General features: G+C 42.5%; 1 protein-coding gene across 1 annotated transcript; it reads left to right on the plus strand.

Annotated features, from left to right (window-relative positions):
* The first annotated feature begins 31,299 nt into the window (after positions 1–31,299).
* On the plus strand, positions 31,300–98,466 carry LOC139381348 (lysyl oxidase-like 4). Its single transcript, XM_071124805.1, has 15 exons — positions 31,300–31,370; positions 32,632–32,979; positions 34,452–34,759; positions 35,257–35,471; positions 62,153–62,191; positions 62,470–62,683; positions 63,032–63,209; positions 70,048–70,202; positions 70,776–70,943; positions 74,292–74,454; positions 74,816–75,059; positions 87,629–87,744; positions 87,967–88,103; positions 93,983–94,094; positions 94,242–98,466. Exons 2-15 carry the CDS (start codon positions 32,652–32,654, stop codon positions 94,310–94,312), a joined length of 2,448 nt encoding a protein of 815 aa, XP_070980906.1. The 5' UTR covers positions 31,300–31,370; positions 32,632–32,651; the 3' UTR covers positions 94,313–98,466.
* Positions 98,467–144,179: the final 45,713 nt, after the last annotated feature.

Raw genomic sequence — 144,179 nt, forward strand, 5'->3', positions numbered from 1 at the left:
AGGAGCATGAGGACAGATGCAGAGCCTTGGTCTGACGCCATTAAAAGGTAATTTACCACCTTCACCAGTGCAGTCTCAGTGCTATGATGGGGACTAAAACCAGACTGAAGCATTTAAGTATAAATTGTCTTCAGGAAGGCAGTGAGTTGCTGCGCAACAGCTTTTTCAAACATAATTTTTGAGAGGAATGGGAGATTCGATATAGTCTGCTATTTTTTTATATTTTCTGGGTCAACGTTTGGCTTTTCCAAGTGAGGCTTTATTATTGCCGCTTTTGGTGAGTTTGGTTCACATACGGTGGATAGGAAGCCGTTTATTACAGTGCCTTGCGAAAGTATTCGGCCCCCTTGAACTTTGCGACCTTTTGCCACATTTCAGGCTTCAAACAAAGATATAAAACTGTATTTTTTTGTGAAGAATCAACAACAAGTTGGACACAATCATGAAGTGGAACGACATTTATTGGATATTTCAAACTTTTTTTAACAAATCAAAAACTGAAAAATTGGGCGTGCAAAATTATTCAGCCCCCTTAAGTTAATACTTTGTAGCGCCACCTTTTGCTGCGATTACAGCTGTAAGTCGCTTGGGGTATGTCTCTATCAGTTTTGCACATTGAGAGACTGAAATTTTTTCCCATTCCTCCTTGCAAAACAGCTCGAGCTCAGTGAGGTTGGATGGAGAGCATTTGTGAACAGCAGTTTTCAGTTCTTTCCACAGATTCTCGATTGGATTCAGGTCTGGACTTTGACTTGGCCATTCTAACACCTGGATATGTTTATTTTTGAACCATTCCATTGTAGATTTTGCTTTATGTTTTGGATCATTGTCTTGTTGGAAGACAAATCTCCGTCCCAGTCTCAGGTCTTTTGCAGACTCCATCAGGTGTTCTTCCAGAATGGTCCTGTATTTGGCTCCATCCATCTTCCCATCAATTTTAACCATCTTCCCTGTCCCTGCTGAAGAAAAGCAGGCCCAAACCATGATGCTGCCACCACCATGTTTGACAGTGGGGATGGTGTGTTCAGCTGTGTTGCTTTTACGCCAAACATAAAGTTTTGCATTGTTGGCAAAAAGTTAAATTTTGTTTTCATCTGACCAGAGCACCTTCTTCCACATGTTTGGTGTGTCTCCCAGGTGTCTTGTGGCAAACTTTAAACGACACTTTTTATGGATATCTTTAAGAAATGGCTTTCTTCTTGCCACTCTTCCATAAAGGCCAGATTTGTGCAATATACGACTGATTGTTGTCCTATGGACAGAGTCTCCCACCTCAGCTGTAGATCTCTGCAGTTCATCCAGAGTGATCATGGTCCTCTTGGCTGCATCTCTGATCAGTCTTCTCCTTGTATGAGCTGAAAAGTTTAGAGGGACGGCCAGGTCTTGGTAGATTTGCAGTGGTCTGATACTCCTTCCATTTCAATATTATCGCTTGCACAGTGCTCCTTGGGATGTTTAAAGCTTGGGAAATCTTTTTGTATCCAAATCCGGCTTTAAACTTCTTCACAACAGTATCTCGGACCTGCCTGGTGTGTTCCTTGTTCTTCATAATGCTCTCTGCGATTTTAACGGACCTCTGAGACTATCACAGTGCAGGTGCATTCATACGGAGACTTGATTACACACAGGTGGATTGTATTTATCATCATTAGTCATTTAGGTCAACATTGGATCATTCAGAGATCCTCACTGAACTTCTGGAGAGAGTTTGCTGCACTGAAAGTAAAGGGGCTGAATAATTTTGCACGCCCAATTTTTCAGTTTTTGATTTGTTAAAAAAGTTTGAAATATCCAATAAATGTCGTTCCACTTCATGATTGTGTCCCACTTGTTGTTGATTCTTCACAAAAAAATACAGTTTTATCTTTATGTTTGAAGCCTGAAATGTGGCAAAAGGTCGCAAAGTTCAAGGGGGCCGAATACTTTCGCAAGGCACTGTATATTCAACATAGGAGGGCCAAGCTCAGGAAGCAGCTTTTTCTCTGATAAACCTCTCTAATAGGGGCCTGTTCTTCCTATGCTAGTTTAACAGCCAGGCAGGGAGTAACTGCCATGTGGGGTAATACTTTATATATTTTTTCAGTGTAATATATGCACACAACCGTTAATAAACATGTTTCATGAGCTGAAATAAAAGATCCAAGAAATGTTCCATCCGCACAAAAATATTATTGGTCTCATTTTGTGCACATTTGTTTACACCCCTGTTTCTCCTTATTTAGTGAGCATCCATTCACCTGACTGGTGTGGCATATCAATAAGCAGATTAAACGGCATGATCACTACACAGGTGCACCTTGTGCTGGGGACAAAAGGTCACTCTAAAATGTGCAGTTTTGTCACACAACACAATGTCACAGATGTCTTGAGGGAGCGTGCAATGTTCATGCTGACTTCAGGACTGTCCACCAGTGCTGTTGCCAGAGAATTGACCTGACAGCAGTCCGGCGTCGTAATCAACTAAAGTCGGCAAATGCTCACCTTCAATGGCCACTGGTACGCTGGAGAAGTGTACTCTTTACAGATTAATCCTGGTTTGAACTGTACTGGGCAGAAGGCAGACCGTTTCGTGTGGGCAGGCTGTTTGCTAATGCCAATGTTGTGAACAGAGTGCCCCATGGTGGGGTTATGGTGTGGGCAGAAATAAGCTACGGACAATGAACACAATTGCATTTTATCAATAGCCATTTGAATGCACAGTGATATGTGATGCGATCCTAAGGCCCATTGTTGTGCCATTCATCCGCCTCCATCCCCTCATGTTTCAGTATGATAATGCATGGCCCCATGTTGGAAGCATCTGTATACAATTCCTGGAAGCTGAAAATTTCCCAGTTCTGGCCTACATACTCACCAGACATGTCACCCATTGAGCAGGTTTGGGATGCTCTTGACTGATGTGTATGACCGTGTGTTCTAGTTTCCAATATCCAGCAACTTCGCACAGCCATTGAATAGGATTGGGACAACATTCCACAGGCCACAATCAACAGCCTGATCAACTCTATGCGAAGGAGATGTTGCGCTGCATGAGGCAAATGGTGGTCACACCAGATACTGACTGGTTTTCTGATCCACGCCCATTCTTTTTAAAGGTATCCGACCAACAGATGCATATCTACTCCAAGTCATGTGAAATACATAGACTGAGGCCTAATGCAGTTATTTCAATTAACTGATTTTCTTACTTGAACTGTAACTCAGTAAAATCTTTGAAATTGTTGCATGTTGGGTTTGTTTTTGTAAAGTGTACAGTATGTCTATACAGTGCCTCAGAAAGAATTCAGACCCCTTGAATTTTTCCACATTTTGTTACGTTACAACCTCACTCTAAAATTGATTAAATAAAAACAATTCTCAGCAATTTACGTACAATACCCCATAATGACAAATCAAAAACTGTTTTATAGAAAATGAATTACCTTAAGTATTTAGACCCTTTTCAATGCAACTCGAAATATAACTTGGGTGCATCCTGTTTCCATTGATCATCCTTGATGTTTCTAGAACTTGATTGAAGTCCACCTGTGGTAAATTCAATTCATTGGACATGCTTTTGGATATGATCTCTGCAGCACTCCATCAATCAGACAGAGTTCAGTGTGTCAAATCGGAGGGCATGCTGTCCGGTCCTCTGGGAGTCTCTATGGGGGTGCCACAGAATTCAATTCTCGGGCCGACTCTTTTCTGTATATATCAATGATGTTGATCTTGCTGGGGGCGATTCCCTGATCCTTCTCTACGCAGACGACACCATTCTGTATACTTCCGGCCCGTCCTTGGACACTGTGCTATCTAACCTCCAAACGAGCTTCAATGCCATACAACACTCCTTCCGTGGCCTCCAATTGCTCTTAAACGCTAGTAAAACCAAATGCATGCTTTTCAACCGTTCTCTGCCTGCACCCGCACGCCCGACTAGCATCACCACCCTGGATGGTTCCGACCTAGAATATGTGGACATCTATAAGTACCTAGGTGTCTGGCTAGACTGTAAACTCTCCTTCCAGACTCATATCAAACATCTCCAATCTAAAATCAAATCTAGAATCGGCTTTCTATTCCACAACAAAGCCTCCACTCACGCCGCCAAACTTATCCTAGTAAAACTGACTATCCTACCGATCCTCGACTTCGTCGACTTCATCTACAAAATAGCTTCCAATACTCTACTCAGCAAACTGGATGCAGTTTATCACAGTGCCATCCGTTTTGTTCACTGGTCACGATGGCAACACCCTCCCGTAGCACGCGCTCCAGCAGGTGTATCTCACTGATCATCCCTAAAGCCAACACCTCATTTGGCCGCCTTTCGTTCCAGTTCTCTGCTGCCAGTGACTGGAACGAATTGCAAAAATCGCTGAAGTTGGAGACTTTTATCTCCCTCACCAACTTCAAACATCTGCTATCTGAGCAGCTAACCGATCGATGCAGCTGTACATAGTCTATCGGTAAATAGCCCACCCAATTTTACCTATCTCATCCCCATACTGTTTTTATTTTATTTACTTTTCTGCTTTTTGCACACCAGTATCTCTACTTGCACATCATCATCTGCTCATTTATCACTCCAGTGTTAATCTGTTAAATTGTAATTATTCGCTCCTATGGCCTATTTATTGCCTACCTCCTTATGCCTTTTGCACACAGTGTATATAGACTTTCCTTTCTCTACTGTGTCATTGACTTGTTTGTGTTATTGGCTTGTTTGTTTACTCCATGTGTAACTCTGTGTTGTTGTCTGTGTCACACTGCTTTGCTTTATCCTGGCCAGGTCGCAGTTGCAAATGAGAACTTGTTCTCAACTAGCCTACCTGGTTCAATAAAGGTGAAGTAAAAATAAATAAATAAATGAAAAAAACAATAAAATAACAATAACGAGGATATATGTAAAATGGAGCCGTTTTACGTGCCCCCAACCGATTGTGTTTTTTTGTTTGTTTATCTGCATTGTAACTTATTTTTTTACTATTCATGTACATAATGTTGCCGCTACTGTCTCTTATGACTGAAAAATGACTTCTAGTCACCAGGAATGTGAACACTCACCACGGACTAGCAGGATCCTTTTTCTTCCTTCACGACTCTGACGAGCCCGAGGTTATACGTCTCCTTCAGGAACAGGCCCCGACCCCAGTGATCTGTGTGAAGAGGAGGCGGAGAAAGAGAGGCCCGAGAGTGGGCTGCCTTCTGAGGAGTAGGAGGCGATCGAATAAACCCGCACTCCCCTCAATTCTGATTGCAAACATGCAATCATTGGTCAATAAAATGGACGAGTTATTGGGAAGATTAAACTACCAACGGGACATTAAAAACTGTAATATCTTATGCTTCATGGAGTCGTGGCTGAATGACGACAATACCAACATACAGCTGGCTGGTTATACAATGTACCGGCAGGATATAACAGCGGCGTCTGGTAAGACAAGGGGCGGCGGTCTATGTATTTTTGTAAACAACAGCTGGTGCACGATGTCTAAGGAAGTCGCCTGAGGTAGAGTTTCTCATGATAAGCTGCAGACCACATTACCTACCGAGAGAGTTTATCTATATTCTTTGGAGCTGCTTACATTCCACCACGGTCAGAGGATGGCAATAAGATAGCATTGAATGAGCTGTATTCCGCCATAAGCAAACAAGAAAACACTCAACACTTGCACAATTGGTGGCTGACTAAATACTTTTTTGCCCCACTGTACATGTACATACTACCTCAACTACCCGGTGCCCACGCACATTGACTCTGTACCGGCACCCCCCTGTATATATTGTTATTTTTTACTGCTCCTCTTTAATTACTTGTTACTTTTATCTCTTATTCTTATCCAGATTTTTTAAAACTGCACTGTCGGTTAGGGGCTCGTAAGTAAACATTTCACTGTAAGATTGTATCCGGTTGTATTCGGCGCATGTGATAAATAAAATTGTATTTGATATACGTGATTTGAGTTTATGTGATTCCATAGTAAAACCATGTGCAATCAAGTATTATGTCTTTAGCTGACTAAGATCAAGGAATGGTCATGAGAAGCGAATATCAAAGCAAGTATTATTTAATAACTTTTGCAAAATGAGTGGACTCACATACAAGGCATGAATCTGATGTTACAAGGCAATACTGCCATTAACAAAGCATTGTTCAAGGCATTTAGATTCAAAGGTTAATGTACATTACAGAGCATGAAAAAAAGGATTTTTGCTAGACTTACTAGGAAATTACTAGGAAACAGTTCTCCAATGGACAGGATACAGGATCAGCGAGAGAGAACAACAGACCATTTAATTTATAATATACTACAGAGCAGGGATGCCCAACCCTCTTCCTGGAGATCTACCGTCCTGTGGTTTTTCAGTCCAACCCTAATTTAACACACCAGATTCTACTAATTAGCTGCTCAACAACACCTTAACTAGCTGTATCAGAACCGCTAAATTAGGGTTGGACTAAAAACCTACAGGACAGTAGATCTCCAGGAAGAGGGTTGGGCAGCCCTGCTGTAGAAAGAGAAAGATACATTTTGGCCCCTCAGAGGGAAGTGCGACTGCTCTTTGGGCATTGTCCTTGATCCATTTGCCATCCATTTTCATGTGGCTGGAGGTGACATAGAGCACATAAATTAGGGCTGAGCCTACACCGCCATTCTAGCACCCAGTCACACACACCCTGTCCCAGCCTGCCTGGCTAGCACACAAACAACTAGATTGCTGGTTCTGGATTCACACAGTCACAGACACACACACACACACACACACTCTACCGTAGTCGGCATGATCCAGTTCTTGCCCCTTAGTTTAAACGTTATTATAATTAGAGCATGTAGTTGATTTTTTACATGCATCCAATAGTACAGTAATCTACATCAATCCTTCTCCCCCTGGTTAGTAGTTACACATTCTCCCTACTGTATCTATCCTCAACCACACTTACTAACTAATATAAGCTTTCATCTGTGACACACACACCATCCATCCATCCTCCACGCATATACTAACCACTGCCAGCTTTCATCTTGGTCATATTCACAAACAAAGCGGCATAAAAATATATTTACTGTACATGAAAGCATAGCTGTTTTCATAATAAGTTAGAAATATGCAGAGCCATGGCATCTGAGTTTATCTGTGAATTTATGGTAATCATGGATGGTTCTGTCCCCCTGCACCACTCCTCTCGCGTAACATGGGAATATTAAGTCTATGAATATACCCTGTCCTTCTCAAAATAGAGACCTTGAGGTTTGCATTTATACTGAAATATCCTTTATCAACAAAGCACCCGGGGGCGGAATATTCCAGGTGGCTAATTCTGTCGCTACCTAACCCCACCCCCCCACCCCAAATTAGTTGGTCAAATAAATGTACAGCTTCCCAACAACAAGCAGAAAAATTAACATGGACACCTTGAGGAAATTTACTGAAACAGCCAGGGACTGTGGGGCTTCTTATTGGATTTGTTCAATAAGAAACACAACATTTTAGTTTCCATTGCAAAATGTTTTAAAACATTTTCCGTTGCATGCCCTAATGAACATGACCCTAATCTACTGAGCACTGAACTGAACCCAGAATGGACTTTAATGTATATTACATAAACCATACATAGATACTGTATGCAGTATAAGGAAGAAAGTGAATTTACAAATTAGTAGTAGAAAACATATCATTCATGGGGGAAGAATAGAAGAATCCCTAACGTATAAAAACGCATCACTACAATGATGATTGACTAAAAGACAATCCCATGGAGATGTCTCCTTTAGGAAAGACATGAATCGTTTTAGGTACAGTGATATAGGACTACTACATTCTATAAAATAAACAAGTACATCAAAACCCTGTATCTGAGGTCAAATGGTTCCTGATTTATCAGGAAGTTAATTAAGGACTCACTCAGGTAGTCCCAAAGTGAAGTGAGGGTAAGTTACCTCACAAATCCACCTCACTTGTATCACACGTACCTCACTGGGGCTATACCATCCCGTCAACACTCCCATCTCTGACTTCCGCCCTTACACTAAGGGAGAGAGAGACAAGGAGGCTGGGCCTATTTTAAAACGCTGATTTACGGTTGGGCTCAACAAGAAAATATCTACCCTGTGGTTTATGTAACTTCTTTAGAATACTTGGAACTTGACATTTAGGAGCTATTCCTGATATAGCAACTTCCTGTTGGTAGCATTTAACACACACACATACATACACACGCTACACAGCTATCTGTTTGGTAGGGTTTACACAACACTGGCCTCCTCAATTACTCATTCTGTAAAACATCTGACCGAGGTTGTGTAATGGCAACTAGCAGAGAAGAGAATCATGTGATGCTCTAAGGACAGAGACAGATTTGTCTTTCATGTGAAATATGTTACCCCAGTATTTCATATTTCTGTGTTGGAAAGTTTGAATTGACATGTTGTTTACATTAAAGGGATAGTTTGGGATTTTGGCAACGAAGTCCATTATCTACTTCCCCCAAATAAGCTTTAATATATACATGTATATATTATATATATATGTATATATATACGTATATATGTGTATGTATGTATGTATGTATGCATGTAAGTATTTATGTGTGTGTGTGTGTGTGTGTGTGTGTGTGTGTGTGTGTGTGTGTGTGTGTGTGTATATGTACATGTATAAATACAGTACCAGTCAAAAGTTTGGACACGCCTACTCATTCCAGGGTTTTTCTTTATTTTTACTATTTTCTACATTGTAGAATAATAGAGAAGACAAAAACTATTAAATAACAAATATGGAATTATGCAGTAACCAAAAAAGTGTTAAATAAATATGTATTTTATACTTGAGACTCTTTAAAGTAGCCACCCTTTGCTTTGATGACAACTTTGCACACTCTTGGCATTCTCTCAACCAACTTCATGAGGTAGTCACCTGGAATGCATTTCAATTAACAGGTGTGCCTTATTAAAAGTAATTTCTTTCCTTCTTAATGCATTTGAGCCAATCAGTGTTGTGACAAGGTAGGGTTGGTATACAGAAGATAGCCCCATTTGGTAAAAGACCATGTCCATATTATGGCAAGAACAGATCAAATAAGTAAAGAGGAATGACAGTCCATCATTATTTTAAGATATGAAGGTCTGTCAATCCGGAAAATGTCAAGAACTTTTAAAGTTTCTACAAGTGCAGTCACAAAAAACCATCAAGCGCTATGATGGAACTGGCTCTCATGAGGACTGCCACAGGAAAGGAAGTTCAAACGGGTGCAGTTAATACATGTAATGAGTGGAGAACAGGAGGTCTTCTTTAAAAAAAAACTAACAGGTCTGTGAGAGATGGAATTCTTACTGGTTGGTTGACATAAATACTTATGTCATGCAATAAAATGCTAATTAATTACTTAAAAATCATACAATGTGATTTTCTGGATTTTTGTTTTAGATTCTGTCTCTCACAGTTGAAGTGTACCTATGGTACAAATTACAGACCTCTACATGCTTTGTAAGTAGGAAAATCTGCAAAATCGGCAGTGTATCAAATACTTGTTCTCCCCACTGTATATACCGTGGCAAGAAAAAGTATGTGTGAATTACCTGGATTTCTGCATAAATTGTTCATAAAATTGTAACTGATCTTCTAAGTCACAGCAATAGACAAGCACAGTGTGCTTAAACTAATAACACACAAATTATTGTATTTTTATTGTTTATATTTAATTCCACATTTAAACATTCACAGTGTAGGTTGGAAAAAGTATGGAAACCCCTAGGCTAATCACTTCTCCAAATTGGAGTCAGGAGTCAGCTAATCTGGAGTCCAATCAATGAGACAAGATTGGAGATGTTGGTTAGAGCTGTCCTGCCCTATAAAAAAATAGTTTGCTATTCACAATAATCACTGCCTGATGTGATCCATGCCTCGGACAAAAAAAAGATCCCAGAAGACCTAAGATTAAGAATTGTTGACTTGCGTAAAGCTGGAAAGGGTTACAAAAGTATCTATAAAAGCGTTGATGTTCATCAGTCCACAGTAAGACAAATTGTCTATAAATGGAGAAAGTTCAGCACTGTTGCTACTCTCAATAGGAGTGGCCGATCTGCAAAGGTGATTATAGAGCTCAGTGCAGAATGCTCAATGAGGTTAAAGAAGAATCCTAGTGTCAGCTAAAGACTTACAGAAATCTCTGGAACATGCTAACATCTCTGTTGACGAGTCTACAAAATGTAGAACACTAAACAAGAATGGTGTTCATGGGAGGATACAACGGAAGAAGCCACTGCTGTCCAAAAAAACATTGCTGCACATCTGAAGTTTGCAAAAGAGCACCTGGATGTTCCACAGCGTTACTGACAAAATATTCTGTGGACAGATGAAACTAACACTATGTGGAGAAAAAAAGGCACAGCACAGCATACCAACATCAAAACCTCAACCCAACTGTAAAGTACGGTGGAGGAAGCATCATGGTTCCTCCAAGATGGCGTTGCAGTAGGACGTGTGTATTTTGTCTTTGTCTTATCCTGTGTAAATAGCCGGTCTTTTTCGTATATAGCTTAATCACACTTTCTATTTACGAACTAAATATACTTTCCTGCAACACGCCTCACCCAATGTGGTACGGATCTGCAATTTTTTTAACTTCCATCAGGAGCTAGCTATCTAGCCAGCTAACTAGCTACTAGTCTTTGTTAGCCACGGCTAGCGGCCTTCACCTTTTTCTCAGTCACCAGCCAGCCTTAGCTCGGACAACACCCGCCAGTCTGTGCAGCGTGATATCAACCCAGAGCATATCGGACTGCTTCTCTCTACCATATCACTGGATTCCTGCCACTCTGGATCATTACATCAGATCATCACAGCTAGCTAGTTACAAACGAGTGGCTGCTGTTAGCTAATGCCTCTGTCTCAATGCAAGCACCAGCTTTTCTTGAGCTAGCCTCGAGCTAGGCCCATATACCAGCTAATTCTAGGGCTACAATACCTCCTTTGCCAATTGGCCTGGACCCTTTGTTGTCGACACGGAGCCCCGCCGATCCATCACGACTGGACTGCCGAAGTGATCGCCCGATGTGGTCTCAACAGGCTATTCTGGTTCGATGTTGTCGAAGAACCATCTACAATCCCCGGCCTGCTAGCTTTTCTGAACGCTGTATCCCCTGCTTGCCTAGCATAGTAGTGACTACCGAACGGCACCCTGACTCACCCTGACTATTGCTGCTCTTTTGACCCTATGATCACTCTGATACACAGCTGATGTCCCCCTGGACTGTTTCAATAACACGGCACCTCATTTTGTTTACCTGTCGGCCCCAGCCTCGAACTCGGGTCCTGTATGTACCTAACTGACGCGCTCTGACCATTCATCGCCATTTACCCGTTGATGTCTTAGCTCTTCTGATCAACACCTGTGATTGCTTTATACCCCTCTCTAATGTCAATATCTCTGTCGGCGACAGAGATGGCCGCCTCGCTTCGCGTTTTTAGCAAACTATGCAGTATTTTTTTATATTATGTATTATTTCTTACACTGTTACCCCAGGAAATCTTAAGTCTCATTACATACAGGAGGAACTATTGGATATAAGAGCAACGTCAACTTACCAACATTACGACCAGGAATACGACTTTCCCGAAGCGAATCCTCTGTTTGGTCCACCACCCAGGACAATGGATCGGATCCTAGCAGGTGACCAAAAACAATGGCACCACAGAAGGGGCAGATGGAGCGGTCTTCTGGTCAGGCTCCATAGACGGGCACATCGACCACTACTCCCGAGTATACTACTAGCAAACATCCAGTCTCTTGACAACAAGGTAGACAAAATCCGAGCAAGGGTTGCCTTCCAGAGAGACATCAGAGATTGTAACATTCTCTGTTTCACAGAAACATGGCTCACTCGGAATACGTTATCAGAGTCGGTACAGCCACCTGGTTTCTTCACGCATCGCGCCGACAGAAAAAACAGGGTGGGAAAGAAGAAGGGTGGGAGTGTATGTAATCATACAGGAGTACAGGAACTCAAGTTCTTCTGTTCACCTGACCTAGAATTCCTTACAATCAAATGCCGACTGCATTATCTACCAAGAGAATTCTCTTCGATTATAATCACAGTCGTCTATGTAAACTGGAAACCACATATCCTGAGGCTGCATTTATTGTAGCTGGGGATTTTAACAAGGCTAATCTGAAAACAAGGCTCCCTAAATTTTATCAGCATATCGAATGCGCAACCCGGGTTGGGAATTTTCTGTCTCATTGTTACTCTAACTTCCGTGACGCATAGAAAGCCACCCCTCGCCCTCCTTTTAGTAAATCTGACCACCACTCTATTTTGTTGCTCCCAGCCTATAGAAAGAAACTAAAACACTAAACGCCCGTGCTCAGGTCTGTTCAACGCTGGTCCAACCAATCTGATTCCACGCTTCAAGATTGCTTCGATCACATGGACTGGGATATGTTCCGGATAGCGTCGAACAACAACATTGATGTATACGCTGATTCGGTGAGCGAGTTTATTAGCAAGTGCATCGGTGATGCTGTACCAACAGCGACTATTAAAACCTTCCCCAACCAGAAACCATGGATTGATGGCAGCATTCACGCAAAACTGAAAGGGCGAACCACTGCTTTTAATAAGGGCAAAGCAACCGGAAACATGACCAAATACAAACAGCGTAGCTATTCCAAGCTAAGCGTCAGTATAGAGACAAAGTAGATTCTCAATTCAACGGCTCAGACACGAGAGGAATGTGGCAGGGTCTACAGTCAATCACGGACTACAAAAAGAAAACCAGCCCCGTCGCGGATCCCGATGTCTTGCTCCCAGACAAACTAAATAACTTTTTCGCTTGCTTTGAGGACAACACAGTGCCACCGACACGGCCCGCTACCAAAACCTGTGGACTCTCCTTCACCACAACAAAACTGAGTAAAACATTTAAACGTGTTAACCCTCGCAAGGCTGCCGGCCCAGACGGCATCCCTAGCCGCGTCCTCAGAGCATGCGCAGACCAGCTGGCTGGTGTGTTTACGGACATTTTCAATCAATCCCTATCCCAGTCTGCTGTTTCCACACGCTTCAAGACGGCCACCATTGTTCCTATTTCCAAGAAAGCTAAGGTAACTGAGCTAAATGACTATTGCCCCGTAGCACTCACTTCCGTCATCATGAAGTGCTTTGAGAGACTAGTCAAGGATCATATCACTTCCACCCTACCTGACACCCTAGACCCACTCCAATTTGCTTACCGCCCCAATAGGTCCACAGACAACGCAATCACACTGCACACTAACCTAACTCAACTGGACAAGAGGAATACCTTTCTAAGAATGACTACAGCTCAGCATTTAACACCATAGTAGCCTCCAAACTCGTCATTAAGCTTGAGACTGGGCCTCGACCCCGCCCTGTGCATCTGGGTCCTGGACTTTCTGTGGTGAGGGTAGGAAACAACATCTCCACCCCGCTGATCCTCAACACTGGGGCCCCATAAGGGTGCATTCTCAGCCCTCTCCTGTACTTCCTGTTCACCCATGACTGCGTGGCCATGCACGCCTCTAACTCAATCATCAAGTTTGCTTGATTACCAACAACGACGAGGCGGCCTACAGGGAGGATGTGAGGGCCCTCTGAGTGTGGTGTCAGGAAAACAACCTCACACTCAACAACAAAACAAAGGAGAGGATCATGGACTTCAGGAAACAGCAGAAGGAGCACCCCACTATCCACATCGACGGGACAGTAGTGGAGAAGGTGGAAAGTTTAAGTTCCTCTGCGTACACATCACAGACGAACTGAAATGGTCCACCCACACAGACAGCGTGGCGAAGAAGGCCTCTTCAACTTCAGGAGGCTGAAGAAATGTGGCTTGTCACCACAAACACTCACAAACTTTTACAGATGCACAATCGAGAGCATCCTGTTGGGATGTATCACTGCCTGGTACGGCAACTGCTCTGCCCACAACCGCAAGGCCCTCCAGAGGACAGTAAGGTCTGCACAACGCATCACCGGGGGCAAACTACCTGCCCTCCAAGACACCTACACCACCCGATGTCACAGGAAGACCAAAAAGATCATCAAGGACAACAACCACCTGAGCCACTGCCTGTTCACCCCGCCATCACCCAGAAGGCGAGGTCAGTACAGGTGCATCATAGCTCTTTTGTCCCACCCCACACACATGCGGAGACCTCACCTGGCTTAAATGGTGCCTCCAGAGGCAAAACCTCTCTCATCGTCACTCAATGCCTAGGTTTACCTCCACTGTACTCACATCCTACGATACAATTGTCTGTACATTATGCCCTGAATCTATTCTACCACGCCCAGAAATCCGCTCCTTTGATTCTCTGTCCCCAACGCACTAGATTACCAGTTCTTATAGCCTTTAGCCGTACCCTTATCCAAATCCTCCTCTGTTCCTCTGGTGATGTAGATGTTAACCCAAGCCCTGTAGCACCCACTTCCACACCTATTCCCCAGGCGCTATCATTTGTTAACTTCTGTAACCGTAAAAGCCTTGGTTTCATGCATGTTAACATCAGAAGCCTCCTCCCTAAGTTTGTTTTATTCACTGCTTGAGCACACTCCACCATCCCTGATGTCCTATCCATGTCTGAATCCTGGCTTATGAAGGCACCAAAACTTCTGAAATTTCCATCCCCCAAATACAACATTTTCCACCAAGATAGAAATGCCAAAAGGGGTTGCAATCTACTGCAGATATAGCCTGCAGAGCTATGACATGCTATCCAGGTCTGTGCACAAACAGTTCAAGCTTCTACATTTAAAAATCCATCTTTCCTGAAATGTCTCTCAACATTGCTGCTTGTTATAGACCCCTCTCAGCCCCCAACTGTGCCCTGGACACCATATGTGAATTAATTGCCACCCATCTATCTTCAGAGTTTGTACTGTTAGGTGACCTAAACTGGGATATGCTTAATGCCCAGGCTGTCTTACAATCTAAGCTAGATGCCCGCAGTCTCACACAAAATATCAAGGAACCTACCAGGTACAACCCTAAATCCGTAAACCAGGGCAACCTCATAGATATCATCCTGACCAACCTGCCCTCTAAATACACCTCTGCTGTCTTCAACCAGGTTCTCAGCCATCACTGCATCATTTCCTGCATCCATAATGGGTCCACGGTCAAACGACCACCCCTCATCACTGTCAAATGCTCCCTAAAACACTTCAGCGAGCAGGCCTTTCTAATCGACCTGGCCCGGGTATTCTGTAAGGATATTGACCTCATTCCGTCAGTAGAGGATGCCTGGTAATTCTTTAAAAGTGCTTTCCTCACCATCTTAAATAAGCATGCCCCATTCAAAAAATGTAGAACTAAGAACAGATATAGCCCTTGGTTCACTCCAGACTTGACTGCCTTTGACCAGCACAAAAACATCCTGTGGCGTACTGCATTAGAAGCAAATAGCCCCCGCGATATGCAACTTTTCAGGGAAGTTAGGAACCATTAGGAACCAATATATACAGGCAGTTAGGAAAGCAAATGCTAGCTTTTTCAAACAGAAATTTGCACCCTGTAGCACAAACTCCAAAAAGTTCTGGGACACTGTAAAGTCAATGGAGAACAAGAACCTCCTACCAGCTGCCAGCTGAGGCTAGGAAACACTGTCACCACCAAGAAATCTACGATAATCAAGAATTTCAATAAGCATTTTTCTACGGCTGGCCATGCTTTCCACCTGGCTACCCTTACGCCGGTCAACAGCTCTGTACCCCTCACAGTAACTTGTCCAAGCCTCCCCATTTCTGCTTCACCCAAATCCAGATAGCTGATGTTCTGAAAGAGCAGCAAAATCTGGACCCCTGCAAATCAGCTGGGCTAGACAATCTGGACCCTCTCTTAATAAAATCATCCACTGCAATTGTTGCAACCCCTATTACTAGCCTGTTCAACGTTTCTTTCCATAACGTCTGAGATTCCTAAAGATTGGAAAGCTACCACAGTCATCCCCCTCTTCAAAGGGGGTGATAGTCTAGACCTAAACTGTTGCAGACCTATATCCATCCTGCCCTGCCCTGCCTTTCTAAAGTCTTCGAAAGCCAAGTTAACAAACAGATGACCAACCATTTCAAATCCCACCGTACCTTCTCCGCTGTGCAATCTGGTTTCCGAGCTGGTCATGGTTGCACCTCAGCCACGCTCAAGGTCCTAAATGATATCATAACCACCATCGATAAAAGATAATACTGAGCAGCCATCTTCATCAACCTGGCCAAGGCTTTCGACTCTGTCAATCACATCATTCTTATCGGCAGACTCAACAGCCTTGGTTTCTCAAATGACTGCCTCGCCTGGTTCAAAAACAACTTCTCCGATAGAGTTCAGTGTGACATATCGAAGGGCCTGATGTCCGGACCTCTGGCAGTCTCTATGGGGGTGCCACAGGGTTCAATTCTCGGGCCGACTCGTTTCTCTGTATACATCAAAGATGTCGCTCTGGCTGCTGGTGATTCTCTGATCCACCTCTACGCAGACGACACCATTCTGTTTACCTCTGGCACTTCTTTGGAACTGTGTTAACAAACCTTCAATGCCATACAACACTCCTTCCGTGGCCTCCAACTGCTCTTAAATGCAAGTAAAACTAAATGCATGCTCTTCAACCGATCGCTGCCCATTTTTTATTTTACCTTTATGTAACTAGGCAAGTCAGTTAAGAACAAATTCTTATTTTCAATGACGGCCCAGGAACAGTAGGTTAACTGATTGTTCAGGGGCAGAACGACAGATTTGTACCTTGTCAGCTCGGGGGTTTGAACTTGCAACCTTCTGGTTACTAGTCCAACACGCTAACCACTAGGCTACCCTGCCACCCCAGCTAGCATCACGACTCTGGACGGTTCTGACTTTGTATATGTGGACAACTACTACCTTGGTGCCTGGTTAGACTGTAAACTCTCCTTCCAGACTTACAATAAGCATCTCCAATCCAAAATTAAATCTAGAATCGGCTTCGTATTTCGCAACAAAGCATCCATCACTCATGCTGCCAAACATACCCTCGTAAAACTGACAATCCTAACGATCCTTGACTTCAGCGATGTCATTTACAAAATAGCCCCCAACACTCTACTCAGCCAATCGGATGTAGTCTATCACAGTGCCACCATTTTGTCACAAAAGCCCCATATACTACCCACGACCTGTATGCTCTCGTTGGCCGGCACTCGCTTCATATTCGTCGCCAAACCCACTGGATCCAGGTTAACTACAGTTGAATTCGGGAAGTTTACATACAGTTATGTTGGAGTCATTAAAAATGGTCTTTCAACCGCTCCACAAATTTCTTGTTAACAAACTATAGCTTTGGCAAGTTGGTTAGGACACCTACTATGTGCATGACACAAGTCATTTTTCCAATAATTGTTTACAGACAGATTATTTCACTTATAATTTACTGTATCACAATTCCAGTGGGTCAGAAGTTTACATAAACTATGATGACTGTGCCTTTAAACAGCTTGGAAAATTCCAGAAAATGATGTCATGGCTTTAGAAGCTTCTGATAAGCTAATTGACATCATTTTAGTCAATTGGAGGTGTACCTGTGGATGTTGACATACTCAGTGCCTCTTTGCTTGACATCATGGGGAAATCAAACGAAATCAGCCAAGACCTGAGAAAACAAATTGTAGACCTCCACAAGTCTGGTTCATCCTTGGGAGCAATTTCCAAATGCCTGAAGGTACCATGTGTATCTGTACAAACAATTGTACGCATGTATAAACACCATGGGACCACGCAGCCGTCATACCGCTCAGGAAGGAGACACGTTCTGTCTCCTGGAGATGAACGTACTTTGGTGCGAAAAGTGCAAATCAATCCCAGAACAACAGCAAAGGACCTTGTGAAGATGCTGGAGGACACAGGTTAAAAAATATATATCTATATCCACAGGAAAAGTCCTATATCAACATAACCTGAAAGGCTGCTCAGCTAGGAAGAAGCCACTGCTCCAAACCACCATAAAAAAGCCAGACTACGGTTTGCAACTGCACACGGGGACAAATATTTTTATTTTTTTTATTTTTTTATTTTTCCACTGGTTTGATGAAACAAAAATAGAACTGTTTGGCCATGATGACTATCATTATGTTTGGAGGAAAAAAGGGGATGCTTGCAAGCCGAAGAACACCATCCCAACCGTGAAGCACGGGGTGGCAGCATCATGTTGTGGGGGTGCTTGCTGCAGGAGAGACTAGTGCACTTCACAAATTAGATGGCATCATGAGGTAGGAAAATTATGTGGTTATATTGAAGCAACATCTCAAGACATCAGTCAGGAAGTTAAAGCTTGGTTGCAAATGGGTCTTCCAAATGGACAATGACACCAAGCATACTTCCAAAGTTGTGGCAAAATGGCTTAAAGACAACAATGTCAAGGTGTTGGAGTGGCCATCACAAAGCCTTGACCTCAATCCTATAGAAAATGTGTGGGCAGAACTGAAAAAGCATGTGCAAGCAAGGAGACCTACAAACCTCACTCTGTTACACCAGCTCTGTGTCACGACCTCCACCGAAGGTGGCTCCTCTCCCTGTTTGGGCGGCGCTCGGCGGTCGTTGTCGCCGGTCTACTAGCTGCCACCGATCCTTTTTCCTTTTCATTTGGTTATGTCTGTCTTGTGTTTCATCTGTGTTCTATTTGGGGAATGAGGGTGGGGGGGGGGTTAAATCTCGCCATTTCTTCTGGGTTTTGTGCGGGAATGTTTCTGTCATTTAGTTTTGGGTTGCGTTTTTTGGCTTCTGTTGAACAGGTGTTTTCTTCCCCGGACGGTGTCTGGGTGATTTGAGGCTACTGTTGTAGTCCTGCTTTTTCCTGTTCTTTGGACTTTTTAGACTTTTTTTCCTGTTCTTTGGACCTTTTTGAAACTTGCTTTCTCCTGCGCCTGACTCCACACCCACATCACCTTTGGGAGATATCTGACAGAATCCCACACCCGCAAATATGGAGTCAAAGGAGCGGACGCGCCCACCCTGTCCATGGAGGAGTGTGTTCCCCAGCATTCAGCTGTACTATACCGTTTGGGGACAGCCATGGATCAGTTGAAGGCGACAATGGAGAGATGGGAGAGGAGCGGTCTCCCTACTCCGTCTTCAGCCACTCTCCAGCCTGCACCACCACCTTTTCCGGCGGCGTACGGCCCCAGCGGGATTCGGCTCGCGCTCCCGAGGGAGTACGATGGGAAAGCTGCCGGGTGTAATGGGTTCCTGCTCCAGCTGGAGCTTTACCTGGCAACAGTTCGCCCGACTCCCTCATCTCCTGTCAGGCGACAGTTCTCCCGACTCCATAGTCCTCGTCTCCTGCATGTCGGGTAAAGCCCTGGAGTGGGCCAACGCGGTCTGGGAGGGCCCAGACTCGGCGAGGGACCATTACACAGAGTTCACCTGCCGCTTCCGGGCTGTGTTTGATCAACCACCGGAGGGCAGAGCGGCGGTTGAACGGCTGTTTCATCTAAAGCAGGTGACGAGGAGTGCACAGGATTTCGCGCTGGAGTTCCGGACCCTGGCCGCAGGCGCGGGGTGGAATGACAGAGCCCTGAGGGACCATTATAGGTGTAGCCTGCGGGAGGACATCCGCCTGGAGCTAGCCTGTCGAGACACCACCCTCACTCTGGACCAGCTAATCGACATGTCCGTCAGGCTGGACAACTTGCTGGGTGCTCGCGGGCGTCCAGCGCTCCTGCACCGACACCCACGGAGTTAGGGGGTGCTGTCGCTAGGGCCACTTGAGGGGGAGCCTCCTTCTGCACCAGTTGTGGTTGGAGAGGACACACTGCTGACCGGTGCTGGAGGAGCTCGTCTGAGAGTCTAGAGGGCATGCAGAGCACGGCTCGAACACCTCAGGTCAGTCAGCACGCGGCTCACCCAGAACCCCCTTTTGGTCATACGTACCAAATCTCCGGGACAGGGGTATTCGGCTCTCCACGTCACCTGCCTCCTCAAGTTTATTTTTTGTGAAGAAGGAGGTAGGTCTGCATCCGTGCATTGACTATAGAGGTCTAAATTCCATCACAGTGGGGTTCAGTTACCCGCTACCTCTCATCGCCATGGCGGTGGAGTCATTCCACAGAGCACGCTTCTTCACAAAACTGGATCTCAGGAGCGCGTATAACTTTGTGCGAATCCGGGAGAGAGATGAGTGGAAGACCGCGTTTAGTACCACATCTGGCCATTATGAGTACCTCGTCATGCCGTATGGGTTGAAAAATGCTCAAGCTGTTTTCCAATCCTTTGTTGACGAGATTCTCAGGGGCCTGTACGGGCAGGGTGTGGTGGTTTACATCGATGACATTCTGATCTATTCCGCCACATTTCGCATGTGTCTCTGGTGCACAAGGTACTTGGGCGACTGTTGGAGCATGACCTGTACGTCAAGTCCGAGAAATGTGTGTTCTCCAAACAAGCCGTCTCTTTCCTGGGGTATCGCATTTCCACATCTGGGGTGGTGATGGAGTGTGACCGCATTGCGGCCGTGCGTAATTGGCCGACTCCGACCACGGTAAAGGAGGTGCAGCGGTTTTTAGTGTTTGCCAATTACTACCGGAGGTTTTTCCGGGGTTTTGGGCAGGTGGCTGCTCCCATTACCTCACTGCTGAAGGGGGAGCCTGTGTGTTTGCGGTGGACGGCGGAGGCGGACAGAGCTATTGGTCGCCTGAAGGCGTTGTTTACCGATGCTCCCGTATTGGCGCATCCGGACCCCTCATTGGCATTCATAGTGGAGGTGGATGCGTCCGAGGCTGGTGTTGGAGCCGTGCTACTAGCACGCCCCCGAAGCTTCGCCCCTGCACTTTATTTTCGAGGAAGCTCAGTCCGGCGGAGTGAAACTATGATGTAGGGGACCGGGAGTTGCTGGCTGTGGTAAAATCTCTGAAGGTGTGGAGACATTGGCTTGAGGGGACGAAACCCTCTTTTCTCATCTGGACTGACCACCGTAATCTGGAGTACATCCGGGGGCAAGGAGGGCGATGTTTTTCATCAGATTTCGTTTCACCATCTCTTACAGACCAGGTTCCCGTAACGCTAAGGCCGACGCACTGTCCCGTCTCTATGATACCGAGGAGCAGTCCATCATCCCACCCCCATACTTCCGGCCTCTTGTCTGGTGGCTCCGGTGGCTTGGGAGGTGGATGCGGACCTCGAGTGGGCGTCCCGGTTAGAACCTCCTCCACCACAGTGTCCAGCTGGTCGGAGGTACGTCCCACTTGGTGTTCGTGATAGATTGATCAGGTGGGCCCACAAGCTACCCTCCTCTGGTCATCCGGGGATCGATAGGACGGTGTGGGCTCTTAGGGGGACGTACTGGTGCCCCACCTTGGCTAAGAATGTGAGGGTTTATGTTTCTTCCTGTTCGGTGTGCGCCTAGTGTAAGGCTCCTAGACACCTGCCTAGAGGGAAGTTAGAGCCCCTCCCCATTCCACAGCGGCCTTGGTCACACCTGTCTGTGGACTTCCTTACCGATCTTCCTCCGTCACATGGGAACACCACGATCTTGGTTGTTGTGGATCGGTTGTCTAAGTCCTGCCGTCTCCTCCCTTTGCCAGGTCTCACTATGGCCCTACAGACTGCGGAGGCCCTGTTTACACACGTCTTTCCCGGCACTACGGGGTGCCTGAGGACATAGTTTCTGATTGGGGTCCCCAGTTCACTTCCCGGGTTTGGAGGGCATTCATGGAGCGTCTGGGGGTCTCGATCAGCCTGACCTCTGGTTTTCACCCAGAGAGTAATTGGCAGGTGGAGAGAGTGAACAAGGATGTGGGCATGTTTCTGCGGTCGTATTGCCAGGACCGGCCTGGAGAGTGGGCGAGGTTCATCCCATGGGCAGAGGTGGCTTAGAATTCACTTCGCCACTCCTCCACGGACATGTCGCCGTTTCAGTGCGTGTTGGGCCATCGGCCGGTCCTGGTCCCATGGCATCAGAGTCAGACCGAGGCTCCTGCGGTGGAGGATTGGGTGCAGTGCTCAAAGGAGACCTGGAGAGCTGTCCAGGAAGCCCTGAAACGGGCCGGTGGGCGACAGAAGGTGAGTGCTGACTGCCACTGTAGTGAGGCACCCGTGTTTGCTCCGGGGGACAGGGTCTGGCTCTCGACCCGAAACCTGCCCCTCCACCTGCCCTGCCGGCAGCTGGGCCTGCGGTTTGTGGGGCCATTTAAAGTCCTGAGGAGAATAAACGAGGTGTGTTATAGGTTACAGCACTCCCCTTACTATCATATTAACCCCTCGTTTCATGTGTCTCTCCTCAGGCCGGTGGTAGCTGGTCCACTGCTGGACATTGAAGTGCAGGAGGTCCCTCTGCCCCCCCCCCCCGGACATTGAGGGGGGTCCGGCGTACACTGTACTTTCCATCCTGGACTCTAGATGTCGGGTGGGTGGTCTGCAGTACCTCGTGGATTGGGAGGGGTACGGTCCGGAGGAGAAGTGCTGGTGGGGGACATCTTGGACCCATCTCTGCTGGGTGAGTTCCACCGCCTCCATACTGATCGCCCTGCGCCTCACCCTCCGGGTCGTTCTCGAGGCCGGCATCGGCACGCTGCGGGAGCCGCCCATCAGGGGGGGGGGGGGGGGGGGGGCTACTGTCACGACTTCCACCGAAGGTGGCTCCTCTCCCTGTTCGGGCAGCGCTCGGCGGTCATCGTTGCCGGTCTACTAGCTGCCACCGATGCTTTTTCATTTTCATTTGGTTATGTCTGTCTTGTGTTTCACCTGTGTTCTATTTGGGTAATGAGGGGGCGTATTTAAATCTCGACATATCCTCTGGGTTTTGTGCGGGAGTGTTTCGTTTCCTGTCATTTAGTTTTGGGTTGCGTTTTTTGGGGTTCTGTTGAACAGGTGTTTTTTTCCTGGACGGTGTCTGGGTGGTTTGAGGCTACTGTTGTAGTCCTGTTTTTTCCTGTTCTTTGGACTTGTTTATTAAATGTCCTTTGTTAGGGAAGATTCAGAATTTGTTGGTAACATATGTAAGATGTTTTATATTCATCAAATATGTGTAAGTTAATTCTCATCAGAATGGTATTTTTCTGTAATTCTGTGGTGAGGTTGCGTCTGTTCTATGTCAAAACTAAGTTGCCTGGGCCGCTGAGAGGGGAGAGGTCAAAGTGTCATCATGTGTAAACATATCTTTCACTCTCTACCTTTCCCATAGTGGGGAAAGGAAGGGTGGCAGTGTCTGGAATCATTCTATGCTCCCTCTTATGTTGTTTCTATCTTAACCTATAGCCTCACCCTCCTCTCCGTGAGTTTGTCCAGGAGGTTGTATTTTGAGTGGGTTGTATCTAAATGACAATTTGATATATGCCTGTTGATTTGGAGGATTGGTTTATGGTTTGGGAAAGGAGACAAAGCTGAACGATGAGTTATGTCTATGCTGTCTGACTATGTGTGTCTTTGCTATTAAAGGAACTCAGTTGCATTGTAAGGGGGCTCTCAGAGGATTCACTGGGAGACACTGAATCAATCTGAGAGTCACAGGGTTGTGATAGAGCTTATATAATTAAAGATGGACTTTTATAACTAACTCTGACTTGTGTGTGTGGTTTGCTCCCATGATTTGGTAAATAGAGGAAATTTCCACGACATTTGGCGACGAGGAGGGGATGTGAATCTTCACTCGGTGACCGTTCCTACGATCTAGGTAAATAAATCGTGCACGAGGGATCCCCTAAACTTGGGATCTCAGGGAGAACCACACTTCGGGAAACGGAGCAGATGGACCAACCTTTGATCTAAGAGGAAGCGAGCCGAGTGGATACCACATCTCGAACTGAGTTTTTTTTAAGAAAAAGGTGAGCGAACCACACACAGATTTGAAGTTGAGTTTTTTTTATTATGCCTGTTACGTATACTCTGAGCGTGAATTCCTTTGTAAGGAAGGCACCTTGGCGGCGTAAGCAGGGCCGAGTCAGAGGAGAGTAATCTGGGGGTTTTGTGGACTCAAAAGATACTCTGCGCTGTCCGGTTGCCAGTGACCAAGAGCCCTCCTGACACTGAATTGATCACAGTGGGGATTTGGTGAGGTCTGTCGGGGTGAGGGGCCAGGGGGTCTGTGTGTTCTAGGTGAAACACAGCACTTGGTGAAGCCCTATTGGAAGAAGGACCTCATTCTGTGCGTCTGTGTGATTTGTCTAAGTGACCCTCAGATGTGGTGAATTCCAATTATTTTAAATGTGCTAGCCAGGTATGCCCTAGGGTTACTCTGTGTGAGTCGGACCGTTCTGTGTGAGCGGGGTAGGGTTACTCTGTGTGAGTCGGACCGTTCTGTGTGAGCGGGGTAGGGTTTACTCTGTGTGGGCAAACCTTTTGATGTTCTGTGTGGACGTCAGAAAAGTTCTATGTGAAAAATCTGAGCAATCCTGTGTGGATGATCCTGAAAGTTCTGTGTGAGTAACTAAGATTTCTTAAGTTTTATATGGATTCTGTGAATTATTTGAAATTATGATAAATGGTATGTGTGTATAAAGTAATGCTGAAAATGATTAGATACAATTTAAACCACCCATTCGTAGACGTACGTAGGTTTTGAGTTGATATCTTAAATGGATAATTTGATAAAGATTAAGTTTTTAAGCAATATTACAATAATCTACAAAATCTGGGAAATTGAGCTCTAGAAACTGATTAGAGTGTGTCCACTTTTGGTTATCTTACCCTACGATGTAACTAAAGAACGCATATTGGAGTATCTCCGTCTGGGGGAAACATTTGAAATTTAACTGCCTTTAAGGTCTGAACATGTTATCATTTTTCTTCCCAGTATGAGAGAAGTTGCGGGATTTATTGAATAAACTGTTTTCCATAAAGTTAAAGAGAATTCGAGGGATGCTCGATGTAATTTATAATGTTGTACAAAGCCTAAGGTTTTCCATCAAGCTAATTATCATTGCGTGATTAAAGTGATGTAGTAAAGTAATTGAAATACGTTGCATAAGTAAACATAATCTACTTTTACTGTTTCCTAGTCATTAGTGTCGATTTTATTCTTTGATTGCTAATATATTCATTTGGAATTTGAGAATCATAGCTGGAATTTCAGAATCATAGCTGGAGTAACGTTTGTACTATTAAAATTGGGGTATCATTCTTCTGGGAATTACCGATAGTGACGTGTTTTGATTTTACTTTGTAGATGGGGTTTATATCCGGAGAGTTTTGTTTATTGGCAATAGCATTAGTGGTTCAGTGGTAGAATTCTCGCCTGCAACGCGGGAGGCCCGAGTTCCATTCCCAGTCACCGCGCTGGCTGAATTCAGACTTTTTGACTGTAAATAATCTATTTGTATGTTTTGCCTGGAAAGTTATGGTCGCTGGTGTTTGTATAAGAGATACATTTAACGTTTTCAATAGATTGTTTAGGTTAAATTGATAGGATAATTCAATTTAAAATAATAACGAAGCGAATTCTGATGCAAGACGATGTCTGTTCACTAAATTATCTGCTGGAATAATGTATTGAGAATTGGGTCGTATTTAAATTACTGTATCAATAGAGAAGACAGTTACCTAAGTTAAAGACACTCTGAATGATAGCGGGGAGAGAATGGCGATAGGAAAGTGGTTACGGAAATGTTTTTCATTCTTATAGATTGACTGACGCATGTTATAATTTTTGCGCTGTGTGTGTTATTTTTAAAGAAATATGATACATTTCATAAGTGTGGAGAGCAAAGAGAAGAGGAAGTTATAAAGTTGGGGTTTTAATCTTACGATAGAGGTAAGGAAAAACGTTGAAATGAGAGGGGTTATATTTTTGCCCAACTGGGGGAAAAAGAAATAGGAAAGTTGAGTTGAAAGTATGTAAGAGAGTGAGTTGTTATGTTGGCTGCTCATTGTCAGGGAAAGTTGCTGGAGGCAGGTAGATTGTTGTAGAATAACGTACATTTGCGTTATTAGTTTGAATATACAATAACCTTACTCTAATTGTTTTAACCGTTGTTCAGGTACATTTTTGTCTGTATTTCTAGCAGCTGATTCGCTAGGTGGGCATCATAGATTTGTGGCGTTTATATTTACTGTATTAGGCTATGAGAATTGGGAGACTGGATGTCTGAATCATAAAACATCGTAAGGATAGCTTCTGATTGTTATTGATTCTTGGTTTGATTGTTTAAGTAACACCAGTAAATTTGAGCAGGAAAGTTCATGTACTCTAAGGTTATGGTATGTTTCCATTATGTGGAACAATGTAAGGTCATTAAAGGTGATTGCTGGATTGAATAGTACGCCAACCTGTTGACAGAAGACTGAATGGGTATGAATGTTGAAAAGCAAGATTGGGCCAAAAACTAGTAAACTAGTATGTTAAGTGGGGGAGTATCATAGATTTTAATTATAGTGTTGTTATAGTAGTTATATAGTGTAGTCAAAACAATTTCATATGTTTTGGTAAATTAGCTAGGTTGAATTTGGTATTTGAGTTCCTTTATTATTTGCTGTTTAAAAGAAAGGTTGGAATCAAGTATGATGCCTTGGCACTTAAAATCAGATACCACCAGGAGCTTTTTACATCAGTACTTGTTTTTTGAGGAACATGCAGACTGTGTTTTATTTTATTGAGATGTAAACATGAGTCTCTGAGCAATTTTGTCATCTGAATCATTATAGTAGTGAGTTTTTGTGTAGTTTGTTATTTGCATGAATTTATCACTGTATCATCTGCATACATTGGGAACTTCAGACCCTGTACAGACTAAAGGAAGATCATTAATGGATGTGCTGAACAGTATTGACCTTTGTGGATATCAGTGGGGGAAAAAAATACGTTTATTTTTATTTTACGATGATGAGACAGCACCGACTTTTGAAGGATTTTAGATTTGTTTAAAAAAAATCAGAATTGTTTTTTTTACTAAATTTATATCAACAGATTGAAATTATTAGGGTTGCTGATTAAAAGTTTTTTTTAGGAGTTGATTTAACGTATCATGCATATACATTGATTTGATTAAAACGTATGATTAATGATTTGAGGTACAGTGGAATTATCATTAGGTTTGGTTTATAGTTCACGTTTGAGTTTCTGAATCAATGTAGTGTAAATGAATACTAAGTGTTTTTGTGTTTTTCTTCGGGAAAATTGATATTTCACTGTCTCTCTGGAATGTGTCCAGGGAATGTACTCTTGGGGAGAGTGAGTGAAATTGGGGCCATAAACTACCACATTGAAGGGGCCACTCACCACATTGGGATTGTAATGAGTTTTTATTTTCTGACTTTTCATTACACACGCAAATTCTTTTGATAAAGGAATGTTCTGGGAACATGGAATTATGAAAATGTTTGGAACTAGTTGATTATTGTTTGCAAATTGTTTCATATAGTGCAAAACACTGCTTTGGACGGTTTTGTATGACCTATGACCTTCTGATGACTTTCCGTTGTGGCTTGATCACCCGCATTGGAAAGCCATTTGGAAAATAAATGTATGGTCATTTGTAATACTGCTTTCAAAATAATTTGTGTAATTGGTAAATATGTTTCTTAATCCATATTTGTAATTTGGACCAGTGTGAAGAGGGCATTGCTTTTAACTAAGGGTATGCTGCTTTAAGTCTATTTTCCTATGACCATAGGGGTTAAATAATTTTTCTTTGTGGAGTGTTTTTATTTTTATTTTTTCTTCAGTTTAGTGATTTTAATTTGATTAGGTTAGCTGACATTTTGTTTTACATTACTCTCATACGGAGAGATGTGTGTAAAACATGGGGGAGGATTCAGTTTTTTGAGGGTTTGAATTGAAGTTATGCAACTTAAGTGATATGTGAATGAGTGTATTGTATTGTTGAGTGTATTGTATTGTTGTGTTTGTTTTGTTCTATTCCCGAGGGGTATAGGTCTAATTTCTTGATCCTGGGCTCTACGATGGAGTTGACAGTGAGATGGGGAGTATAAACCAATTTGAAAGAATAGTTTCAATAGAATGTTTTGATATTCTCTGTGAAATATGTTTAGATATGTGTATTAAGAATAATTGGTAAAAGTAATTATTTATCATGTAGTTTAATGAACTGAACTGAACTAAAATGTTGTTCTGATCTGTTCTTTCGAGGTGATCATGAAGGGTGACATCAGACGGTATCTTAATGCATGGAAGAGATAATTTGGACCGAATGGTGTGTGTACCTCAAAACCCCCTCTAACTGGCTGAAGAAGAGAGACAAAGGCATTGAAGGAGGCTTTCCTAACCACTTCTACCGAGAGAAAAGAACCAAGCCAGAAATTGGTGTACAGTATCAGATCTAAGCTATCAACTGCTTTTCTTTCATGGTTCTCTCATACTGTGAGAATCCACTTGGAGTGATCATGGAGAAAGATCTGTTCTAACATTTTCTTATGATGCTGGTATGTTGGTTGACGAATGGACAAGACATGAGTGGTAAAGATGAGACATTGAAATTGGGACATTATCAAGGGCCGTCCACTTTGAACTGTAAAGCTATTTGAAGAAAAACGAAGATGCCAGAAGATGCCGTGCCTGAGAGGGGGGGGTTTAATCTAACTGTGCCATTAAAATTGTTTATACTTTTGTGGTATCAGATTGATTGAAGAGGTCTACACCATGTAAATTGTAGTAATTTAGATTAAGAATGCATTGAGATACTGATCTGTATTAAAATCATGATTAAAAAAGTTAATAGTAGAATTATGGGATAATTATACTGTATGTAAATCTGCTAATATTGATGTGTGTTAAATTGAGGTTTTTACTTTGAGTGATAAGACAAATTTGAATCACTGAGGAGTGATATTCTAAATATTGGTTTGCTAAATAGTTGGGTTGTTACTTATGATTTGTAATATGAATGATTTCAATGACCTATTCTCTATTCCTGAGTATATTGAGTACTTAGAGGGATGTCTGTCCTATATGTTGTGAGGAGGCCTGTGTTTAGACACTGGTTCTCATGTAATTTACAGAGCATAAATATGTTTTTATTTTCCTCAAATGGATTATTCTGTGTTATTAAACATGTGCAAGGTTGTCTTGTAGAATAAAGGTTGTAATCTTAGTTTCAGAAGGGAGAAAGTTTACATATAAGCTAAGGTATTTGACATTGAGGGGATTTGAATTTTAAAATATTGAGTATGTTACTATTCTGATTCTTCAAAAGGGACTGAGTCCCTTGAGAGGGGAATGTTAGGGAAGATTCAGAATTTGTTGGTAACATATGTAAGATGTTTTATATTCATCAAATATGTGTAAGTTAATTCTCATCAGAATGGTATTTTTCTGTAATTCTGTGGTGAGGTTGCGTCTGTTCTATGTCAAAACTAAGTTGCCTGGGCCGCTGAGAGGGGAGAGGTCAAAGTGTCATCATGTGTAAACATATCTTTCACTCTCTACCTTTCCCATAGTGGGGAAAGGAAGGGTGGCAGTGTCTGGAATCATTCTATGCTCCCTCTTATGTTGTTTCTATCTTAACCTATAGCCTCACCCTCCTCTCCGTGAGTTTGTCCAGGAGGTTGTATTTTGAGTGGGTTGTATCTAAATGACAATTTGATATATGCCTGTTGATTTGGAGGATTGGTTTATGGTTTGGGAAAGGAGACAAAGCTGAACGATGAGTTATGTCTATGCTGTCTGACTATGTGTGTCTTTGCTATTAAAGGAACTCAGTTGCATTGTAAGGGGGCTCTCAGAGGATTCACTGGGAGACACTGAATCAATCTGAGAGTCACAGGGTTGTGATAGAGCTTATATAATTAAAGATGGACTTTTATAACTAACTCTGACTTGTGTGTGTGGTTTGCTCCCATGATTTGGTAAATAGAGGAAATTTCCACGACACCTTTTCAAAACTTGCTCAAAACTCTCCTGCACCTGACTCAACACCCACATCTCCTTTGGGAGATATCTGACACTCTGTGAGGAGGAATGGGCCAAAATTCACCCAACTTGTTGTGGGAAGCTTGTGGAAGGCTACCCGAAACGTTTGACTGAATTAAATAATTTAAAAGCATTGCTACCAAATACTAATTGTGTATGTAAACTTCTGACCCACTGGTAATGTGATGAAAGGAATAAAATCTGAAATAAATAATTCTCTCTACAATTTTCTGACATTTCACATTCTTAAAATAAAGTGGTGATCCTAACTGACCTAAAACAGGGAATTGTTATTACGATTAAATATCAGGAATTGTGAAAAACTGAGTTTAAATGTATTTGACTAAGGTGTATGTAAACTTCCAACTTCAACTGTATATGTACATATTCTTATTCATCCCTTTACATGTGTGTATTTGTGTGTATAAGGTAGTTGTTGTGAATTCGTTAGACTACTTCTTAGATTTTACTGCATAGTCGGAACTAGAAGCACAAGCATTTCGCTACACTCGCATTAACATCTGCTAACCATGTGTATGTGATCAATAACATTTGATTTGATTTGAGTTGCTGTGGCATGACCTCAAGAGCAGTTCACCAGACATCCCAAGAATAGTGCTGAACTGAAACAGTTTTGTAAAGATGAATGGTCCAATATTCCTCCTGACCGTTGTGCAGGTCTGATCCGCAACTATAGAAAACGTTTGGTTGAGGTTATTGCTGCCAAAGAATGGTCAACCAGTTATTTAATCCAAGGTTTCACATACTTTTCCCACCCAGGACTGTGAATGTTTACACGGTGTGTTCAGTAAAGACATGAAAAATGTATACTTTTTTGTGTGTTATTAGTTTAAGCAGACTGTGTTTGTCTATTGTTGTGACCTAGATTTTTTTGACCAATGTATGTAGAAAACCAGGTAATTCCAAAGGGATCACATACTTTTTCTTGACACTGTATTTATATATACAGGAGCATAACTTTCACTGGGGATGGGGGGACATGTCCCCTTCACATTCTGAAATTGCATTTTTGTCCCCCCCAGTTTTATCATTAGAATGTGATATAAAATGAGGCAACGTTGTGCTTTAGGACCATACCGACTCCTCCGAGTGGTCGGTTAGGCTGTTTGGAGTGAGGGATACAAACTGAACTGTTCACTTCACCGTTTTAACTGTTGACATTTGGCTCCCTATGAGTGTATAGGATATATAGTGGGTTGTGAGAATAGACTTTCTTTGTTACATGTGACTACATTTAGGATCTAATAGTACAGATATTTGTGGGACTATGTGCAACAGTGAAATTATATACAAATGAGTGAGAGAGACACAGAAAGAGAGAGACACAGAGAAAGAGAGGTACATGGAGAGAGAGACAGAGAAATGTGGGAGGGAAGGAAGTGATGAATGGAGGAAGGGAATGAGAGGAAGGGAGGAGCAGAGGGATTGACCAGGGACCCCATCTAGTAGGCACACTCATTCACTCAGTTACTCTCTCCTCTCCCAGTCTGGGACGTCTAGGACTGCTGTGTCTGTAGCTTTCTAACAGGTTAGTCCACTTTACTCTTATTTTAGGTTGGTTTTATTTAATGACTTTTTATTAACCTTATTGCAGTGCTTTTGGTTTTGATTTATAATATGAATTGTAATTGAAGTATATTAGTCTAGGTCATTTTTGTAAAGTTTACATGTTGGCTCTTGGCTGATTATCTCAGATGGTTCAACATGAGTGGTTGCTTCATTCTAGATTAGTTAGGCAAGGATTAAAACATGTGATATGATGAACATCAACCATGTCTGTGACTCAACCTTTTTAAATGAAGATTTAACATAGTCCAGGTATCATTTAGGCTATGCCTATGAAGCCACATTGATTTATACATGCAAATACCCACCCAACAAAATGGAATCCAGGAGTAGGATTTATCTGGGTCTGTGAAACTGACATCATTGATGTTGGATGTTACAGGTGTTTAATTAAAATGTGGAATTGTTATGCCATACTCACCAATTCCTGATAATGGTTGCTTTCTGATTCAAATCACTTTCTGGGGTATTTACATGTAATTACAGTAAGAAAGTGAAATTATTGTAATGTCTTCTGTGCATCTCAATGTAAAATGTGATCTAAGTGTATACTCGTGTTTCAGTGCACACAGTGAATGTCTATTTAGTAAGGTTATAGTGTTGTGCAATGCTAGGTATGACATTTATATAACATGCATGTCTGTCTGATTGTCTGTGTCTGTCTGGGGTGAAATTGGTTTCAGTAGCCCCAAGGTGATATTTTGTACATATGGGAGGTTAGATTTTGAGTACTGAAATACTTATAGACTAATTATACCTCTACGTTTGTGTGAAATGAAATTATAGTTCTGTGGTTGAACAGAATGTTGGAAATGTAGTGTTGGAAATGTAATAGTTTATTCATATTCTGCCCATATTAGACTGGTTTCTATCAAGTCATCTTCCTCTTCATTCATCTATAAACTCTGTCCAGATGATGTCAGTATTGGCCTATTTGAGGATAGCCATGGCTTTCTCTCTCTTCTCGTTAACAATTCCATGCTGGCTGAGCCCAGATAGGGCCTCTTATTTTTCAAGTGACTATCAGTGCAGCATTATGGAGCTAAATATCTAATTGGAAATAATCACCTCTGAATACAATACTATTGAACACTATAAAATCCAATCGAGTAATACAATTGTTATTACTTACAGTCAATAACCCAACATTCAAAACTAAATTATGTTGATGACTCTGACCCTTTCTCTCTCTCTCTCTCTCTCTTTCTCCCCTCCTCCCCCAGGCGCCTCTCCATACTCAGACATGATGCCTCGCATCTTCCTCACCTGCTTGAGTTCTTTGCTCCTCCTCTTCCTCTCCCCCCCAACGCATTCCGAACCCCGCCGACCGTCGTCATCATCACCACGCAGCAGGACCGCACGCGCTCAGGCTCCCGTGGGCAAGGTGCGCCTTGCGGGAAACCATGCCCAGGGACATAACGAGGGTCGTGTAGAGGTGCTGCACAACAACACGTGGGGGACGGTGTGTGATGATGAAGTGGACATCAAACTGGCCAATGTCGTCTGCCGGGAGCTGGGCTTCCAGACCGGCATGACATGGGCGCACAGTGCCAAATATGGAGAGGGTGATGGTAAATGTTCCAGAACAGGTGTTGCATTTTGCAACGATCAAATGTAATCTTTATTTCTATAACATAATACAGATAATATACTCTTTACAATTGAAAGGTAAATTAAACAAACACAGTCACCTGTTGATTTCCAATCTTTTCCATCTGTCAAATGACAATGCATAGGCCTATCTTTCTGTAAATAGTGCATCTGCTTTCTAACTTAAATAACTTTCTTCAAACCCTCCATTTCCTAAACACCTGGCACTTGACTTTTACTGCCGGGCCTGATTTACCATATTGCATTGGCTGCACATTTAGTAATTTCAAAACAGCAGTAGCCTATCCCAGGCTGCAACCTGGTCTCATAGCATTTTGTATTATTCTGTACATAAATCAAATACACTCTATTTAGTATGATATGTTACACATTGCAAAACATACTATACATAACGGATTTGCGAAAACGTAGCTAACTATAGCTAGCTGGCTAATGTTAGCTGGGCTAGTGGTTAGGGATTAGTGTTAAGTTTAGTTTAGGAGTTAGGATAAAGGGTTAGGGGAAGGGTTATCTAAAAGGGTTAAGGTTGGGGAAAGGGTTTGCTAAAAGGGTTAAGGTTAAAGAGTTAGGGTTAGCTAACATGCAAGTAGATGAAAAGTAGCTAAAGAGTAATGTTGTAGAAAAGTTGCTAAAATGCTAAAGTTGTCCACAATGAGATTCGAACTCGCAGCCTTTGGGTTGCTAGACATTCGTGTTATACGCCAACCAATCTACTTCGACCAACCACCCTATTTTCAGTTTTGCCATAAGTAATCATCATTCTTATGTAACAATACCCAGGTAACATATCCTACTAATTTCAGTGTCCCGGGTTTACTATGTTACATCTAGTCTATGAGACCAGGCTGCATGATAGGGTGGTGGTGCTAGACAGCCTAGCCTAGCTGCTGCTCTGTCGGTTCACTCGCTCTTCCATTTTAATTGGAATTTAAAGGGGGCAATAAAGAATGTCCATAAACCAAGGCAAGTGTAGCACGTCGCTGGCAGGGCAAGGCTGTCATTACTGTAAAACAAATGCTCCTCTCAGGCCGTATATCGCCAGGCTGCCAGGCAGTGGCTGTAATAAGCAGTGCAGTGAAGTCCTATAAGTTATCGTTGTATCTTTATGACGCTGGCGAACTCGGCTCAGTCACTGCAGGGTTATTTTGATTATATTAATTGGTGGTATTTACTGTGTTTACTCAAAAAATATATATATACTGTATCAGTGAATGAGGGAAAGAGGGAATGGATAGATGATTCAGTTAGTCATTTAAATTCATCCATCCACGGATCCATCCATCCATCCATCTACCCACCCAACCACTCATAAATCCATCCATCCATCCACCCACCCACCCACCCAGCCATTTATCCCTCCCTGCCTCCTTACTTCTATCAATGACAAATTGATGTCCATATCCGATAATAACCTTGTTTCCGCCGTCCCCAGGTCCTATCTGGATGGACAATGTGCGTTGTGACGGCACAGAGAAGACTCTGAAAGACTGTAAACATAACGGCTGGGGCGTCAATGACTGTAAGCACTCTGAGGACCTTGGCGTGGTCTGCAGTCCGGAGAGACGACTGGACCAGGTCACAGGTTCGCGTAATGGTCAGTCGGTTGCCCTGCGTCCGGATGTCAGTCCCTCGCCCCAGTGGCAGAGCATTCTGGCCAGCCGCAGTAACCCCCGACAGGCCCATCAGGGAAACGGACACCTCCCGGAGAGCCCCAGGCTGAGACAGCACCTCTACAACCCGGTAGGTAGCATTAGACCTTATACTCTCTATCCCTGCTACCCCTAGCAGTAAAGTAGGTACTGTAGACTAAAACAGCATACAACTTGGTAAGCAGCTACAGTGGGCACCACCAACTCCATTATAAATGTTTTACCTTTATTTAACTAGGCAAGTCAGTTAAGAACAAATTCTTATTTTACAATGACAGCCTATAGGGGAACAGTGGGTTAACTGCCATGTTCAGGGGCAGAACTACAGAAAGATGACTTTGTCAGCTCGAGGATTTGATCCAGTAACCTTTCTGTTACTGGCCCAATGCTCTAACCACTAGGCTACTTGTTGCCACTCCATAACTTCGGCACTTGCTGATCAACCACCGATACTGCCAATGCCAATAGTCAATCAATCTCTTTACTGTCACAGTTGATAAATTCATTGTGTAGGTCAACTGAATTTGAAAGTGTCCTTGATCAAACTATTCTACAGGCTTGAGAAATCCCCTCCCCCTTCTCTCTCAGTATTCCAGCAAGGTGCGCATTCAGGAGGTGCGTCTGCGACCCATCCTGATGCACACTAAGAAGCGGGCCCTGATCACTGAGGGTGTGGTGCAAGTGAAGCATGCTGGGAGATGGAGGCAGGTGTGTGACCTGGGCTGGAACCTCAACAGCAGCAAAGTGGTGTGTGGAATGCTGGGGTTCCCTGAGGCAGAACTACACAACGAAAGAACATACAAGTAAGTCAACCCCTCCATTTTGCCCACAGACCTGCAAATAGTTGGAAAGGGTAGATTTCAGACAGGGCTACGATTTGTTTCCTGATGTACTCATGTCCTCATTTCTATGGTGTTCATATTAAGAAGTCCCTCAGTTATCAGGCATAACTTTCTCAGTTGTTAGTCAAAGTGTCCTAGATTGCCAGTTCTCAGATAAAGGATTTTTTTTTTTTAAATACGTGATGGACTTTTCTTGTCTAACATCTTCAGGAGTTCCTAATATGGATGCCTTACAGTTGTTAAGTACTGCGCTATTGGCGCTGACTCCTGGACTGTGACAGCATTGACATTAATCCTATTGTGAAATGATACAAAAACGTAAATTGAATAAACGTATAGAGAAGAGAATGTAAAAACAGAGACATCAATTTGAATACTCATTTAAGTCACTGGTGTTCAGACTGGAGTGTAAAGGCTATTGTCTGCCTTATCTCCCTCCTCCAGCCTCCCCTCTCTCTTTTCTCTTTTTCTCATTCTCTCTCCCTTCTTTCCCTCCTCCAAGGCACCCTGCCCAGAATAAGGACAGGGAAGATGATAAAGATAACTTGTCTCCCTCTTTCTCCCTCTCTATCTCTCTCCCCCTCTTTCTACCTCATCTCTCTCTCTCTCCCTTTCTCCCTCTCGCCGTCTCTCTGCTCTTTCTCTCTCTACCTCATCCCCCTCTTCCTTGCTCTCTTTCCCACCCCTCCCTCTCCCACCTCTCTCTCTTCCCATCCTCTCTCTCTGATGTCATCTCCCTTTCCCTGCCCTCTCAGCCCAGACAAACAGCTCCACTCAAACTTATAGATCCCAGTGATGAGCTCTAATATCTATACTGATTGTTATTTAACTGGCCCATCAATACAGAGGCATATAGGGAACTGGAGAGAGACAGGGCTTTTTGTGGAGGGACTGGTGGTATTGGCAGATCACTCACAGGGAGTTTAACTCAACCATTCATCTCCTCACCTTTACCTGCTGTTCCCTCTGAGGACACTGCTCATGTTCTGCCAGCCCAGGCATATTATAGAGAGCAGTGTGTGTGTGTGTGTGTGTGTGTGTGTGTGTGTGTGTGTGTGTGTGTGTGTGTGTGTGTGTGTGTGTGTGTGTGTGTGTGTGTGTGTGTGTGTGTGTGTGTGTGTGTGTGTGTGAGAGAGAGAGAGACTTAGTATGTGTAGGTGTGTATGTGTGTGTGGGTTAGGGTCCTTGGGATGTTCCTACCCCATTGAAGTTTACATTTAAAATGATTAAAGTAAGGGTTAAGGTTAGGGTTAGGTAAGGATTATGGTTATGGTTAAGGTTAGGGTTAAGGTTAGGGACATCCCAAGGATTCCGGATAGAACTAACATTTCTCAGTCACTCAACTGCATATCCTCTGACCCTGTGGAAAACAGTGGTTTCAGGATGGTTTGATTCATAAACGAGGGAGGACCACACATTAGCATGACTATTTCTGTCCCATTATGAAGGAAAGTCCTCTGTCCAGACCTACTTGGACATCCTACTGTAATTATTTCCTGAAAGTTTTGTCCTGTGCGACTCAAAGTTGAGACATTCATTCTCCGTATGGGCTCCAACTACTGTGGCGAGCTGTGTGTGTCAGTGTGTGTTCGTGTGTGTGCTTGTATGTACGTGCGTGTGATTGAGCTGACCATAACATCTGTTCTATACTCCAGGTGTTAGAATCCTGTAACTGTTTAAAGAGAGCTACTGTTTTAGCCAGTTCATTTCCTCACTAGACATTTTCCTGTCATGCTACGTGAAAGTGAGCGGACTGGTCAATTTTCATGTTGTAAAATATTTGATTGGTCTGTTTGCCTGTCAACCAGTTTTTTTGTGCCAGATGTTTCAATTACATCATTATATCTTTAGCTCGTGTTTGTATAAGGGGTGGGAATGGGCGGGCTGTAATAAAATGACTACACCAGCTTTTAGAATGAAGGGAGATCCTCATATAAATATAACACTGGCTGTTTAATGACTGCAAAGACTCACCATGTTACACCTGGTACGGCTCCTCTTACTGATGTGGCAACCTAACCCTATAGGTCCTAGTAGACTACGCCACCTTCTGTTAAATGAGGGGAAGGACATGAACCTTAAAGAATGGCCTATTGGTCAACTAAATTGATGTGAGGACAATATTAGCATTACATGTAAGTCAGTTTTTACCATCTCCTCTTTGGTCACTGTGAGAGTTCCACATGTTGTATCTGAATGTGCTAATCGGAGAAATGTAATTGTTATTCCTACTTTGTTTTATTGTCCTAATAAGTTTAATCAGATCTTTGTATTGAAACTTCGTGTGATTTTAAATGCAGAAAAGGTTTGAGATTTTTACATCTTAACATTCATAGTTTATTACCTAAAATGGATAATGTCAAGATCTGAGCCTCTCAGGCAAACCCTGATATTTGTATTTTTTCTGAAACTTGGTTAACTGTTAAAACCTGGACTCTGAGGATGCTATGGATGGTTACAATGTGTTTAGGGCAGATAAGAAAGGCAAAGGTGGTGGTGTTGCTATTCACCCAAATATTCTTCTTTCTGTGTCTCTTTTAAAGGTTACCTCTAGTCCTAAACACTTTTAATTGTTGGCTTTAAGTCTTCAGTTGGGTTCAAACAAAAAAAGAACAGTTGCAGGAATCTATCGTCCACCCTCTGCCAAGAAGTGTGCACTAAACGAACTCACTGATTTAATTGCCATTTTTACTACCCAAGAGGTGTTGATCGCTGGAGAGTTTAATCTTGCATGGGGAACGCAGGAGGCAGGATTGTAAAGGATTTCTGTACTAACCTAAATTTGTCCCAGCTGATTACTAAGCCTACTCGTCCAAACTTAAAGGACCCTACAAAATCGATTTTGATTTACCCCATATTTACAAATACTCCAGATAAATATGCTGGGACTGGGGTTTTTGCTTTGGATATTAGTGATCACTCTCTCATTGTATGTGTCAGGGATATACGGATGCCAAGATCCAACCCTTCTGAGTATAAACTAGTATAAAACTAGTTAAAAAAGCCAAATCTGATGATTATATTAATACACTATATAAATGTATAGGGAACCCAGGTACATTTTGGAAAGTTGTAACATCACTGAAGGGTTGTGTCTCCTTTTCTCTACCCCAATGCATTCATTTAGATTGTGGCCCTATTACTGACTAAATGTATCATTAATGCATTTAGTCACCATTTTATCTCTGCGGGCTATACATTAGAATGTATCTCAAGCCATCTCTTGAAAAGAGTAGTTTGGATGTTGATGGTGAAAATCTATTGAATGATACTGAAAATGCTGGTTAGGAGTTTTCTTTTCGCAAATTCACTGATAAAGATGCCCTGGATGCTTTGCTAACATTAGACAACAACAAAAAAACACAGGGGCTGATCATTTGGAACCTGTTCTGTTTAAGCATGCAGCTCCCTTTATTGCTGGATCAGTAGCCCACATTTTTTATTTAACATTGTTATCAGGAAGTATCCAAAAGCATGGAAATCCGCTTATGTGCTGCCACTTCATAAGGGATACAAATGATCTTGACAACTATCGCCCCATTTCAAGACTACCTTCTTTAGCTAAGATTCTTGAATCATTGGTTAATGTACAACTTTGTTTATTTTTTATCTGATAATTGTATTTTTAATATAAACCAATCAGGGTTTAGACCTGGGTATAGTACTACCACAGCATCCACGCTAGTTGTTAATGATCTTGTCAATGCCTTGGATGCTAAAAAGAGCTGTCAAAGTCATTCAACACTGTTGATCATTCTGTTTTGCTGAAGAAGTTACCAAAAACAGGCCTGGGATATACAGCCTGTTTATGGTTTCAGAATTATCTTAGCGACAGAACTCAGGCCATCTTCATAGATGGGGTTAAATCTGTATTTCTTGAGATTCAAAAAGGTGTTCCTCAGGGTTAAATTTTGGGTCCATTATTGTTCACCTTGTATATTAATGACATAGGAAACACTGTTAATACTTGTAACATTCATCTCTATGCAGATGACACAGTTTTGTATTCCTGTGCCACCTTGGTGTAGCAGGCCATTCGTGAACTTCAGCATGACATTGATTCAATTCAGAAATCACTTAGTTCTTAAATATGTGTTAAATACAAGTAAAACCAAGCTCATACTGTTCTCTAGGTCACAAAATGTCACAATCTGCATATTTACGCTACAAATGGAGCCCAAATTGAGCTTGTTTCTCAATATACTGTAGGTACCTGGGTGTCTGGATTGATGACAAGTTGTTCTTCGTATCGCAGATAGAAAATCTGACTAAGAAGCTAAGATTGTTTTTTATGTCGAAATAAATCATACCCCAGTATTGAAAATAGGAGAAAGATTGTTAAGACAACGCTTCTCCCTGTATTGGATTTTGATGATATTGTTTACATGCATGCAGCAACCTCTGTTTTGAAACCCTTGGACACAGTCTACCATTCCGCAATACATTTTATCACAGGGGACAATTTTAGGACCCATTGTAGTCTGTATACAAATGTGGGATGGACCTCTCTGTCTGTAAGAGAGCTGCATTTTCTCTTTTATTTCATTACAAAGCAGTCTTACAGAAACTGCCTCCGTATGTACAGTATATATACATATATATATATATATATATATATATATTAGAATGTGCACAAAATCATATAATTCCAAAAACACCTTGTGAGAAAATCTCCCCCACCAACACACCGAAATGAAAGCTTGCCCACCCAGGATACAGTGCACTCCAGATCAACTGCGGCCCACGAGATGGTGACCGACTAGAAAAACACCTCCACAAGATCGGAGCGAGAGCTCTGACAGAGGGAATTATTTTGTTTCCGCTCCCGACCCAATCTAGGAAGTGCCGTTAATACTCTTACACAGTATAGGCTACAATAGTATGGAAGCACACCAGGGGTGTCAAGCACCCCAATACTCTGAGGGGGCATAAAGTATGGATGGTTTGGGAATTTTTATGCATATCTAAGCACTCCCCTTGAGTGGTCTTTAACTTCATGACTGGCGGTAATTTTTTTAAAGGAAGTAAATATGCTTCTCTGTATCTCTGCTAAAATCTGGGTTAAAGATTGAAGGTAATGTGAGTCTTATTCAGTACATTTAGTAGTTGCTAGATTTTTTAAAGTCTACCAACCTTGCCAGCAGGCTTTCCAGCTAATATAGTTAGACAAGCAAGCTACTCTAACTTGATTGATAGTCTGAAAAAGGTTCTTGGTAGCTAGTTATTTATATATATAATAAATACAAATTACAGGATAAATATGAGGGGGCACAGTGATTGGTATGAGCTTTTTTTAAGTACTGGCTACATGCGCCTGGACTGGCTCCCTTTTCCCTCCCTCCCATCCGGCTTCTGAATTGCAGAGCTCCACTCATAACCCCAGAACAGCAGTGCGTGTTACTTCTCTCGAATACTCCATGCTGCTCAATGACTCACTCACTCCTTCCTTCACCCCCTTCACCCCTATAGGCAATTATTTGTCAGCCAGGTCAGCCAGGTCAACACTGCATCAGGCCTGGATACCACAGTAAAGTTTCCATTTTTTTGTCACCAGTGGTGGAAAAAGTACCCAATTGTCATACTTGAATAAAAATTAAAGACACCTTAATAGAAAGTGTGAAAGTCACCCTATTTCTAAATATACTTAAGTATCCAAAGTAAATGTAATTGCTAAAATATACTTAAGTATCAAAATAAAGACCATACCAGACCAGAGCATATGGCTCCTGTCCCTTCCTGGCTTCAAATTCCTTATATTAAGCAAACCAGGTGGCACCATGTTCTTGTTTTTTAAATTCACGGATAGCCAGGGGCACACTTCAGCATTCAGACATCATTTACAAACGAAGCATGTGTGTTTAGTGAGTCTGTCAGATCATAGGCAGAAGGGGTGACCAGGGATGTTCTCTTGAGAAGTGGGTGAATTAGACAATTTTCCTGTCCTGCTTAGCATTCAAAATATAAAGAATACGTGTCAGGGAAAATGTATGGATAAAAGTTTTTTTTTTTTTTTTGTACTGAATTAAAAGTTAAGTTAAAAATATAAATTGTGAAGTACAGATACAAAAAAAACTGCTTAAGTAGTACTTTAAAGTATACTTTACAAAAATATAAATGCAACATGCAACATGCAACATTGATTTTACTGAGTTAAAGATCATATGAGGAAATCAGTTAATTGAAATAAATTCAATAGTACTGTAAGGGCGTTCGTCTGTAGGAGGAAGAGAAGCGGACCAAAGCGCAGCGTGGTGGTTATTCATGTTTTAATAAATCACTACACATGAACAAACTAACAAAAACAAGAAATGTGAAAACGCAAAACAGTCCTATCCTGTGACAACAAACACAGTGACAGGAACAATCACCCACAAACAAACAGTGAAACCCAGGCTACCTAAGTATGATTCTCAATCAGAGACAACTAATGACACCTGCCTCTGATTGAGAACCATACTAGGCCGAAAACATAGAACTGCCCCAAAACATAGAAAAACAAACATAGACTGCCCACCCAACTCACGCCCTGACCATACTAAATAAATGCAAAACAAAGGAAATAGAGGTCAGAACGTGACAAGTACCTTATCTGTAGATTTCACATGACTGGGAATACATGTCACACCCTGACCATAGTTTGCTTTGTATGTTTCTATGTTTTGGTTGGTCAGGATGTGATCTGAGTGGGCATTCTATGTTGGATGTCTTGTTTGTCTATTTCTATGTCTGGCCTGATATGGTTCTCAATCAGAGGCAGGTGTTAGTCATTGTCTCTGATTGGGAACCATATTTAGGTAGCCTGGGTTTCACTGTGTGTTTGTGGGTGATTGTTCCTGTCTCTGTGTTTGCACCAGATAGGGCTGTTTTGGTTTTTTCACATTTCTTGTTTTGTTAGTCTATTCATGTATAGTTTCTTTATTAAAGAACCATGAATAATCACCACGCTGCGTTTTGGTCCGCCTCTCCTTCGACTCAAGAAAACCGTTACAATACAGATATGTATTTGTTGGTCACAGACACTGCTCGCCCACACAACGCCATATACGTGGTCTGCGGTTGTGAGGCCGGTTGGACGTACTGCCACATTTTCTAAAACGATGTTGGCAGCGGCTTATGCTAAAGAAATGAACATTCAATTATCTGGTAACTGCTTTGGTCGACATTCTTGTTGTCAGCATGCCAATTGCATGCTCCCTCGAAACTTGAGACATCTGTGGCATTGTGTTGTGTGACAAAACTGCACATTCTAGAGTGGCTTTTTATGATCCCCAGCAGAAGGTGCACCTGTGTAATGATCATGCTAATTAGTTAGCTTCTTGATATGCCACACCTGTCAGGTGAATGGATTATCTTGGAAAAGGAGAAATGCTCACTAACAGTAAACAAATTGGTGCACACAATTTGAAAGATATAAGGTTTTTGTGCTTATGGAACATTTCTGTGGTCTTTTATTTCAGCTCTTGAAACATGGGACCAACACTTTACATGTTGCGTTTATATTTGTGTTCTGTATATTTTTACTTAAGTACTTCACACCACTGATTGTCACGTGCACAAGTACAGTGAAATGCATTTCTTAATTTCTGCCTAAACAGAACAGCAGATGAAAGAGAAGAGGATAGATGGGGTAGTTATAGCTTTCGCAGTATTCCTTGAATGGAGCTGAGTCTGACTACGCATCAAGGAGAGGGAGGAAGGGGGAGAGGGAGTGGTGAGTGAAGATGGACAAGATTGGTGTAGCCTGAAGGACTTGGCCTGAAGCCTTCACAGGCAGCTGACTTCTGTTGGCATCTTGTTTTATAACCTCTGAGGTCAAAGGAACAGAAACACCAAGGCTTTCAAGAAAAGAAAGAGAAAGTAAGGAATAAAGAAGAAAAAAACTAAGGTCGATATATTCAGGAACATTTCTTTGTCCGGTTTTCACAAGTGCATGCTAGTCCAATGGCCTTGTCCAAAATCTGTCTTGCCTATTACTTAATAAAACTGCATTCTGGGTATCATAGACATACTATTTAGAACATATGCTTTAGTTAAAATGTATGCAGTTAGCAACAAGTATTAACATACTAGACTCACCCATAGTGAGAATGCGTCATCTAATGCGTAATTGTGTTGTTTCCCGCCATTCGTTCATTGAGGTACAGTGTGTCCCCTTATCTCATTATCAGCTGACAACAGTTGTTGTCAAACACAGGTGGATCTGAAAAGATGACTCTCTTCCTCAATAGTGTGCAGTGAATTCTACCAGAGAGGAAGAGATGAAGCATGAGGATTTACTCCGCCCAAAATCTATCAGCGTGAGATAGACCTCCATACAAAAAAAGGGTTTATGAGAGAGCGTCAAATTACGTGAGGCTTTATTTGATCAAATATACATTTCGTAATGTTTAAGCCGTTACAAATGATATAAGTACTGATATAAGTGGATGCACGTGCATTCCGGCAACTTTTAGAAAACTAGTTAGCTGTGCCTGTGTATCTGCCCTCTCATTGGCCTATAATAGTCCCACCTGATCTCGCCTGCCTTCAATCATTGAGGACATGTATTTCCATTGTTAGAGTGCTCACTCGGCTGTCTTATCAATATAATAGATCATCTTTGATTCTACTGCATGAAAAGTAAAAGTGAGTATGACAACCTGGTATTTAAAGCATGCACATTTTTCAAAATGTCACAGTCTACTATAAAACATTTTATTTCGCATACCCAAAATGCCTACTTGCACGGGTATTAGGATACGGCCATTGTCCGGTTTGTTTTTTCATCAGTAGGTCTCTGTTGCATTCTGAGTTTACTAAATTAAATGACATTTTTGATGGCATTTGGTGGCTATCTGTTTTGATTCAGTTCTGTCTTTGTGTCCTAGGGTTGACCTGATGTTGGGTTCACAAATGGGAGAAAACTTCTGGAAACTGACAACAAAAAGGGACATTCTTATTGGCAAAACTCCCATCTGTTTCAAAGCATTTTCTTTCATTTCCTTCCTACTGAACAGTACCCAAGTGTTTGTATGCCTTTTGGTCCAGCTGATGAAAGCTTTAGACCTGTCATCACATTACTCTGATATGACCTAGAACGGCCAGATCGTTTTTCACCTCATTACAGTTATACATGTTTAAAGTCTATATAGTTATTAAGGCCAGTTTTGCTCTATTACATTTTTTTTCTAATAGATTTTATTAGTATTTTAGCCCTGGTTGGTTGATAATTGTAAGACATAACAGTTTTTATGAATAGCCCTATATCCCACATCCTAAGATTGTGTGATTGAGTGTCTGATGGTTGGTTGACTGAAATGGCTTAAAAGTGCAGTCTGCAACTTTCATTACTTTCTTTCTTCAAACAATGTTGTCGAAGAAGCTAAATAAAAATAGCACTTACTTAACTTGAAATGAAAGTTATAGACTGCACCTTTAATTAACTGTATGGACTGTATGGACTGGCATGACATGGCATGGATTGACATATATACCAGACAGTCTCTGGTCCATTCTCAGAAAGCCCAGACCAGACCAGAGCATATGGCTCCTGTCTCCTCCTGGCTCCTGTCCCGTCCTGGCTTCTGTCCATCTCTCCTGGTCTGGATGAGACTCTGAAGATGTTGTAATTATAGGTTGGGCAGGAGTAAGGCTCTTCAGGATTTCTGCCCTGCCTGCCGCCAGAGAAAAAACGTCCCAATTATAGCTGTGTGTGTGTCCGTTGATGTGTGTGTGTGTGTGTGTGTGTGTGTGTGTGTGTGTGTGTGTGTGTGTGTGTGTGTGTGTGTGTGTGTGTGTGTGTGTGTGTGTGTGTGTGTGTGTGTGTGTGTGTGTGTGTGTGTGTGTGTGTACATGCATCCTTTGTGCGTGTCTGTGTCTGTGTATGTACAGTATGTATGTGTGCATAATTTGTGTGTCTGTGTAAGTATGTTTGCATGCGTGCATTGTAAATGTGTGAGTGAAGAAGAGTGTGTAGGGCAGGGACTGAGCCACTGATGCTATCCAATTATAGTTTGGGCCCTACTTTGGCCCGCTGTGTCAGCAACGTCTGTTTCTCTCTGTCACTCTGGAGATTTGAGGACCTACAACCACCATTTTGTTTAATTGCACTTCAGCTCAGCTCTCCCTAAGAAGGGGGGTATCATTTTCCTTAGGGTGACATTTTGTGTGTCCGATTCAGTCTTGGTTGTGTCTCAGATCTAAGCAATCTGAGTGATCCTAAGTGAGCTCGTCTCTAATTTATATGGCCGTCTTTTAATTTATGTAGCCCTATGTATTGCGGCTGTGCTTTATGTGGTTGTGGAGAAGCGATGAACCCTGGTGCTCAGCCCAAGTTGTAATTTAAATAGCTTTTTGTTTTGATGGGTATGTCATACTGCATTCATTGTGTAAGATATCATCCTAGCCAAGGAGGAGCTCATAGGCTGTCATCTCTGATTCCATGGAAAAAGTTTATCCTGATATGATAGGAGGACAAAGACTATGCAACTCTGTAACTTCACCTTCGCAACTGAAAACTGTGCTTAGATCGGTGGTTCCCAACAACCACTACCCTGACAAAGCCTTTGGTGGTTAAAGTGGTTGTTATTAATATTCAGGGTTCAAACAGTACTCCTTCTTTTGGCACTGTATGGTAAGGGAGGGAGATACTCTACAGCTTCCTAGGAGTAAGAGATAAAGAGAGAGGGATGAAGTGAAAGAGAGAGAGAGAGGGGGGGGGGAGAGCTAGAGAAAGTGGCAAAGCAGTAAGGCAGTCAGGAAAGTAAGGGAGTGTGACGGTGCTGAAAACAGAAACAGCAGGGTGACTGTTGTCATTTAGCAACAGGGGTAGGTCCCCCTATCGTTAGCCTCTCTCTCTCTTGCTCTCCCTCTCCCTGTGGGTTGGTAAATGAGGGGTGGAGGCCTCGAACACACTGATTATTAAGGAAGACTGGGGCTCTTGAGAGGTTAAACACATTTAAACACACACCATTACTGAGTCAGAGGTGTAGTCTAGGAACAGTAAGTCTGTTTTCTCAACCTGATTCGACCTGTTCATAATGTGTGTTCATACAAGTGTTCATAATATACACACTAGTTAGCTGGCTAACATCTGCGCAATCATTACAGAGAAAGAGGGATTTGTGCAATCGTTTTGTGTACTGTAGAGAGAGCTCACCATAAATACCTATAAAGACAGAAGAAGTAGCATGAATAAAGTTAGAATAGTAGTAATTATACATGGGTTTTATGTAGTGCCTTTTAATGTCCTAAAGCCACTTTAAAATTAGGTTGAAGTTAAGTGAACTTAGGTCAAGTTCAACCAAAGTTCAATGAAATATACCATAATTGAATCAAATGTAGAGTCTAGTATAAGGCCGAAACGTGTTTTTCTTTCCTCAGTGCTCAATTTACTCATTGTCAGTGTGATTTTCTGGTGAGAGAAAACAGTTGGTTTGATTGGTGTGTGGTCACAATTATGTCACAGACAATCTCTCCCGTGTGTGTGTGTGTGTGTGTGTGTGTGTGTGTGTGTGTGTGTGTGTGTGTGTGTGTGTGTGTGTGTGTGCATGCCTATGAATATGTGTGTCGATTATCTGGGTTACGAACGTGTAACAACGGTGACGCAGGGAAGACCTGTTCAAGTTATTTTATGTGTGTAGTTTAAGAATAAGTGTTCAATTCAATTCACAGCGTATGTCTGTTTCAATCAACAACAAACCTTACTGCTACAGTATATGTCTGCCTGAACATTACTCACACATGTAATTCAACTTTTGTGGCCTTAATTTAAAGCACGTGTCAAACTCATTCATAGGAGGGCGTGTCTCCGGGTTTTCGCTCCTCCCTTGTACTTGATTGATGAACTTAGGCCACTAATTAGTGAAGAACTCCCCTCAGCTGGTTGTCTAGGTCTTAATTAAAAGGAAAACCCCACGGACACTTGGCCCTCCATGCAATGAGTTTGACACCACTGCCTTAAAGGGATAGTTCAACCATTAATGCTTTAAGTTTCATGTCAAGCTAGCTATGTTTGTCACAATTCTCTGAAGGTAAAAAAAAAGTTGTGACTAAGGACAAAAAAACTTTTTATTTTTTTATAGTTATTTTGATGCTTATTTATGTATGCTAAATATAAGCATGCCTGGTGTCAGTTTACATCCATTGTTTTTACGTCAAAACATGCTAATGTTAGCATTAGATAACAGTGTATTTGGGTACTTGAAAGCGCTATTTGAAACCCATACATATGTAGCCTATTATAATATTAAACTTAACAGACATTTAAATAAACATGTTTATTTCAGTCCCTCCTACATGGCCCATAGACAACTTTCATAGTCTGGAAACAAGTATTTTTATCATGTAGTTGGTGAGCACTTTACCATAGCATGACTTTACTCTAGCTGCTTTAAAATATCAGGGCTATGACAATGCACTGTCAAAAAAAATCATACTGAAGGAGGAAAGGAGGTATAGCATGCTATGTGGAGTCAACAACCAATCATATTTGCCTGAAGAAAAGTCACGCCCAACGGGCCAATGGATACTGAGCCCGCCCTCGGAAGCCCCGCCTTCCTGGCTATAATACCAGGAATCACATTAATTTCCTCAATTTGGTGCAGCTTTTATTTGCGAGCCCAAATCCCCTGACGGTGCGGGGCCAAAATATGTGATATGTCGTTCCCTTAGGAAGTGACCTACCCCAAGCTGGATTAGTAAAACATACAAAAAGCTGGTCACAAACGTGGATATCCTTGGTCCTATCCATATACGTGCATAAAGTGCGCACCGGACATAGACCATGCAACCTCCATTGTTCACTTCAAGCAAACAGAGGAGGGGACCTGTAAGACATAGCATGGGACCTGTAAGACATAGGCATAACCTTGGGAGCAAAAGCTGCGTTAGGACATACTGTAACATCACTTTGGAGTCACCAGGCACTTTGGAGTCCCCAGTACACATTCCTAACAGGAATGTGTACTGATAGAGTGTGGTGATCCAAGGCCATGAGCAGGGCAGTCTTGTAGGAAAGGACCTTCAGGTCCTCAGACTCCAATGGTTCAAACGAAGGCTCACACAGAGCGTTCAGGACCAAAGCCAGGTCTCAGGTGTCTGAGCCGACGTACTAGTCTGAGCCGACGTACACCTTTTAGGAACCGCACCACCAGATGATGACACCCCGGGTTAGAGCCGTCAATCCCTACATGACACGCCGAGATTGGCTGCCATATAAACCTTCAATGTGAAAAAGTAAAGACCCTTCTCAAAAACCTCTTGAAAGAACATCAAAATGTCCACCAAAGAACTCTGAAAAGGAGAAACTCCTTGAGTGTTTGTGTCCTAACGTGACACAAACACTCAAACCCCAATCTGTCAAATTCAACAATTCAGGGTCCAAAACCACAGATTCCATATCTGTGATTGTGGGTGCCAAACAATCCTATGCACCTGGGACAATAGATCCCGATGACATGGAACCCTTCACGGGTCCCCGCCGAACAAGCGGATGCTTGTTAATGTTGTCGGACATTAGCAACACATTCTGTCCCGCCAACATCAGAAGGAAATGTTTCAGCGCTAGCAAAACAGTCTGTAGCCCTAGCTAATTGATACGCAGTACCCTTTGCACTGTTGTCCAAATCCCTCTTTCTGAGTAGCCCACACACAACACTCCCTACCCAGCCCATGAGAATCCCCTACAACAGCAGTCTCCCGTCCCACCAAGGAGTCAACACCCTTTGGCACGACGGGGAACCTTGAGTAACCGATGGCAGTGGCGAGATGCATCAAGCCGCATAGCAATCGCCCAGTATTGAAAGAGACACATCAACAGAAGCCCCAGAGGCACCACAGCTATCATAGAGGCCATCAGACACAATACCCACAGGCACAAGCAAAAAGGCACAGAGTGCCCCAACTGAAACCATGCCAGACAGAGACATAATGCGACTCTTCTCTTTTGGGACAAAATTGCATGATTCAGGACCAAAATTACACTGAAACTGAATTTTCTGAGCCGGAGTCAAACCGCTTTTCTGATGATTCACTATGAACCTCAGAGACTGAATATTAGAAACTAGTGTGTCATGGTGGAGTTCCACCTGTTCCCACAACTCTGGACCAGCCAAGCATCCAGATATGCCAATACTCTGATCAGCATCTCACCAGTGTCAAAGCTGCCTCCACCACCATGGAAACGGTGTGGGGAGATAGAGAGAGCCTGAAAGGCAGGACCAGAAACTCATAGGCCACAACCTCGAAGTGAAACCTCAACTTTCTGTGGGGTGAAAATACGCATCCTTCAGATCAATGGACGTGAACCAATTGCTGGGATGCACCGACTTCAATAACAGACGAAGTGTGAGCATTTTGAACTTGCAAACCTTGTTTAAAACATGCAAGTCCATGATGGAACGCAACATTCCATTGCTTTTGGGAACTACGAAGTACCGTCTGTACCAACCGCTCTATACATCTGACACGAGGGCCACCCAAATAGCCTGCTTTTGAAGGAGAGAGGAAATCTCCTCTCTCAAGACAGGAGATAGGAATTCGGGGACCATTGATGCAATGATGCCACGAAAAGGAGGGCGCACATCGAACTACAGACTATACCCCCTCGTTACCTTCCTCATCACCCATGATGAAATTAATTGTGCATGCCCGCTGTCTCCTATACATTATCTCCTGAAGGGGCAGAGCGCCACCCTGAGGACTGGGATCATTTGTTTTTCTGTCATGCTTGTTTTCATATCCACCACTCTTGACAACCGTGCGTCTGAATGTGGGAAAGGAACTGTGTTTATTATGCTCACACCTGTACGATACCACACTCTCGATACCCCTGAACAAAATGTTGTGGTACCACCATTCTGATACCCAGCCCAGACTAGGTTTGGGGACTTCGGCATCCAGTAACTTGCCCCCATTGACCCGAGCCACTTGTGAGCCCTATTGTCACAGTAAATACTTGGGGAGTAGGGCCCCACTGAGCCACCACTGTCGCCTTCATACTTTTCCCCACAGACAGGATAGTATAGCAGGTCATTGTAAATCATATTTTTTTCTTAACTGACTTGTCTAGTTTAATAAAGGTGAAATAGAAAAAATGTAAAAAAAATAAATAAATACTGGACACCTTAGTTACAAATATAGTTAGGATTTTGTACAGTGTTTTTCACCAGACCGGTAGTTTAGCAGGTAGAGTAGGGAACTATGGAACTTTTAGGGACGTGAGGTTATGAGATCAAATCCTGTTGAAAACATACTATTTTGAAAATGTTCGATGTGAAGCCACACTTTCTGCACGGTTAGTTCAAATAATGCTTTATTTAGTGTAGTATAAGCTTGTGTCTGCCTCTTAAGCTGACAGTCCTTGAAATCGGACAGACTTTTTAAAATATATATCTTTAGATTACTCATTTTAAATGATCACTGCAACTTTACAAATTAATAAATTGCAAATTGCTATTTTTTTATTTCACCTTTATTTAATTAACCAGGTAGGCTAGTTGACAACAAGTTGTCATTTACAACTGCGACCTGGCCAAGATAAAGCAAAGCAGTTAGAAACATACAACAACACAGAGTTACACGTAGAATAAACAAACATATAATCAATAATACAGTAGAAAAATCCATATACAGCATGTGCAAATGAGGTAGGATAAGAGAGATAAGGCAATACATAGGCCATGGTGGCAAAGTATTTATAATATAGCAATTAAACACTGGAATGGTAGGATGTGCAGAAGATGAATGTGCAAGTTGAGATACTGGGGTGCAAAGGAGCAAGATAAATAAATAAATACAGTATGGGGATGAGGTAGATTGGATGGGCTATTTACAGATGAGCTATGTACAGTTGCAGTGATCTGTGAGCTGCTCTGACAGCTGGTGCTTAAAGCTAGTGAGGGAGGTAAGAGTCTCTAGCTTCAGAGATTTTTGCAGTTCGTTCCAGTCATTGGCAGCAGAGAACTGGAAGGAGAGGCGGCCAAAGGAAGAATTGGCTTTGGGGGTGACCAGTGAGGTGTACCTGCTGGAGCGCGTGCTACAGGTGGGTGCTGTTATGGTGACCAGTGAGCTGAGATAAGGCGGGCTTTACCTAGCAGAGACTTGTAGATGACCTGGAGCCAGCGGGTTTGGCGACGAGTATGAAGTGAGGGCCAGCCAACGAGATCATACAGGTCACAGTGGTGGGTAGTATATGGGGATTTGGTAACAAAACGGATGGCACTGTGATAGACTGCATCCAATTTGTTGAGTAGAGGCTATTTTGTAAATGACATAGCTGAATTCGAGGATCGGTAGGATGGTCAGTTTTACGAGGGTATGTTTGGCAGCATGAGTGAAGGATGCTATGTTGCGAAATAGGAAGCCGATTCTAGATTTAATTTTTGATTGGAGATATTTAATGTGAGTCTGGAAGAAGAGTTTACAGTCTAACCAGACACCTAGGTATTTGTAGTTGTCCACATATTCTAAGTCAGCACCATCCAGAGTAGTGATGCTGAACGGGCGGGCAGGTGCGGGCAGCGATCGGTTGAAGAGCATGCATTTAGTTTTACTACGGAAGGAGAGTTGTATGGCATTGAAGCTCATCTGGAGGTTAGTTAACACAGTGTCCAACGAAGGGCCAGAGGTATACAGAATGGTGTTTTTCTGCGTAGAGGTGGATCAAAGAATCAAATCAAATTTATTTATATAGCCCTTCGTACATCAGCTGATATCTCAAAGTGCTGTACAGAAACCCAGCCTAAAACCCCAAACAGCAAGCAATGCAGGTGTAGAAGCACGGTGGCTAGGAAAAACTCCCTAGAAAGGCCAAAACCTAGGAATAAACCAGGCTATGTGGGGTGGCCAGTCCTCTTCTGGCTGTGTCGGGTGGAGATTATAACAGAACATGGCCAAGATGTTCAAATGTTCATAAATGACCAGCATGGTCGAATAATAATAAGGCAGAACAGTTGAAACTGGAGCAGCAGCACGGCCAGATGGACTGGGGACAGCAAGGAGTCATCATGTCAGGTAGTCCTGGGGCATGGTCCTAGGACTCAGGTCAGTTGAAACTGGAGCAGCAGCACGGCCAGGTGGACTGGGGACAGCAAGGAGTCATCATGTCAGGTAGTCCTGGGGCATGGTCCTAGACTAGCCTATTTCAACAACAGCTGTCCGGGTAGTGTATGCCCAGAGAGATGCAAAAACAATACTCACAGGAGAGAGAAGGAGAGAATTAATACACAGAGAGCGAGCGAAGAACAGAGAACGCACACTTAGATTCACACAGGACACTGAATAGGACAGGAGAAGTACTCCAGATATAACAAACTGACCCTAGCCCCCCGACACATAAACTACTGCAGCATAAATACTGGAGGCTGAGACAGGAGGGGTCAGGAGACACTGTGGCCCCATTAAAGAGACATGGAAAACTGTGTAGTAGCCTCACAATATCATTAGCCTGTCCATCCGTTAAATTCAGTACCTTCCTCTGTTTTTGAACTATCTAACTGTGTGATGGGTCGGGTGTGGTATGCTTTCAACATGTTAATGTGACACACACGAGATTGGCGTTTTCTATCAGGAGTTTGAAGCACATAGTCAGAGGACACCCCCGGACAGGGCCAAACAGGAAGGATATAACCCCACCCACTTTCAGGCCACTTCAATGCTACGGCTATACGCTCAAATACACAAAAATAGGAGTCAACCTCTGACTCTCTGAACAAAGGTACTAAGGCTATCTGCCTACTAATGTCAAACGTGTTTGAGGACACAGCTGGTGAGGACGACTCACTAACAGTGACAGTAGGAACGAAGGCTAGCCTCGCTGTCTCCAGTTCCATCTGGCGCATTTTAAACGTCATCTGCCGCTGTTCTCTTTCTGCCTCAATTTTACACATCATCTGCCGTTGTTCTCGTTCTTTTTCTGCCTCCATTTTACCCATCTCCAAATGCCGCTGTTCTCTTTCTGCCTCAATTTTACCCATCTCCAAATCTAAATGCCGCTGTTCTTTTTCTTTTTCTGCCTCAATTTTACACATCTCCAACTGGAGAGTCTCTCGCCTAATTTGGGCTCTCTCTTCCACCTCTAGTTGGAACTGTGCTAAACAGACATCCCTTCTGGCATCACCGTTTGACAGTGGGGAGAGTGGATCAAAATGGGACAATGTGGCTGGTGTTTTAGCCTCACCCTCATTATCAGATACCAATGGGCTTATAGGAGCAGTTACATCCCCTACAGGGTTAGTAGACTCAGGCAGCGGTAGCACAAGCACCTGCTCTTCCAACAATACATTTAACACTAGCTGTTTAACCTCCGCCTTAACTACACTCTGCGGAATCGATATTGAGTAATGGTCAGCCAAGGTCACTAAATCAACTCTACGACATTTGTCAAAAACCTCCCACGAAGGGTTATCCAAAAAGGACTTCAAATCAAAAGTAGCCATCTTACACTACTTCACAAGAGCCAACGAAAATAGCCAACACTAATGCTACTTCAGCTATGACGCTCAACACTGAACTATACCACTACAACAATCTACATGAGCGGCATGGGTGTCAGTGTCAGGTTACGAATCTCTTTTGGCCCGACAGTCTAGGTGGGATGGTAGTGAGACCCGTAACATAACTCATGTAAATTATAATAGTGACAAAGTAAAAGTGAACGAAATAACCACGACAACCGAAATAATACCGTCAAACTCAGGGTTTATTATAAACACACGGTAATGGGGGGGGAGCAGGAAAAAGGGGCTGAGCTGGACCCAAGGAAAGAAACAATAAGAGCTAGAGCCTATTTCAACAACAGCTAACTAACTAACCAAAATACAGAGAAGGAGAGAATTAGAGAACGCACACTTAGATTCACACAGGACACTGAATAGGACAGGAGAAGTACTCCAGATATAACAAACTGACCCTAGCCCCCCGACACATAAACTACTGCAGCATAAATACTGGAGGCTGAGACAGGAGGGGTCAGGAGACACTGTGGCCCCATTCGAGGACACCCCCGGACAGGGCCAAACAGGAAGGATATAACCCCACCCACTTTGCCAAAGCACAGCCCCCACACCACTATAGGGATATCTTCAACCACCAACTTACCATCCTGAGACAAGGCTGAATATAGCCCACAAAGATCTCCGCCATGGCACAACCCAAGGGGGGGGCGCCAACCCAGACAGGATGACCACAGCAGCGAGAGCGACATCATTGATGTATACAGAGAAGAGAGTCGGCCCAAGAATTGAACCCTGTGGCACCCCCATAGAGATTGCCACAGGTCCGGACAACAGCCCTCCGATTTGACATACTGAGCTCTATCGGAGAAGTAGTTGGTGAACCAAGCGAGGCAAGCATTTGAGAAACCAAGGCTGTTGAGTCTGCCAATAAGAATGTTGTGATTGACAGAGTCGAAAGCCTTAGCCAGGTCGATGAATACGGCCGCACAGTAATGTCTCTTATCGATGGTGTTATGATATCGTTTAGGACTCTGAGCGTGGCTGAGGTCCACCCATGACCAGCTCTGAAACCAGATTGCGTAGCGGACAAGGTACGGTGAGATTCGAAATGGCCGGTATTCTGTTTGTTAACTTGGCTATCAAAGACCTTAGAAAGGCAGAGTAGAATAAATGTAGGTCTGTAGCAGTTTGAGTCTAGAGTGTCTCCCCCTTTGAAGAGGGGGATGACCGCGGCAGCTTTCCAATCTATGGGAATCTCAGATGATACGAAAGAGAAGTTGAACAGGCTAGTAATAGGGGTTGCAATAATTTTGGCAGATAATTTTATTAAGAGAGGGTCCAGATAGTCTAGCCCGGCTGATTTGTAGGGGTCCAGATTTTGCAGCTCTTTCAGAACATCAGCTATCTGAATTTGGGTGAGTTGCTGTAGGGAGCGCAGCGCTGTTGACCGGGGTAGGTGTAGCCAGGTGGAAAGCATGTCCAGCCGTAGAAAAATGTTTATTGAAAATCTCAATTATTGTGGATTATTGGTAGTGACAGTGTTTCCTATTCTCAGTGCAGTGGGCAGCTGGGAGGAGGTGCTCTTATTCTCCTTGGACCTTACAGTATCCCAGATGTTTCTTGAGTTTGTACTACAGGATGCACATTTCTGTTTGAAAAAGCAAGCCCTAGCTTTCCTAACTGCCTGTGTATATTTGTTCGTAACTTCCCTAAAAAGTTTCATATTCGATGCTAATGCAGAACGCCACATGTTTTTGTGCTGGTCAAGGGCAAACAGGTCTGGAGTGAACCAAGGGCTATATCTATTCCTAGTTCTACATTGTTTGAATGGAGCATGCTTATTTAAGATGGTGAGGAAGGCACTTTTAAAGAATAGCCAGGCATCCTCTACTGACGGGATGCGGTCAATGTCATTCCTGGATACCCCTGCCAGGTAAATTAGAAAGGCCTGTTCGCAGAAGTGTTTAAGGGAGCGTTTTACAGTGATGACCGCAGACCCATTACGGATGCAGGCAATGAGGCAGTGATCTCTGAGATCTTGGTTGAAAACATCAGAGGTGTATTTGGAGGGCGAATTAGTTAGGATGATATCTATGAGGGTGCCCGTGTTTACAGATTTGGGGTTGTACCTGGTAGGTTCATTGATAATTTGTGTGAGATTGAGGGCATCAATATTAGATTGTAGGATTGTGTTAAGCATGTCCCAGTTTAGGTCACCTGGCCTCACGAGCTCAGAAGATAGATGGGGAGCAATCAATTCACATATGGTTTCCAGGGCACAGCTGGGGGCAGAGGGTGGTCTATAGCAAGCGGCAATGGTGAGAGACTTGTTTCTGGAAAGGGGAATTTTTAGAAGTAGAGCTCGAATTGTTTTGGTACAGACCTGGATAGTAAGATAGAACTCTGCAGGCTATCTCTGCAGTAGATTGCAACACTGACCCCTTTGACAGTTCTATCTTGGCGGAAAATGTTATAGTTAGGATGGAAATTTCAGGGTTTTTGGTGGTTTTCCTAAGCCAGGATTCAGACGTGGCTAAGACATCCGGGTTGGCAGATGAAAAAGCTAACTTAGGGAGCAGGCTTCTAATGTTAATTATGCATTAACCCAAGGCTTTTACGGTTACAGAAGTCTACAAATGAGAGCACCTGGGGAATAGGAGTGGAGACCAGAGGAACAGAAGAGAAGTAGGATAAGGGTATGGCTAAAGGCTATAAGAACTGGCCGTCTAGCACGTTCGGAACAAAGGGAGCAGGTTTCTGGGCACGATAGCATAGATTCAAGGCATAATGTACAGATAAAGGTATGGTAGGAAGAGAGTACATTGGAGGTAAACCTAGGCATTGAGTAATGAAGAGAGAGATATAGTCTCTAGAGACGTTTAAACCAGGTGATGTCATCGCATATGTGGGAGGTGGAACAACGTGGTTGATTAAGGCATATTGAGCAGGGCTATAGGCTCTACAGTGAAATAACACAGTAATCACTACCCAGGACAGTAATGGACAAGGCATATTGATTTTAGGGAGAGGCATGCGTAGCCAAGTGATCGTATGGGTCCAGTGAGTGGTTGGGCTGGCTGGGGACACGGCGATTCAGACAGTTAGCCGGCCGGTGCTAGCAAGCTAGCAGTTAGCAGGCCGGGGCTAGCCAGCTAGCATAAGGGCCATAGAGGGACGACGCGATGGGGGAAAGTCTGTTTTTGCCTCCTCCTGCGGTGACGTCGATAGACCAGTCGTGGAATTAGTAGGGTTCCAAGTAGCAGAGGGGTCCAAGTCCAATTGGCAAAATGGGTATAGTGGTCCAAGAAACTGGCCGGTGGATCAGCTAACAGTCCAATATGCTATAGATAGCTAGCAGGCCGCGGTTAGAAAAATGGGTCTTCAGGGGACGTCGCGCCTGAGGAGTCTGTTGGGATCCTTGGGCAGATTATGTCGGTATTCCAGTTGTGAAGGATCGGCGGTAGAAGGGGTCCGGATATTGTAGCCGAGGAGTGGGCTTCAGGAGTAGCCCAGGAGCCCTAGCCGGGAGATGGGTCTAGCATGGGCTAGCCCCAGGCTAGTTGGTGCTTGCTCCGGGACGGGAACGTTAGCCAGGAGTAGCCAACCCAGGTTGCGGTTAGCTAGCTGCCATGATTCAGATGAATAGGTTCAGAGTTTGTGGTAGGAATCCGGTGCTATGGAGAGAAAGATAGGTCCGGTATGCTCTGGTTTGAAACCCGTTGTATGAACTGGCGAGAGCTTTCCAAGCTAAAGGTTAGCCGACTGATAGCTGATAGTTGGTAGCTAGTTAGCCACCAATTAACCACCAATGCTTCACTCTCCCCTGCCGAATCCAAAGCCAGGGCTTTAGGCTGCCCCAGACTGATGTCATCTGATTCACACTCTTGAAAACCCTCCAGAGCAATCCAGGGATAGTATTTCAACCCTTCTGGACACTGCCAGAGAAACTGGAATGAGACACTGGAATGAGCCTCACTTGGCTGGGATGACACCCCTATCAACCAGCGCTGCTTCTCTGTCCTGGCCTCTAGCCTTTTTTAAAACATACTCTTTCTTACTGCTGGCCATCTTACTCAAGCAAGGAGCACTGGCTACACAAGCAGAGCAGAAAGTAGTCAGCTTCTACAAAAATAAAAAAAACAATACCAAGACCCAAAACTCGCAACTTCTAGGACAGGTATCATCAACTAGATTCAGCCACGGGGCGATTTGTTACTTGAGCGGATGGTCGGGGGCCGGAACAGAATTACAAAGAATTTGTAGACTGAAAATTGATCACTAGAAGCCCAAACAGATATAATGTTTGACTAAAATAATAATTTCAAACCTTCCTTACATTTATATATGATCACGTGTATCTGTGTTATGCGTAGGAATACTTGGGAACAAATGTATTAAATTAAAATCACGTAGCTGATTTCCTGGTGTTTTTATAGTATTCTATGTCGAACAAAAGAAAATGTACTCTATACCAATAAATATTATTTTTTTGCTCAGAAAACTTTGGGGGCCAAATAAAACAACCCACTTGCCGCCAGTTGGGGAACCCTAATCTTGGGGGACGACTTGTCTCTCCCCACTAACAGACACCTAAATTGGAGCAGAATCTCGTAGTCATCGTGTGCTTGAAGAGTTTATGTGACTTTCTGTTTTTCCAGGCAAGCTGAAGAGCGAAGAATTTTTGAAAATGAATATGAGCCCTGGTATTATAGCCACAGAGGTGGGGCTTTCAAGGATGGGCTCGTTATTAATTGGCCCGTTGGGCGTGATGTCAGTTTTCTTTAGGTGAATATGATTGGTTGTTGACTCCCAATAGTATGCTATTCCGAGTGACCTACTGACAGAGAACTGGCTGTTTCAACTCTTTTTAGTAAGTAATTGGTTCCACAGCCTTTTTTTTGTTTACTCAACTTTTCAGCCGAAGTGTTACCTGAACTAAGATAAATCAGTTGGCCTAAACTTAGCTCCAAAATTTCTGTCAACTTGTCTCATATGTTCTTTCAACTAGAAATTGCTATTTGGGCATTTTACCAACACAAAAAGGCTGTGAAACTAGTTACACACAGCACTTAAAAAAACAAAGTTTTCAACTTACATATTTCACGTACATGATTACATTGTGAATGCTCATTTGTACAGTAATTATTTTTCAACATGTCCTCACCTGGGATTTGAACATACAACCTCTATGTTCATGGCATTCAGATCTTCCTGAAACATCTCCATGTCTGTGTCAATTATCAGTTAATCTGACCACTCTCCCATCATTATTTGAGTTACTTATTTCAGCAATTTTGGGCTTTTCTGTATAGTTGACTGATGTTGATGGGGTATATTACTCTGTTTTAATGTTACTCCTTAATCACTATGATAAATAACATAGTTATTTGCTTTGAAGTGCAAAGTGTAACACAGGTAAAATCAGTGTTACACTTGTTAGCATAGCAGGAAGATTGGAATGCCATGGACCAAGAGGTTGTGAGTTAAAATCCCAGGTGACTACATATTGAATATTAATTACTGTATAAATAAGCATGCACAATATAAACATGTGTGTCAAATATGTAAGTTGAAAACATTGTATGTTAAAAGCACTGTTCTCAAGTTGGAGCTAAGTTTGGAAAACTAAGCTTTTTTTTAGTTCAATCAATACTTGGACCAAAAAGTTGAATAAAGTAAACCAAAAAAATGGCTGAGGAACCACTTACTTAATAACAATTTGAATCTCTTGATTCCAACATCCTTGTTTGTAGTATGTGACTAGAAAGGCAGAAATGTTTGTTAGTTTCATGATGGAAATCCAAATATGCTGTGTTATCTGTAGATGTATTTGTTTCCCTAAGTGCAACTGACTGAGGTGTGTGTGTGGTCTACCTCAACTCCTGTTTGGCACTCCTGTTGCGGGAACTGAGGGACGGCTGCTTTGATGCTGATCGACCGTGTGTGTGTTGAGAGAGAGAGAGAATCAACAGGGGATTCCTTTTGGGCACGTCTTGGCTATGCCTTTGATGGATTGTCAGGAATGGACTCTGGCCTAAATGTTTTATGAATCAAAGTTCATTCGGGTCTTTCATTTATTTCGTTTCTCGGACGGCCTGACAAGTTCTTATGGTTAAAGTGTGCCAACACTGAGTGTTTGTTTGTGTGCGTTTGGGGTTTTGTTTCAACATTTTCCCAGCAATGTCGCTCATAGCTGTTCAAAGTCACATTTGTATATAGCCTATGCATGGTTGGTTAGGTTAAAGAGTTGTTTCAAAATGCCCAGTGTTTATTCTTGAATCCATTCCTAGTGATCCAGTTATTTACAAATGTTGTTGTACCAGCAATGTTCTTGTAAGATGCCAAGTAAGAGTGATTTAAGAGTTCTTATTTTGTCATGTTACCAACACCCCAGCAACACCACACCAGGGTCATATTCATTATGGCCAAACGGATACTGTTAGAAAAAAGGGTTCCAAAAGGGTTCTTTAGCTGTCCCCATAGGCGAACCTATTTGGTTCCAGGTAGAACCTTTTTGGTTCCAGGTAGAACCATGTTGGGTTCCATGTAGAACCCTATGTGGAAAGATTGTTTACATGGAACCTAAAAGGGTTCTACCTGCAACCAAAATGGGTTCTTTAAAGGGTTCTCCTATGGGGCCAGCCAAAGAACCATTTTAGGTTCTAGATAGCACCTTTTTTTCTAAGAGTCTAGCAACTTTCTAAATGGAAAACGAAAACAGGTAGTCCATCCCTGTTTCCGTCTGTTTCCTTAGAGTTGTTGTCTAATGAATACAACCCAGTTGTTTGAGCAGACCTATACCCCCACGTTGTCAACAGAGATCATTGTTTTTCCCTTGAAGCCTGGCTTAGCTGACGGTACTTAACATATGTGGTACATAGGCCTACATTCTGACCACTCATTCTAAACATACACACAGACCTAGACTAGACATTCCTGATGCAAATATCTACACCCCAAAGTAAAGCAGCGAGAGCCAGGACATGGTGGTCAGAGAGAACAGGGAAAAATGAGTTTGTTCTTATTCTAACTTTGCCACTCATGGTCACCAAAATACCACCTATGCACACACATGCACGCACACACAAAGATTTACTGTAGCACAACACAGATGGGCCTTTCTGTAGGCGGACATATTTGTCTATGTAAGTGTATTTATACTTGTTGACATCCGTACGGCCAGTATGTCAGGTACAGATGCTTCTAGGACATAACTGGTACTGTCTGTGTCCATGTACACAAACAGCACATGCCCACCAAGGTGGCTTTTGTTTTTGACAATGTGTTTGGCTGTAATTCTGTGTGGCATGGACCATATTAACCAAATGTGAGGCCAGTTTGTGAGGTGTAGGGAATGCTTCACCCATCTGTGTTCATCAACAACACATGCCAACCGATATGGCTAATAAACTGTGTGGGGGTGGGGGTATAATTTTGTGTGGCATTAACCAAGCACCAGTGGTGGAAAAAGTACCCAATAGTCATACTTGAGTAAAAGTAAAGATACTTTAAAAGAAAATGACTCAAGTAAAAGTGAATGTCGCCCAGTAAAATACTACTTCATAAAAAGTCTAAAGGTAGTACAAAAAGTAAATGTAATCACTAAAATATACTTAAGTATCAAAAGTAAAAGTAAAATTATAACTAATTTCAAATTCCTTTAATTAAGCAAACACGACGGCACGGTTTTCTTGATTACATTTTTTTTACGGATAGCCAGGGGCACTTCAACACTCGGACATCCTTTACAAACGAAGCATTTGTGTTTAGTGAGTCTGCCAGATCAGAGGCAGTAGGGATGACCGGAGATGTTCTCTTGATAAGTGGGTGAATTAGACAATTTTCCTGTCCTGCTAAGCATTCAAAAAGGAACTAGTGCTTTTGGGTGTCATGGAAAATGTAAGGAGTAAAAGTACATTATTTTCTTTAGGCATGTAGTGCAGTGAAAGTAAAAGTTGTCAAAAATATAAATAGTAAAGTAAAGTATAGATACCCCAAAAAACAAATTAAGTAGTACTTTAAAGTATTTTTACCTAAGTACTTTACACCACTGCCAAACACATGACACAGTTGTCTTCTACAAACGCTGATTCTGTAGGCAAGATTTAGTCATCTCACCTCACAGGAATAACATGTGTTTCATGAAACTTCAACGAGTAAACAGAAGAGATACTAACATCTTTTCTTAATGTTCCTGTTTCTTCACAGGAAAATCTGGGACACCAAGGTTGCTGATCCATCCACAAGGTAAGACCTAGTCAATGTTTGAACATCTCAACTTACTACAAATGATTTGTTTCTCCAGATGTTGATCATTTTGTATTATAATGTTCTATTATAATGCCTTGTGAGTTTTAAATGTGCTTATGATGCATTATGTAGAGTGTTTAAATGAAGTGTTACTGGATAGTTCTTGTCTTGTTCCTCTCCTTCATGGAACTGACATGACAGACGTTAGCTATGCACACGTTATGTGTTATAAAGCGTTATATGACATGTATGAACTCTTCTCTCCCACTTCCTAGGCTGAGCCTCATGGCTCGTAAAAAGGGTTTCTGGGTAGAGAAGGTTCACTGCCTGGGGTCAGAGACCAGCCTATCAGAGTGTCACGCTCAGCTGTCCATTCCACATAGCCCCACCCCCTGTAAGAGTGGGAGACATGCGGTGGCGAGGTGTGTACCGGGACCTCAGTTTGCACGTATGTCATCTGGAAGACCCCAGGCACCCCACCCAATTGTGGTAAGAGACAGGTACACACACACATAAAAACATAGACACACACACACGTAAAAACATAGACACACACACACACATAAAAACATAGACACACACACACACATCATGCATCACTGTGCCAAGAGCCAAGACCTAGACACTTTTCCTGTGTTTTGCGCAAACACAAGATACAAAACATTCTTAGACAATAATACAGTCTAGTCATACATGATGCTGACACTCTCTGTCTCTCTCTGTCTATTGTCTCTCTGTCTCTCTGTCTCTCACTCTCTTTCTCTGTCTTTCGGTCTCTCGCTGTCTCTCTCGCTCATTCTGACTCTCTCTCGCTCTTTCTCTCCTCTCCCTCTCTAGCCGGTGCGTCTGAAGGCTGGCCCCAGGCTGGGTGAGGGCCGGGTGGAGGTGCTGAAGGAGGGGAAGTGGGGGACCATTGTAGACCACGTCTGGAACCGCGTCTCAGCTAGCGTGGTGTGCAGGGAGCTCGGCTTCGGAACCGCCAAAGAGGCCCTCACTGGAGCTTACATGGGACAAGGTAGGGTAGGGTTTTTGTCTCTCTGTCTCTCTCTGTCTGACTCTTTTTCTGTCCTACAGGGGCCAAGGTTCGACTTTTATTCTCACTGGCAAAGGAGAAAGTTCACTCCGGTTGTGCCACGTGAACATGGAAGTTGTGTTTTTACCAGTTTCTTCCATTTCATCCTGCCCTACAGGGTTCAGGGTCTTAGGCACAGACACCCATGTATATGTCTCTGTACTCTGTGTACCTTAGGCTGTTTGAGATTCCATGTGAGTCAGAGGAACTTTTCCAGCCATGCTTAGGACTTATCTTAGGACTCTACGCTCGTCTGCCGCTGAACGGTCTGAGAATGTATTTGTTTGTGAGCCTGAGGGTGCTGATCTGTGGTTCACACACTGTTAGCGGATTTCCCCTCTTCTCCACCATGGTCACTGCAGCTGTATGTGTGTGTGCGTGTGTGCGTGTGTGTGTGTGTGTGTGTGTGTGTGTGTGTGTGTGTGTGTGTGTGTGTGTGTGTGTGTGTGTGTGTGTGAGCACGTGTGTGTGCTTGGGCAGCTGGAGGGCTCAGCGTATAGGCTCAGTTCACAGCCGAAAGCTCCTCAAAGGAATGGAATCAGCAATCTCAGCTCCACCAAGACGTGCACACGCAAACATGCACACACACAGCTGTGCATTTTTTAAATATATATTTTTTCCTAATATGCGACAGCCACCAGCTGTTCTTACCACCTAACCACGGGTCTTTCCCTGTCCTAGATGACAAAGTGAAAAAATGTTTTTAGAAAATGTAGCAAATTTTTTGAAAATGAAATACATAAATATCTAATAAGTATTCACATCGCTTTCCTATGACATTCAATATTGAGCTCGGGTGCATCGAATTTACCTTGATCATCCTTCAGATGTCACTACAACTTGGTGGAGTCCACCTGTAACCAATTCAATTGTTTGGACATGATTTAGAAAGAACCCCACCTGTCTATATAAGTCCCACAGTTGACAGTGCATATCAGAGCAGAAACTATATCATGAAGTCCAAGGAACTGTCTGTAGATCTCTGAGATAGAATTGTGATGAGTCATATTATCTGGGGAAGTGTATAAAACAATTTATAGAGTGTTGAACGTTTCCAAGAGCACAGTGGTCTCCATCATTTGGAAATTGAAAAAATATGGAACTACCCAGACTCTGCCCAGAGCTGACCGTCTGACCAAACTGACCAACCGGGCAAGAATTTATGCAGCAGCATACAATACATTTTGAACTCACCTTGTTGTGCTGTGCTCACTGGAACAGGAAGGAATTGCAACAGTCCTTCTTGTGGGCTCTAGAAGGAGTTCCAAAATCCTGACTTGGATTTCCGAATTAGAAACCGTTGAAAAAATAATTTTCCGTATTTTCCCTGTTGGAGCTAGTTTTATCTAAGTTCCCAGTTGTCTTGAACTCATAAGTCTGAGATTTCCCAGTTCCGAGTTTCCAGTTGTTTTAAATGCAGCAGAAGTCATTCTGGATGGACAGCCTGGACAATTTATTCAAACTTTTGTGGCCCATGGCGTTACCCCCTTTTTCGTGATATCCAATTAGTAGTTACGATCTTGTCTCATCGCTGCAACTCCTCTACGGACTCAGTGAAGGTCGAGAGCCAAGCCACAGTGCTTCTTGACACACTGCTTGCTTAACACGGAAGATAGTCGCACAATGTGTTGGAGGAAACACTGATGACCGAAGTCCGAAGTCCGCTAGAGCATGCTGAGACAAGGAAATACCGGACAGCCAAAACCTCCCCTAACCTGGACGATGCTGGGCCAATTGTGTGCCGTCTCATGGGTCTCCCGGTCACACCTGGCTGCAGTGGCACCTTAGCACTCATTGTTGAATTTGCGATTTCCAACTTGTTGTGTAATGTTTATGTCCAATGGTTGATGAGCACCGATATGTTTTATCTATAATTTCTCTTCACATGACAAGGATGGAAAAGGATTTGCCAGTAGATTGCCGACTTGACGCATGATGATGACTGCTAGCTAATTTTTGAAAGTAAGATGTTGACATGATCAGTCCAATCAAAGCTACTTGAGATATAATGTGATTTGATGTAATTTTATCTGTGGCCAATGACCTTGAGCCTTCTTGGATGTGCACTTCTAAAGTCTATGGCAGCACCCAATGGGCTTGAATTTTATTTAGCTCTGTGACGTAGTGTCCCGATGAGTGTGAGAACACTGAGTCAATCACGGCACAAATAGAGGACATTACCAACCCCTCCGTATTTTCCACTGGCTGCCCAACCATCATAGAAAGCACTGAGGTAGGCTGAAACACCTGCATTTTGGAGCTGCCTATTTCTTTTAGCTATACAGGTGCCCCACCTGCCCTGAATGACGCAGAGCCACTGTTCTTCACTCCTGGTTCTAGAGAGCCTTAGGAGTGGGGAACATTGTAGCTCTTAGCATCCTCATCTCTCACTATTCAACAATCTCTGGTATCAATCAGCCTTCTGCACCTATACTGTAGCCTATTATAACCACACCCATCCTAACCTAATCCCCACCACTGCCACATCAAAGTACCCCTGTCCCAGATCTTATGGCTGCTACATACTGTAGCACCCAGCAGGCTGTGCCTGTGTTGTAAGAGTCAAGGCGAAGTGAAAAGCTTTTAATGTTCTCCCAAAATAAGTTCATATTTCCTCCTGATCCAACCACTGGGCTGCTGCTTCAGTAACACCCAGTGTGTGGGTGTGAATGCTTACAATGTCTGTGTTAAGTCCTAGACCTGCCTGTAGCATTACTATGTTACGTGCAGCTCTAGCCTCCTAGGCTGTCATATCAAATTAAATTTAATAGTTTAATCCTCTCGCCCTGCTTTAAATGCAAGTCCCTAACTATATCCTGATTGGCAGGGCGATGGGTGTGAGAGTTTTCAGCTGTACACACACACACACACATTACACACTTTCGCAACAGCTGCTTAACTACAGCCATAGCCGGACTAGGGGACATCTGCCAACACTCTCTATAACATGTTGCTTTTTAGACTTTTAACTGTCCTATATAATTTTGACTGAGTTCTGCAGGCCACATAAACGTATACATGTATGGTGTTGGAAAAAACCTACATTAAGAGTCCAGATGACAGGACAGAGTCTAACGGACACAGACAGATAGACAGATGCAGACACAGACAGATAGACAGATGCAGACACAGACAGATAGACAGATGCAGGCAGACAGACAGACAGACAGACAGACAGACAGACAGACAGACAGACAGGCAGGCAGGCAGGCAGGCAGGCAGGCAGGCAGGCAGACACAGGCAGACACAGGCAGACACACAGACACAGGCAGATCGACACAGACAGACCGACCGACACAGATAGACAGACTGACACAGACAGACAGACTGGCCCAGACAGACCGACACAATTAGACAGACCGTCCGAGACAGACCGTCCGAGACAGACCGACCGAGACAGACCGACAGAGACAGACTGACAGAGACATACAGAGACAGACTGACAGAGACATACAGAGACAGACAGAGACAGACAAAGACAGACCGAGACAGACTGACAGAGACAGACCGACAGACAGACCGACAGAGACAGACTGACAGAGACAGACAGAGACAGACCGACAGAGACAGACAGAGACAGACCGACAGAGACAGACAGAGACAGACCGAGACAGACTGACAGAGACAGACCGACAGAGACAGACCGACAGAGACAGACCGACCGAGACAGACCGACAGAGACAGACTGACAGAGACCGACAGAGACAGACAGAGACAGACCGACAGAGACAGACAGAGACAGACCGAGACAGACCGACAGAGACAGACCCAGACAATAGGAAATGTACATTGAATAACTGGTGTTTTTATGTACTGTAGTTTGTTGTCGTGCAATAGTATCAATAAATGCAGTAAATGCACGTAAAATGTACAGTCACTAAACATTAGTTTAAATATAGTATTTACAATAAATATTTTTAGATAAATAAACTATGCTATAATTAATGTTAGCACATACAGTACATGCCAATCAAGCAGACAGATACAAATCTTTAAGGCTTTAGGGAGCTGGAAGCGGGATGATTGTGGTCACATAGCTAGTGAGAATAGCCCAAATAGTTGGTTAGTGCTTAGGAGGGAACCCTAGTATTTCCCTCTCTCTGAAGTTAAGCGTGGTTTAGGGAACATTAATGGTGTTTTTCTTTCCGTGGGACTTCTTAATGTTCAGCTGTTTAATCCTATTTGAAGTCCATTCAATCATCAAATAGGCCCTTTCATGTCACCAAGCCTGAGCAGTAAAAACCATATAGGTCTGCCTGTGTGGGTGTGCCATATAGGTCTGCCTATGTGTATTTCAACCATAGGGTTTGTGACATTTCTCAGGCACGTTGCCTGTACTGATCCCAGTAGCTTTAGGGTGGGGCTGTTTGGGGACACAAATATACAGTGGGGAGAACAAGTATTTGATACACTGCCGATTTTGCAGGTTTTGATACTTACAAAGCATGTAGAGGTCATGCAATAAAATGCAAATGAATTACTTAAAAATCATACAATGTGATTTTTCTGGATTTTTCTGGATTCTGTCTCTCACAGTTGAAGTGTACCTATGATACAAATTACAGACCTCTACATGCTTTGTAAGTTGGAAAACCTGCAAAATCGGCAGTGTATCAAATACTTGTTCTCCCCACTGTAGCTCTGTGTGAGTGACTGGGTGTGTGTGTGTGAGAGAGAGACGTGTGGTGTTAACAGTGTGTCTGAATGTGTGTGTTTACTGTGAGTATGTTAATGTGGTAATGTGAGACACCAACTATAGAACTAGCCATCCTGATAGCCAGTCATCCATAACCATCTACTACAGATATAGGCCTCTTTCACTACCGCTATCAGAGCTAGGCCTCTTTCATCCTCTTGGGGGTTCTACTACCATACGTCAGCCATGTTTTTTTCCGCTGCACCGTCTGTCAAAGGGATTACCACACATGCAAATCAGCTGCTGTAAGGTCACGCACACGCAGAGCTCTGACTGGATATGAGATATGATAGGGTTCACAGACCAAATCTACTGTACCTCACGGGGAAAGAAGACTAGTCTAAAGATTACACAAAAACATTTCTCCTCTGAAAATGAGACCTTGAAAGGAGATCATTTAATGTACGCACACACAAATGTGATACAGCAGGAACTGCACAAAGTACACAGCAGTGAATGGGGAATTAGTGGAAGTGAATTTTAAATTTGCTCACTGTTTATAGCACTCAACTTTACTTTAATCATTGGTAAAGTTAAGTCAAAAACTGAAACCAATGTCTAAACTCATCAGCTACCATTTGAACTCTCATCATCATTGGTTTAAATTACAGGGACAATGCCTCTGTTTCCTATTCTGACGAACACGGGTGTATTTTTACTTCTACATGTTATTTACTCTGTGAGGTGGTATACATCCATGTGTGTGTGTGTGTGTGGCCGATTGTTAGTGTGTGCTTGTGTGCATGATTCTTCGTAACCAGTTTCTCAGGATCTATTTCGTACCCGCCTTTTTTTCACGGAACTACTGCCCAAATCAGCTAAAATGTGTTTTTTTTAAATGAAGATCCACAATCCACAGAAGCTGTGTTGGTCTTGATAAGTTAAACTGTGGTTGTTCTGATCGACCTACTACTCAGTGGTTTTCTACACACACATATGGAGATGATTGGTTCAGGAAGTGGGTTTTCTTTAGTCTATTTAATGTGGCTGGATGTATACCCAGTCATTGTTACCAATATGGATGGAGGCCTACAATCTATAATTTAGAACAGGGATGGGCAACTCCAGTCCTCGGGCGCTGGAGTGGTGTCACACTTTTTGCTCATTCCTTGAAAATCCTGATTAAACTAATTACATTCTAAAGTGACAATCATGATTAGTTGGGTAAAGTGGGACACCAATCAGGCCACCGAGGACTGGACTTTCCCATCCCTAATTATGCAATCACCAACCGGCTTTCTCTCAGCTCTCTGATTTTTTGGTCAGAATCACCTGTGTGTTATTTTTGTGGTGACTCAATAACTTCCCAGCTTACACCTTCTTTTAATTTATCTAAACATTTTAAAAAAACGAAAAAAACAATGTCAAGCCCTCTTCTCGATGTACTTCCTCATTATCTCGATGTTACTTTTCACACTTAGCAATAATAGCTAATGTACTTGCCTACTGTCTAAATTTGAGAACTCTTCCCACTTTCTTTCCTTCATCACATTGACAGGTTGTTTTACAGTTAGAAGCATCAATCTATTAACTCAAGTGTTACTGTATTTTATCTTCCGATTCAGCTTTGACTCTGTTCTTGCTTGCACGTGTTCTCTGCTCGTTTTCTTTCTGAAAAGTACTGGCTGGGTGGCGGGTGTTTTTTTGTGTGTTTTTTCTAAAGTACAAAATGGTGGTAATGATGTGTGTCGGATCTCTGGAGTACTCGAGGTACAGCCTTGTTATCTCCTCTGGCAGACAGACAGACAGCGAGAGATAGAGATAGGAACCTTTTGTTGCTTAAGTACAGATAGGAACCTTTTGTTGATGGGGTGCTGTTGGGGTTCTGTTGTGGTGGGGAAGACACAATCGGTTCACGCAAACAAATGGCTGAGATCGTTATCTGTTTATTGCTCTTTAACCTCAGCTTTCACTACTGTGGGTGTAGGTGGGTGTGTCTATTAGATAAGGGCCGTTTAGGGGGATTGCATTGCAATGCCCTCGGGTCTAGGTTAAGTACCACACAAGATACAGATATATGTATGGTTGTTGTGGTGTGTTCATGCTCTCATCTTCCCTCTTCTCCCTCTCCCTCTTTCTCTCTAGGTACTGGTCCTATCCATATGAACAGTGTCCAGTGTTTGGGGACAGAGAAGTCTATTCTAGACTGTTACTTCCAAGATGTCCCTCTCTGGACGTTTAAACACACCCAGGATGCCTCAGTACGCTGCAACATCCCCAAGCTTGGCCTGGACAGCACGGTTAGAGCACACACACATTCACACACACACACCTTTACATTATATAATTAAGCAATAAGACCATGTTCTGTTATAATCTCCACTCGGCACAGCCAGAAGAGGACTGGCCACCCCTCAGAGCCTGGTTCCAGTCTAGGTTTTTACCTAGGTTCCGGCCTTTTCAGGGAGGTTTTCCTAGCCACGGTGCTTCAACATCTGCATTGCTTGCTGCTTGGGGTTTTAGGCTGGGTTTCTGTACAGTACTTTGAGACATCGGCTGATGTAAAAATGACTTTATAAATACATTTGATTGATTGAGGGGGTGTGGTATATAGCCAATAGACCAGTGCCTACCACAAACCCCTGAGGTGCCATATTGCTATTATAAACTGGTTACGAGTGTAATAATCAGCATTCAGGGCTCGAACCACCCAGTTTATAATACCAATTCAATTATTATAGAGTCATTAGATATTTATAATTATGAACATCTGACTTGCGAAACATACAGGTTGAGAAAATACTGAATTGAAATGTATTTTTCTCCCTCCTCCTCCTTCTTCTCCTCCCTCCTCCTTCCTCATACTATCCTAGGTGCGATTGGCGGGGGGCAGGGAGCCAGGTGAGGGGCGTGTGGAGGTACTGATGGATGTAGGGGGTCGTAAGAGATGGGGGTCAGTCTGCAGTGAGAACTGGGGGATCAACGAAGCCATGGTGGTCTGTAGACAGCTGGGTCTGGGGTTCGCATCCCGAGCACACCAGGTACGGAAACACACCTATGAAACCCTATTCCCTGTATAATGCACAACTTCTGGACAGAGCCCATTGTGGGAATATGGTGCCATTTCACCCCTAGAGTACACCCTGACTCCCACAATTCACCCATCAACTCACGGTGTCCCTGAGTCCTCAAATCTGAAAAATCACCGGTTGGCTGAAATACTCAGTAATACTTTCTGAGTCACATATGTAGGAACTTCTTCAAGACTGTTGGAAAACCATTCCTCATGAATCTAGTTGAGAGAATTCCAAGAGTGTGCAAAGCTGTCATCAAGGCAAAGGGTGCTATTTTGAAAAATCCAAAAGATAGAATATATTTTGATTTGTTTAACACTTTTTTGGTCACTACATGATCCCATGTGTTATTTCATAGTTCTGATGTCTTCACTATTATTCTACAATGTAGAAAAGAGTAAAATAAAGAAAAACCCTTGAATGAGTAGGTGTGTCTTTTGACTGGTACTGTGTAAATGTATATATATATACAGTTGAAGTCGGAAGTTTACATACACTTACGTTGGAATCATTAAAACTCATTTTTCAACCACTCCACAAACTTCTTGTTAACCAACTATAGTTTTGGCAAGTTGGTTAGGACATCTACTTTGTGCATGACACAAGTAATACATTTTTTTTCTTTACAGACAGATTATTTCACTTATAACTCACTCTTATCACAATTCCAGTGGGTCAGAAGTTTACATACACTAAGTTGACTGTGCCTTTACACAGCTTGGAAAATTCCAGAAAATTATGTAATAGCTTTAGAAGCTTCTCATAGGCTAATTGACATCATTTGAGTCAATTGGAGGTGTACCTGTGGATGTATTTCAAGGCCTACCTTCAAACTCAGTGCCTCTTTGCTTGACATCATGGGAAAATCAAAAGGAATCAAAAAAGTCAAGGTATTGGAGTGGCCATCACAAAGCCCTGACCTCAAACTTAAGGAAAATGTGTGGCCAGAACTGAAAGGCATGTGCAAGCAAGGAGGCCTACAAACCTGACACTGTTACACCAGCTCTGTAAGGAGGAATGGGCCAAAATTCACCCAACCTATTGTGGGAAGCTTGTGGAAGGCTAACCGAAATGTTTGACCCAAGTTAAACAATTTAAAGGAAACGCTACCAAATACTAATTGCGTGTATGTAAACTTCTGACCCACTGGGAATGCGATGAAAGGAATAAAAGCTGAAATAAATCATTCTCTCTGCCATCATTCTGACGTTTCACATTCTTAAAATAAAGTGGTGATCGTAGCTGACCCAAGGCATGGAATTTTAACTCAGATTAAATGTAAGGAATTGTGAAAAACTGAGTTTGAATGTATTTGGCTTACCTTAGCCAAATACATTTAAAATCAGTTTTTCACAATACCTGACATTTAATCAGAGTAAAAATTCCCTATGTTAGGTCAGTTAGGATCACCACTTTACGTTCCGGGTAGCCTTCCATAAGCTTCCCATAATAAGTTGGGTGAATTTTGGCCCGTTCCTCCTGACAGACCTGGTGTAACTGAGTCAGGTTAATACGGCCTTGCTCACACACGCTTTTTCAGTTCTGCCCACAAATTTTCTAAGGGATTGAGGTCAGGGCTTTGTGATGGCCACTCCAATACCTTGACTTTGTTGTCCTTAAGCCATTTTGCCACAACTTTGGAAGTATGCTTGGTGTCATTGTCCATTTGGAAGACCCATTTGCGACCAAGCTTTAACTTCCTGACTGATGTCTTGAGATGTTGCTTCAATATATCCACATAATTTTCCTACCTCATGATGACATCTATTTTGTGAAGTGCACCAGTCCCTCTTGCAGCAAAGCATCCCCACAACATGATGCTGCCCCCCCTGTGCTTCACGGTTGGGATGGTGTTCTTCGGCTTGCAAGCCTCCCCCCTTTTCATCCAAACATAATGATGGTCATTATGGCCAAACAGTTCTATTTTTGTTTCATCAGACCAGAGGACATTTCTCCAAAAAGTACGATCTATGTCCTCATGTGCAGTTGCAAACTGTTGTCTGTCTTTTTTATGGCGGTTTTGGAGCAGTGGCTTCTTCCTTGCTGAGCGGCCTTTCAAGTTATGTTGATATAGGACTTGCTTTACGTGGATATATATACTGTTGTACCTGTTTCCTCCAGCATCTTCAGAAGGTCCTCTGCTGTTGTTCTGGGATGGATTTGCACTTTTCGCACCAAAGTACGTTCATCTCTAGGAGACAGAACGTGTCTCCTTCCTGAGCGGTATGATGGCTGTGTGGTCCCATGGAGTTTATACTTGCATACTATTGTTTGTACAGATGAACGTGGTACCTTCAGGTGTTTGGAAATTGCTCCCAAGGATGAATCAGACTTGTGGAGGTCTTGGCTGATTTCTTTTGATTTTCCCATGATGTCAAGCAAAGAGGCACAGAGTTTGAAGGTAGGCCTTGAAATACATCCACAGGCACACCTCCAATTGACTCAAATGATGTCAATTAGCCTATCAGAAGCTTCTAAAGCCATGACATCATTTCCTGGAATTTTCCAAGCTGTTTAAAGGCACAGTCAACTTAGTGTATGTAAATTTCTGGCCCACTGGAATTGTGATACAGTGAGTTATAAGTTAAATAATCTGTCTGTAAACAATTGCTGGAAAAAATGAATTGTGTCATGCACAAAGCAGATGTCCTAACCGACTTGCCAAAACTATAGTTTGTTAACAAGAAATATGAGGAGTGATTGAAAATCAAATTTCCAACTCCAACCTAAGTGTATGTAAATGCCCGACTTCAACTGTATATATATATACATATATACATATGTATATATGAATGCATTATGATCGAATGTATAATGCATGTACAGTATAATGCCTTACAACACAACATAATGCCTTACAATAATCCTTTGTAACACTCACTTTATTTTGTCATAACGTAACTGACTTGCAGACCTACCGCCATTTCCACAGCTGACCGTCACCTGACCATTCAGCAGCTAAATACTGTACAGTGCTAAATGACTGTATCTACCCATACCCCAAGGGGAAGTGTGTGTTAATTGTGTGTGTGCTTGTGTGTGTGTCAGTCTGCATTATGTTTATACAAAAGCTAGTCTGTGAGTGGATGGGTGGTGCAGGAAAAATCTCAACTATCCATAAATACATTATTTTTAAATATACATATCTACAGTACATCTACAGTACAGAGGGTATTTAGGAAAGGGATGTGTGCCAATAGTTGAAATCCCCATGAAGTCGAACAAAAAACTCTCAAAAAGCATTTCTTTCAATTCACAGGATGACGGAGGAAAGAAAAGTAATGTACAAAAGTTAAACATTCTCTCTCTCTCTAGGAGACGTGGTATTGGGCTGGGGATCGTAACGCAGCAGAGTTGGTGTTAAGTGGAACCCACTGTGTTGGAACTGAGCTGTCAATCCAACAGTGTCGCCGTAACAACCATATACACTGTCCCCGAGGGGGTGGGACTAATGCTGCAGGGGTCACCTGTTCAGAGAGTGAGTCATTATCAAAGCACACCTGTCCACCTGGCTAGCTCTCTTCAACTGTGTAATCTTAACAGATCCTGCCAATGGTTCTGTTCAAATGTCAAGAAATGAGTGAAAACGGTTTGAAACTGAAGTACCTGAACTTCAATATTAGCACTTATTTTCAGTCTTCCGCTTGAAAAAGTGTTCTCCTGTTTGCTTCCTGAATGTGAACTTGGTTTTTGATCATCTCTGATTAAGCTTTACCCCTCCCCTTCCCTTATTGGCCCTTGACCTATTGTTTCCTGTAATACCTGATTTACCTTTCATCCCTGACCCCATACATACCTAAATTACCCCAAACCACTCACCCCTCTCCTCTGCACCCTAGCTGCCCCTGACCTGGTACTAGATGCCCAACTGGTTCAGGAAACAGTTTACCTAGAGGACCGACCCCTACACCTGCTGACCTGTGCCAACGAGGAGAACTGTCTGTCATCCTCCGCTGCCAGAATGAACTGGCCCTACGGACACCGCCGCCTGCTACGATTCTCCTCCAGGATTATGAACATGGGACGGGCCGACTTCAGACCTAGGGCTACCAGAGAGTCTTGGACATGGCACGCATGTCATAGGTAAGAGGTGTTGTGGGAGTTGTAGTTTTATGATTTTAGTGTTTGACCTCTATGGGTGTGATGTGGTTGACTTCTATGGATGGGATGTGGTTGACCTCTATGGATGGGATGTGGAAGACCTCTATGAAGGGGATGTGTTTGACCTCTATGGGTGTGATGTGGTTGACTTCTATGGATGGGATGTGGTTGACCTCTATGGATGGGATGTGGAAGACCTCTATGAAGGGCATGTGTTTGACTTCTATGGATGGGATGTGGTTGACCTATATGGAAGGGATGTGTTTGACCTCTATGGATGGGATGTGTTTGACTTCTATAGATGGGATGTGGTTGACTTCTATGGATGGGATGTGGTTGACCTCTATGAAGGGGATGTGGTAGACCTCTATGGATGGGATGTGTTTGACCTCTATGGATGGGATGTGTTTGACCTCTATGGATGTGATGTGGTTGACCTCTATGAAGGGGATGTGGTAGACCTCTATGGATGGGATGTGTTTGACCTCTGTGGATGGGATGTGTTTGACCTCTATGAAGAGGATGTGGTAGACCTCTATGGATGTGATGTGGTTGACCTCTATGAAGGGGATGTGTTTGACCTCTATGGATGGGATGTGGTTGACCTCTATGGATGGGATGTGTTTGACCTCTATGGATGGGATATGTTTGACCTCTATGAAGAGGATGTGGTAGACCTCTATGGATGGGATGTGGTTGACTACTATGGATGGGATGTGGTTGACCTCTATGAAGGGGATGTGGTAGACCTCTATGGATGGGATGTGTTTGACCTCTATGGATGTGATGTGGTTGATCTCTATGAAGGGGATGTGGTAGACCTCTATGGATGGGATGTGTTTGACCTCTGTGGATGGGATTTGTTTGACCTCTATGAAGAGGATGTGGTAGACATCTGAGGATGTGATGTGGTTGACCTCTATGAAGGGAATGTGGTAGACCTCTATGGATGGGATGTGGTTGACCTCTATGAAGGGGATGTGGTAGACCTTTATGGATGGGATGTGTTTGACCTATATGGATGTGATGTGGTTGACCTCTATGAAGGGGATGTGGTAGACCTCTATGGATGGGATGTGTTTGACCTCTGTGGATGGGATGTGTTTGACCTCTATGAAGAGGATGTGGTAGACCTCTGAGGATGTGATGTGGTTGACCTCTATGAAGGGGATGTGGTAGACCTCTATGGATGGGATGTGGTTGACTTCTATGGATGGGATGTGGCAGACCTCTATGGATGGGAAGTGTTTGTCCTCTATGGATGGGATGTGTTTGACCTCTATGGATGGGGTGTGTTTGACCTCTATGGGTGTGATGTGGTTGACTTCTATAGATGGGATGTGGTTGACTTCTATGGATGGGATGTGGTTGACCTCTATGAAGGGGATGTGGTAGACCTCTATGGATGGGATGTGTTTGACCTCTATGGATGTGATGTGGTTGACCTCTATGGATGTGATGTGGTTGACCTCTATGAAGGGGATGTGGTAGACCTCTATGGATGGGATGTGTTTGACCTCTGTGGATGGGATGTGTTTGACCTCTATGAAGAGGATGTGGTAGACCTCTATGGATGTGATGTGGTTGACCTCTATGAAGGGGATGTGTTTGACTTCTATGGATGGGATGTGGTTGACCTCTATGGATGGGATGTGTTTGACCTCTATGGATGGGATATGTTTGACCTCTATGAAGAGGATGTGGTAGACCTCTATGGATGGGATGTGGTTGACCTCTGTGGATGGGATGTGTTTGACCTCTATGAAGAGGATGTGGTAGACCTTTGAGGATGTGATGTGGTTGACCTCTATGAAGGGGATGTGGTAGACCTTTATGGATGGGATGTGTTTGACTTCTATGGATGTGATGTGGTTGAACTCTATGAAGGGGATGTGGTAGACCTCTATGGATGGGATGTGTTTGACCTCTGTGGATGGGATGTGTTTGACCTCTATGAAGAGGATGTGGTAGACCTCTGAGGATGTGATGTGGTTGACCTCTATGAAGGGGATGTGGTAGACCTCTATGGATGGGATGTGGTTGACTTCTATGGATGGGATGTGGTAGACCTCTATGGATGGGAAGTGTTTGACCTCTATGGATGGGATGTGTTTGACCTCTATGGATGGGATGTGTTTGACCTCTATGGGTGTGATGTGGTTGACTTCTATGGATGGGATGTGGTTGACCTCTATGGATGGGATGTGGTTGAGCTCTATGAAGGGGATGTGGTAGACCTCTATGGATGGGATGTGTTTGACCTCTATGGATGTGATGTGGTTGACCTCTATGGATGTGATGTGTTTGACCTCTATGAAGAGGATGTGGTAGACCTCTATGGATGTGATGTGGTTGACCTCTATGAAGGGGATGTGGTTGACCTCTATGAATGTGGGGAATGTGCTTGACTTCTATGGATGTGGTTGACCTCTATGGATGGGATGTGTTTGACCTCTATGGACGGGATATGTTTGACCTCTATGAAGAGGATGTGGTAGACCTCTATGGATGGGATGTGGTTGACTTCTATGGATGGGATGTGGTTGACCTCTATGAAGGGGATGTGGTAGACCTCTATGGATGGGATGTGTTTGACCTCTATGGATGTGATGTGGTTGATCTCAATGAAGAGGATGTGGTAGACCTCTATGGGTGGGATGTGGTTGACCTCTATGGATGGGATGTGGTTGAGCTCTATGAAGGGGATGTGGTAGACCTCTATGGATGGGATGTGTTTGACCTCTATGGATGTGATGTGGTTGACCTCTATGGATGTGATGTGGTTGACCTCTATGAAGGGGATGTGGTAGACCTCTATGGATGGGTTTTGTTTGACCTCTGTGGATGGGATGTGTTTGACCTCTATGAAGAGGATGTGGTAGACCTCTATGGATGTGATGTGGTTGACCTCTATGAAGGGGATGTGGTTGACCTCTATGAAGGGAATGTGCTTGACTTCTATGGATGGGATGTGGTTGACCTCTATGGATGGGATGTGTTTGACCTCTATGGATGGGATATGTTTGACCTCTATGAAGAGGATGTGGTAGACCTCTATGGATGGGATGTGGTTGACTTCTATGGATGGGATGTGGTTGACCTCTATGAAGGGGATGTGGTAGACCTCTATGGATGGGATGTGGTTGACTTCTATGGATGGGATGTGGTTGACCTCTATGAAGGGGATGTGGTAGACCTCTATGGATGGGATGTGTTTGACCTCTATGGATGTGATGTGGTTGATCTCAATGAAGAGGATGTGGTAGACCTCTATGGATGGGATGTGGTTGACTTCTATGGATGGGATGTGGTTGACCTCTATGAAGGGGATGTGGTAGACCTCTATGGATGGGATGTGTTTGACCTCTGTGGATGGGATGTGTTTGATCTCTATGAAGAGGATGTGGTAGACCTATGAGGATGTGATGTGGTTGACCTCTATGAAGGGGATGTGGTTGACCTCTATGAAGGGGATGTGGTAGACCTTTATGGATGGGATGTGTTTGACCTCTATGGATGTGATGTGGTTGACCTCTATGAAGGGGATGTGGTAGACCTCTATGGATGGGATGTGGTTGACCTCTATGAAGGGGATGTGGTAAACCTCTATGGATGGGATGTGTTTGACCTCTATGGATGTGATGTGGTTGACCTCTATGAAGGGGATGTGGTATACCTCTATGGATGCGATGTGGTTGACCTCTATGGATGTGATATGGTTGACCTCTATGAAGGGGATGTGGTAGACCTCTATGGATGTGATTTGGTAGACCTCTATGGATGTGATGTGGTTGACCTTTATACTTGGGTTATGGTTGACCCTTATGGATGTGATGTGGTAGACCTCTGTGGATGGGATGTGTTTGACCTCTATGAAGAGGATGTGGTAGACTTCTGAGGATGTGATGTGGTTGACCTCTATGAAGGGGATGTGGTTGACCTCTATGACGGGGATGTGGTATACCTTTATGGATGGGATGTGTTTGACCTCTATGGATGTGATGTGTTTGACCTCTATGAAGGGGATGTGGTAGACCTCTATGGATGTGATTTGGTAGACCTCTATGGATGTGATGTGGTTGACCTTTATACTTGGGTTATGGTTGACCTTTATGGATGTGATGTGGTAGACCTCTATGGATGTGATGTGGTTGACCTTTATGAAGGGGATGAGGGTGACCTCTATGAAGGGGATGTGTTAGACCTCTATGAAGGGGATGTGGTTGACCTTTATGAAAGGGATGTGGTTGACCTCTACAAAGGGGATGTGGTTGACCTCTATAAAGGGGATGTGGTTGACCTCTATGAAGGGGATGTGGTTGACCTTTATGAAGGGGATGTGGTTGACCTCTATGAAGGGGATGTGGTTGACCTTTATGAAAGGGATGTGGTTGACCTTTATGAAGGGGCTGTGGTTGACCTTTATGAAGGGGATGTGGTTGACCTCTATAAAGGGTTGACCTTTATATGTGGTTGACCTGGATGTATGAAATGGGGATGTGGTTGACCTATGAAGGGGATGTGTTTCTATGAGGGGATGGGGCTGTGGTGGTTACTATAAAGGGGATGTGGTTTTATGATGTGGTTGGAAGGGGATGTGGTTGACCTGACCTATGAAATGTGGGATATGGTTGACCATTAAAGGGCATGACCTTTAGAGGATGTGGTTGACCTTTATGAAGGGGCTGTGGATTACTTTTATGAAGGGGATGTGGTTGACCTCTATGAAAGGGATATGATTGACCTTTATGAAGGGGATGTGGTTGACCTCTATGAAGGGGATGTGGTTGACCTTTATGAAATGGATGTGGTTGACCTTTATGAAGGGGCTGTGGTTGACCTTTATGAAGGGGATGTGGTTGACCTCTATAAAGGGGATGTGATTGACCTTTATGAAAGGGATGTGGTTGACCTTTATGAAGGGGCTGTGGTTTACTTTTATGAGGGGGGTGTGGTTGACCTCTATGAAAGGGATATGGTTGACCATTATGAAGGGGATGTGGTTGACCTCTATGAAGGGGATGTGGTTGACCTTTATGAAATGGATGTGGTTGACCTTTATGAAGGGGCTGTGGTTGACCTTTATGAAGGGGATGTGGTTGACCTCTATAAAGGGGATGTGGTTGACCTTTATGAAAGGGATGTGGTTGACCTTTATGAAGTGGCTGTGGTTTACTTTTATGAGGGGTGTGTGGTTGACCTCTATGAAAGGGATATGGTTGACCATTATGAAGGGGATGTGGTTGACCTTCATGTAATGGATGTGGTTGACCTTTATGAAGGGTCTGTGGTTGACCTTTATGAGGGGGATGTGGTTGACCTTTATGAAGGGGATGTGGTTGACCTCTATGAAGCAGATGTGGTTGACCTTTATGAAACAGATGTGGTTGACCTTTATGAAACAGATGTGGTTGACCTTTATGAAGGGGATGTGGTTGACCTTTATGAAGGGGATGTGGTTGACCTCTATAAAGGGGATGTGGTTGACCTTTATGAAAGGGATGTGGTTGACCTTTATGAAGGGGCTGTGGTTTACTTTTATGAGGGGGGTGTGGTTGACCTCTATGAAAGGGATGTGGTTGACCTCTATGAAGCGGATGTGGTTGACCTTTATGAAACAGATGTGGTTGACCTTTATGAAACAGATGTGGTTGACCTTTATGAAGGGGATGTGGTTGACCTTCATGTAATGGATGTGGTTGATCTTTATGAAGGGGCTGTGGTTGACCTTTATGAGGGGGATGTGGTTGACCTTTATGAAGGGGCTGTGGTTGACCTTTATGAGGGGGATGTGGTTGACCTCTATGAAAGGGATGTGGTTGACCTCTATGAAGCGGATGTGGTTGACCTTTATGAAACAGATGTGGTTGACCTTTATGAAACAGATGTGGTTGACCTTTATGAAGGGGATGTGGTTGACCTCTATATAGGGGATGTGGTTGACCTCTATGAAGGGGATGTGGTTGACCTTTATGAAAGGGATGTGGTTGACCTTTATGAAGGGGCTGTGGTTTACTTTTATGAGGGGGGTGTGGTTGACCTCTATGAAAGGGATATGGTTGACCATTATGAAGGGGATGTGGTTGACCTTCATGTAATGGATGTGGTTGACCTTTATGAGGGGGATGTGGTTGACCTCTATGAAAGGGATGTGGTTGACCTCTATGAAGCGGATGTGGTTGACCTTTATGAAACAGATGTGGTTGACTTTTATGAAACAGATGTGGTTGACCTTTATGAAGGGGATGTGGTTGACCTTTATGAAGGGGATGTGGTTGACCTTTATGAAGGGGATGTGGTTGACCTCCCTGAGGGGATGTGGCTGACCTCTATGAAGGGGATATGGTTGATACAGTTACATATGGGGATATCATTATTTATGATATATTGTACACTATTGTTTTCACAAAAGCATAGTATTATTTTTGCACTAGTTTTCTGTACCTGCACCAAAAAGCCACTATTTTTCCTTCTTAGCTCCTTCATAATTTGTTTTCAGCACTTTTCTTTTCTCATGGCTCTCTCTTGTCCCTCTGCAGCAGACATATGGTGAGCAATATGTTTGGAACATTGAATCGCAATAAAATCACAATATCAAATCACAATACATATAGAATTGTGAGAATCGCAATACATATCGTATCGGAACGTAAGTATAGTGATAAAATTGTATCGTGGCAATTCCCAGCTCTTGTCACGTTCTGACCTTTATTTCCTTTGTTTTGTCATTATTTAGTATGGTCAGGGCGTGAGTTGTGGTGGGCAGTCTGTTTGTTTTTCTATGATTTGGGGATTTCTATGTTTCGTCCTAGTATGGTTCTCAATCAGAGGCAGGTGTCATGAGTTGTCTCTGATTGAGAATCATACTTAGGTAGCCTGGGTTTCACTGTTTGTTTGTGGGTGTTTGTTTCCTGTGTCAGTGTTTGTGCCACACGGGACTGTTTTGGGTTTTCGTTAGTTTCACATTTATTGTTTTTGTATTTCAGTCGTGTTCATGTGTAGTATTTCTTATTAAAAGAACCATGGACACTTACCACGCTGCATATTGGTCCTCCGATCCTTCTCGCCTCTCCTCTTTGGAAGAAGAGGAGGAAATCCCTTACAGCTCTATATAATATGTAGGAGTTAGGGAGTTTTCACATATCCCTTTATGATCTGTATTCTGGGGTATTAGGTAGCCTGATCCATGCTATAAACCCTGGCTGAAATGAATCCTGGACCTGCGTGAGTAGCGGGTCCAAGATCCACGACCAGAGTACCAGGTATAGCGAGTCGTGTGGAACTTTTTGCCTGTTGTAAACAAGCTGGCTTGCTCATGTCATGTAGAATGTACGTCTCACAAATCAAAAAGTTACAGTGGGGAGAACAAGTATTTGATACACTGCCAATTATGCAGGTTATGCAGGTTTTCCTACTTACAAAGCATGTAGAGGTCTGTAATTTTTATCATAGGTACACTTTAACTGTGAGAGACGGAACCAATGGATGGGATAAAACCAATGGTTTTATTTGAGACTCTGGTCCCAGCTCTCTTCAGGTCATTGACCAGGTCCTGCCATGTAGTTCTGGCCTGATCCCTCACCTTCCTCATGATCATTGATGCCCCACGAGGTGAGATCTTGCATGGAGCCCCAGACCAATGGTGATTGACCGTCATCTTGAACTCCTTCAATTTTCTAATAATTGCGCCAACAGTTGTTGCCTTCTCACCAAGCTGCTTGCCTATTGTCCTGTAGCCCATCCCAGCCTTGTGCAGGTCTACAATTTTCTCCCTGATGTCCTTACACAGCTCTCTGGTCTTGGTCATTGTGGAGAGGTTGGAGTCTGTTTGATTGAGTGTGTGGACAGGTGTCTTTTATACAAGTAACGAGTTCAAACAGGTGCAGTTAATACAGGGAATGAGTGGAGAACAGGAGGGATTCTTATAAAAAAACTAACAGGTCTGTGAGAGCCGGAATTCTTACTGGTTGGTAGGTGAACAAATACTCAAATAAAATGCAAATTAATTACTTAAAAATCATACAATGTGATTTTCTGGATTTTTGCTTTAGATTCCGTCTCTCACAGTTGAAGTGTACCTATGATAAAAATTACAGACCTCTACATGCTTTGTAAGTAGGAAAACCTGCAAAATTGGCAGTGTATCAAATACTTGTTCTCCCCACTGTATTTTCAGGTTTAGTGAGGGCAAAATATATTTTGTAAAATTCTCACAAATGCTCCAGGAAACCGAACCCGGGAAAACAACCTTAGTTACACTCCAAGGGAGGCTGTTGGAGTCCTAGTCCTAGATCGACACAGCCTGCTTGTTGTGGTTAGCTGTGGTTGTCAGTCATTATAAATGTGTAACTCTGTGTTGTTGTATGTGTCTAATTGCTATGCTTTATCTTAGCCAGGTCGCAGTTGCAAATAAGAACTTGTTCTCATCTAGCCTACCTGGTTAAATACCAGTGAAATAAATAAATAAATACATAAAATAAGTAGTTGGTAGTGGAAGTTGTGGCTCTGGCTGACCATGCTTCAGGTAAATGTTTCTAAGTTGCATTATTATGGAAACCATCACCACGGACTTGCATTGTACAGCTGTAATGGGATAATTGGCACTTGTGGGACACAATTGGTCTGTGTGGGATGAATAATGTCTTATTGACTAGAACTGAATTGAGTTAGTGACAGGTTAGAGGTCTGTGTGGGAGGAATAATGTCTAATTGACTTGCATTGAATTGAGTTAGTGGCAGGTTAGAGGTCTGTGTGGGATGAATAATGTCTTATTGACTTGAACTGAATTGAGTTAGTGACAGGTTAGAAAACATGTGAAGGTATGACCTCATTGCCATTAAGTACAATAACTGCTGTTTGTACAGAACATTACTCACAGAAACGTATGGCCCACATAAAGCTTTGCTTTGATAATGTTATGAATACACATGTTGCTGTTCTGTTGTACTTGAATCTTAGTGGGTGTCATTGTTCAGAACGTTGCAAGCGAATGACTCCTCACTTTCGTAGCATCACTTTTCATACTGCTGACACGAACAAAATATTCAACCTATTGTGACCTCAACGTAAGTTAGTAGATGGCGTTTGTATAAAAACTGGCTCATAGGGTCACATAGAAACCAGTATTTGTTGATTGGCCTTAGTGATAGTTAGTCATTGGTCAGTTACTTTGATATAAATTACATCATTTCACCACCTATACATGTGACACATTCCTCTATCCTGGTCTTCTATCAAGTCAGGAACTTTTGCCCCCAATTAAGGCCATTTCTTCCTAAATTTTATCAGCATATCGATTGCGCAACCAGGGGTGGAAAGACCTTGGATCATTGTTACTCTAACTTCCGCGACGCATATAAGGCCCTGCCCCGCCCCCCTTTCGGAAAAGCTGACCACGACTCCATTTTGTTGATCCCTGCCTACAGACAGAAACTAAAACAAGAGGCTCCCACGCTGAGGTCTGTCCAACGCTGGTCCGACCAAGCTGACTCCACACTCCAAGACTGCTTCCATCACGTGGACTGGGAGATGTTTCGTATTGCGTCAGATAACAACATTGACGAATACGCTGATTCGGTGTGCGAGTTCATTAGAACGTGCGTTGAAGATGTCGTTCCCATAGCAACGATTAAAACATTCCCTAACCAGAAACCGTGGATTGATGGCAGCATTCGTGTGAAACTGAAAGCGCGAACCACTGCTTTTAATCAGGGCAAGGTGTCTGGTAACATGACCGAATACAAACAGTGCAGCTATTCCCTCCGCAAGGCTATCAAACAAGCTAAGCGCCAGTACAGAGACAAAGTAGAATCTCAATTCAACGGCTCAGACACAAGAGGCATGTGGCAGGGTCTACAGTCAATCACGGACTACAGGAAGAAATCCAGCCCAGTCACGGACCAGGATGTCTTGCTCCCAGGCAGACTAAATAACTTTTTTGCCCGCTTTGAGGACAATACAGTGCCACTGACACGGCCTGCAACGAAAACATGCGGTCTCTCCTTCACTGCAGCCGAGGTGAGTAAGACATTTAAACGTGTTAACCCTCGCAAGGCTGCAGGCCCAGACGGCATCCCCAGCCGCGCCCTCAGAGCATGTGCAGACCAGCTGGCCGGTGTGTTTACGGACATATTCAATCAATCCCTATACCAGTCTGCTGTTCCCACATGCTTCAAGAGGGCCACCATTGTTCCTGTTCCCAAGAAAGCTAAGGTAACTGAGCTAAACGACTACCGCCCCGTAGCACTCACATCCGTCATCATGAAGTGCTTTGAGAGACTAGTCAAGGACCATATCACCTCCACCCTACCTGACACCCTAGACCCACTCCAATTTGCTTACCGCCCAAATAGGTCCACAGACGATGCAATCTCAACCACACTGCACACTGCCCTAACCCATCTGGACAAGAGGAATACCTATGTGAGAATGCTGTTCATTGACTACAGCTCGGCATTCAACACCATAGTACCCTCCAAGCTCGTCATCAAGCTCGAGACCCTGGGTCTCGACCCCGCCCTGTGCAACTGGGTACTGGACTTCATGACGGGCCGCCCCCAGGTGGTGAGGGTAGGCAACAACATCTCCTCCCCGTTGATCCTCAACACTGGGGCCCCACAAGGGTGCGTTCTGAGCCCTCTCCTGTACTCCCTGTTCACCCACGACTGCGTGGCCACGCACGCCTCCAACTCAATCATCAAGTTTGCGGACGACACAACAGTGGTATGCTTGATTACCAACAACGACGAGACGGCGTACAGGGAGGAGGTGAGGGCCCTCGGAGTGTGGTGTCAGGAAAATAACCTCACACTCAACGTCAACAAAACTAAGGAGATGATTGTGGACTTCAGGAAACAGCAGAGGGAACACCCCCCTATCCACATCGATGGAACAGTAGTGGAGAGGGTAGCACGTTTTAAGTTCCTCGGCATACACATCACAGACAAACTGAATTGGTCCACTCACACAGACAGCATCGTGAAGAAGGCGCAGCAGCGCCTCTTCAACCTCAGGAGGCTGAAGAAATTCGGCTTGTCACCAAAAGCACTCACAAACTTCTACAGATGCACAATCGAGAGCATCCTGGCGGGCTGTATCACCGCCTGGTATGGCAACTGCACCGCCCTCAACCATAAGGCTCTCCAGAGGGTAGTGAGGTCTGCACAACGCATCACCAGGGGCAAACTACCTGCCCTCCAGGACACCTACACCACCCGATGTCACAGGAAGGCCATAAAGATCATCAAGGACATCAACCACCCGAGCCACTGCCTGTTCACCCCGCTATCATCCAGAAGGCGAGGTCAGTACAGGTGCATCAAAGCTGGGACCGAGAGACTGAAAAACAGCTTCTATCTCAAGGCCATCAGACTGTTAAACAGTCACCACTAACACTGAGTGGCTGCTGCCAACACACTGACACTGACTCAACTCCAGCCCCTTTAATAATGGGAATTGATGGGAAATGATGTAAATATATCACTAGCCACTTTAAACAATGCTACCTTATATAATGTTACTTACCCTACATTATTCATCTCATATGCATACGTATATACTGTACTCTATATCATCGACTGTATCCTTATGTAATACATGTATCACTAGCCACTTTAAACTATGCCACTTTGTTTACATACTCATCTCATTTGTACATACTGTACTCGATACCATCTACTGTATCTTGCCTATGCTGCTCCGTACCATCACTCATTCATATATCCTTATGTACATATTCTTTATCCCCTTACACTGTGTACAAGACAGTAGTTTTGGAATTGTTAGTTAGATTACTTGTTATTACTGCATTGTCGGAACTAGAAGCACAAGCATTTCGCTACACTCGCATTAACATCTGCTAACCATGTGTATGTGACAAATAAAATTTGATTTGATTTGATTTCTTGTCAGATGACGAGAGTGTGTTCTGACTGTCGTCATCGGAGAAGAAGGAGCCATTTAACCCTCCTCAGTGTGTTCTCTGTAGAGTTCTGTGTATGTGTGTATTCTGTTCCAGTAGGTTGGGGGTGGCCTGGCGGCATGTTGTCATCTACCCAGATTCCTTAGCTGTCCACTGAATGTGTGTGTGTAATGACTGTGTGTGTCTTAATGAGTACATTGAGCTACATTGAGATATGACTGAGCCACTCTGTGTTACACAGTCTGGGGGTTGTACAGGGCCGCCCCGCCTTTCTTAATCTGTTCCAATAACACAGGAGTGGTGTGTTTGTATCTGCACATGTTCGTGCATGTCTTAGTTCATGCATGCGTGTGTGCTTGCATGCATTACTTTCCTGTGTGTGTGCACGTGAATGCATGAATGTGTGTGGGTGAGTTTCAATGCCCCCCATTCACTCTGAGTGTGTAAACAGCTCTGTGTGTGAGCGGTGCTACCTATCAAGTTCTAAAACAAGTTTCTACGAGAGGTGTCACTCTGACACCCTGCCCCATGTTTTAGTGGTGAGGTCACTAGGCTACCAGACATGGGGACCTACTGTTGTCATTCTGAAACACACACACATACACACACCCTATTATTCTGTGTTACCAGGCACTACCACAGCATAGAGGTGTTCACCCACTATGACCTGTTGACTCTGAATGGAACCAGAATAGCTGAGGGACACAAGGCCAGCTTCTGTCTGGAGGATACATACTGCCCTGAAGGTAATAACACCATGTTAACATGGATGCCACAGCAATGTCACATGCTATTAACATTTATAACAACCATTTATTTTAAATAACTTGGCTTCATATGCTGTCCATGACCTGAATTATTCCTGGACCATGGTTAATCTGTTTTTATTTTATTTATTTGAGTCACTGAAACTGGCTCCAAAAACCTCAAGTTGAAGAGTAAAGTCACTGTTCTGGTCTGTGTGTCAGGTCTGCATAAGCGTTTCTCCTGCTACAACATGGGCGACCAGGGCATCTCAGTGGGTTGCTGGGATACGTATCGCCACGACATCGACTGTCAGTGGATTGACATCACCGATGTCAAGCCTGGAGACTACATCTTCCAGGTACAGGCACACACACACACACACACACACACACACACACACACACACACACACACACACACACACACACACACACACACACACACACACACACACACACACACACACACACAAAGGTGCTCTTGATTAAGCTTCGAGTTTGCACTTTTGATCTCATTGGTTCCTTTGTACCGCGCACATTTTTTTTGTAAGTATGTTGAAGTATGACATATGTGATAACATGAGAGACAGCTATGTTGTATTCCCCCCCCCCCCCCCCCCCCACACACACACACACACACACTCTCCCTTTCTGTCATGTTCATCAGCAGTGTCCTTGTGGGCGTCACCTCAGGATACATCAAATACTCCAACTCCCACCAGCCACCACTTCTGTCTCAGACTACTAATCCCAGTATGTCATCCCAGGGGCCAATTAGGCTCTCAATTATTTTTATGTCTCAGCCATGGGAAAGCCATGGGTAACAGTCAACATTGCTACAGTGAAACACTCTATCTGTTAATGAGGGTTATGGTGAGACTAGCTCCCCCAGTAAAACTCACTGATATCTGTTATCTAATGAGAGAGGGGTTACAGGGAAACTAGCACCCCCATAATTATTGGTACTACCTAATTAATCCATGCTAATGAGAGGGGGGTTGTGGTAAAATTTGTTCCCTAAAGACTGTGCTACCTAAGCCATGGGAGTCAGTTGAGAGGTTACAGTGAAGACGGTTCCCTGTTTCATCACACACTCTCTAAGTGTCACAGCCTGTTTTATTTAATCACCCTGAATGTCTCTGTGATAGACGTACACACACACATGGACATATGTATTTTAGGCATGTAGAGCAGGGCATAATTACAGGTGGTGGCCCTGCCACAGCTATGATGAGAAAAGGAGAAGAAGAGAGGATTTTTTTTTATTTAACTAGGCAAGTCAGTTAAGAACAAATTCTTATTTTCAATGACGGCCTAGGAACAGTGGGTTAACTGCCTGTTCATGGGCAGAACGACAGATCTGTACCTTGTCAGCTCAGGGATTTGAACTTGCAACCTTTCGGTTACTAGCCCAACACTCTAACCACTAGGCTACCCTGCCGCCCCGATGAAGAGAGGATGAGAAGAGGATGGAAGTAGAAAGGATGAGAAGATAAGATAGAAGAAAAGAGGATAGAAGAAGAGAGGATAGGATAGAAGAAGAAAGAATAGAAGAAGAGAGGATAGAAGAAGAGAGGATAGGATAGAAGAAGAAAGAATAGAAGAAGAGAGGATAGAAGAGAGTATGAGAAGAGAGGATAGAAGAAGAGAGGATAGGATATAAGAAGAGAGAATAGAAGAATAGAGGATAGAAGAGAGTATGAGAAGAGAGCATAGAAGAAGAGAGGATAGGATAGAAGAAGAAAGAATAGAAGAATAGAAGAAGAGAGGATAGAAGAAGAGAGGATAGGATAGAAGAAGAAAGAATGGAAGAAGAGAGGATAGAAGAAGAGAGGATAGGATAGAAGAAGAAAGAATAGAAGAAGAGAGGATAGAAGAGAGTATGAGAAGAGAGGATAGAAGAAGAGAGGATAGGATAGAAGAAGAGATAATAGAAGAAGAGAGGATAGAAGAGAGTATGAGAAGAGAGGACAGAAGTAGAGAGGATAGGATAGAAGAAGAGAGGTTAGAAGAGAGTATGAGAAGAGAGGACAGAAGAAGAGAGGATAGGATAGAAGAAGAAAGAATAGAAGAAGAGAGGATAGAAGAAGAGAGGATAGGATAGAAGAAGAAAGAATAGAAGAAGAGAGGATAGAAGAGAGTATGAGAAGAGAGGATAGAAGAAGAGAGGATAGGATAGAAGAAGAGAGAATAGAAGAAGAGAGGATAGAAGAGAGTATGAGAAGAGAGGACAGAAGTAGAGAGGATAGGATAGAAGAAGAGAGGTTAGAAGAGAGTATGAGAAGAGAGGACATAAGTAGAGAGGATAGGATAGAAGGAGAGGTGAATATGAGAATATGAGAAGAGAGGATAGAATAAGAGAGGATGAGAAGAGAGGATGAGAAGAAGAGAGGATGAGAAGAAGAGAGGATGAGAACAGGAGAGGATGAGGAGAGTGCTTGGGAGACTAGGAGGAAGAGGAGGACAGGGGTGAGTGATAAAGATGGGCAATTCCACAGTAACAGAGTGACACTGAGTCTCCAATTTTTCACGTTAAAATGTATGTCAAACAAAAAACGATAATTGTACAGTTAAACAAACCATACAACGTTTTCCACAGAACATTTTACAAAAAGGAATTTACTTGAAGAACAGTGTAGATGCAAAGTTGGGGAACAGAATGTCGGCATAAACAGCACAAACTTGTTTTTCAAGTGCATTTATTTTTGTAAAATGAAAGTGAAAATTGTTAAAAGTAGTCTTTGTGCAGTTGTATGGTTTGTTTAACTTTGTAATCATTGGTTGTGGCTTGACATACATTTGAAAAATCTGAGTCTCAGTGTCACTCTGTTACCTTACCGTGAAATTGCCCAGATGCATGTAACTAGTGTATAGTTTTGACAAAGGAAGCCCCTGTTATACAATCTCCATTATTCAAACTTCAGGGCCTATTCAGTGGGGTGTATCATTCAGGGCCTGTAATTGAACCCACAAATGCTAATGCTCCAGATATTCAACTAGTCTAAAGAAGGCCAGTTTTATTGCTTCTTTAATCAGCAGAAAATATTTCAGCTGTGCTAACATACAGTTGAAGTCGGAAGTTTACATACACCAAGGTTTGAGTCATTAAAACTTGTTTTTTAACCACTCCACATATTTCTTATTAACAAACTATAGTTTTGGCAAGTCGGTTAGGACATCTACTTTGTGCATGACACAAGTAATTTTTCCAACAATTGTTTACAGACAGATTATTTCACTGTATCACAATTCGTGGGTCAGAAGTTTACATACACTAAGTTGACTGTGCCTTTAAACAGCTTGGAAAATTCCAGGAAATTATGTAATGGCTTTAGAAGCTTCTAAGAGGCTAATTGGCATCAGTTGAAGGAGGTGTACCTGTGGATGTATTTCAAGCATCCAGCGACACTGCTACCTACATGTCTACATTTGAGAGAGGTGGACATTTAATAAAGATCTAGAAGATCTAGAAGCTCTGCGTGGTTAGAAATAGTTCCATTAGAACCCCCCCCCCCCCCCCGCCCCTTACCACCATTAGAAACAGTTAATTTCCCCCCATACAATTCCGTTGCTGTTCTTACAGGCCTTTTCTCACTCTGTTACACATTCCGATGGCCCAAGCCAACCGGCTACAGATGACCAAGTCCAACACTAATTTCAACAGAGGCTAGGTTTTGTGCATTCACAAACTTGAACAAGTTCTTCTGGCGTTTTTTTGTTGGTGCAGTTTAGAGTTGCTTTCCTGTGTTACTGGCTGCATCCTGTATTTAAAGTGGGTGTAGTAGGTTTACATAGTGGCTATAAGGGAAAATGGGCCCTCAGTATTATCACCGTGTGTTTGTGTGTGTGTGTGTGTGTGTGTTTTAGCCTGCCTGCCTGTGTTTTCCTGCATTCGCACGCATGTGTGTGTGTGTGTGCGCGGGTGTGTGCGTGCCGGAGTGTGTGGGCTTACAGAAGAGAATGGCTATGTCAGCAGCTGTGAAAGTAGACTGTTAGACTGGTGAATAACAGCCTATTAGAACATGGTAAAGCTCGGAATAGCACCTATTACAGAAACGTATACAGTCATGGTAATGCACTCTGTAACTACTGCACCTTTTTAACCTCCAACTAAATGACTCCTTTAATTCATGTCCTCAACTCAACTTAAAGGTGTTCTTTAAGTTAAGAGCCAAGAGTAATTTTTGCCGATGTGGTCGACTGCATAGGCGATGTTTGAGGCTTTTATTGTGATCGATTTTGATTTTAACATGAAAAAATGTAAACAGAATGACATTACAATGAACAGCACAGAAAAGTGGAAATGGAGCAAACAGGTTGATGCTTCCTCTGACAGATTCTTCAGTTATAACTCAAATAGTGAGACTCAGTTGGGCATATGGAATGGCCATACTTTAGTCCTGTGACGAACCATACAACTCTCAGCATGTACACCCAATGGGTGAAAATATGTTTGTTACTCAACATTTATGCTAAACTTACAACCTTCCATACAGTAGTCAAAACTATTGATGAGTTTTCCTCAGGCTGCTATTGAAGCAGTGTCTTCCAGCATTTATTTTATGTTTCTCAGAATGGGACAAACAATGGTTTTATTATAGTGTCTTGACATTATACATCTTTACAACTTGATTGCTACTCAAAGAGCAAGTGGGGATCTCATCCATCCGTCCTTCTATATGGAGAGAAAAGTACTGTATTTATTTCTCCTATTGAAATATGGAAAAGCCATCCCACTTTTTTATGGAAAGGAATAAGACTAACTATAAAAACAATACCAACCATGACTGACTTTTAATGACAGAGAACATCTAACAATTTTACATCCAACTAATCTTTATTTCAGATGTCTCTTTCAGTCCGGTGGATGCTAGCGCACTCTGCACATATTATTACTCTATGGGTGTGACCCAAATGATACCCTAGTTGCCATATCATGCACAACTTTTGACCAGAGCCCTATAGGCTCTGGTCAAAAGTACTGCACTACATAGGGAATATGGTGCTATTTGGGATGCAAGCTATTACTCCTCTCTCTTCCACGCCACGGGTCTGGTACGGCTGGGAGACTTGAGGGGTAAGAATGAAATGAAATTGTAACACCTGCCAACTATGGTTACCTTAAATGGCAGTTTCTGTTAAATGAGAGGGTGACACCTCAACCTTATGAAGACACACAGGTTTGTGACAGGCCACCTATTGAGCTGGGTCATGAGCAATGCAATGGACCAGGCAACACTTGATCAATAGTATATATTTTTAATTACAATATTCTTCAGTTACAAGATTACAAACCAACTGGCAATTTCTTGCTGTTTACCAATAAAGATAGCAATCAATACATACCTGGATGGTGGCTTGCACACTAATCCAAACAATTAGAATACCTAGGACTACAATCGCGCTACTGACACTTTAAGAGCAAATAAATTACATTGTACATAATTTCATCATCATAACAAATACCTGGTGAAGATACCATCACCGCAAGCATATGGGAGCACGGGGAGTGGCGCTTGGATCGAGAACTTCAACAACCTTGAACGCAGGGCAGACTATGTTAGGATGGACGCCACTAGGAGCTAGCTCCAACCAGGCCCTGCAGCTTAGACCTTTGTAGTTTGCACTGACAGCTTGCATCTTGTACTCCACGTGCACCGCAGGTTATAAAGGAGGCAGAGGGCGTGAACTACAGTAGTTTAGGGGAAGCCCCAATCACAGGAGGAGGGTGGTTAAAAAACTTCATACAATTAAGCACAGAAGATCTCCAAGTCACAGCAAATGCATGCACTCAATTAAGGGCAATCAGCAATACGTTTTGATCAATCATTGGTGAAACCACACATAGATCAGTGAACATTTTGTTAAATAGGGAAGCTAAAGTCCACCCTTTGACAAAATAATAAACTCCTCCCTCTGTTTTCTAATAAAGCAGTGTGGTAAGAATTGAGTTAGTGGCTGCAAGTCAGGATATCAGACAACCATAATTCTCTTACATTGTAATAACTTTGTCATTACTCTCTGGCTCTGGTCCATTACAGGGCTCAAGTATAGTCAACTACTGATACGTGCACAAAGAACAAGTACAATCTCTATTTGAGTACAGTAAAGTTAATCAGTCCCATTTCAAATATGTGTTTCTTGTTCTTCCTGCTCTGGTTTAGTGCACTCAGTCCATTGACATTGCATACAGTTGACTATACTAATAGCTATATCCTCTGTCTTTGTCATATTGCAGGTGGAAGTTAACCCTTCGTTAGACATGGCTGAATCGGACTTCCAGAACAACGTGATGAGATGTCGATGCAAATACGACGGACACAGAGCATACATGTATGGATGTCACGCAGGTATGGGAAGTTATTTCACTCTTGTTAACACACATTCACACTCTTGTTTTCTATCCCTGTCTTTCTCTCTCTCTGTCTCTCTTCCTCAATCTCTCTCTCTCCTTCTCGCTCGCTCGCTCTCTAACTGTATGTTGTTTCTTCTACCAGGTGATGCGTACAGTGCAGAGATTGAGGATCTGTTCGAGCACCAACGGCAGATCTCCAATAACTTTGTCTAGGCCCATTCAGGGCCCAGCGTTGGCACAGTCTGGTGCCCAGCGAAGAGGGCTCAGAGCTGGGAACATAGACTTCTCAGGGTGGCCTGGGGTATGGTGGGTCCAGGGACTCCTGCCCCACAACACTAGAGGACTCACGGAATTGCACCTGTCCACCGCCCTGACCTGCTGTTGGCTACACTACCCAAAATACACCACAACCAGGAGAAGACCATCACCCGTACCACACCCAACAGTCAATAGCAACTGAGAGCAGGACAGGTGTCACCAAGGCAACCAAATGAGTTCAGTTAACAATGGATAATTAAAATGGTATGATTTCAATCAACTGTTAGGTCATTTGTTAGTTTTTTGAATGTGGATTACTAGTAATTTAGCTACTCAAAGTTTGTATGAATGAATTCTGATTAAGATTAAATTATCATTGTCTGTCCATGATTTAAAATGACTAACATGTCATATCAAATCAAATGTATTTATATAGCCCTTCTTACATCCGCTGATATCTCAAAGTGCTGTACAGAAACCCAGCCTAAAACCCCAAACATATGCTTGGTCCCGTATACCCGCGTCCCAGGAAAGGGGAAAGAATGACTGAAAAGAGTTCTGCGTTATCTGTTTGACTGTTGGTCTGTCTGGACAAATGTCTCCTACATCTACATTATCACAATATTGGTGCTGTTTAACCAAATCACAACCTTCCTGTAGACTTTGATGTCCGTAGCTCTACAGTGGACCTCAAGGCCCGGGTTTGAATACATAGTTGTGTATGAACCGTTTATCTTAGTTTTTACAATTTAATTAGCTGTTTTATTATTGTGCAGGTAGTCATATTCTGATGTGTTAACCATTTTTTCTCAAAATACTGTAACTACAGTAGAACTGATACACAAAACTAAATAGTGTTGAGTTAGTAAACATTTCTCTACACATCTCTACTATTACATGAAGGCCTTCAAGTTGGCTTTTGTGATTTTATCTTGATACCAGCCAAGAAAATGTAACTTGATGTAGTTTACTTTATTCTTTACTGTGTTAACTTAATTTCAATGCTTTTGGTGCAAATCTTTTCATAATATGTAATGCTGCAGGTTCATTTATTTAAGGCTAACGCTTGCATACTTTCTATATTGATTAAACATATAAAACAACACATTTTCACCCAATAAGTCACTATCTAGGTTATACACTAGAAAAAAGGGTCTACCTAGAACCGATGGTTCTTTGGCTGTCCCTGTAGCTCGGAGAACTGTTTTTGGTTCTAGAAAAAAGAAATGTTGGGTTCCAGGTAGAAAATATTTTCTTAGAGTGTAACTTCAAAGGGTTGTATCATCTTAACTTTTCCTATTCCTTTCACCAAATGTCAAACTGAGAGACAGCTTTGTGCCAACCATCTCGGTGCACTTTCCTCTTTTCCTTTTCCTGGCCTTCCCAGTGTGAGTGAAAGCAGGTTCGGCGGTAAACCCACAGTTCTGTGGCAGCCAGGTAGGCAGTGTATAAAAAGCCTTTAATTAGCTGTATTTGGGTTAGAGTTAGGGTAAGCATGGGGCGTACACAAGAGAAACACTGCAACTGTGAACTCTGCTGTCACCAGCTATAGGCCTGGGTAGGATACACAGACTAGAGAGGAAGAGAGGGGGAAGGGAAGGGAAAGAGAGAGGGTGGGGGTAGAGAGGTAACAGAAAAAGGTTGACAGAGAGGACCAGAGAGAAACAGACTGATAGAGATAGAGAACACTGCCTTTGAATGGGCAGAAAGCACAGGAGGTTGGCTGCACCTTAATTGGGGAGAACGGGCTCGTGGTAATGACTGGAGCGGAATCTATGGTGTATAAAATACATCAACCACATGGTTTCCAGGTGTTTGATGCCATTCCATTTGCTCCGTTCCGGCCATTATTGTGAGCTGTTCTCCCCTCAGCAGCCTCCACTAGCAGAGAGAGATCAAAGAGAAAGAAAGAAAAGGAAAGAGGAGAAGCCTTGACGTGGGCAACACAACAGATTTTACTACCAGTGAAAATCCACCATGGCCACTACTGCAGAAACCGCATAACTGGCATACTGAGCTCCTAAAGAGAACAACATGTTTGTCTGACAGCAAAATAAACTGCTGGATTCAAACAGTCAACAGCTGCTGCTGGTGCTGCTGTTGGGAACTGATAAAAGCTAAAAGCAGATTAGAAGTTGAACCTTGCTTCATCCCTGTAGTATTTCAAATATACTGTATCTATCCATTTCCCAGTTGAATCAGTATCGGTGGAATATTCGATTTTCTATACAATGTCTCCATTTTGAGTCATCCATGTTTGTGGCATGTATGCCATAGCTGACTGGTAGATGGATCTGTTTGTGTTTTATCCTTATCTTTTGTCTTTTACATGAGTTGGCTAAAATGGAAACAAATCTGGCTCAAAGCTAGTATGCAGACCTTCCCCTGTGCTCTTAAAAGACTGACAGGACACTAGAATGTGGCGTGGTCGGCTGTAAACACTAGAGTTCCTTAAAACCCCCTAGAGTCTATTGACGCACCAATCTATATAGAAATCTGTCAGTTTATGCTAGATTAATCAGTTTTTCTTTGCATGGGCTGCATCTCAATCCGCATATGTTGCACTTCCCGCATCTGTGGTGGAAAGTGACAGAGCTACAGTGCTGTTTGTCAGACCACGAGACATCCCGAAAATCTGTCTTCTCACAAAAACCTCTGTAGTATCCGAACGGTTTGGCCTAAAAACGCCTATAGAAAGTGGAGACTCACAAACACGATGGTGTTCTCCGTTTTGTTCTACGATCCCCACAAGTGTCACAGGACTTATCTAAAGGCAACCCATACAAATTAATTGTTAGTATGGAAGTAGTTTAAAATCAACAAAAATAAGGTGTTAAATATGTGTCAAATAAATACAAATATTTCCTGAGCTTTCATATCTCCTTTTCCTTAGGATTTATTGATTGTCTGTTTCTTGCCATTTTTGAATGTGTTAGTCAATGCGTTTCTATGGGCTATGGTAGTAAAGGCCAAATTCAATATTTTTGATACCTAAATGGGTCCTAAAATTCAAAATCAAATAGCTAAATGATCCATGGTATGACCTTCTTAAAACAATTCCATTTGTCAGCTTAGAACCACCCCCCCCAACAGCTTAGACTTTGAATAGTTTTTTAAATTAATATCTTTAGCAGATCCCTTTGGGTTCCCTGCCCACTCAATACACAATTCATGGGCTTTAGTTATTACCGTCTTGTCTTCATCAACTTTTATATCACAAAACACCTCCATGTTATTATGAAACAGTGTTAAGTTAAAACCCCCCCCCCCCCCCCCCCCCCACACACACACACACACACACACACACACACACACACACACACACACACACACACTTTTTAATCAATAAAAGCTGTAGATTAAATCATACTAAATACAGTTTAGAGGTGTCTCTACAGGGGTATTTAATCATGTCAAAAAACATTTTATAACTTCATATTTTTGTTTTTTAATTGTATTGTGCTTGTGTACAGTTGCTATTGACATAATAACATAGTCTATTCTATGTGTTGTTATTTAATTTTTGTATTATGTTCCATAACTTTAATAATAACAGTTTTGGATTCTTATCCATCACATCTACATCATATATTTTACTGTATGTACGCATATCCATGCTGTTGGAATATCTAGCGTTGGGATATCTATAATGCTACACATGGCCAGTTTGCCAACTGGTTGTCATATGTGATAATGTTTTGAAACGGTATGCAGTGTAAGCTGAATGTGTGAGCTAGGGTGCTTATTTAATATTCATATAGAAAGCTTGTGCTCTCAGAGACTCAAATAACTCCCAAACCCAAATCTTTGATTAATGTGTGACCAAAGTATTCTTTCATGAAATAAATGATCAATTCTTATGTCAAATGGTTTCACATTTAAGATTTGTTTCATGTTAATCCCTTTGCTAAAGTGATTTATTTTGAGAATTTGATGATGTTGTTATGCATAATTGGTGTATGGAAATGGACTTTGTGACATTTTGCCAATGGAATAGTTGGGATAGCTGTGGTTAAGTACTGGCTAGAGGGCTTGGCTGCATATATGAGTTACAGCACAAATATCACTACATTCATTACTGTGAATCAATAAAAACCATCATGATACAAGTTGTCTCCCCTATCTGTTTCTTTCTCCTCATATTACTTCCCTTGACTGTATTCTCAGGTCAGGACTATTTCCTGACCCTGTGACATGACTTGGAAAAACTCTGGGCTTTTTTCCCCTCTTCAGATCACATGATTGAGAAAAACTCATGGCCCATTCATGATGAGTTTGCCACAATGCTGTTAAAGTACTTTTTATTTTGGAGAAGGTGCAACAGTGAGTGCAGGCATCTGTCCCATCCCAGCTCCAAAAAAATTATTTGAATAGCCAATTAAGGCCACCATTAGTGGAATCAGGTATGTCAGAGCTGGGCTGAAACAAAATCCTGCACACACTACAACCCTTCATGACTGGAGCTGCCCATCCCTGTACTTCACGCTCCGTAACAAAATTATAACGAGTATCGTTTATACTTTTATAAGTGTATGAGTATTGGTAAAAACCATTTCAAGAGTCTTCTGAATAGTACAAGTGTAGAAAAAAACTAGTTTTAATGTTAGCTTTTCTGTTACTGAAATGTATTAATTACATTTTTTATTTCACCTTTATTTAACCAGGTAGGCCAGCAAAAGAGCAAGAGGGTAAGTAATAATAAGGGGATGAGGTAGTCGGGTGTGCTATTTACAGATTGGCTGTGCACAGGTACAGTGATCGGTAAGCTGCTCAGACAGCTGATGCATAAAGTTAGAGAGGGAGATAAGACTCCAGCGTCAGAGATTTTTGCAATTCGTTTTTTGTTGCTTTGTTTTGAGAAATAGGAAGCCGATTGTAGATTTACCTTTGGATTGGAGATGCTTAATGTGAGTCTGGAAGGAGAGTTTACAGTCTAGCCAGACACCTAGGTATTTATAGTTGTCTACATATTCTAAGTCAGAACTGTCCAGAGTAGTGATGCTAGTCGGGCGGGCAGGCAGGCAGCGATCGGTTGAAGGGCATGCATTTCATTTTTCTAGCATTCCAGAGCAGTTGGAGGCCACAGAAGGAGTGTTGTATGGCGTTGAAGCTCGTTTGGAGGTTTGTTAACACAATGTCCAAAGAAGGGCCAGATGTATACAGAATGGTGTCGTCTGCGTAGAGGTGGATCAGAGAATCACCAGCAGCAAGAGCGACATCACTGATACATACAGAGAAACGAGTCGGCCTGAGAATTGAACCCTGTGGCACCCCCATAGAGACTGCCAGAGGTCCGGACAACAGGACACTGAACTCTATCTGAGAAGTAGTTGGTGAACCAGGCGAGGCAGAAGAAGAAGCCAAGGCTATTTGAGAAGGCAAGGCTATTGAGTCTGCCGATAAGAATGTTGTGATTGACAGAGTCGAAAGCCTTGGCCAGGTCGATGAAGAAGGCTGCACAGTACTTTCTTTTATCAATGGCAGTGATGATAACGTTTAGGACCTTGGCTGAGTTGCACCATTGACCAGGTTGGAAACCAGATTGCATAGTGGAGAAAATACGGTGGGATTCGAAATGGTCAGTGATCTGTTTATTAACTTGCTTTCAAAGATTTTAGAAAGGCAGGGCAGGATGGATATACAGTTGAAGTCGGAAGATTACATGCTGTTACGTTCCCCAGTTTCTGTGTTGTGGTTTTGTTTGTATGTGTGTGTTTCAGGATGGCTTACTGAAATTCTAAGCAGCTGATTGGTCGGCCGCATCGATGATTGGAGATCTGACCCCGCCCTCTCGTCAGAAGACACAGCTGTCTTCAATTACCGACTCCTTCTGAAGCTATAAAGGCCACTGTTCCTTTGTTAGGTGAGAGAGCTGATGGTTATGTCCTGTGTTGGTTGTTGCTCAGAGACAGGTTTTTGTTAAGTATTTTGTAGCCGCTGCTTCTAAGGTATGTGTGTCCCCATAGGACGCAGTGTTTTTGATTATTTAAATTGTTTACTTATGTTTGTATTATTGTTTCATTTGTTCAAAGGGGGGGGAAGGGGAAGGGACCTTGGGAGTGCTTAGGCAACATATACCCGTAGTATGTACTCTGTCTATGCACACAAGGTAAGACCTGGGTGGACCACCCCCTGTATTTTGGATAGTGCGCCAGGTGGTGCTGGTTAGGTAAGTTGTGGGTAGGTAAGGTTGTCTTTTTCCCAAAATAAAAAATAAATAAAAATATCGTGTGAAGGAAGAAATTCCCTATCAACGGTAAATTCTCTGCCTTTGTCATCATCCTTACCCGCACCTACAATACCATTCATATTTCACTCCACGGTGAGTTGAGTTGTAGCAGGGTGTTGTGTTCCCTCTTCCTAGAGGCGTACGTAACACATACACTTAGGTTGGAGACATTAAAACTAGTTTTCAACCACACCACAAATGTCTAACAAACTATAGTTTTGGCAAGTTGGTTAGGACATCTACTTTGCATGACACAAGTCATTTTCCAACAATTGTTTACAGATAGATTATTTCACTTATAATTAACTGTATCACAATTCCATTGGGTCAGAAGTTTACATACACTAAGTTGACTGTGCCTTTAATTAAACACCTTTGAAAAATCCAGAAATGGATATCATTGCTAATTTACATCATTTGAGTCAATTTGAGGTGTACCTGTGACTGTATTTCAAGGCCTACTGACAGACTCAGGCCCCTTTGCTTGACATCGGGGAAATCAGCCAAGACCTCAGAAAAAAATTGTAGACCTCCACAAGTCTGGTTCATCCTTGGGAACAATTTCCAAATGCCTGAAGGTACCATGTGTATCTGCACAAACAATTGTACGCATGTATTTACACTATTGGACCACGCAGCTGTCATAACGCTCAGGAAAGAGACACGTACTTTGGTGCGAAAAGTGCAAATCAATCCCAGAACAACAAGGACCTTGTGAAGATGCTGGAGGAAACATGTACAGAAGTACAGTGCCTTGAAAATACAGGAAAATACAGGACCATTCTGGAAGAAAACCTGATGGAGTCTGCAAAAGACCTGAGACTGGGACGGAGATTTGTCTTCCAACAAGACAATGATGCAAAACATAAAGCAAAATCTACAATGGAATGGTTCAAAAATAAACATATCCAGGTGTTAGAATGGCCAAGTCAAAGTCCAGACCTGAATCCAATCGAGAATCTGTGGAAAGAACTGAAAACTGCTGTTCACAAATGCTCTCCATCCAACCTCACTGAGCTCGAGCTGTTTTGCAAGGAGGAATGGGAAAAAATGTCAGTCTCTCGATGTGCAAAACTGATAGAGACATACCCCAAGCGACTTACAGCTGTAATCGCAGCAAAAGGTGGCGCTACAAAGTATTAACTTAAGGGGGCTGAATAATTTTGCACGCCCAATTTTTCAGTTTTTGATTTATTAAAAAAGTTTGAAATATCCAATAAATGTCGTTCCACTTCATGATTGTGTCCCACTTGTTGTTGATTCTTCACACAAAAATACAGTTTTATATCTTTATTTTTGAAGCCTGAAATGTGGCAAAAGGTCGCAAAGTTCAAGGGGGCCGAATACTTTCGCAAGGCACTGTATCTATATACACAGTAAAACAAGTTCTATATTGACACAACCTGAAAGGCTGCTCAGCAAGGAAGAAGCCACTGCTCCAAAATTGCCATAAAAAAGCCAGACTACGGTTTGCAACTGCACATGGGGACAAAGATTGTTATTTTTGAGAAATTTCCTCTTGTCTGATGAAACAACAATAGAACTGTTTGGTCATAATGACCATCGTTATGTTTGGAGGAAAAAGGGGGAGGCTTGCAAGCCGAAGAACACCATCTCAAGACATCAGTCAGGATGTTAAAGCTTGGTCACAAATGGGTCTTCCAAATGGACAATGACCCCAAGCATACTTCCAAAGTCGAGCTATTGGAGTGGCCATCACAAAGCCCTGACCTCAATCCTATGGAAAATTTGTGGGCAGAACTTAAAAAAGCATGTGCGAGTAAGGAGGCCTACAAACCTGACTCAGTTACACCATCTCTATCAGGAGGAAAGGGCCAAAATTCACCCAAATTATTGTGGAAGCTTGTGGACGACTACCCAAAATGTTTGACCCAAGTTAAATAATTTAAAGGCAATGCTACCAAATACTAATTGAGTGTATGTAAACTTCTGACCCACTGGGAATGTGATGAAAGAAATAAAAACTGAAAGAAATAATTCGCTCTACTATTATTCTGACATTGCACATTCTTAAAATAAAGTGGTGATCCTAACTGACCTAATACAGGACATTTTTACTCGGATTAAATGTCAGTCATTGTGAAAAATGTATTTGGCTAAGGTGTATGTAACCTTTCGACTTCAACTGTAGGTCTATAACAGTTTGGGTCTAATGTGTCTCCCGCATTGAAGAGAGAGATGACCACGGCAGCGTTCCGATCTCAGACGATACTAAAGAGAGGGTGAATAGGCTAGTAATGGGTTTGCAACAATTTCGGAGGATAATTTTTAGATAGAGAGGGTCTAGGGTTGTCTAGCCCAGATGATTTGTAGGAATCCAGATGTTGCAGTTCTTTCGGGGTTTGGGCAAGTTGCTGTAGGGGGGGTGCTGAGATGTTTGCCGGGATAGGGGTAGCCAGGTGGAAAACGGATTTAGGGTTGTACCTGGTAGGTTCCTTGATAATTTGTGTGCGATTGAGGGCATCTAGCTTAGATTGTAGGACGACCGGGGTGTTAAGCATATCCCAGAACTGGTTGTCTAGTGCGATCGGAACAGAGAATAAAAGGAGCAGATTTTTTGACAAGGAAGAAAAGATTCAAGGCATAATGTACAGACGGGTATGGTCAGAAGTGAGTACAGTGGAGGCCTAGGCATTAAGTGACAATGAGAGAGGTTCTGTCTCTAAAGGCACCATTTAAGTCAGGTGTGGTCACCACATGTGTGGGGGGTGGAACATAAGGGATAGCTAAGCCATATTAAGCAGGGCTGGAGGCTCTACAGTGAAATAAGACAAAAATGACTAACCAAAACAGCAATAGACAAGGCACATTGACATTAGGGAGAGGCATGTGTAGCCGAGTGATCATAGGGTCCAGTGAGTAGCTAGGCGAGCTGGAGGCACGGCGATTCAGACAACTAGTAGGTCAGGGCAGGCAGCAGGCTAGCAGATGGGCCTCAGGGGGACGTTGCAACGGGAGAGCCTGTTGAAACCTCCTCGGACGGTTATGTCGTAAGACCAGTTGTGATAGATCGGCAGGGCTCCGTGTCAGCAGCAAAGGGTCCAGGCCAATAGGCAGAAGAGGTTTTGAAGCACAGGAATTATCTGATGGATTTCTTCGGCTAGCCGGTGCTTGCTTCAGGACAGAGACGTTAGACAGGAGTAGCCACTCGGATAGCAGCTAGCTAGCTGCAAGGATCCGGAGTGAAGGTTCAGAGCTAGTGGTAGGAATCCGGAGATGTGGTAGAGAAAAGCAGTCCGATATGCTCTGGGTAGATATCGCATGGTGCAGACTGGCAGGAGTTGCCTGGGCTGAGGCTGATGCTAACGGTGATGACCGCTAGCAGTGGCTAACTGACTACTAGCTAGTTAGCCTGGCAGCTAGTTCGCTGGCTAGCTTCTGAAGGGGGTTCCGGTTCAAAAGTGTAAAAATAGCAGATCCATACCACGTTGGGTGAGGCGGGTTGCAGGAGAGTATGTTCAGTCCGTAGATGGAAAATGAGATTAACAATAATAAAAATATATGCAAAGAAAAACTATATAAAAACTATATATACAAGGGAATCCGAAATCATATGCAAATACTCAGCACAGATCATTCCTGTGGGGAAGTGAGAAAATCCCCCAAAATATTTCTGTAACTAAAGTACACACAGCCCTTCAGAAACGAATGGTCGAATTCAAGAATTCCAAACTGTGATATGGGAGGGGTGGGTTGAAAGCACCCAAAAGTTCCAAAATGTTTTATTAAAAATGAAAGTTTGATTTGATAACCAAACACCTGACACAAAACATTCCCTGACTGGTTTCTTACACACACACACACACACACACACACACACACACACACACACACACACACACACACACACACACACACACACACACACACACACACACACACACACACACACCCCCCAACCTCAGTACAGACTTAAAACAGATGCTTAGGATGGACAAAAGACTTGAAAGAGACGCACCTGGGATAGTGTACATACTGTACATGCATGCACGAACACACACACACACACACACACTCAGACATACACTCAAAGATACCTGCTTATCGTGAGAGATCGGAACATGAGAGAACGAGTGCCAGAGAGCGATGGAGTGAGGGAGACAGAGAGAGTGAGAGCTTAAAGAGAGAGGGAGGTGAGTTGATAAACACTCCGCCAGCCGCCCTGTTCATGTTTTATCCTGACTGAACTAGTCTGCTTTCTGTTAGCAACACGTGTTGTTGTTATGAGAAACAGCGGTAGCACCAGACCCAGCCAGCCTGCCCCCTCAAGGGATCTCAGGGCTGGCTACAATGGGGACTGTGTTCACCTCTCAATGACAGACCTGTCCCTGTATACGACCCACACCCTGTCACTGATATCTATAGACATTCATCCTTTCATTGACATAGAGCTGGAATGGATAGAACTGTCATTCACCCTCATAGAACTGGACTGATAGTTCTATGTCACCTACATAGAACCAGACTGATCCAGTATAACCGTCATTCACCCTTTCACTGACATTGAGCTAGTGTGGATAGAACTGTCATTCACACTATCATCTTCATAGAACTGGAATGGATAGAAATCTGTCATATACAATAGATGGGTGTCTTCTTCCTGAATGGCCTAGGCGCTATGATAATCTGATCCTAGATCTGTGGTTAAGGGTGACTTCTACCTTGCGTTTACAGGAACTGTGACTGGTAGAAACATCATGGGCCTACATGTCTATGGTCCCCACTGCCAACCTGCACTAAACAGCAGGTAGGCAGGCCTGTTGAACGCAGAACGAGGGAGAGCTCAATTCATTTTTATTTTTATTTTTTATTTCACCTTTATTCTCATGTACAACTGCGACCTGGCCAAGATAAAGCATAGCAGTGTGAACAGACAACAACACAGAGTTACACATGGAGTAAACAATTAACAAGTCAATAACACAGTAAAAAAAAAGAGAGTCTATATACATTGTGTGCAAAAGGCATGAGGAGGGTGGCGAATATTTACAATTCAGCAGATTAACACTGGAGTGATAAATGATCAGATGGTCATGTGCAGGTAGAGATACTGGTGTGCAAAAGAGCAGAAAAGTACATTAATAAAAACAATATGGGGATGAGGTAGGTAAATTGGGTGAGCTATTTACCGATGGACTATGTACAGCTGCAGCGATCGGTTGGCTGCTCAGATAGCAGATGTTTAAAGTTGGTGAGGGAGATAAAAGTCTCCAACTTCAGTGATTTTTGCAATTCGTTCCAGTCACAGGTAGCAGAGAGCTGGAAGGAAAGGCGGCCAAATGAGGTGTTGGCTTTAGGGATGATCAGTGAGATACACCTGCTGGAGCGCGTGCTATGGGTGGGTGTTGCCATCGTGACCAGTGAACTGAGATAAGGCGGAGCTTTACCTAGCATGGACTTGTAGATGACCTGGAGCCAGTGGGTCTGGCGCCGAATATGTAGCGAAGGCCAGCCGATTAGAGCATACAGGTCGCAGTGGTGGGTGGTATAAGGTGCTTTAGTAACAAAACGGATGGCACTGGGATAAACTGCATCGAGTTTGCTGAGTAGAGTATTGGAAGCTACTTTGTAGATGACATCGCCGAAGTCGAGGATCGGTAGGATAGTCAGTTTTACTAGGGTAAGTTTGGCGGCGTGAGTGAAGGAGGCTTTGTTGCGGAATAGAAAGCCGACTCTAGATTTGGTTTTAGATTGGAGATGTTTGATATGAGTCTGGAAGGAGAGTTTACAGTCTAGCCAGACACCTAGGTACTTATAGATGTCCACATATTCTAGGTCGGAACCATCCAGGGTGGTGATGCTAGTCGGGCGTGCGAGTGCAGGCAGCGTTTATGAGCAGTTGGAGGCCACGGAAGGAGTGTTGTAATGGCATTGAAGCTCGTTAGATAGCACAGTGTCCAAGGACGGGCCAGAAGTATACAGAATGGTGTCGTCTGCGTAGAGGTGGATCAGGGAATCGCCTGCAGCAAGAGCAACATCATTGATATATACAGAGAAAAGAGTCGGCCTGAGATTGTTGTTTTTGAAAGTTTTGAAAGTCTCTGGAAAAAGTGTTTTATTGAAAAGGTTTGGTTACTAGCTAGCTACCTTTTGAGTTTGGATCCTGCGACACGGTTGGCATCTGTTACTGGGACTGTTGCTATCTGTCCAGGGATCCTGCCGGCCAAGGTGCTGAGGAGTTGCTTGGCGTAGCAGCTAGCCTAGCTGCCGACCAAGCTAGCAGGGTTTTGTTGAGTGCTTGAACGCAGGGACTGCGGACTGCGAGGAGTAACAGCGTAGCCTCCATTGCCATGACAAAGACCAAATTACGCCCAATTTTTCAGTTTTTGATTTGTTACAAAAGTTTGAAACATCCAATAAATGTCGTTCCACTTCATGATTGTGTCCCACTTGTTGTTGATTCTTCACAAAACAATACAGTTTTATATCTTTATGTTTGAAGCCTGAAATGTGGCAAAAGGTCGCAAAGTTCAAGGGGGCCGAATACTTTCGCAAGGCACTGTATATCTCACTGGTCACCCCCAAAGCCAATTCCTCCTTTGGTTGTCTTTCCTTCCAGTTCTCTGCTGCCCATAACTGGAACGAATTACAAAAATCTCTGAAGCTGTAGACTCTCATCTCCCTCACTAGCTTTAAGCACCAGCTGTCAGAGCAGCTTATAGATCACTGCACCTGTACATAGCCCATCTGTAAACAGCCCGTCTATCTACCTACCTCATCCCCATACTGGTATTTATTTATTTATTTATTTTGCTCCTTTGCACCCCAGTATCTCTACCTGCACATTCATCTTCTGCCGATCTACCATTCCAGTGTTTAATTGCTATATTGTAATTACTTCGCCACCATGGCCTATTTATTTCCTTAACTTACCTCATTTGCACTCACTGTATATAGACTTTTTGTTTTATTTTGTTCTACTGTATTATTGACTGTATGTTTTGTTTATTCCATGTGTAACTCTGTGTTGTTGTATGTGTCGAATTGCTACGCTTTATCTTGGCCAGGTCGCAGGTGCAAATGAGAACTTGTTCTCAACTAGCTTACCTGGTTAAATACAGGTGAAATAAAAAATATATATATAAAAAATGGGGAGGTGTAGCTATACAGTGCCCTCTGAAAGTATTCAGACCCCTTGACTTTTTCCACATTTTGTTAGGTTTCTGCCTTATTCTAAAATTGATTAAATTGTTTCTTCCCCCTCATCAATCTATACACAATACTCCATAATGACAAAGCGAAAACAGGTTTCTAGAAATGTTTGCAAATGTGTTAAAAATAAAAAACAGAAATTGAGATCAGGTGCATCCTGTTTCCATTGATCATTCTTCTCTGCAGATCCTCTCAAGCTCTTTCAGGTCTCTCCAGGGATGTTTGATCGTGTTCAAGTCCATGCTCTGATTGGGCCACTCAAGGACATTCAGAGACTTGTCCCAAAGCCTGTGTGCTTAGGGTCTTTATTAGGGTCGTTATCCTGTTAGAAGGTGAACCTTTGCTCTGGAGCAGGTTTTCATTAAGTATCTCTCTGTCCTTTGCTCCGTTCATCTTTGCCTTGATCCTGACTAGTCTCCCAATCCTTGCCACTGAAGAATATCCCACAGCATGATGCTGCCACCACCATGCTTCACCGTAGGGATGGTGCCAGGTTTCCTCCAGATGTGACGCTTTGGCATTCAGGTCAAGGAGTTCAATCTTGGTTTCATCATACCAGAAAATCTTGTTTCTCATGGTCTGAGAGTGTTTATGTGCCTTTTGGCAAACTGATGGAGGCCACTGTGTTCTTGGGGACCTGCAATGCTGCAAAAATGTTTTCCTACCCTTCCCCAGATCTGTGCCTCGACACAATCCTGTCTCAGGCCCTACGGACAATTCTTTCAACCTCATGGCTTGGTTTTTGCTCTGACATGCACTGTCAACTGTGGGACATTACATATCAATTTAATTTACCACGGGTGGACTCCAATCAAATTGTTGAACAATCTCAAGAATGATCAATGGAAACAGGATGCACCTGATCTCAATTTCTGTTTTTTAGTTTTAACACATTTGCAAACATTTCTAGAAACCTGTTTCGCTTTGTCATTATGGGGTATTGTGTATAGATTGCTGAGGATTTTTTTTTCATTTAATCAATTTAAGAATACGTCTGTAACGTAACAAAATGTGAATAAAGTCAAGGTGTCTGAATACTTTCCGAAGGCACTGCACATATTCAGAGCCATATCCCTGTAATGCCTAGAGAAGATCTCCTGTCAAGTTTTATTGAAGTGCTGTGGTTGCAGGTTCACCTGCCTCATCTAAAGCCTATTATTTTGGGGTGTTGCTATAGGCCACAAAGTGCTAACAGTCAGTCTCTAAATAATGTTTGTGAAATGCTTGATAGTGTATGTGATGTAAACGGAAGGTCTACTTTCTGGGGGACCTGAATATTGACTGGTTATCATCAAGCTGGGACACAGTTTCTCACTGTAACCAGTGCCTGTAACCTGGTTCAGGTTATTAATCAACCCACAAGGGTGTTTACAAACACTACAGGAACAAGATCATCCACATGTATTGTTCACATTTTTACTAATACTGTAGAACATGTTCTAAATCTTTATCCGTACCCATTGGATGCAGTGATAAATATAGTGGCTATATCTAGGAGAACCAAAGTTCCAAAAGCTGGGCCTAAAATAGTGTATAAGATCATACAAAAGTTTTTGTTGGGACTCTTTATGTGGACGATGTTAAAAATATGTCACGTGTGCTCCCTCTCCGGCCTCAAGGTCACCAGGCTGCTCGTTTTGGCTCAAACCTGTCACCGCCATTACACGCACCTGCGCATCATCAGACTCACCTGGACTCCATCACCTCCTTGATTACCTGCCCTATATATCACTCCCTTAGGTTCCTTCCCCAAGTGTCATTGTTTTTGTTTCAGTTTCCTGTCTGTGCGTTGTTTGTATTTCTTGTTTTGTTCATTTGTTTATTAAATTATGCACTCCCTGAACTTCCTAAATTGTGCACTCCCAGTGCACACGTTACAGAATGACACCTCACCAAAGGGAAGCATCAGGTTGTGTTTTTATTTGTGTTTGTTTTGTGTTGGAGATGATGTCGAGTCCCGGTGTCCGAACCGGAGCTGCCTGGGAGGCCTCAGCCAGTTTGTCGGGTCCCCCTGCCTCAGCTGGCTCGACGGGATTCCATATCTCAGCGGGATCGATAGGCTCCCATGCCTCAGCTGGCTCGACAGGCTGCCATGCTTCAGTGGGTTCGATAGGCTCCCATGTCTCAGCTGGCTGACAGGATGTCATGCCTCAGTGGGTTTGATGGGCTTCCATGCCTCAGCTGGTGAACAGGCACCCGTGCCTCGACCGAGGCCACCAGGGAGGTCTCAGCTGGCTCATCAGGCTCTCACGTCTCAGCCGGTTCTTCAGGTTTCTGCGTCTCAAACGACCGGTCCGCTCCGGATCCCCGGGATCGTCCCTTTGGTTGGCGTCCTGCGGCTGGAGCCAAATGTGCTGTGGAGGGGGTACTGTCACGTGTGCTCCCTCTCCGGCCTCTAGGTCACCATGTTCTCGCGTCTCAGCCTGGACTGGCCGGTCGTCCTCTCCTGATCCCCGGGATCGTCATTTTGGTCGGCGTCCTGCTGCTGGAGCCGCGTGTCGGGGAGGGGGTACTGTCACGTGTGCTCCCTCTCCGGCCTCTAGGTCACCAGACTGCTCGTTATGGCACACACCTGTCACCATTGTTACGCGCACCTGCGCTTCAGATTCACCTGGACTCCATCACCTCCTTGATTACCTGCCCCATATATCACTCCCTTTGGTTCCTTCCCCAGGTGTCATTGTTTCAGTTTCCTGTCTGAGCGTTGTTCATGTTTCTTGTTTTGTTCATTTGTTTATTAAATCATGCACTCCCTGAACTTGCTTCCCGACTCCCAATGCACACATTACATTAATAAGGAGCATCCAGACACTAAACTTGATGAATTTATGAATATGAATATGCTTCTTCCAATTATTGATAAACATGCACCTAAAACTGAACTGTTAAGGCTCCATGGATTGATGAGGAATTGAAAAACTGTATGGTTGAAAGAGATGGGACAAAAGAAGTGGCTAATAAGTCTGGCTGCACATCTGACTGGCTGACTTACTGCAAATTGAGAAATGATGTGACTAAACTCAACAAAAGAAGAAGAAACCATATCATGAAGCCAAGATCAATGATATAAAGAATGATGGAAAATGATGGAGTACTTCAAATATAACTATGGGCAGAAAGACAAATTCAACTTCATCATTCATCGAATCAGATGGCATATTCATCACAAAACCATTTGGTGTTGCCAATCATTTTAATAATTACTTCATTGGCAAAGTGGTTAAACTTAGGGCGAAAATGCCAACAACAAACACTGTGACATCGTATTCATGCAAAAAATATAAATAACGAAAGAAAATAACTGTAAGTTTGAATTTTGTAAAGTTAGTGTGGGAGAGGTGGAAACATTATTGTTATCGATCAATAATGACAAATCTCCTGGCATTGACAACTTAAAGAAAGCTACTGAGAATGGTATCTGACTCTATGGCCACTCCTATCTGTCACATCTTTAATCTGAATGTAGATGAAGGTGTTTGTCCTCAGGCCTGGAGGGAAGCTACCCAAGAGTTGCATCAGCTTGCTGCCAGCTCTTAGTCGGACAAAATAGCGTTTGACCAAATACAATGCTTTTTCTCTGTAAACAAATTGGCAACAGACGTTCATCATACTTATAAAGAAGGACACTCAACATGTACTGATGATTGGTTGAAAGAAATTGATAATACCATTGTGGGAGCTGTACTGTTAGACTTTCAGTGCAGCCTTCAATATTATTGACAATAACCTGTTCTGGAGAAAAATGATGTTTTATGGCTTTTCAACCTCTGCTATATTGTGGATTCAGAGCTATCTATCTAATAGAACTCAGAGGATTTTCTTTAATGGAAGCCTCTCTAATGTTATACATGTAGAGTGTGGCAGCTCTCTAGGCCGTATTTTATTTTGTGAGTGACCTGCCGCTAGCATTAAATAAAGCCTGTGTGTCACTGTATGCTGATGATTCAACCATATACGTGTCAGCAACCACAACTAATGAAATCACTGAAAGCCTTAACAAGGAGTTGCAGTCCGTTTTGGAATGGGTGGCCAGTAAAACTGGTCCTGAACATCTCTAAAACTAAGAACATTGTATTTGGTACTAATCATTCCCTAAGCTCTAGACCTCAGCTGAATCTGGTAAAGAATGGTTTGGCTGTTGATGAGGCTAAATTACTTGGTGTTACCTTAGATTCTAAACTATCATGGTCAAAACATATAGATTCAATGGTTGTAATGATGGGGAGAGGTCTGGCCGTAATAAAGAGATGCCCTGCTTTGTTGACACCACACTCCAAAAAGCAAGTCCTGCAGGCTCTAGTTTTGTCTTATCTTGATTATTGTCCAGTCATGTGGACAAGTGCTGCAAAGAAAGACCTAGTTAAGTTGCAGCTGGCCCAGAACAGAGTGGCACGTCTTGCTCGTCATTGTAATCAGAGGGATAATATAAAGACTATACATTCCAGTCTCTCTTGGCTAAGAGTTGAGGAGAGACTGACTGCATCACTTCTTCTTTTTCTAAGAAATGTTAATGTGTTGAAAAGTCAACTAACACACTGCTCTGACACACACGATTATCCCACCAGACATGCCACCAGGGGTCTTTTCACAGTCTCCAAATCCAGAACAAATTCAAGAAAGTGTACAGTATTATACAGAGACATTTTTGCATGGAACTCCCTTCCATCTTATTGCTCAAATGAACAGAAAACCTGGCTTCATCTTCTGTGTGGACCCCAGGAAGAGTAGCTGCTGCTTTATCAACAGCTAATGGGGATCCTAATAAAATACCAACTAGGGAGGTGTTGTGCAGTGGGTTGTCTTCACAGCACCCAGGTTAGGCCTAGAGTTGTCGAATCTTAAGTTAATCACCCTGCACAGAAGGGATTGCAAACTTGTATTGTATTTGAGGTTTAAAAAGACTTCTAAAGTATGTAAATTCCACTTAAAAATGTCAGACTTGATTTGCACTAACCTAAAATGTATCAACCACAAGAATGTCCATTCATCATAATCCACACAATAATTCACATTTCCTGTTGCTGCAGGATCATTTTCCTGTCCTGAGAAACTGGTCAAGTGAAGATCCTACATCTGTATATTGTGTGGCCTGCTGTTGCCTGGCCAACCCCCTGTCCCTCTGAAGGACATCCAGGCCATTCTGACTGTCACAGCATGTAAAGCATTATACAGCTCAAACCACTGAGCCGGACATTACTGGTTCAAACACACAGCTAATGATATGGCGCAGGCTTCTCTCATATAAAGGCAGGAGTGACACGTGGAAGATGGATGACACGTGTGTGGGTGCACGTGTGCACAAATGTATGCGCGGTCACGCTTGTGTGTGTGTGTATGCGCGCGTGAATGTTTGTGCACGTGTGCATGGTTTGGTATCTGCATATGTGTGTGTGTTTGAATCCTCATCCCTGTCCTCTCTAAAGTTGTTATTTGTGTATACAGTGAGTGTACAAAACATTGGGAACTCTTTCTTTGACATAGACTGACCAGGTGAAGGCAGGTGAAACGTACAATCCCTTATTGATGTCACCAGTTAAATCCACTTCGATCAGTGTAGATGAAGGGGAGGAGACAGGTTAAATAAGGATTTTGAAGCCTTGAGACAATTAAGACATGGATTGTGTATGTGTGCCCTTCAGAGGGTGAATGGGAAAGACAAAAGATTTAAGTGCCTATGAATGTGTATTGGTAGAAGGTGCCAGGTGCACCGGTTTGTGTGTCAAGAAATGCAACGCTGCTGGGTTTTTCACGCACAACAGTTTCCCGTGTGTATCAAGAATGGTCCCCCCACCCAAAGGACATCCAACCAACTTGACACAACTGTGGGAAGCATTGGAGGCAACATGGGCCAGCATCCCTGTGGAACGCTTTCGACACCTTGTAAAGTCCATGCCCCGATGAATTAAGGCTGGTGTAACTGAATATTAGGAAGCTGTTCTTAATGTTTTGTGAAGTCAGTATATTGCATAGAAACAGAGAGACAGACATCCTGATTGCGACACACATACACTAACACATCATACTCATCATCTAGAATGGCTCCTATATGCTAATGACTAAGGACTCAATTAAATTAAAACCCTATTTGCATAATTCTCCCATCATTTTGAGAGGAAAACACATTTGACCGGACGTATTCCATTTTCATCTGAATAAACATAGTTATTAAATCATTTTTCATTTGACATTTTTCTTATAACCATGTGGGAGTGTACAGTAGATTAGACTCCAGAGAGTAAGAGTATGTTTAATATTTGTGTGTGTGTGTGTGTGTGTGTGTGTGTGTGTGTGTGTGTGTGTGTGTGTGTGTGTGTGTGTGTGTGTGTGTGTGTTTTTGATGTGCCCTTGAGCAAGGCACTTAACCGTGATTTGCTCCAGGGGCACCGTGCTACCATGACTGACCCTGTAAAACGACACATTTCACTGCACCTACGTGATGTATGTGACAATAAAACATCTGTGTTCGTGAATGCTCGCCGCGTGCATGTGTGTGAGCTCTGTGAGAGTACACATGCTATGGCCAGTCTCAGCCCAACTCCCTGACAATTATTGCTATATATACCTCTCTATATACCACTCCAAATGGCTACCACTAACCAGCCTGATTACAGGCTGGAGCAAGGAGAGAGGATTGCAGAGGGAGAAGAGAGAGAGAGAAAGGAGGCAGAGTGAGATTAAGATTAAATGAAATGAGGGTGAGGGAGAGAGAAATGAAAGATCTCAGTATCTAATGCGGTTTCTTTTCCTTTTTCCTCCTGCTTTATCTCTTCTCCACCTGCATTGATTAATAAAAACTTGACAGGCGAAAGCAATTTCTCAAATGTCTTACTTCTCCAATTCCCAATCCCCATATTGTTTTCACCTAGCCTTCACCTTCAAATCATGAAGAAGAATTGTCAAGAAGCTTTTAGACTAGGTTATAGTGTAACGTTCTTCAATGACCACAGTTCTATACTGGCAGGATGATGCCAGTCCTATATGGCATTCTATCTTCTGAATATCACATACTTTCTGCTGTATACACTAGAAAATAAAACAAATGTAAAAAATCACAGAACATTACTAGAGAAGTGCCACCCTCTCCTGGTAGGTTATGAAACTACGTTGAGCGCTCAATGCTCGACTAGGAGAGATTAAAGAAGGAAGAAAGAACAAATACATTCTTAACATTTGAGGGATATTTGAGGGCTAAAGGTAGAATTTAATTTCACTACAAGAAGTTATCCGTAATTGTACTAAGGCTACCACCTCATCCACAGAAGAAAGGAAAAGAGGCCTGAAGATGGAGTGATGAGAGAGAGGACAGGCGAGGAACAGAGAGAGAGACAGATGAGGTTGGATCAGTCTTGGACAGAGAGAGTTGAAGGTCCTGACACAGACACAGACATTGATAAGGAGAGTTATGACCGATAGCTACATCACGCACTCACGGCTGGCCACATTCCTCGTCATACAGTAGGCATTCCTGAGACCTAGAGGCTTATATAGAGGTACCCCTCTTCTCTCTCTCTCGCTCTCTCTCTCTCTCTCTCTTTCTCCCCCCCACTCTCTCTCTCTTTCTCTCCCTCTCTTTCTCTCTCTCCATTCTGTCTCCCATCGCCCATTATTTTCCTCGTTGCCCATGTCACCACTTAGCCAGTTACAGCAGCTGAGTCACAGTGTCTTTATTCAGACTGTTGTCCCTTGTGCGAAATGGTTTAAACTGTGCTCTCTGGGGCACTGGAAAGAGTAGCCTACACACTGCAACACATAATGATACGTCAAGGTTAAGAGTTAAGAGTTAGCCCACTACCATGAGCTAAAGCCTAGGCAATAGCTCTGGGAGCTAACATGAGCCACCGGGTCCAAATGGAAACACAGTACAGAGTATTGATAATAAGTAAAGTGGTGAAGTGCAGAACCACAGAATTAGAATTAATCAAAACAATGTTCCTTGGTTGTTACACTGGCAGCTAGAATAATGATATAATTTCTGAATTCTTGAACCTAGACTTGCGGCCATATTTGGTGTACACATTTGAATGGCTGATAAATTTAGAGTTAGAATTAGAAAACCTTTATTGTCCACACAATGTGGAAAAATGCCTTCGGGTTCACAATAATTTATGTTTATTATAACAATTTGCATTGTTACGCCATGTTGGGTGTACTGGCCAAGAAATCAGACACTGAGGGGTTTTGTCCTTTCTACTAATCCGAATTCTAGGCCCCCTCATGTGTGGAAGCCATACCATCCCTGTATCTGAAAGCAGCATGATCATATTCTCTCTCCCTCCATCTATATCTCCCTCCTCCTTCCTCCCTTTGTCTCTCTCTCTCTCTCCTCCCATCTCCATCTCCCTCCTCCTTCCACCACTGCCTACATCACTAGTGTATCCGTTTGAATAAAATGCAAAATAGTAGCTAGCAAGATGAAGATGAGTGCATTTCACAAGTGGCTAGTTTGCATCAACTACTTTAACTGAAACCATTGAAAAGGTTTTTCCTGCACACTTTGGTTTTCAATTGCGTCGCTTTGTCATGTCTGCTTCGTGATTTGTTGGGAGAGTCCCGGGATCCCCCCTCCCCCCGCCGACATAGGCAGTGACATAGTTCCTCTATGCCAAAAGAGTCCACAATTGATTGAAACGAGACCCAAGTCTCTATGTGGCCTAGGGAAGGGTTTTAGAAGACTATCCCGCTCCCCCATCCCTCCCCCCCCCCCTCTCACACTCTCTTTATCCCTTTAGGTAAAAGCAGAAAAGCAGCGAGATCGAATTAGAACTACGGGACGGTTTTTAACAGAAACGCTCGTCGGCCCGCCTCACTCCAATGACGCGCATAATTGGAAGCATCTTGGCATGAAGATATAGCCGAGGTGGCATATCAATAGGGTCTCCATCCCAAATGACACCCTATTCTCTACATAGAGCACTACTATTGACCATAGCCCTATGGGCCCTAGTCAAAAGTATATACCCTAGTCAAAAGTACTATATAGGGAATAGGGTGCAGTTTGGGACGTAATCAGGCTCTCACTGCAAGGGCATGGAGATAAGGAGAGGCTGCCTGTCTTTAACAGGTCTTGTCCAAGATTAGGTCAAGGGTCTCCTGCCTAATAATGAGGAAGGATGCGCCCCAAATGGCACCCTATTCCCTATATACTTTTGACCAGGTCCCATAGGGTAGTGCACAATGTAGGAAATAGGATGCCCTTTGGGACACATTCAAAGAGAATGTACATTGAGGGTAGTCTTACATACAAATAACTATGAAACGTGTGAAGCACTGGTGTGAACAGCTATGCAGTATCTTTCTGAAATGACACAGAGAGTGATGATTGTAGTGTAGTCATCCGAAGCTGGGACAAGCAAACAGTTTCTGTTGTCACGGCTCACGGTGGGTTCATTCTGTATCCATGTGCAGTAGCTAGTTCACTCCATCGTGTCCTCCTAGCTTCCTCATTGATATAAGAAACATGATACAGCACAATAGTTGTATAGCACTGTACCTTCCAGTGTCTCAGCGTGATGTGAAGGTTACAATCTCATTATTTTGGGGAGTAACTCTAGTTTAAAGGCCCAAAATCACCTTTCTTTTTCATTTTCTCTCTCGACTGTTCTCTCTCTAGTTCTCTCTCCTAGTTCTCTCTCCTTTACAGCAGGTGTAAATGAAATACTTACCTGCAAGCTCTCCTCCCACAGTGCAGTAAAACTATAAATAATAAAATGTCAAATCTGAAATGCGAGAATGCATGTGTATGTTTGTGTGTGTATGTGTGTGTACCAGGATGTGTGTGTATGTGTGTGTGTCAGGATGTGTGTGTCAGGGTGTGTGTGTCAGGGTGTGTGTGGCAGGATGTGTGTGCCAGGATGTGTGTGTCGGGATGTGTGTGTCGGGATGTGTGTGCCGGGATGTGTGTGGCAGGATGTGTGTGCCAGGATGTGTGTGTCAGGATGTGTGTGTCGGGATGTGTGTGCCGGGATGTGTGTGTCAGGGTGTGTGTGCCGGGATTTGTGTGTCAGGATGTGTGTGCCGGGATGTGTGTGTCAGGGTGTATGTGCCAGGGTGTATGTGCCAGAGTGTGTGTGCCGGGATGTGTGTGCCGGGATGTGTGTGCCAGGATGTGTGTGCCAGGATGTGTGTGCCGGGATGTGTGTGTCAGGGTGTGTGTGCCAGGGTAGACCTCTCCAATGCAACGCAGACCTTTCCTTCCCCTCACAAATAAAAGCGTGTGCAAAGCCTTATTAACCCTGCGTCAGTATCACCCTTTTGACTTGAGACATTTTATTAGCGGCAGCCCTCACCCCTCCTCACCCTCCTCAACCCTCCTCCTGTCCATTCTTCTCTACTGTAGTCTTGGCTGATGAAAAACATAGCTTATGGTGCCCTCTCCAGTTCAAGAAAGTGGGTAGGAGGGTGTGAGACAAGGGTTGGGTGACTGGCCACTATTCTTTGACCGCTATGGGTCTTCGTCAGGCTTCGAGCCAAAGTGTGTGTGCTTGCATGAGTGTGTGCATGTCTGTGTGTGTATGTGTGTGTTTGTGTGTGCGTGATTGCATGTATGCATGATTGTGTGTGTGTGTGTTGTTTCTTGACTGCCCAGTGCCCACAGTAACCCCAGGGTATGTTTCCTGCTAACCCCTTAGCATCTGCCAGTTCACCCACTGAGCAGAACCCGTTTCTGCCAGGCTGTAAGGTGGAAATAGTCCTGAGTGTTTACACTCACTGTGGAAAACGAAATACCATACACTCCAATCCAGCTATGTGTCTTTGAATATCTCCACAAATACCCAATAAAACGACTCAAATAGAGCAAACATGTCCATGTATCAAATGTCAGACTCAATATGATGTCATGCTACTAGGCTGTAAATTGTGTTTATTACAGTTTTTTTCGATTGCTAAACGACAGTGGACACAACTGGAGTCACATGTGCAAAACTCTAACTACAGTCTGCACAGCAGCAGTTCATGTGGACCAAACTCAAGTTTGTTTTACATTGCTTGAACACAGTTTTCAAAACTCTACACACTTATCCCATGACTTTAACCACAACCTGCACAACACTGTGGATTTACAGCACTTTGTTCAAATGCTAACACACTGCTGTCAAAACTGTGAACCACACATTCAAATGGAATAGATTTCAGCCTTGTGCCTTTCAAACACTGCTGATTGCAATTTCAGCTGAAAGGCTAAGCAGGTGTCTTGTTTTAGACTTGTTAGTGAACACACACACATATTACAGTATATATAGGTAGAGCTCAGAAATACTCATTTTGGAAATGGAACAAGGAAGATGGGTTCGTGGAGGGAGAAGGGTGGCAGGGAGAGGGCGGATGCGTGGAGGAAGACAAAGAAGACAAAGAGCTGTTATTTCAGATGAAATAAGGGCTACACTTATAGACCATGTCGTGAACCATGGTCTCTCATTGAGAGAGGCAGGGTTGAGGGTGCATCCCAATCTGCAAAGATCCACAGTGGCATCTGTAATGCAAATGTTCCATCATGCAAACAGGTGAGAGTTACATCCTTACAGTAAATGAAAACATTACAGGAATCTATTTTGTATTGCAATTATAGAATATTTACACAGATATATTACAGTAAGTTTGACTGTAAAATATATTTTTACAACAGGACCCAAAGGCTGCCCCCAACAGGGGGAAGAGGAAAAATATTTTCAGATGCGCAGGAAAATGCTATTGTTGACATGGTTGTTGTCAACAATGCAATAAAACTGCGGGAGATTCAAGATAGAGTCCTTTCTGATAATGATATATTTGAAAATGTTAATTCTGTCAGCACAACAACTATTGCTCGAGTCCTAAAGAAACACCAAGTTACAATGAAACAGTTATACACTGTACCGTTCGAGAGAAACAGTGAACGGGTAAAAGAGCAAAGATACCAATATGTCCAGGTAAGACGTCTGAGGTTACGTACACAGCTATACAAAATATTTACAGTAAAAAAAAACACTAGCATTTCTACAGTAAAACTGTGCACTTACTGTTTTTCAGAGAGTGATGGAGGTGGAAGCACTGGAAAGACCACATTCATTTGTATTTATCGATGAAGCTGGATTTAACCTTGCCAAAACACGGCGCAGAGGAAGGAATGTTATAGGTCAAAGGGCCACTGTGGAGGTTCCAGGCCAAAGGGGGGGAAATATCAGCATGTGTGCTGCAATGGCCAATGATGGTTTGCTTCTCAACACACCACTCATTGGCCCATACAACACAGAAAGGCTTATAGCTTTCCTAGAACAGCTCTATGCTCAGCTAGTGCCAGCAGAACAGGGGGAGCCAGTAAGAAACCCCCAAGTTTTTGTCATAGTTTGCGATAACTTTGCTTTTCACCACTCTGCAGCTGTCACAGATTGGTTTGCAGCACATCACAGATTTATGGTTTTGTACCTGCCTGCATATTCACCCTTCCTCAACCCAATAGAGGAGTTTTTCTCTGCCTGGAGGTGGAAAGTGTTTGGTCACCACCCACATGACCAAATGTCTCTTTTGGAAGCCATGCGTGCCGGATGTGAGGACACGAGTCCAGAGGACTGCCAGGGATGGATAAGGCACTCCAGAAGGTTCTTCCCCAGGTGCATGGCAAGAGAAAACTTTAGATGTGATGTTGAAGAAAACCTGTGGCCTGATGCTAGAGAGAGGCAGGATTAGCCCCTCAATTATTTGTTCGAATTACAGTATGTACTTTTAGTTTCTACCTTTTTTTTCTCATTACTGTAATTCCGTAAATTACTACAGACTATTGAAGCAAACTGCTAATTTTCATTTACCTTAAAGAATTGTTATGTTCTAAAAATTTTAATAAATCATGTGAAAGAATGTCACTCTTTTCTTTGAAGAAAATATTACTTCATAATATTACTATGAAGTCACTGAAATTGTTCAAACTGTAAAGATGAAAAGTTTGTATTTTCTGTATTGGTGATCGATGCTAGTGTTTTTACTCTCAGTGTATTCTGAGTGACAGTGTGTGTTATCTCAGTGAGGGTTGTGCATAGTGTTTGGCTGCACTGAGCGTGTTTTGAGCCATGTGTTAAGAGTTGTGTTGCTTGGAATGAGTTTTGCAGGTGATGTGAACTGTTTAGCTCAGGTCACTGTTGGTAGTGCAGACTGTAGTTAGAGTTTTGCACATGTGACTCCAGTTGTGCCCACTGTCGTTTAGCAATCAAAAAAAAACTGTAATATTATTATCCAGGGCCCTCTATATCTATCATAGAATGGACCATAAAGGTTGAATCTATTTATTTTGGCCTTGGGGAGCCACATAGTTTAAAAAGCCTTGGACAGACTTCAACTAACTACACAAAGGTGATAAATCTGTTTTGGACAAGACCAACTTTATGCCTGTCTTTAGCCTCTTCTTGCACTTGACTGTTAAAATAGATACCTTATCATGCTTCTCTACTTCAATTTCCATGCTCAATAATGACCAGTAACATGAAATGTATTATGAAAGTATTGAATAAAACGTAAATTGCTCTGCAAGCTAGCAGGCCAGCAGTAACTCTGCTCTGCTAATCGTCATAATTACATCAACTACAGTAGCCTTTTCTAATTACTGTGACCTAGCGGGTCCAATCCTTTAAACACCAGCTTAAACAAACAGATTTCAGCTGCGTTGGGAAAATAAAAAGTAATTTATGGTTATTGAAGTGAGATCAATTAGATGATTGTGGTGATGGTGATTTGGTTTGTGTGTGTGTGTGTGTGTGTGTGTGTGTGTGTGTGTGTGTGTGTGTGTGTGTGTGTGTGTGTGTGTGTGTGTGTGTTTGTGTGTGTGTGTGTGTGTGTGTGGGTGTGTTTGTGTGTGTTTGTGTCTGTCTGTGTGTGTGTGTGTGTGTGTGTGTTTGTGTGTGTGTGTGGGTGTGTGTCTGGACGTGTGTGTAAGCGCATGCATGTGTGTGTGTGTGTGTGTGTGTGTGTGTGTGTGTGTGTGTGTGTGTGTGTGTGTGTGTGTGTGTGTGTGTGTGTGTGTGAGTGTGTGTGTGTGCATATGTGCGTGCGTACAGTAATTAATACAGAGAACTGTAAGAGATGGAACTGGGCCCTCCTTCCCTCCCTCCCTCCCTCCCTCCCTCCCTCCCTCCCTCCCCTCCTGTTATTTATCACTCCTGTCATAGTGTTGTTGTGATTATGGATGTCATACAGCCATAAAGTGCCTTTCGATCAATAACCCTGAAATTAAACAAAAAAATGCATTTCCGCAGCGACTGAGCGCCGACCGGCTCTGGCGGCACGGCCACACTCACACACAAACTCCAGAGGAAATTACCTGGTTGGAACATTTCTGATGAGACAGAGATGGAGAGACAGACTGAGGTGGGCTGAGGGATTGGATTGGTGTTCAGGTAATTTTTTGTGATAATTTAATGAAACCTACCTGTTTGACTGTTGGCGTTAGGTTATGTCCTAAATGGTATCATATTCCCTATGTAGTGCACTACTTTTGACCAAGGCCCATTGGGAATACTCCCTAGCAGGCAGGCATTACCTGGTTGGAACTTGGAACACAGCTGAGCTGATTATCCCGCCAAAGAGAAAGAGATGGAGTGACAGGCTGGGGGACAGAGATGGGGTGAATGTGGAGAATGTGGTGTGGTAAAGACACCTACCTAGTCCTGTGTGGCTCAGTTAATAGAGCATGGCGCTTGCAAAGCTAGGGTCATAAGTTTGATACTCACTGGGGCCACTCATAAATTCACCAGCTAACTACATTTACATTTGAGTTATTTAGCAGAAAGGCAAGGGTGTTATTTGAATGTATTTTATTTAACTGGCATGCATACAATATACACTGGGGGTCTGAAATTATTGACACCCTTGATAAAGAGGAGAAAAAAATGATTGTATATAGTAAATAATTCAAATACTGAGCTCCAAAAAATTGGAGTATTATACTAAAACAATTGCTCAGAGAAAGATATTTTGTTTATTAACAAGTAATAAATGTTTTACTCAAGAATGTAGGGGTCACAATTCATGACACCCCTTTTTCAAAAACGTTCAATACCTCACCTTGCAAGATAACGGCACTGAGTCTATTTCTAAAATGTTTTATGAGTTGGAGAACACATTGAGAGGGATCTTCTACCTACTAGCCTACTTCATCATTGCTGTTTGAACTGTCAGATTGCTCAGTACTTGTGACTATTGCTGTGGACTTAGTTTCAGGCCTATTTGTGTAAACGTCTTGCTAATTCGTAGGTGTGTTGTGTTGTAGGCGGTGTTCTCTTCACCTCTTCACCACCTCAGGCAATCCACAATTCGTGTTAGGACTTCAGTCTCCCCTGTTTATTCAGCGGCAGCTGTAAGCGCCAAAATGGAGACTGTCGCTGAAACAGAGACATTCTGCGGAGTTGTTCGAGAAAGACTTCAGACCACTCTCTCACTTGAGTATCTTAACTTCTGATGACCTCATTTTGCTCCTTTGTAGCTCTGTCAAGTAAATGTCTTCCTATCCCTGTTTGCTCCTCTCGCTGAAGGTTTTACAGAAGCTCCCCACACCTTTGCTGCAACCCTAATTTAGTGTACCCTGCTCGCACAACCCATGTTGAATTTCTAGTCTACGGCAGCATTTAGAACTGCCAATCAGTCCTTGGACTTTATGGCCCTGACAGAGACATGGATTACCCCAGTTAACACTGCTACTGCAGCTGCTTTCTCCTCATCTGACTATGTGTTCTCTCATTATCCAAGAGTATCCGGTTGTTGCGGTGGTGGCACAGGGCTACTTATTTATTCTAAGTGAAGATTTTTCTCTTTTCCCCTCCTTATTTGAATGACACACTGTCACTCATCCACTCAAGCTTAACCAGTTGGATTTAGGGGGCGTTATTTTAATTTTTGGATGAAAAACGTTCCCGTTTTAAACAAGATATTTTGTCATGAAAAGATGCTCGACTATGCATATAATTGACAGATTTGGAAAGAAGACACTCTGACGTTTCCAAAACTGCTAAGATATTGTCTGTGAGTGCCACATAACTGATGTTACAGGCGAAACCCAGATAAAAATCCAACCAGGAAGTGTCGCATTTTTTGAAACTGCCTCATGCCAATGACTCCTTATATGGCTGTGAATGAGCTACGAACGAGCTTACTTTTTCCACTTTTTCCCCAAGGTGTCTACAGCATTGTGACGTCTTTTTAGGCATTTCCCTTGAAGAATGGCTGTAAGGGACCATATATGGCATGTGGTCACATGGTAGCCATTTTTCCAATCGCTTCTTATGAGAAACCAACTGCCTCGACAGATATATTATTGAATATATTTGTTAAAAACACCTTGAGAATGGATCCTAAACAACGTTTGCCGTGTTTCTGTCGATATTATGGAGTAAATTTTGAAAAAAGTTTGGCGTTATAGTTGTAGCATTTTAGGGTCGATTTCTCAGCCAAGCATGATGAACAAACGGGAGCTATTTCGCCTACAAAAATAATATTTTTGGAAAAAAGGAACATTTGCTATCTAACTGGGAGTCTCCTGAGTGAAAGCATCTGAAGTTCTTCAAAGGAAAATTATTTAATTTGGTTGCTTTTCTTATTTTCGTGAAAATGTTGCCTGCTGCCAGCAGAGCCTAGCATAGCATTATGCCATGATAAACTTACACAAATGCTTGTCTAGCGTTGGCTGTAACGCATATTTTGAAAATCTGAGATGACAGTGTTGTTAACAAAAGGCTAAGCTTGTGTTTGAATATATTTATTTAATTTCATTTGCGATTTTCATGAATAGGAAAAGTTTATAGGGGTATTTATGTCCGTTGCGTTATGCTAATGCATTTGAGGCTATGATTACGCTCCCGGATACGGGTTTGCTCGTCGCAAAAGGTTAACATTGTTGTTATCTATTGCTCACCAGGTGCCCTTGGAAAGTTTCTCAATGAGCTTGACTCCACGATAAGCTCATTTCCCAGTGATGGTTCACCATTCATTGTACTGGGTGACTTCAACCCCCTGACACTCTTTCTTTCCACTCCTTTCCTCTTTTGACCTCATCCTTCCTCAGTCCCCTCCCACTCACAAGGCAGGTAATACACTTGACCTCATCTTTACTAGAGGCTGTTCCTCTACTAATCTCACTGCAACCCCCCTCCATGTCTCTGATCACTGCTTTGCTTCTTTTTTCTCCATCTCTCCTCCAAACCTACACACTCAGCTCCTACCCAGATGGTCATGCGCCATCGCAATCTCCGCTCTCTCTCTCCCACCACTCTCGCCTCTTTAATCCTATAATCTCTCCCTTTTGCTAAATCCTTCTCTCTTCTGTCTCTTGACTCTGCCTCTTCGACACTACTAACCTCCCTTTTCGCATCCTTTGACTCTCACTGTCCCCTTTCCTCCAGGACAGCTCGGCCCTCCCCACCCGCTCCACGGCTGAGTGACTCACCGTGTTGTGTTGTGTTCAGCACTGATTGTTTAGTATAGCATCCATGATTTGTATCATCAATTGTGCGGTCTGTTTTGTTAATATGTTTTTATCGGAAATCACTAGGTGATTTAGTTTTTCTATTTCCGTTGTATGTAAGATGCTACTTGTTTAGATAAACGTCAACCTCAACTGAGAACGTGTTTGTTTGGTTCTTTTCAAATATAACACTGCATGCTCACAGAACAGGGCTGTTGGGCAGCTGTGCGGAAATGGAGGAAACCAACATTTCTATCTGGAGACCTTCTCCCATTCATCACTTCTCTCATCAACTCATCCTTAACTACTGGCTGACCAGTATTCTTTCTTTCTTTTCTTTCCAAAACATTTGAGCGTGCTGTCTATGACCAACTCTCTCATTATCTCTCTCAGAACAATCTTGTTGACCCTAACCAGTCAGGTTTCAAGCAGCTCACTCATCTGAGACCGCTCTCCTCTGTGTCACAGAGGCTTTTAGCTCTGCCAAAGTTGACTCTCTCCTCTGTTCCTCCTGGACCGATCTGCTGCCTTCGACACCATGAATCATCAGATCCTCTTCTCTACCCTCTCAGGGTTGGGTGTCTCAGGCTCTGCACACTTCTGGATTACATCCCACCTGACAGATCACTCCTGCCAGGTGGTATGGAGAGGATGTGTGTCTGCACCAGATGTTTGGAGCTAATTTCAGTTCAAAAGAATTGGCCCAAAATAAAAAATTAATGTAAATAAAATATTTTAAGGAAAAGTGACTAACTGGTAATAACTGGACTAACTTCTCACAGAGGACATGGCAGTAATGCCCGACAAGGGGTTCCTCGTCGAGGACCTTGTACCAAAGAAGATTTAACATCCCCCATTTCACTCAAAACAGAGCCAAATGCTAACAGAAGAAATTCATCAGACACAAGAGACCACGTGGAGGGTGTGATTCAGAGGGTGAAGGAGAACAAGTTGTTTGACACCAATATTCCCCTAGCTACTGCAGGAAGCATCCACCAGCTCTTCACTGTGGCATGCCTGCTCTTGTCAAGAAATGGGCCAAGGAGGTGTGAAGATACCGTTTTCTTCAGCCTAGAGGGAAATGGAGCGAAATCTGACTTCTCATAATTTATATTGATTCATTTATATGTGATATTAATATTTACATCCCAATTTGATACTTGAATTATTTGTGATACTGGCATTGACATGCTATTTTAAACCTTGATTATCAGTTGATTACCATTTACCAGTTGTGATCAAATATGCCACCTTTAGTTTTTCTATTTTAAAAGTTTGCTTCCAGTCTCATTAATCATCCTAGAGCGAAACAATCCTGATTAAGAGTATCCTAGCCCAGTATTTTAGTAATTTTACATTTTGTGTTCTCTACACATTGAAGTGACATTTATATTCTAAAAACACACACATGCACGCACGCACGCACACACGCACGCACGCACGCAGGCACGCAGGCACGCACACACACACACACACACACACACACACACACACACACACACACACACACACACACACACACACACACACACACACACACACACACACACACACACACACACAGTTAAAAGACTGTATGGGCTCTAGCCAGCCATTCCCGTTAGGCCTCTGCACTCCACGACTGTTATACATGGTGGTAACCAGCGGTTTGTCTAGCATTTGGAAATCCCTGTAAGTCTCTGTCACCTTCAGCACAGAGAAATCCAGCAACAGTCCAAGCATTCCTTTGTAGAGTGTACTTCCATATAAATTATGAGATCTTAAACAATAAAATACAGTAACTTTATAGCTTACCTCACTTTTCCTTCTGCCATGTGGTTTGGTGTAGGCTTGGATATAAACATCTTGCTGATGGGCCCAGGTTTCACGCCATGTAAGACAGTGGTTCCCAACTCACGGTCCTCGAGTACTCGCAACAGTACACATTTTTATTGTAGCCCCGGACAAGCACACCTGATTCAACTTGTCAACGAATCATCAGGCCCTCAATGAGTTGAATCAGGAATGGTTGCCCTGAGCTACCACAAAAATGCGTGCTTTTGGGTGTACTCGAGGACTGGAGTCGGGAACCACTGCTGTAAGACAAATACAGAACTATGTTTGCAACCTCTGAGAAAGAGAACCAATCATAGATTAGGAAAATACTGTTTTTGTAAACACTGAATGTGGACCACTAACAGTAAACACTAATCAATGAATGTGAGTGTTAAGCTCCTGTGGGTAAATCTAGACATTGTAAATGCACCTAAAATGTATCGTTAAAACACTTTGTGCCATCGTTGTTTTGCCTCTGTACAGCTATGAACAGGAGGCACAACTGGCAAACTGAGCTGGCCTTCTGGAAGAGCAGTAAAACTGCATGGTTGCAGAAAGCAGTGCCTGCAACCATGCAATTGTGATGGGTGACGATGATAGGATCAGAATCCCAAAGGACAATCTATTTTAAACAGATCCCAGAACAAAAAAGTATGGGTAGCACTTTGTAATAACTTCATGCAATAAAGCATTTATAATGGATTAGTAAATCATTTATTCACTATTTATTAATCATTACTCTCACAACTAGTAACCTAGTTTTTCACACATTTATTAACAAAATGTAAAGTGTTTAGCATTCATGAGAGCACCAACTGTTCCGGACGACTGTGTGATCACGCTCTCCATAGCCGACGTGAGCAAGACCTTTAAACAGGTCAACATTCACAAGGCTGTATTACCAGGATGTGTACTCAGAGCATACGCGGACCAACTGGCAAATGGGAAACAATGGACACACTCCAATTAGCATAGCATCCCAACAGATCCACAGATGACGCAATCTCATCTGCACTCCACACTGCCCTTTCCCACCTGGACAAAAGGAACACCAATGTGAGAATGCTGTTCATTGACTACAGCTCAGTGTTCAACATTATAGCTCCACAAAGCTCAACACTAAGCTAAGGACCCTGGGACTCCTCACTGAACTTCTGGAGAGAGTTTGCTGCACTGAAAGTAAAGGGGCTGAATAATTTTGCACGCCCAATTTTTCAGTTTTTGATTTGTTAAAAAAGTTTGAAATATCCAATAAATGTCGTTCCACTTCATGATTGTGTCCCACTTGTTGTTGATTCTTCACAAAAAAATATATCTTTATATCTCTTATATCTTTATGTTTGAAGCCTGAAATGTGGCAAAAGGTCGCAAAGTTCAAGGGGGCCGAATACTTTCGCAAGGCACTGTAGTCTGCGGTTGAAAGACTGAAGCACTGGAAGCATTTAAAGGTTATACATGTAAAGAAATGTACCTTTTCGTCTGGATGTTGAGATCGCGCTTTGTGCCTTTGGATTACTGAACTAAACGCACCAACAAAACGGAGGTTTTTGGACATAAAGAGGGACATTATCGAACAAAACTAACATTTATTGTCTAACATGGAGACCTGGGAGTGCCACCAGATGAAGATCATCAAAGGTAAGTGATTCATTTTAACGCTATTTCTGACTTTTGTGACACCTCTCTCCTTAGTTGGAAAATGGCTGTATGGTTTTCTGTGGCTAGGCGCTGACCTAACATAATCGCATGGTGTGCTTTCGCCGTAAAGCCTTTTGAAATCTGACACAGCGGCTGGATTAACAAGACGTTTATTTTTAATCCTTTGTCATCCTAACACTTGTATCTTTCATCAATGTTTATGATGAGTATTTCTGTAATTTGATGTGGCTCTCTGAAATTTCACTGGATGTTTGTTTGAGACAATGATTACTGAACATAACGCACCAATTTCAACTGAGGTTTTTTGGCATAAAGATTAACTTTATCGAACAAAACACACATTCATTGTGTAACATGAAGTCCTGTGAGTGCCATCTGATGAAGATCATCAAAGGTTAGTGACAAATTTAATCGCTATTTCTGAATTTTGTGAGCCCTCTCCTTGGCTGCAAAATGGCTGTATGGTTTTCTGTTTTCGCCGTAAAGCGTTTTTGAAGTCGGACACTGTGGTTGGATTAACAAGAAGTGTATCTTTAAAATGGTGTATAATACTTGTATGTTTGAGGAATTTTAATTATGGGATTTCTGTTGTTTTGAATTTGGCACCCTACAATTTCACTTGCTGTTGTCGAGGTAGGACGCTGATACCAGAGAGGTTAAAGTCACTATTTCCATCATGGTGAAATCCCTGAGTGGTTTTCTTCCTCTCCGGCAACTGATTTAGGAAGAACGCCTGTATATCTGTAGTGACTGGGTGTAATTAATAACTTCACCATGGTCAAAGGTATATTCAATGTCTGCTTTTTTTAACGATCTACCAATAGGTGCCCTTCATTGCAATGCACTGAAAAACCTCCCTGGTCTTTGTGGTTGAATCTGTGTTTGAAATTCACTGCTCGACTGAGGGACCGTACAGATAATTGTATGTGTGGGGTACAGAGATGAGGTAGTCATTCCAAAATCATGTTAAAACCAGTTGCGACGAGCAAACCCGGATCCGGGATCCTATTTATAGCCTCAAGCTCATTACCATAACGCAACGTTAACTATTCATGAAAATCGCAAATGAAATGAAATAAATATGCTAGCTCTCAAGCTTAGCCTTTTGTTAACAACACTGTCATCTCAGATTTTCAAAATATGCTTTTCAACCATAGCAAAACAAGCATTTGTGTAAGAGTTTTGATACCTAGCGTAGCATTTAGCGTAGAATTCAGCGTGCAACATTTTCACAAAAACAAGAAAAGAATTAAAATAAAATAATTTACCTTTGAAGAACTTCGGATGTTTTCAATGAGGAGACTCTCAGTTAGATAGCAAATGTTCAGTTTTTCCAAAAAGATTATTTGTGTAGGACAAATCGCTCCGTTTTGTTTGTCACGTTTGGCTACGAAAAAAACCTGTATCCAGGAGTGTAATTATCCCCGCAAGCTCATTAGCATAACGCAACGTTAACTATTCATGAAAATCACAAATGAAATGAAATAAATATATTAGCTCTCAAGCTTAGCCTTTTGTTAACAACACTGTCATCTCAGATTTTCAAAATATGCTTTTGAACCATAGCTAAACAAGCATTTGTGTAAGAGTATTGATAGCTAGCATAGCATTAAGCCTAGCATTCAGCATGCAACATTTTCACAAAAACAAGAAAAGCATTCAAATAAAATCATTTACCTTTGAAGAACTTCAGATGTTTTCAATGAGGAGACTCTCAGTTAGATAGCAAATGTTCAGTTTTTCCAAAAATATTATTTGTGTAGGAGAAATCGGTCCGTTTTGTTCTTCACGTTTGGCTGAGAAAAAAAACCTAAAATTCAGTCATAACAACACAAACTTTTTTCCAAATTAACTACATAATATCGACAGAAACTTGGCAAACGTTGTTTAGAATCAATCCTCAAGGTGTTTTTCACATATCTATTCGATGATAAGTCACTCCTGGCAGTTTGGTTTCTCCTCTCTTCAAAATGGAAAAAATGCGCGCACCTGGAGATTGCGCAATAGTTTCGACGGAGGACACCCAGCGGACACCTGGTAAATGTAGTCTCTTATGGTCAATTTTCCAATGATATGCCTACAAATACGTTTGCCTGTTTGTAGCTCACCTGTTAGCTTACATGATTCATCTCCTTCAACCTCTCAGCAAGTAGCTGTTTTCACTGACTGGATGTTTTTGTTTGTCTCACCATTCTCTGTAAAATGCATACAATGTGCATGAATGGCCCAGGAGGCTGATAATTTCCTATATACTGGCACCAGCATGCTTGGCACTGACAGTCATACCGCGCTCAAAGTGACTTAGACCTCTGCAATCCGCCCTGGCATGTTGTAAATTAACTTCTGGGCCACATCCTGACTGATGGTAGTCCATTATTGCATAATCAATGCTTGGAGTTTGTCCGAATTTGTGGGTTTTTGTTTGTCCACCCGCCTCTTGAGAATTGACCACAAGTTCTCAATGGGATGCAGGTCTGGGGAGTTTTCTGGTCATGGACCCAAAATATTAATGTTTTGATCCCCGAGCCACTTAGTTATAACGTTTTACTTATGGCAAGGTGCTCCATCATGCTGGAAAAGGTATTGTTCGTCACCAAACTGTTCCTGGATGGTTGGGAGAAGTTGCTCTCGGAGGATGTGTTGGTACCATTCTTTATTCATGGCTGTGTTCTTAGGCAAAATTGTGAGTGAGCCCACTCCCTTGGCTGAGAAGCAACCCCACACATGAATGGTCTCGGGATGCTTTACTGTTGGCATGACACAGGACTGATGGTAGCGCTCACCGTGTCTTCTCCAGGCAAGCTTTTTTTCGGATGCCCCAAACAATCGGAAAGGGGATTCATCAGAGAAAATGACTTTACCCCAGTCCTCAGCAGTCCAATCGCTGTACCTTTTGCAGAACATCAGTCTGTCCCTGATGTTTTTCCTGGAGAGAAGTGGCTTCTTTGCTGCCCTTCTTGACACCAGGCCATCCTCCAAAAGTTTTCGCCTCACTGTGCATGCAGGTGCACTCACACCTGCCTGCTGCCATTCCTGAGCAAGCTCTGTACTGGTGGTGCCCCAATCTCACAGCTGAATCAACTCGCTGGACTTTCTTGGGTGCCTGAAGCCTTGAAGTTCTTGATGATCCGATAAATGGTTGATTTAGGTGCAATCTTATTGGCAGCAATATCCTTGCCTGTGAAGCCCTTTTTGAGCAAAGCAATGATGACGTCACGTGTTTCTTTGCAGGTAACCATGAATGACAGAGGAAGAACAATCATTCCAAGCACCACCCTACTTTTGAAGCTTCCAGTCTGTTATTCAAAATCAATCAGCATGACAGAGTTATCTCTAGCCTTGTCCTCGTCAACACTCACACCTGTGTTAACGAAAGAATCACTGACATGATGTCAGCTGGTCCTTTTGTGGCAGGGCTGAAATGCAGCGGAAATGTTTTTGGGGGATTCAGTTCATTTGCATGGCAAAGAGAGACTTTGCAATTCATTGTAATTCATCTGATCACTCTTCGTAACATTCTGAAGTATATGCAAATTGCCATCATACAAACTGAGGCAGCAGACTTTGTGAAAATTAATATTTGTGCCAATCTGAAAACTTTTGGCCACGACTGTATTTCCTGTAACATACTTTGTTGTTTCCTTATTCTTTTACCATTGATATGTTCTAGGTCAGGGATCATCAACTAGATTCAGCCATGTGATGATTTTTTTGTGAGTGAATGGTCGGGGTTCCGGAACATAATTACAAATAATTTATAACACTGCAATTTGACCGAAATAAATCCAAACAGATACATTTGACAAAAACATGATAATTTCAAACCTTGCTTACATTCGTATATACTCTGTTATGCGTAGGAATACTTTGGAACAGATTTCCAAAATTAAAATAACTGGTGTTTTTACAGTCTTTTATATGGCACAATAAAAATTGTGTGTGTGTGGGCACTCTAGTTTATTTTGAGACCTTAAGGAGAATTAGGTACTGCTGGAATGTCTACCAATGGCATGTCTATCATTTTGTGAGGAATTTCGCTGGTCATTCAAAAAATGTATTAAGTATTTATAAAGTATAAATAGCTCACACTTTAGATGAGGCTGTGAAAAAAACGGATCTAATGATTAGTAAATGGTTCATAAGGACCTATATTAAACATATTATCTATGGAGTATTGATTAATAAATGATGAATAAACTATTAACTGATCCATTATAAATGCTTTACTACGTGGAGTTATTGTAAAGTGCTACCAAAGTATGTGATTAGAGATATTAGTAAAAACATTGATGACAGTGTGAAATAACTATATCCTACTAAACCAAATGCCAAATATATTGAGGCCTGTGTGTTAGTTAGCATAAGAAAATGAAGAGTACAGCATAACCCGATGCCCAACACTTCAAGCATTTAATCTTGACACTTGAACTTAACCATCTGAACTTAAAGGAAAACTCCACCAAAAACTATATTTTGGTATTTGTTTCATTAGTCCATTGTTAACATAGTACCAAATTGTTTTTCTTGTCATCACTCAAGTTTTCAAGATATTTAACTTTCAAAATATAGAAATGATCCCCCTATGATGCATTTTGCAGCATCATACAGGGATGATTTCTGTATTTTGAAGTTACATATCTTCTCCTATTTGTATCTTGCATACAGTATGCAGTATATACATCTCATTCCAAAATCATGGGCATTAATATGGAGTTGGTCCCCCCTTTGCTGCTTTAACAGCCTCCACTCTGCTGGGAAGGCTTTCCACTAGATGTTGGAACATTGCTGCAGGGACTTGCTCCATTCAGCCACAAGAGAATTAGTGAAGTTGGGCACTGATGTTGGGCGATTAGGCCTGGCTCCTGCAGTCAGCATTCCAATTTATCCCAAAGGTGTCCGATGGGGTTGAGGTCAGGGCTCTGTGCAGGCCAGTCTTTTTCTTCCACAACAAAATCAACAAATCATTTCTGTATGGATCTCGCTTTGTCCACGGGGATCATGCTGAAACAGGAAAGGTTCTTCCCCAAACTGTTGCCACGAAGTTGAAAGCACAGAATTGTCCAGAATGTCATTGTATGATGTAGTATTAAGATTTCCCTTCATTGGAGCTAAGGGGCCTAACCTGAACAAAGAAAAACAGCAACAGACCATAATTCCTCCTCCACCAAAAGTTACAGTTTGCACAATGCATTTGGGCTGGTAGTGTTCTCCTGGCATTCGCCAAACCCAGAATAATCCGTCAGACTACCAGTGAAGCGTGATTCATCACTTCGTCTCATAGCAAAGGACCTGAACGCTTATGTAAATAAGGTATTTTATGTTTTTATTTGTAATACATTTGCAGAAATTAAAAAAAAACATGTTTTCGAATTGGTTATTATGGGGTATTCTGTGTAGATTGGGGAGGATTTTATATTTATTTAATCCATTTTAGAATAAGGCTGTAACGTAACAAAATGTGGAAAAAGTTAAGGCGTCTAAATACTTTCCGAATGCACTGTATGTTTGCTGCTTTTCATACCTTAAGGGAACATTTCGGCATTTCGTGTATGATCAGTGAGAAAGTCCATATTGCAAATGTACGGTCCCTTACTAGACGTCCGAAATCGTTTGTAAAATTCGCGGTCGGCGTCGGGCCGTGCGGTAGGGCCAGACCTACCGGGAAGTCATCAAATGAACTTTGTCGGACATTCGGTTTCCGTTTTATAAAATAAACAAGTTTTTGAGCGTTTTTCCGCTGTCCCGGAATTTCCCACAAGAGGGCATACGGAATCATATGGCAATTTGGCAAAACATCACGAATCACGACGGGGCCTTATCTCGAAAACGGAAAATATTTCGAAGCCGAAACTCGGTGAGCGTAGGTTTGGCATAATGGGCAGTTGGCCCCGAACAAGATGGCGTCCAGGCCTCGACGGTTTTTGAGTTATGGCCGTTTTTCTGGGATTAAAGGTCCTAAATGGAAATAGAGAAATTATTTTTCCACTTCAGGTCAAAGTCAAGGAGCCTCCGGTGTCAATAAAAAAAAAAACAGCCATTTATCTATCGTCATTTAAGAGAAACGGAACAATGACATCTTGGTGATGGTCACAAATAGGCGTTTTTTTTTTTCAACGGTTACAGATCCAGTTGCAGGGTGTTCATACGAATCTTTTTAAAGTGTGCTGCGGAGCTCTGCGACATTTCTGTGATTTTCTATGATTTTCTGAAATAACACACACATACTAAACCCTCCGTAAATAACTCAGTTCTTAACGTAAAGACTTAAAACTCAGGATTCTGTAAAAGCATACCCCAATGAGGATATGTGGTTAATTATAGCTTCCTGTGCCAACCGGAAGTGCCTTAAATGGTGTCTCAGGGGCTGTTTCGAAGGGTTAAAAAAGTCAGATCTGTCCAAAACTTCATATATGTGATTAGGCAACCCCCATGAACTGTAAATCAGTCATTTTTCCCCAAAAAATTCAAAGGAAAAAAAAATCACACTAAAACACAACTTGAATGGAGGGACGTATTGGGGTGCGTAGAGACAGACAGTGGCTGCAATAGTTAGCTTTGTTCGAGCTAAAAAAGAACCGTCAGACCTAGAGTTCCGAAACTTTAGAAACCTGTTCTAGACCTCCGGTCGATGGTGCGTGGTGAGTTACGTGGCTCTAGACGGTTCTCGGACCGAGAAACAGCCTCGTACATTTGCAATACCTTCAATTCATTTTGACCATTACAAAAATGACGACGTTTAGAAAAGTCTCAGAGACGCAAGGCTAGGTGCATTGAAACCGGCTCGGCCCATAGAGACGGACCCCAACGTTTCTGTCCGATAGCTCGTTCAAGGACCCCGTAGGAAGGCATGGAAAAAAGTGGATTTTCAGCACCAATTAGGGTTTTTCTCGGACGCCAAATGACCTATCGAGCCGAAACTCGGGATTCGGGGTCGCCTCACATAGGACTTCACATAATGTCCGAACTGGACCCGCAGCTAGAACGTAACTATGTGTTTTACCTTTTTATTATGTTTTAAACTAAAGGCGCTGTGAATTATGGGACTGCTCTGACATATGTGATAGTTGGCTTCTAAATGAGTAGTAAAAAGTGGGTTTGGTGTCATAATGACATCTAATTGACTGATGGACACTGACTTGCTAGTTGACTTTTGTGCATTTGCAATATGTTTAAACGGAGAGGGACCATCACCAAAATGGCATTCTGAAATCAACACAAAAAATGGCATCACCATAGTCTCCAGACTGTGCTGAGTTCAACGAGCTATCCCGCTTGACCGTAGCTCGCTCGGTCTAAGCGCAACGACCATTAGAAAAGTAGGCCCAAAATGAAGCCTGCCCCACAATGTCATTTGCTTTTGAGTGACAGTGAGAGAACCGTTAGGGTGAGAAGAAAAATTCCACCACATGAATGTTCCTAAGGTCCTCCCGATCTGTACAAGCCTAACCTTGACCGTGTGGCATTAACCCTTAAGAGTAAAACAGTGTTTTTTGATCTCACAGATTACAGTGTCATCTCTCCCCATAGGAATACATTGCCTGCACCCCTAATTTCAACCTGAAGTCTATATGGGTTATGAATGCCGTATGAACCTGTCTTCGGTACCAGTCCATCAGGCCACTATGAGGTCTACCTGTGTTGATTCTAAGCTTCCTGGACCAACCGGAAGTGGTTAAAATGCCCCTAAAAGTGTTTACCCATACCCTGCCTGCAGTTTGACATACATAGTGCATTCAACCCTGTGTAAATCAGTCAGTTCTTAACGTAAGGACTTAAAACTCAGGATTCTGTAACAGCATACCCCAATGAGGATATGTGGTGATTTATAGCTTCCTGTGCCAACCGGAAGTGCCATAACTGGTGTCTCAGGGGCTGTTTCGAGGGGTTAAAAAAGTCTGATCTTTCCAAAACTTCATATGTGTGATTAGGCAACCCCCATGAACTGTAAATCAGTCATTTTTCCCAAAAAAAATCAAAGGAAAAAAAAATCACACTAAAACACAAGTTGGATGGAGGGACGTATTGGGGTGCGTAGAGACAGACAGTGGCTGCAATAGTTAGCTTTGTTGGAGCTAAAAAAGAACCGTCGGACCTAGAGTTCCGAAACTTTAGAAACCTGTTCTAGACCTCCGGTCGATGGTGCGTGGTGAGTTACGTGGCTCTAGACGGTTCTCGGACCGAGAAACAGCTTCGTACATTTGCAATACCTTCAATTCATTTTGACCATTACGAAAATGACGACGTTTAGAAAAGTCTCAGAGACGCAAGGCTAGGTGCATTGAAACCGGCTCGGCCCATAGAGACGGACCCCGACGTGCCTGTCCGATAGCTCGTTCAAGGACCCCGTAGCAAGGCATGGAAAAAAGTGGATTTTCAGCACCAATTAGGGTTTTTCTCGGACACCAAATGACCTATCGAGCCGAAACTCGGGATTCGGGGTCGCCTCACATAGGCCTTCACATAATGTCCGAACTGGACCCGCAGCTAGAACGTAACTATGTGTTTTACCTTTTTATTATGTTTTAAACCGAAGGCGCTGTGAATTATGGGACTGCTCTGACATATGTGATAGTTGGCTACTAAATGAGTAGGAAAAAGTGGGTTTGGTGTCAATTGATATCCATTTGGTGTCATAATGACATCTAATTGACTGATGGACACTGACTTGCTAGTTGACTTTTGTACATTTGCAATATGTTTAAACGGAGAGGGACCATCACCAAAATGGCATTCTGAAATCAACACAAAAAATGGCATCACCATAGTCTCCAGACTGTGCCGAGTTCAAGGAGACGCCCCGCTTGACCGTAGCTCGTTCTGAGTGCAGCAAACTTGAAAAAAAGAAGGCCCAAAATGAAGCCTGCACCACAATGTCATTTGATTTTGGGTGGCAGTGAGAGAACCGTTAGGGTGAGAAGCACAATTCCACCACATGAATGTTCCTAAGGTCCTCCCGATCTGAACAAGCCTAACCTTGACCGTGTGGCATTAACCCTTCACAGTAAAACAGGGTTTTTTGATCTCACAGATTACAGTGACATCTCTCCCCATAGGAATACATTGCCTGCACCACAAAATTCAACCTGAAGCCTATATGGGTTATGAATGCCGTATGAACCTGTCTTCGGTACCAGTCCATCAGGCCACTATGAGATCTACCTGTGTCGAATCTAAGCTTCCTGGAGCAACCGGAAGTGGTTAAAATGCCCCTAAAAGTGTTTACCCATACACTGCCTGCAGTTTGATAGACATAGTGCATTCAACCCTGTGTAGATCAGTCAATTCTTAACGTAAAGACTTAAAACTCGGGATTCTGTAAGTGGCTATGTAAATCAAGACATGTGTTTACTTATAGCTTCCTGTGCCAACCGGAAGTGCCTTTAATTGGGTCACACTCTCTGTTTCGAAGGGTTAAAAAAGTCACATCTCTCCAAAACTTCATATGTGTGACTAGGTAACCCTTCTGAACTGTAAATCAGTCATTAATCCCAACAGATGTCAAAGAAAAGCTCCCTCACACACACACAGGAAGGATGGAGTGATAAAGTGCGGTGCTTAAAGACACAGAGAGCAGGAAATGGCATTACCATAATCCCTAGGCCGTACCGAGTTCAGCGAGATATCCCGCTTGACCGTAGCTCGCTCGGTCTAGGCGCAGCGAGCATTAGAATAGTAGGCCCAAAATGAAGCCTGCACCACAATGTCATTTGCTTTTGGGTGACAGTGAGAGAACCGTTAGAGTGAGAAGAAAAATTGCACCACATGAATGTTCCTAAGGTCCTCCCGATCTGAACAAGCCTAACCTTGACCGTGTGGCATTAACCCTTAACAGTAAAACAGTGTTTTTTGATCTCACAGATTACAGTGTCATCTCTCCCCATAGGAATACATTGCCTGCACCCCTAATTTCAACCTGAGGCCTATGTGGGTTATGAATGCCGTATGAACCTGTCTTCGGTACCAGTCCATCAGGCCACTATGAGGTCTACCTGTGTTGATTCTAAGCTTCCTGGACCAACCGGAAGTGGTTAAAATGCCCCTAAAAGTGTTTACCCATACACTGCATGCAGTTTGATAGACATAGTGCATTCAACCCTGTGTAGATCAGTCAATTCTTAACGTAAGGACTTAAAACTCAGGATTCTGTAACAGCATACCCCAATGAGGATATGTGTTGATTTATAACTTCCTGTGCCAACCGGAAGTGCCATAATTGGTGTCTTAGGGGCTGTTTCGAAGGGTTAAAAAAGTCTGATCTTTCCAAAACTTCATATGTGTGATTAGGCAACCCCCATGAACTGTAAATCAGTCATTTTTCCCAAAAAAATTCAAAGGAAAAAAAAATCACACTAAAACACAACTTGGAAGGAGGGACGTATTGGGGTGCGTAGAGACAGACACTGGCTCCAATAGTTAGCTTTGTTGGAGCTAAAAAAGAACCGTCGGACCTAGAGTTCCGAAACTTTAGAAACCTGTTCTAGACCTCCCGTAGATGGTGCGTGGTGAGTTACGTGGCTCTAGAAGGTTCTCGGACCGAGAAACAGCCTCGTACATTTGAAATAACTTCAATTCATTTTTGCATCACGAAAATGACGACATTTAGAAATGTCCCAGAGTCGCAAGACTAGGTGCATTGCAAACGTCTCGGCCCATATAGACAGACCCCAACGTTTCTGTCCAATAGCTCATTCAAGGACCCCGTAGCAAGTCATGGAAAATAGTGGATTTTCAGCACCAATTAGGGTTTTTCTCGGACACCAAATGACCTATCGAGCCGAAACTTGGGATTCGGGGTCGCCTCAGCTAGGCCAACACATAACATAAGAAATGGACCCGCAGCTAGAACGTAACTACGTGTTTTATGGTTTTTTTATGGTTTGAACCGAAGGGGTTGTGAATTTTGGGCCAGCTCTGAAGTATGTAATAGTTGGCTACTAAACGAGTTGGAAAAAGTGGGTTTGGTGTCAGTTTGTATCAGTTTGGTGGTCAGAATGATATCTAATTGACTGATAGACTCTTGTCCACTTGACTCTTGTACATTTGCAATATGATCCTATAGTGAAAAAACATCACCAAAAGCGACATTCTGAAATCAACCCAAACGAGCGATTGAGATGACCCAGAATCACTGCAAAGCCATCCCGAGTTCATCGGGCCAGTCAATTTCACATTCCTGCAAGATTTTTATAGCATGACAAATTCGTGATGGTACCTGCCCTTTAAAACATATTGCAAATGCACAGTGACTTTGAAAAAGTAAGAAACAAAAAAAAATACATCTAAAAAATTTTGAGCATGACAAATTCGTGATGGTACCTGCCCATTGAAACATATTGCAAATGCACAGTGACTTTGAAAAAGTAAGGAAACATAAACAAAAAAAATCCAAAATTTTTATTTTTGGGTGACCAGTTGCACGTGCATTTGCAATATGATTCTATAGTGAAAAAACATATTGCAAATGCACAGTGACTTTGAAAAAGTAAGGAAACATAAACAAAAAAAATCTAAAATTTTTTGGGGGGGATGACCAGTTGCATGTGCATTTGCAATATGATTCTATAGTGAAAAAACATATTGCAAATGCACAGTGACTTTGAAAAAGTAAGGAAACATAAAAAAAATCTAAATTTTTTTGGGGGGGATGACCAGTTGCATGTGCATTTGCAATATGATTCTATAGTGAAAAAACATATTGCAAATGCACAGTGACTTTGAAAAAGTAAGGAAAAATAAACAAAAAAAATCTAAAAATTTTTTTGGGGGATGACCAGTTGCACGTGCATTTGCAATATGATTCTATAGTGAAAAAACATATTGCAAATGCACAGTGACTTTGAAAAAGTAAGGAAACATAAACAAAAAAAATCTAAAATTTTTTTGGGGGGATGACCAGTTGCATGTGCATTTGCAATATGATTCTATAGTGAAAAAACATATTGCAAATGCACAGTGACTTTGAAAAAGTAAGAAACAAAAAAAAATACATCTAAAAAATTTTGAGCATGACAAGTTCGTGATGGTACCTGCCCATTGAAACATATTGCAAATGCACAGTGACTTTGAAAAAGTAAGGAAACATAAACAAAAAAAATCTAAATTTTTTTTTGGGGGATGACCAGTTGCACGTGCATTTGCAATATGATTCTATAGTGAAAAAACATATTGCAAATGCACAGTGACTTTGAAAAAGTAAGGAAACATAAACAAAAAAAATCTAAAATTTTTTTGGGGGGATGACCAGTTGCATGTGCATTTGCAATATGATTCTATAGTGAAAAAACATATTGCAAATGCACAGTGACTTTGAAAAAGTAAGAAACAAAAAAAAATACATCTAAAAAATTTTGAGCATGACAAGTTCGTGATGGTACCTGCCCATTGAAACATATTGCAAATGCACAGTGACTTTGAAAAAGTAAGGAAACATAAACAAAAAAAATCCAAATTTTTTATTTTTGGGTGACCAGTTGCACGTGCATTTGCAATATGATTCTATAGTGAAAAAACATATTGCAAATGCACAGTGACTTTGAAAAAGTAAGGAAACATAAAAAAAATCTAAATTTTTTTGGGGGGGATGACCAGTTGCATGTGCATTTGCAATATGATTCTATAGTGAAAAAACATATTGCAAATGCACAGTGACTTTGAAAAAGTAAGGAAACATAAAAAAAATCTAATTTTTTTTGGGGGGGATGACCAGTTGCATGTGCATTTGCAATATGATTCTATAGTGAAAAAACATATTGCAAATGCACAGTGACTTTGAAAAAGTAAGGAAAAATAAACAAAAAAAATCTAAAATTTTTTTTGGGGGATGACCAGTTGCACGTGCATTTGCAATATGATTCTATAGTGAAAAAACATATTGCAAATGCACAGTGACTTTGAAAAAGTAAGGAAACATAAAAAAAAAAATCTAAAATTTTTTTGGGGGGATGACCAGTTGCATGTGCATTTGCAATATGATTCTATAGTGAAAAAACATATTGCAAATGCACAGTGACTTTGAAAAAGTAAGAAACAAAAAAAAATACATCTAAAAAATTTTGAGCATGACAAATTCGTGATGGTACCTGCCCATTGAAACATATTGCAAATGCACAGTGACTTTGAAAAAGTAAGGAAACATAAACAAAAAAACATCAACACATTTTTTGGGTAACCAGTTGCATATTTTAGATCACAAGATGACAAAGGTATAGTTTGAGCAAAGTAAAGCTTGAATTTTGAGCATGACAAATTCGTGATGGTACCTGCCCATTAAAAAATATTGCAAATGCACAGTGACTTTGAAAAAGTAAGAAACAAAAAAAAATACATCTAAAATTTTTTGAGCATGACAAATTCGTGACGGTACCTGCCCATTGAAACATATTGCAAATGCACAGTGACTTTGAAAAAGTAAGGAAACATAAACAAAAAAACATCAACACATTTTTTGGGTAACCAGTTGCATATTTTAGATCACAAGATGACAAAGGTATAGTTTGAGCAAAGTAAAGCTTGAATTTTGAGCATGACAAATTCGTGATGGTACCTGCCCATTAAAACATATTGCAAATGCACAGTGACTTTGAAAAAGTAAGAAACAAAAAAAAATACATCTAAAATTTTTTGAGCATGACAAATTCGTGACGGTACCTGCCCATTGAAACATATTGCAAATGCACAGTGACTTTGAAAAAGTAAGGAAACATAAACAAAAAAACATCAACACATTTTTTGGGTAACCAGTTGCATATTTTAGATCACAAGATGACAAAGGTATAGTTTGAGCAAAGTAAAGCTTGAATTTTGAGCATGACAAATTCGTGATGGTACCTGCCCATTAAAACATATTGCAAATGCACAGTGACTTTGAAAAAGTAAGAAACAAAAAAAAATACATCTAAAAATTTTTGAGCATGACAAATTCGTGACGGTACCTGCCCATTGAAACATATTGCAAATGCACAGTGACTTTGAAAAAGTAAGGAAACATAAACAAAAAAACATCCAAAACATTTTTGGGTAACTTTGACTTTTGACTTCCTATGAAATCATATTGCAAATAGACAAATCATATTCCTTATGCACAAGTAAAAAAAAAAAAATTATGATAATAACATTTTACAAAAGTATATTCATACACTTCTTACACATGATTAATTGTCTTAAAATCGAAACAATTTCGAAAAACGGTCCAGAAAGCACTTTTTTTAGTTTTTAAAGTTTAAAAAAAAAATCAAATTTTCGACTTTTGACTTCCTATGAAATCATATTCCAAATGGAGAAAACATATGCCTTATGCACAAGTAAAAAAAAAAAAAAAAAAAATGATAATAAAGTATGACTAAAGTATGTTGATAAAGTTCTTATACATGTGTAATTGACACAAAAATTGAAAGAAATTTGAAAAACGGTCCAGAAAGCACTTTTTTAAGGATGTGTGAAGTTTTTTACCAAATTTTGACATTTTTGACTTTTGACTTTTGACTTCCTATGAAATCATATTCCAAATGGAGAAAACATATGCCTTATGCACAAGTAAAAAAAAATAAAAAATAGGATAATAAAGTATGACTAAAGTATGTTGATAAAGTTCTTATACATGTGTAATTGACATAAAAATTGAAAGAATTTTGAAAAACGGTCCAGAAAGCACTTTTTTAAGGATGTGTGAAGTTTTTTACCAAATTTTGACATTTTTGACTTTTGACTTTTGACTTCCTATGAAATCATATTGCAAATGTACAAAACATATGCCTTATGCGCATGTAATTAAAAAAATAAAAAAATATGATAAAAAAATTGGACAAAAGTATATTCATACAGCTCTTACACATGTGTAATTGACAAAAAAATCGAAAGAATTTCGAAAAAAGGCCCAGAAAGCACTTTTTTAAGGGGTGAAAAGTTTTTGAAAAAAATATCCTTTTTTCAAAAATTTTCTTTTGGATGTTGACTTGGGTTACATTTCCAATATGAAAAACCCCGGTGGAGCGCACTCGCCCCCTGTTGGATTTTTGAGGTGTTACAATTGGCAATTGCCATATGGCATTTGCCATATACTTTACACGAATCAACGCCGCTTTGGGTGGTATTGGACATCGTGTATATGGTTTGTCCAATGCCAATATCTTGCCATTCATTTTTGTACAATTCAGGGGGGTATTCCCTTACATTAACTATGCACTATACAGAAATCACTCCGCCATTTCCTGCTTCCTAAAATTGGATCGGGTCACCCAAAAAGTTACATATTACAGATTTAAATCATGTACGGCTGTTTTTGGGCCAAAATTACATTTGCTCATATGGGCAGAATATTGTATGTATAGCCTACAGAAGTTGTATCAGTTATACAGTTCATGCGAAAATATTCAGATCTGGTAAAAGGATGACATCGGTAAAAAAGAATAGGCTATTTTTATAGAAATGGAAAGGGCATCTGCTAAATGACGAATGTAAATGTAAATGTGATCGTGATCTTAGAGACACCAAGTAACAATAGCCTATAATTAAAGGGATTGCATGTCAAT

This window comes from Oncorhynchus clarkii, chromosome 23, assembly GCF_045791955.1.
Source record: "Oncorhynchus clarkii lewisi isolate Uvic-CL-2024 chromosome 23, UVic_Ocla_1.0, whole genome shotgun sequence".
Classification (NCBI taxonomy): Eukaryota; Metazoa; Chordata; class Actinopteri; order Salmoniformes; family Salmonidae; genus Oncorhynchus; species Oncorhynchus clarkii.

What these genes read in the sequence shown, in the direction of transcription:
- LOC139381348 (XM_071124805.1), top strand. Translation starts at nt 32,652, where the DNA reads ATGATGCCTCGCATCTTCCTCACCTGCTTGAGTTCTTTGCTCCTCCTC. An exon ending in TGGAGCTTACATGGGACAAG is followed by an intron (nt 63,210 to 70,047) that starts GTAGGGTAGGGT and finishes CTTTCTCTCTAG; the next exon opens with GTACTGGTCCTATCCATATG. An exon ending in AGCTTGGCCTGGACAGCACG is followed by an intron (nt 70,203 to 70,775) that starts GTTAGAGCACAC and finishes ATACTATCCTAG; the next exon opens with GTGCGATTGGCGGGGGGCAG.